At 48.6% G+C, this 121,896-nt stretch overlaps 2 protein-coding genes across 8 annotated transcripts; one reads left to right on the forward strand and one right to left on the reverse strand.

Moving 5' to 3' along the window:
* Positions 1-10,654: 10,654 nt before the first annotated feature.
* Positions 10,655-24,735, reverse strand: RSPH1 (radial spoke head component 1). 3 transcript variants are annotated; one of them, XM_020875077.2, is made up of 9 exons: positions 24,652-24,735; positions 22,779-22,892; positions 22,571-22,676; positions 21,066-21,156; positions 20,451-20,586; positions 15,870-15,941; positions 12,755-12,914; positions 11,656-11,790; positions 10,655-10,863 (listed from the first exon to the last, which is right to left on the reverse strand). In XM_020875077.2, exons 1-9 carry the CDS (start codon positions 24,703-24,705, stop codon positions 10,811-10,813), a joined length of 921 nt encoding a protein of 306 aa, XP_020730736.2. In that variant the 5' UTR covers positions 24,706-24,735; the 3' UTR covers positions 10,655-10,810. The 3 variants fall into 3 exon arrangements, with proteins under 3 accessions (XP_020730736.2, XP_070322919.1, XP_070322920.1); XM_070466818.1 differs by having other exon boundaries at positions 21,066-21,151; positions 22,566-22,676; XM_070466819.1 differs by lacking the exons at positions 10,655-10,863; positions 11,656-11,790; positions 12,755-12,914 and adding an exon at positions 14,611-15,016.
* On the forward strand, positions 24,662-121,693 carry SLC37A1 (solute carrier family 37 member 1). 5 transcript variants are annotated; one of them, XM_020875073.2, is made up of 21 exons: positions 31,359-31,386; positions 35,044-35,107; positions 56,244-56,431; positions 67,640-67,721; positions 76,074-76,206; positions 77,319-77,397; positions 80,740-80,875; positions 82,680-82,756; positions 84,325-84,491; positions 89,426-89,463; positions 94,958-95,029; positions 100,784-100,915; positions 103,769-103,859; positions 107,002-107,064; positions 107,432-107,517; positions 108,575-108,623; positions 109,794-109,867; positions 111,896-111,974; positions 116,338-116,435; positions 121,100-121,164; positions 121,588-121,693. In XM_020875073.2, exons 3-21 carry the CDS (start codon positions 56,376-56,378, stop codon positions 121,601-121,603), a joined length of 1,593 nt encoding a protein of 530 aa, XP_020730732.2. In that variant the 5' UTR covers positions 31,359-31,386; positions 35,044-35,107; positions 56,244-56,375; the 3' UTR covers positions 121,604-121,693. The 5 variants fall into 5 exon arrangements, with proteins under 5 accessions (XP_070322918.1, XP_020730733.2, XP_020730732.2 ...); XM_070466817.1 differs by lacking the exons at positions 31,359-31,386; positions 35,044-35,107 and adding an exon at positions 24,662-24,754; XM_020875074.2 differs by lacking the exon at positions 35,044-35,107 and having other exon boundaries at positions 31,305-31,386.
* Positions 121,694-121,896: the final 203 nt, after the last annotated feature.

Here is a 121,896-nt window from a genome sequence, read left to right on the forward strand (position 1 = left end):
GAAAACTGACCTTTTCCAGTCCTGTGGCCACTGCTGACTTTTCCAAATTTGCTGGCATATTGAGTGCAGCACTTTCACAGCATCATCTTTCAGGATTTGAAATAGCTCAACTGGAATTCCATCACCTCCACTAACTTTGTTCATAGTGATGCTTCCTAAGGCCCACTTGACTTCACATTCCAGGATGTCTGGCTCTAGGTGAGTGATCACACCATCGTGATTATCTGGGTCGTGAAGATCTTTTTTGTACAGTTCTTCTGTGTATTCTTGCCACCTTTTCTTAATATCTTCTGCTTCTGTTAGGTCCATACCATTTCTGTCCTTTATTGAGCCCATCTTTGCATGAAATGTTCCCTTGGTATCTCTAATTTTCTTGAAGAGATCTCTAGTCTTTCCCATTCTATTGTTTTCCTTTATTTCTTTGCATTGATTGCTGAGGATGGCTTTCTTATCTCTCCTTGCTATTCTTTGGACCCTACATTCAAATGGGTATATCTTTCCTTTTCTCTTTTGCTTTTCACTTCCCGCCTTTTCACAGCTATTTGTAAGACCTCCTCAGACAGACATTTTGCCTTTTTGCGTTTCTTTTTCTTGGGGATGGTCTTGATTCCTATCTCCTGTACAATGTCATGAACCTCCATCCATAGTTCATCAGGCACTCTATCAGATCTAGTCCCTTAAATCTATTTCTCACTTCCACTGTATAGTCATAAGAGATTTGATTTAGATCATACCTGAATGGTCTAGTGGTTTCCCCCCCACTTTCTTCAATTTCAGTCTGAATTTGGCAATAAGGAGCTCATGATCTGAGCCACAGTCAGCTCCTGGTCTTGTTTTTGCTGACTGTATAGAGCTTCTCCATCTTTGGCTGCAAAGAATATAATCAATCTGATTTTGGTGTTGAGCCACGTTATAAGTGCATTAAGACAGTGGTTCTCAAAGCTGGTCCCTGTGTTAGGAGAAGCACACTGACAGAAACTGCCCACCCTGCCCAGGCACCACAGTAACCATTTGCATAAGTTATTTTATGACAGGGCAGTACTGGTAAGGAACGTGGAATTAATAAGCCACCACAAACCGGAAGCACTGGGGAAAGGTCAAAAGGAGACACCTCGTGTCCCCCCACCTCCCAGAATCCTCCTCGCTGGCATCCGTCTTGGCTGAGCATTTCATGCACCACCAGGAACACCCTGGGTCAGAATGATCGGCCAGAGGCAACCCGGAAACGAATCCCATCACCATGAAACCCGAGCGTAGGGAAAGAGCAAATTAGCCAAGATGGCGTGGTCAGGCTCTCTCATCCCGTGGCCTCTGGCTCTTGCCCCCGTTTTGTAAGTAATGATTATGTAACAGCAGAGATCACTTATAGCACTGGGAATGCATGTCACAAGCTACCTGCTTGGTCACGGGCTACTTTGTGCTGTATGCCTGTGTGAGCTCTACCTGGAAAGTGGGGGCAATCGCTGCTGCGTCACAGCTGTGTCTGTTGGGTCAGCCACAAGAGGCGAGAAGATAGCATGTCTACTGCTATGACTGCTGCGTCAGCCAGGAGAGAATAAATGTGTCTGCAATTCCTACAGCTCCTCGAGTCTCCTTCCAGCCTCTTAGCTCACACCTTGCCTACCCTGGGTTCAGCAAACACTGTGAACCCCAAGACAGTTGGCACTGTGATCAGGATCAGCAGTACACCAAGACTGTGAGCCGTGTGGCAGAGCAGTGCTCCTGGGTTCCCTTACCTTACCGCTCGCCACCTGGGTGCCCCTTCCCAATAAAGTCTCTTGCTTCATCAGCATGCGTGTCTCCTCAGACAATTCATTTCTGAGTGTTAGACAAGAGCCACCTTTCAGGCCCTGGCAGGGGTCCCCCTTCCTGCAACACCTGGACCAACAGCACCTGCATCCCCTGAGAACTTGTGACAAACAAACACACTGGGGCCCACCACAGACTCAGTGAATCAGAACCTCTGGGGTGAAGAGTCATCTGTTTTCACAACCCTCCAAGAGATTCCAGTCCACAGTTAAGTTTGAGAACCACTGCAGTGAGGGAATTTACCTTTGTATAAGAATCCCGTTGCAAGTCCATTAGGAAGGCTGACGCTTTAAGGTTGGTGATCAGGTGTTCATGTCCCATTCTGCCCAGGACCCACCCACCACCTCTCACACCCCCAGGCCTAGAAGAGAACTGAGGCCCGCAGGTCAGATTTGCTCACAGGCAAGACACTGTATGACAAGAAGATGATCTCATGACGTGACATATATATGCATACATAGACATATGCATTCATCATGTGTATCATGTATTTATATATGTGCATATTTGTTCCTTCTTACAATTTTGATGAAGAAATAACAAGGTCTTCACTACACAGAAATTAAAAAATGCACACACCACCTTGCAGTGTAAGGCTTTGTACTGCAAAGAACCTCTCCCCAGAGAAGCCCCTGGGACACCATCCATCCTTCATGGGGGCTCCTGACTGTTTGCTGATACTCCCAGGAGCTCAATAAGGACCGACCAGTAAGTTCTTCCCACCAAAATTCACTTGTGGAAAAATAAATTACTGCACAATTACCCGGATTACAATTATTGTAATCCGGGTAATTACAATTACAATACTGGAATTGTAAGAGCAGTGTTTGATGAGCCTGCAGGCGGCCAGCTTTGTTTTCACAGGACCAGGATCAACACGTGGTCTCCCCAGGGCGAGAGGCCCCCTGGGGACTGCCCCCAGGAAGAGGGGAAGGGTGCACAGATTTTGGCTCCCGGATGAGACTCCCAGGGACCCAACGGAAAGTGGGGTTGTTTGGGTGGTGTCTTAAGCAAACCACTTATTCCTTTTTTTCTTTAACTCTTAGTAAAAGAAGACTGAATTTAGAGAAGCTAGAGACATAGACAGCATTTCAACTAATGATCATTTTCTTATCTTTCTCCAGATGTTGGAGGAAGAAGACAGAAGGACAGACGACCAAGTGGAACGCAACTAGCAGCAAGGAGCCTGAAGAACACATGCGCAACACTGCTTTTCGGGCCGGCCTGGGTAGATGGGGCGGCGCCTGCGCGGTGGGGACTCCTAAAACAACTCTTGACCAAATGTCACTTTCTTGCAAGGTTGACTGTTGCGTGTCCACGTGGTGCCAGAGTCTGTGGTGAGGGCTGGGTTCGCAGATGCAGAGCTGGGTGTCTTCTGACCTGTGTGGACCCCGCTGGAAGGTCCACTCCCCTTCTCCTCCCGCCCCCCAGCCTCGCCCCTCCTCTCCTTTCTCCTCCGATCCTTCGTGTCCCCCCTCCCTTAGGGAAGCCAACCTCTGTTATTAAAGCCTTTCAACACTTGCTGGGGCAGGCGGCTTTGCAATCTGATGCCGGTTCTGCCCAGGACCCACCCACCACCTCTCACACCCCGCAGACCTAGAAGAGAGCTGAGGCCAGCGGAGCCCCGGGGATGAAGCATAGGACACCCCCATATACACACTGGAGCGGGGGCGGGAGATGGCGCCCCCAGGGAGAGGATTACAGGTCCACCTGGTGCGGCCTGCAGAGCCTGGGGGGCCGCGTGGACGGGGAGTCAGACTACTGGACCAGTGGACGGGAAAACACCTAGATTTGGCTGGAATAGTTGACACAGGTTCTCTCATCTGGGGTTTACATTTGGCTCAAGCCCTGAAAGGGTGTTTAATAATCTACCAGGTTGACTCACTGAAGCCTGAACATGGGTGGTTTAGAATTAATGAGGTAAAACTCCTTGAAATCCCTGGCCTGCTGCACAGAATGGAGGCCAAAGGCTCAGGGACATAGAACTGTGGAAATGGGTCTGCTGTTTGCAGCTGACTCAGCCAGCCCCTAATTGCAGCCCTCTCCCCAGAAAAGGCCAGATGGCAAAAAAAAAAAAAAAAAAAAAAATTTTTTAATGCATTCTTAAGGAACTCTGGGGGGGTCTGTCCTCTCCAAGCTGGAAGTGAAGTTGGGGCCGAATTCCCCATCTTGGTGGGAATAATGGGGCCCCCAGGAAGACAGCAGTGCCCAGCCACCAGGGAGGAGGCCCAGGGACAGCAGGGCAACCGTGTTGCTGACTCCTTGCTCGTAGGGTCCCTGGACAGGAAAGAGATGCCTGCCTGCTAAGTCCTGCTCAGCAGATTAAGGCTTGGAAATCCCAGGACTGCAGCCCAGTTCCTGGCCCTCAGTCAGTCCCCTGCACCCCTCAGGATGATGGTCCTTTGTTAGGTTTGCCCTCCAATGACCCTGTTTTGAAAGAACCATCTGTTTCTTTCTGGGATCCTGATCTCAGAGGGCTGCACACTCATGGCATTTCATCTCAGTGGGGCTGATGGGCATTCCACAAGCAATTATTTATAAATTCATCAGGAAGTTCTCCTGACCACAAAGACAAGCCAGCTGAAACAGAAACCAAAATTCAAGTAAAGAGTGAAAAAAAAAGGGTTCTGATTTAGACTCTGGCTTGATAAACTAAAAATTATGAACGTGGGTTAGTCTTATCTGGTTTTTGCCTAAAGGTAAATTAGGCAAAATTTCACTTCTACTCAAATTCTTGGAATAAGGAATAAGCCAAAGCGATCAGTGGCACTGGAGTACTCATAATGGTTCTGGCAAAGTTTCATGACAGCATCACGTCATCATAGATCCTGTGACTGACCAAGAGTACGTGCACCAAGGTGATCCTTTTAGCAGAAATATTTGGCCTGTGATTGTCCCAAGAGCTCTTCATTCTCCTTTTAATTAACCTGCTGTGTTTTGAAGGCCTTGTTATGTCTCCTTTGTTGATGGTCTCCCGTGCAAGCTAAGTGGCTTCCGTCATGTCTAACTCTTTGCAACACCATGGACTGTAGCCTGCCAGGCTCCTCTGTCCATGGAATTCTCCAGGCAAAAATACTGGAGTGGGTTGCCATGGCCTCTTCCAGGAGGTCTTACACCCAATTGTAATTCAGTCCAACTTTGCCAGCACCTCTCCCTGTAGTTTTGTTTGTGATTTGAGCAGTCCTGCAACATTAATCAATTCCATGAAATCTTATGTCTTTTGCAAGACTGGAATTTTTGCTTTGGCATCTGTTGGCAGTAGGCTTGTATTGTATTGCAGAAAATTTGACAGTCAGAAAACTGACTGCCAGAAGTGTGGGCATGATGGTCAAAGACTGTAAGGTGCCAGCAGTGCCCAGGGCTTGGTGTTGAGTGAGGAAGCCTTCTTTTGGTGGCCAGTGCATTGGCTAACATGATCAAGGAAGCCAGACTGCTCTTGCTTCACTGTGTAACGGGGGATCCTAGGAACAAGCGCCCCACTCCAAGCCCCACCTCCAGCACATTGCCTGGCAGGCAACTGGCTTTCAGGAAATACTTGCGGGATGAATGAATTGAAAATTATGGGAAAGGCATAAAGAAAAACAAAAGAGGGCTAGGAGACAGGACATCAAGGAGGGGTCTAGAAGAAAGCAGGTCAAAGGAGGCCTTTGTGAAGAGGTGGAAGGTAAAGATGAAATAGTAGAAAATATATAAATTGGTCTCTGTTCCAGGCACAGGGTTCCTGAAACCCTAGTCATTTTCTAGGTGATAAAACAACTAGGAGCTTCATTGTTCTAACTTTTGGTTCTTGACACAGAGCTCCTAAATCCCTTGGAATTTCCTGGGTGATGGGAGGGTCTTTTGTTCCAATGAGATGACTCTCGGTGGCTCCTGAACTGGGAGCTGATCTTACCAGAAAGACCAGCCAGGATGAGAAGCTTGGAGTTTTCAGCCCCTGCTCCTTGCTGTTCTCCAGAGATGGGGCAGGGGCTGGAAATGGAGTTAATGATTGATGGAGCTTATGTGAGGAAGCCTCTATAAAATTCCAACAGGATGAAGTTTGAGGCTGTTTCAGCTGGTTCTTCGGGAGGATGATGTACCCCAATTCCAAGGGTTCAGAAGCCTCTGAACCTGTTCCTCTGGGTGTTTATCTGCTTCTCTTATCTTGTCCTTTAATAAATTGGTAAATGTGCTTCCCTGAGTCCTGTGAGCGGTTCTTGAAAGTTATCGCATCCAGAATGGAGGTGGTCATGGATACCTCTGATTTATAGCAATGTCATCAGAAGTTGTGGGTGACCCAGGGACCCACTCCTGGCCTTTGGCATCTGTTGGAGGGTTGGGCATCTCGTGGAACTGAGTCCTTAACCTGTGGAATCGGATGCTGTCTCCTGGTAGGAGATGATGACTTATGATGACTTTAGCCCAGGGCAGTAGTAGCCACACAGAGTGACTAGATGCCAAACAGCACTCCTCTGATCTGAAGAGCCAGAGGACCAAGTTCAGCGCCACCACAGCTGCTGGAAGGTGAGCAGAGAATCCAGGAGCAGAAAAAGCCAGAAAGGAGGAGCCTCAAATTCTGTGGATACATCTGCCCAAATTAGATCCATCAGAATTTTGAACTTCTTCTCATCAAGGACAGTCAGGAAAACAAAGAAGCAAGCCACAGACTGAAAGAAAACATGTCTGATGAAGGGTTATATCCAAAGAGATAAGAACTTTTAAAAATAAAAAAAAATGAGACAAGCCAATTTAAAAAACTGGGGAAATATTGAACAAACATTTAACAAAGAGTGATATGTAAATATCCAATAAACCCATGAATAAATGCCCAGTATCTCAGATGGTAAAGAATCTGCCTACAATGTGGGAGACCTGGGTTCGATCCCTGGGTCAGGAAGATTCCCCTAGAGAAGGGAACGGCTGTCCACTCCAGTATTCTTGCCTGGAGAACTCCATGGACAGAAAAGCCTGGCAGGCCACAGTTCATGGGATCACAAAGAGTCAGACACAAATGAGCAACTAACACACACAGACATTGTTAATATTAGCTAAAAGGGGGAAATTGATGAAATTTACATAAGGAGTGTGGATTGAGGGAATCATATCAAATTGTATCCAGGTGAAATTTCCTGATTATGATCTTTATACTGTGGTTATGTAAGAGAATGTCCTTGCTTTTACAGAATACACTGAAATACTTAGGTATATCTTACATTCAAATGGTTCTGAAAAAATAAACACTGTAAACATATATTCACACATGTGTATGTACATTTATGTACATACTATTCTCTTTTTCTATCTCTAAAACAAATAGAGCAAGGTGTAAGTAATTGCTGAACTTGGGTAAGGAGTATACAGGAGTTCCTTTTACTATTCTTGCAGTGTTTTCGCAAATTCAAAATTACACCAAAATAAATTATAAAAACATGGAGGAAAGTATACTGAAATTTTCAAGGACTAATGGAGTTGTGTCCAAAGGTCCAGAAGTTAGTTAGCATGCAGAACTATTCCTGGCCAAAGTTGCATTGGTTTCATCATGATAAAGAATAAGAATTGTAGCAAATAAATACATCATATCCATGAAAATCCATGAGTCCTTGATGACTGCTCAAAAAGAGAGGTCCAGAACAAACCAGTCTGTTGCCATTTAAAGCATTTATTAAACTAACATCTATTAAACTAATGTCTTTTTATTTTAATTGGTAATTCAATGGAAAAAATTGAGTATTTACCCTGTCTTCCCAGGATGACTGTATTGGAAACCAAATAAATGCATATTTCACAGCCTGATAAATGCAGAAGGACCAGTTGAGTTATAAAAACCATTTTTTAAACTAACTGGAGTGGGCTGAATGGTAGCCCTAAAGACAGCAGGTCCTAATGCCTGGAAGGACTATTCATTGGAAGGACCGATGCTGAAGCTGAAGCTCCAGTACTTTGACCACCTGATATGCAGAAAAAGACCTTGATGCTGGAAAAGACTGAGGGCAGGAGCAGAAGCAGCCAACAGAGAATGAAGTGGTTAGATAGTATCACAGACACAATGGACATGAATTTGAGCAAACTCCAGGAGATAATGAAGGACAGGGGAGCCTGGCGTGCCGCAGTCCATGGGGTCACAAAGAGTCAGACACGACTGAACAACAGCAACACAATCCCTGAAATCTGTGAATGGTATCTTATTTGGAACAAGGATCTATGCAGATGTCATTTAAGATTTTGAGCTGGGGAGATGATCCTGGATTCTGATCCTGGATCTAATTTGAGAGCCCCAAATCTAATTACTCATGTCCTTGTAAGACAGACAAAGGAAGGTTTGATGCAGCATTAGCACGGTGATGTGGCCACAAATCAAAGGACACAGGAGGCACCAGGAGCTGAAGCAGCAGGAAAGATGCCCACTACCCCCCACCACCACCCCCACCTCCCGGAGCCTCTGAGGGGGCACAGCCCTGCTGAGACCTCAGTTTGGGATGTCTCGCCTCCAGGGCTGTGGGAGAATACATTTTAGTAGTTTGTGAGTGAGGATGTGCTCAGTCGTGTCTGACTTTTTGGGACCTCATGGACTGTAGCTGATAGTTTATGGTGAATGATGTCGGATTCGTGATCTCTGAAGATTAGCTTCGGGATCAGGCTTGATCACTCAAGAGCTTTTGTGTAGCGGAGTTTTATTAAAGTGAGAAAGCTTCTGACATAGACATCAGAAGGGGGACGGAGAGTGCCCCCCTTGCTGCTAGTCTTAGCAAGGGAGCTATATACTTTTCAACTGGTTATTAACAATAAGTCAAAAGAATGTCTCAAGGTTGTAAAGATCTTATCAGACCGACTCTCACAATTTACATTTTAAGATAAAGGAATTAATACTAAAAATAGAAAGATCTTACCAGACCCACTCCCACAATATACATTTTAAGATGACAGGATTATTCAGAAGGGTCTTAAGAAGGAAAAACATGTCCTCAAGCAAGATACTATATTGACTAAGACAAACCAATAAAGGAAAAAACCTTTGTCCTTTTCTCCTCCTTGAGAACTTCAGGCCCCTATCTCCTCCTTGAGAGCCCCAGACCCCTTTCTCCCCTCGAGGGCCCTGGACCCCCTCCTCCTTGAGGGCCCCAGACTTCTTATCAACCTACCTAAGAATTAGCTCTCTCGTAACCCTCCAGGCACCTCTATCTGTGGGATTCTCCAGGCAAGGATACTGGAGTGGGTTGCCTGTCCTCCTCCAGGGGATCTTCCTGACCCAGGGGTCGAACCCGAGTCTCTTGCATTTCCTGCATTGGCAGGCAGATTCTTTTCCACTGCACCACCTGGGCAGCCCTTTAAGTTGTTTAAAGCCACCCAGTTGGTGTAATTTGTACAGCATAATTCTTAAGGGTCCTAGGACTTTCAGAATGGTAAATGAGCAAGGGCTTCAACTTCAAGTAATCAGCTGCATTAGTCACTAATGAGAGAATCAGCCTGTCCTCTGACCGCAATGCAGTCAGGCATTGACTTCTTCTCACTAGTATGAAAGTCCTAGATGGCATCTTCTTACAATGTAGGCTGTGCTCTCTACACTGAACAACAGAAGCCACCTTTGTTAATTACTTAATTAGACCTTCTGAATAAGTTACTTCTGTTTCCACATCAGCATTTACTGCTTCACCTTGTATTTTTATGTTACGGAGGTGGCATCTTCCTTAAACCTCATGAATCAACCTCTGCTAGCTTCAAACTGTTCTTCTGCAGCTTCCTTATCTGCTTTGGCCTTCACAGAATTGGAGAGAGTTAGGGCCTGGCTCTAGAGTAGGCTTTGGCTTATTGCTGACATGGAGACAGTTCTAGTGGTCCTAAATATTCATTGGAAGGACTGATGCTGAAACTGAAGCTCCAATACTTTGGCCACCTGATATGAAGAAACAACTCATTAGAAAAGACCCTGATGCTGGGAAAGATTGAAGGCAGGAGAAGGGGATGACAGAGGATGAGATGGTTGGATGGCATCACCGACTCGATGGACATGAGTTTGAGCAAGCTCTGGGAGTTGGTGGTGGACAGGGAAGCCTGACATGCTGCAGTCCATGTGGTCACAAAGAGTCGGACATGACTGAGCGACTGAACTGAATAATAATACAACGCCTGCAAAATGCAATAAAGCAAAACACAATAATACAAGGTATGCCTGTTACTCAAGGAATTCAAATGTGACCTAGGTGTCAGCCCCCGCCCACCAGGAGCCCAGAAGAGTGTACATACAGGCAAAGCCACACCTGTGGGCATCCCTGCCCCTCAGCCTTCTGCGGGGACTCCTGGCCAGGAACCCCAAGCCCAGACTGAGATGTTGAACGGATGCACAGAACAGATGGGAGCTGATGGTTTCCTTCTGACCTGAGCCTGACGTGTATTTATTACATTGTGTTTTATGAGCATTGCACACAAGAATTCTTTATTTTCTAGGTGTTTTCCTGGCTAGCTTGAGGGAAATTTGAGAGAGAAATCTCCGTATATAGTCACTCTACTAACTCAGCCAAAATCCATTTCCATTAGCCATCTTCAGCACAGTCACAGTGGTAGGATATTTTTCTTTATCCTAGGAAAAATCAGCACTAAAAATAAAATCCTGGCAGGACTTCCCTAGCAGTTCATTGGTGAAGACCACCTTCCAATGCAGGAGGTGTGTGTTTGATCCTTGATCAGAGAGCTTTCACATGCCTCACAGTCAAAAAACCAAAAAGAGAAAACAGAAAACAGAAATAATACGGTAACAAATTCAATCAAAACTTTGAAAATGGTCCACATTAAAAGAAAATAATCTTTTAAAAAATCATGGCAAAATAACTTGGTAACTTTTAAAGAACTTGAGAACTTGAAGCAGAGGCCATTTCATAAACAAAGGAAAATAAAGAAGTTTATTTGCAATCATAAAACATTTTAACAAACAACTAAGTAAGAAAGATTAGTGATACATCAGTAATTACCACCCTGGTGTCAGAGCATCTTTCTGATCCATCTCCTACCATCCTGGCTTTGCTTCATCTTATTCTAGCAGTTCTGACTGTCTGCCTTCCTCTTCTTCAAAACTAACATTTCCTGAGAAGAAAAAGGAAACATGAGTGTATTAACCTTATTTCTATTTAAAAACTGATGATTTGCTTGCAGATCTTTTGTAATAAATATTAAACACATTATCAGGCAAAGTCATGGAATGTTAACTTTTATCTTAGACAGACTTACATAGTTTTTGTTTTTGGTTTATACAATTTTGTACTGGTACCAGTAATAAAGTAGGCAAAAAATATTTTCAGAGGAAATCCCAAGACAAGAATATGCATGTCAATGAGAGTAAGGTTCATTGTTATCCTTTGCCTATGTGCACTGATCAGTAATGAAACTGATGGACTATAATTTATAAACAACACTGTTGAAACTCTGATCTTTATAGAGGCTGTAATCCACAATTCCCACCCTCTTTCCCCACCCCCATAATAGTGTTTATGTGAATTAATGATGAAAAATTAAATGTTGAAGGGGTTTACATTTTGAAGGCTTACGCTATATATTTCTAGACAGAGCATTATTATAAAGTGTGATAAAGGTGAAAACCATGTCATAAAATAAAGTCACATCATTATCTACCAGGACACCCAAGTCATGAATGTTTGGTGAAATGGAGACTAGCAAGGACAGAGTCAGAGAGAACACGTGTCACACAGCTGTCCTTGTGCAGGTCAGCTAAGAAGGAGTGACATTCCCAGGGTGGGTCCCCTGAGGCATCCCATTCCCCAGGCCTGACCCAAGGACAGCCTCCAGCAAAGGCAGAGAAAACGGGTGCTAGTGCCTCCTCCCCTCCTCCCCTCCTCAGTCACCGAAGCACAGGCTCACCCTGGTCTAAGCCGTCATATTCCTCTCGGTCCTCTCTGCTGGCGTCTCCCTCCTCATCTCCAGGCCGCATCGACTCTAACTCCCCCTCTGACACATCGGTCAGAGGCTGGACCTCCTCCACCATCTCGCCCCCACCTGAGGTGGACAAAAGGAAACGGCATTAGCAGGCGCCTTTCAGCACCCACTCCTGCCTCCTGCTGACAGCAGCACCTGCCTCTCCATCAGGGGGCCACCCCCAACTCAGGGTCCCAACTCCACCCAGGCCTGACGTCTGGTCCCCTGTCCCCATCACACTGATAGGTTTAGGGATGGGCATCCTTTGTCTGATAATCTAACTCCCAAGGGTTTTTTTTGTTTTAAGTGTACAGTATATATCCCAAGGGTTTTGATGAGCATATGGAGAAAGAAGCTCTCTGTTTTCCAGGCTTCTTGAGCAAATTGGGTGACAATCTGATAAAGTCACTGAGCTTTGGTCTCCAAAGGGAAGGGGGTACCACCAAGTAGAGCCCGTACACGGGAAAGTGGAGACCAGAGAGAAGACACCTGATCCAGCCAGGCCTGAGGTCGCCCTACCCAACTGCTCCAGTGGTATGAACCAATGAATTAGTATCAGTATTATTCCATTTAGGCCAACTGGAGTTGCTTCTCAATCCCTTAGAGCTTCCTTGGTGGGTCAGATGGTAAAGAATTTGCCAGCAATGCAGGAGACCCTGAATCAGGACGATCCCCTGGAGAAGGGCCTGGCAATTCACTTCAGTGTTCTTGCCTGGAGAATCCCATGGACAGAGGAGCCTGGTGGGCTACAGTCCATGGGGTCACAAAGAGCTGGACACGACTGGGCGACTAACACTTTCAACCATGCAACAGAAAGGTTCCTGCCCATTGTAACCTTCGATGCCCCCCAGCCCCCTGAGGACTTGCCAGGAAGTCCCCTGTGATGGTCACAGAGAGGTGCTGTCCTTCAGGAAGGACCTGTCACTCCAGTCGCAGTCGGAGCCTTGCCCAGGTCGTGCCCACAGCCAGTCACAGGCCAAGGAGAAGCACTCAGAGCCTGCTCCCCAGAGAGCCCCACTCCACTCACCCCCCTGGACCTCCATACCCTCAGCTCCTGAGACCTCCTCCTGGCCTGGTCTGTCTGCAGCGGGCTGCTCCTGGGGGAGGGTCGGGGTCCACAAAGCCAGCTCTGTGATTTTGGTGGCTTTCCATTTCGGAACGACGGTTATCAGTGTCTCCTCCTCTTCCTCCTCCTCTCCTCTTTCCTAAGTTAATAAATGTAAATTGACCAACATGCATGGGATGTTTACGGTGCGGGTAGATGGGACAGGTTTTGAAAGGTGCTTTAACATTTCTATAACAGGATTCAGTGATCAGAGTAATTGCCAGTGTCAACGGTGTAATCCGAGAGCTGAAAACGGGAGCTTAAAACAGCAAGAATGAGAAACGAAAGTGGGATCAATACAGCTCCTGCACTCATTTCGGTGACAGTGCAAGAGGTTTTCAGACTAACGTTTCCAGCTAAGAAATGGCCAGAGCTAATGACTCCTTGCAACTATTCAGCTACATTTCAGCTCTAAGATTCTTCAAACATTACGAACCAGACACTGAAACCAAGCAGCACCCTGTGGGGCTCCTGGGCATGGAAGCCTTTCTGTGCCCCCATTTCTTGTTTGTAGCAAACAGGCTCCAGCCTTTAGGACCTTCCCTGAGTTCCCAAGGGCAGGTTCAGGCACCGCTAACCAAGGAAGGGAAGGGATGCAGAGACGAGGGAGGGGCAGCCAAGAAACCACAGAGCAGCCTTGCGGCAGGGTCCTGATTCTGCTTCAAGAGTCACACAGAACTATATCTTTGAGCTCTTCTGCAGAATTGAAACCCCAACAAGTGGAAGATGTTAACTACGTGATGAAACGTTCTTCATTCTGGAGAAAAAATCATAGTTTGGTAACCTGGAGAACCAGAGAACTCATCAGGAGAATGCCTGAGGCCAGGTTAAAGGACTGCAGGACCTGCAGGCACCCCATCCTTGTCAAAACCCTACCCTTGAACCATTGCTATAAGACTCCTCACCAAATCCCCCCGCCCCTCCCGCCTTGGGACACACTATGGAAGCCATTAGCTCGCTATGTCCTCCTTTGCCTGGCAAACCAGTAAAGTTATTCTTTTCACCAAAAACTCTGAGATTCAATTCTGCATGAGTGGACAGAGGTCAAGATTCAGCATGAACATCGCTGCAAGCAAAAACCTAAAAACACCCAAAGACATAACGTAAGGACAGGCGAGGGCATGAACTCTTAAGTTCTAGACTTAAGGATTATGGAGAGAAAAATAAAACGCAGTGAAAGTAAACAAAGTCCATCAGTTCTAAATGTGGAATAGTTTATTTGTTGTAGTTCAGTTGCCAAGTCCGGAGAAGGCAATGGCACCCCACTCCAGTATTCTCTCCTGGAAAATCCCATGGATGGAGGAGCCTGGTAGGCTACAGTCCATGGGGTCACTAAGAGTTGGACACGACTGAGCGACTTCACTTTCACTTTTCACTTTCATGCATTGAAGAAAGAAAGAAAAGAAAGAAAGTGAAGTCGCTTAGTCATGTCTGGCTCTTTGCGACCTCATGGACTATAGACTACCAGGCTCCTCTGTCCATGGGATTTTCCAGGCAAGAGAACTGGAGTGGGTTGCCATTGCCTTCTCCAGGAGATCTTCCCAACCCAGATGTTTGAACCCGGGTCTCCCACATTGTAGGCAGACACTTTACCATCTGAGCCACCAGGGAAGTCATACATTGGAGAAGGAAATGGCAACCCACTCTAGTGTTCTTGCCTGGAGAATCCCAGGGACGGGGGAGCCTGGTGGGCTGCCATTTATGGGGTCGCACAGAGTAGGACATGACTGAAGCGACTTAGCAGCAGCAGCAGCCGTCACCAAGTCACGTCCAACTCTTCGCAACCCTGTGGACTGCACCATGCCAGGCCTCCCTGTTCCTCATCATCATAATGTATAACTCCAGCAGTGGTTACAGCCACATATGTCGATGTTGCCAAGCATATTGGTCTACTTCTCAGATTTGTACCTATTAGAAAATTCCAAAGATTTGAACATCAGTCCTACAAATATGGAAAACTTCACTGTCACAAACATATCTAACACACAGAGTGACAGATCCCTGCCTAATACTTCCCCTGAGTCCCCCAGAAATAAACTGCTCTCCTTGGTTTAAAATTTTCTGAGATTTGTCCCCCTGGAAGGGTGACACCAGTGCTCCAGGACAGTTGTACCACAACCCCCTGGAAAGGTTGTTAATGACAGATCGCTGGCCCAGCTCCAGGGTTTCTGATTCAGGAGGTCTGGGGTGAGGTCCGGTAACCTGCATGTGGAACAGATTGCCAGGTGTTGCAAAGCTGCAGGCCCGGGGACTGCACTGCAGAACTGCTGTCTAGGGGGTGTCTGCCGTCTCGTCACTCATAGGTGCTCACGTGCTCTCCCCCCATGGTTCAGGCCCTCCTTCTTCCAGCTGCTGGAGGGTGGGTGGCCGGTCACTCATAGCAAAGTCCCTCCCATGAACTGCCCTTGGCCAAAGGAAGCCACACAACTTAGGTTTCATGCTCCCCACCCCCCCCTGCCCCATCCACGGGCAGCCCACACCCAGTGACTGGTCCACATGGGAGTCTAAGGTACCTGGCCTTTGTTCAGAGCATTTTTAAAAATTACTTTATTTATTTTTGGCTGTGCTGGGTCTTCGTTGCTGCTCTGACTTTCTCCAGTTGCAGAGAGTGGGGGCTACTCTTCCTTGGGGTGCACAGACTTCTCACTGTCGACACTTCTCTTGTTGCAGAGCACTAGCTCTAGGGCATGCAGGTTTCCAGAGTTGTGGCTCCTGGACTTGAGAGCAAAGGCTCAATGGTTGGGGCACATGGGCTTAGATGCTCTGGGGCTTGTGGAATCTTCTCGTATTAAGGATTGAACCCTTGTCTCCTGTACTGGCAGGCAGATTCCTTACCACTGGGTCACCAGGGAAGCCCTGTTCAGGACATTTTAAAGGGTTATCCCATTTCAGAGCTCCCACAGGGTCCCATCACAACCCAATTTTCCCTTCTGTCCGACTCCATTTCCTATACTGCCTCAGGGCAATTGATCCCAACACAGATCTACAGGGTGAGCATCATCGAACAGTTTATTTGCCTATGAATGGAGGAAAAGATACAGACTCTGCAACTTACCACGTCAGTCAAGCGGTACTCCCCATGCTGTTCACATCCAATATCAAACACGTATTTTCCAGGGCCAACAGGCTATGAGCAAAGAGAAACCAACTTCATTCTCGAGTGTCAACACCCGGTAGAAAGTACAAAATGTGTAAATGTGTACACAAAGTACATAAAGTATAAATGTGACCTTCATAAACTCTACCCAAAATCATGGAACTGGGGGAAATCCAATACAAATTAAAGATGCTTTTGTAAACTAACGGCTAATCGAATGCAAAGTGTAGGTCCCCTTACATTTGTTAAAAAAACAAACAAACAAACAAAAAACTACATTTTATTTCTTTACAAAAGTATTTATGACAGAAATTTTACTTGGTCAACACCCACAGTCAAACTAGCTAGAAGAGGACTACTAATAAATAATTTTAAAATATTTATGGAAATATAGTTGATTTAAAAAGCAGAGACATTACTTTGCCAACAAAGGTCCATCTAGTCAAAACTACGGTTTTCCCAGTAGTCATGTATGGATGTGAGAGTTGGACGATAAAGAAAGCTGAGCCCCAAAGAATTGATGCTTTTGAACTGTGGTGTTGGAGAAGACTCTTGAGAATCCCTTGGACAGCAAGATTAGACCAGTCAATCCTAAAGGAAATCCGTCCTGAATATTCATTGGAAGGACTGATGCTGAAGCTGAAGCTCCAATACTTTGGCTACCTGGTGCGAAGAACTGACTCACTGGAAAAGACCCAGATGCTGGGAAAGGTTGAAGGCAGGAGGAGGAGGGCATGACAGAGGATGAGATGGTTGGATGGCATCACCAACTCAATGGACATGAGTTTGAGCAAACTCCAGGAACTGGTGATGGATAGGGAAGTCTGGCATGCTGCAGTCCATGGGGTCACAGAGTCAGACATGACTGAGTGACCGAACTGAACTGAGAGTATGAACATATTCAGAGATATTCTTCCATAACATCAGTAGTCAACGTGGAATGCTATTTCATCAAGGAATCATCATCTATTTACTCACTATTGTTAATATTTATTATGCTGATTCTTTGACAAAAAAACACTATGTAAACATATTCTGAGTTAAATCTTTATGTACAGTCTTGATAATTTCCTCAAAGTAAGTTTATAGAAATTGAATTTCTGGACAAAATTATGTATAGGTAGATAGACAGATAATCTGATAGATAGATTTTATCAGAATGAGCCTCTAGTAATTTTCACTCCCACAACAGCACTTAAGATCCCTTTGTCCTCCATGGAAGCAACCTAGATGCCCATCAGCAGACGAATGGATGAGGAAGCTGTGGTACATATACACCGTGGAATATTACTCAGCCATTAAAAAGAATTCATTTGAATCAGTTCTAATGAGATGGATGAAACTGGAGCCCATTATACAGAGTGAAGTAAGCCAGAAAGATAAAGACCAATAGAGTATACTAACACATATATATGGAATTTAGAAAGATGGTAATGATAACCCTATATGCAAAACAGAAAAAGAGACACAGATGTACAGAACAGACTTTTGGACTCTGTGGGAGAAGGCGAGGGTGGGATGTTTCGAGAGAACAGCATCGAAACATGTATATTATCTAGGGTGAAACAGATCACCAGCCCAGGTCGGATGCATGAGACAAGTGCTCGGGCCCGGTGCACTGGGAAGACCCAGAGGGATCAGGTGGAGAGGGAGGTGGGAGGGGGGGATAGGGATGGGGAATACATGTAAATCCATGGCTGACTCATGTCAATGTATGACAAAAACCACTACAATATTGTAAAGAAATTAGCCTCCAACTAATAAAAATAAATGAAAAAAAAAATCCCTTTGTCCTCAAACCCTTATTTTTTTCTGGGCATTAACATTTGTTCTATTTTTTACATAAGTAAAAAAAATAGGACCTCGGCACTTTAAGTCACAGCTTTTAAATTATTGGCAAGGTTTAATTTTTTCCAACATTTTTGAAATTTAAATCATGTTGATTTACATAAGTGCTTTACATATTACATGTTACAAATATCCCAACCCCATTTGTCATATAGGTTTTAAATTTTCTTTACGGTGTTTTCTAATCTATGTAAGATTATGTTTGTCAAGTGGAATCTCTTGGTTTTTCTTTATATTTATGTTTAGAAAGTCCATCTTTCTCAAAAAAAAAAAAATGCATATTTTTCTGTCTGTGACTTTCTGTTTACATTTAAATCTTTATTTCTTCTAGCAAGTATGATTGGCCAAAACACGTGCTTGGATTTTTCATGACATCAGATGGAAAACCCCAAATGAACTTTTTGGCCAACCCAGTATCTTCACCTAAATGCTGAAAGACAAACTCTGGTTTTATTTTTTCTCCCAAATTGTCATCAAGCTGCCCAGCACCATTTATTGATTTCTCCCCACCATTTCTTTTAACTGGAAATGACACCCTTTCAAGTGCTAAGTTATTATATATACTTGAATCTGTCTACTCTTTAACCTACGTCACTAACTATGTATATCACTAACCTAGAAGCAAACTGTTTTCGTTATTGAAGCTTTATAGTATATTTTACAACTTGCCAGCAAGCATGTGAACAGGTAAATCTCTGAAGGAAGAAAGTCAAACTAACAGGAGAAGTATTTGAAGATGCTGGCCCTCACCAGTAATCAGTGAACTGCACGTTAAAACTATGAGATAACATTTTTTACCGAATAAGGTTTGAAAAAAAAATTAAAGACTAATAAAATCCAGTGTTGGTGAGAAAATGTGATGAAAAGACTCCCATATTCTGTTGGTCAGAGTATAAACTGGCTCAGCTTTTCAGGACAATCAGCAGTATCTGGCCTCATTTAAAACATCAACAGTTTGAAAAAAATATCAAATCTAGGAACACAGGCTCCAACAGTAGGCTGCTGGCATTTGAATCCTAGCTCCATCACTTAACAGAACAACTTTGGGTGCCTCAGTTTAACTTGTTTTTGTTATCTTCATACATAAATGGGTACACTTTTATTTTAAACTATATGAGTTAATACTTGTAAAATACTTAGAACAGTGCATGGCACATAGTAATTACTCAAAAAATGATGCAATATTATTAAGGTAGAATGAAACTAAGTTATATGCAACATTTACTGCACCTAATCATCAATAAATCACCAGCATCTGTAAGAAAAAAAAAATCAATACTTGTAGATTCCCCAATTCCAGTAGCTAACCAACATAAAAACTTCCAAATGTGCACAAAGATAGAAGATGTTTCTCTGGGTATATTTTTGTGTCCTGATAACAGAGTGGTCCTATTTGTGTAGTTAAAATCCCCACTCTACTTCTGTATGAGCTGTGTGTGTAAGTCTGTACCTTCAGGCCACTTGAGGTGGATGGGGAGGAGTCCAGAGGCGGAGTGTTTTACAAGTGGAACAGCCTGGTATGTTACCTGTGCAACTTTAAATCTTTTACTAACTGGCAGAACAAAGTCTCACTTTCATTCTCATTCCTCAGGTTGGTTTAGGTTCACCATATTCATTGATTCCTCCCAACCAACCTGTGTTAAATTCTCTTTCCTCCACCCACCTCCCTGCGACAAAAAAAAATATCCCAGGATAATTTTGCAAGAATGACATACTCAGTGGAGAAGGGAATGGCAACCCACTTTAGTATTGCTGCTTGGGACATCCCACGGACAGCGGAGCCTGGCAGGCTATAGTCCATGGGATCACAAAGAGTCAGACACGACTGAACAACTAAAATAACAAACACATTTAATGTATAGATTTGAGGAAAAGCTGCCTGCACTACAGAGACTACAAGTAGAATCTGTAATAACGGTGTGAATTATATGGGAATGAAAACTGCAATCTGGGGCGACTTTGTTAAATCAGTTGGGTGTTCCCTATGTCAATATCTAACACCTTTCATTTGCTCCAAAAACTCTTTTTTTGTGGAAAGTGTCTGTTCAACCCCTGATCAAAGCTAGAGCAAATGCAGAGTGGTAGGTAGGTTCCAAATGATTCAGGGTTTCTCTGCATCCCACCAGGGCTCGGGAAATAAGACAAGCAAGGCCACAGAATCCTCCAAACAGAGATGATCCATCGTGGGTACTGTGAACTGGAAACCTCCAGGCCCAAGGCCAGGAGCAGCCCTCCAACCCCACCGCAGCCTGGAGTGGGTGGGCTGGCGCAGAGCTCAAGGGAGGAACTCATGTGGTCTTCCTTCCCAGGCTCAGGCTTCGGGCCTCTCAGGAGAAAGAAAGTCAAAACATCACATGCCCAACTGCTCAGTCATTCAAACAAGTAAGGATTTCATATCCAATTTACTTATGAGACCAAGGTCAAGATGCCCCAATGCTATAAGGATTCCCACTGCTGGGAGGCTGGTATGAATGTTACTGAGATGCAGAGACCGGCCAAGCCTCCCCCGCACCCGCCCTGTCCTCTGTGGGTAGCTGAGAGGCTCAGCTCTGTCTCCCTGTCTGGAGCGGGTGGAGGGTTTGCCTGGGTTTGTCCTCTTTTCTGCTCACACATAGTCACAAACAGGGCGGGCGGTGGGGCACAGAGAGTGTTGCTTATTTCACTGGCAAATGTCACTGCCCATTGACTTACGTTTTTGTTCAAGAACTTGCCCTGGTACCTGTGGTTCAGGTGGATGAGCTCAGCTGCACCCTCCTGTTGGCCGTTCACCCAGGCACCCACGTACTTGCTGCCCGTCTCTGCATAGAAGTAGGTGCCCTGCCCGTGCCTGGTGAAGACAAGGAGCACAACACCCTTGGTTCTGCTGCAGTGAAAACCCTTCCAGGTTTATGAGACAGAAATTTAAATCCAGGGGGGCCTAGGCTGATGTGGCTCACAAGCAAAATGGCTTCTATATCTGGGCTCATTCAAAACACATCCTGCTCACAGTCCAGGCATGGCTGGGCACCCCTGCTGGGCAGCGGCGACCTCCTGCCCATCAGCTGGTTGGCTCAGGCAAGGGGCAGGGCTCCTGGGAGCTGTGGTTCAGCCCTAGCAGGTTGTCCTGTGTCCTCCATGGCCTGGGGCCATTGGGCCTGTTTCCCGGGGAACGCACCCGCTCGGCAGAGCATTGCCCACAGGCTCGCCCTAAAGCTATGAACTGCAGCGCCATGCAGCCCAGTGGGCTGCGGTCGTGATTCTGTTGCTTAATCACGGTCGTGTGCTCACGACGTGAACCGAGCTGTGGGTCCGAGGAGGGAATCGAACCTTTGGTGGGCAAACCATTCTCCGGTGTAGGTGTCGTTGTTGACGTAGTAGTACACGCCGTGGCCATGCCGCAGGTCATCTGCCCACTCCCCTGGAGGGACCACACACACGTGTGTGTATGTACATATGTATCTCCACATATGCACACATTTTATCATACATAACATATATCTTGTCATACGTAATAACATATATAAATAGAAATGTTGTTCAAATTAGATTAACATCTACACTGAAATCAAAATGACCACAATGAGATTAGGCTCATGAGGATTTGAAAGAATTAAATTAAATTCCTAAATTAAATTGCTTCGAGTTGATTTAAAAAGCAGATGGAGCCATGTCTGGAGCCAGTTTTCTAAGATTCATGAAACAAAACAAAAGAGAAATCCCATCTCTAGTAGGAAGAGCAGCGACACTCTCCACTTTGGTCTCTGGTTCCAGCAGAAGTCCCGAGGCAGCCTCGGCTCTGGTTTTACGTGGCCACCAGACAGCCTGCTCCAGCCTGCCCCCTGAGAAGGTGGCATCCAAGCTAAGACACGCTGCTGTCACACAAGTGACATTGTCCCTCGCCTGCATTTACTGAACAAGTACCATCGATTAGCCCTGAGCATCTCACCTGTGTGAATCCATCTGGTCCTCACACTGAAGAGAAGGAGGCAGAAGCAAGGAGGAATGAGGTCCCCTGAATAAGGCCACAACTATTGTCACCCCAGCTCCAGTGTTGGGCTCACAGACCTTTTTGGAAATCTGATGAAAACTAGACAATTTCTGCCCAGAAAGGTAGCCCAGAGCCTAACCTTTGCACATGGTTTGAGAAGCTCACCACCCACCCCTGCCTGTCGGAACTGCCTTCATCTGTTGTTGGGATTAGACCAGCACCGTCATCACACAGGAGAAGGCAACGGCACTCCACTCCAGTATTCTTGCCTGGAAAACCCCATGGACGCAGGAGCCTGGTAGGCTCCAGTCCATGGGGTTGCTAAGAGTCGGGCACGACTGAGCGACTTTACTTTCACTTTTCACTTTCATGCACTGGAGAAGGAAATGGCAACCCACTCCAGTGTTCTTGCCTGGAGAATCCCAGGAATGGGGGCTGCCATCTCTGGGGTCACACAGAGTCGGACACGACTGAAGTGACTTAGCAGCAGCAGCAGCAGTCATCACACAGGTGACAGTGGTCGGGGAGCAACAGTGAGGTTCATGGTAGGGGGCAAGAGTCTTCCTGAGACGTAACTCTGTCATGTAACACACTACGGCAGAGGTGAGAACGCCTCCCAGGGCAGAAGCCCTCAGGGAAAGAATCATCATCTAACCAGACACTGTGTTCATCAGAAGAGGGGCTGGTCAGAAATGGAAAACAGCAAGAACAACCCCAAGGAGAAGAATACCACCAAGCACCACATGGCCTGGGTCCACCCTGCTACCCCGGGTCTACCCGCACCCCGCAGCTTCCCTACACCCTACCCCACAGCAAGAAGCTTTGCTTCGTGGTAACACTTCACCTTCGTATCTCGATCCATCTGGGTAGATGAACGTGCCTTGGCCATGCTTTTTGTTTCTAACATATTCTCCGACGTACCGAGCACCATTTTTAAATTTGTAGATCCCCTGAAACACAGTGATGATATAATTTATATCACTCCTGAATTTAATGGTTGCTAAGAGAGCATTAAATCGGGAAAACCACCCACTCAAGTCACCAATTCTGACCTGGCCATGTCTTTTACCATGCTCATAGTCCCCTTCATATATGTCCCCATTGGGCAGTCTCGCTTTCCCGTGTCCGTGCCGTTCACCTGCCTCATTCCGTTCCCCTTCATACTCCTGGACAGAAGATAATCACAGCTACTCTTTATTAAGCATTAACCATGTGCTAAGCATTTCATAAATTCAACAGTACTCCACTGAATTCTCCCAACCCTTAACCTTGTCTTACAAGTGAGGTAGGCTCCAGGCCTGGGTGACATGGAGCATTAGTCCAAGTTCACATAGATGGTACCTGTCCATGGTGGACTTTCACTCTCTCCCTCCACTTTATTATGACAATCCTTTACACTGTAAACAAAACCAACCACTTGGGAGAAAATGCAAGATGGTCCAAGTTGTGTTCTTTACAACGACATGTCTGAAGTATTAATAGCATTTGCAGGTGGAGCAGGTCCTGAACCCACCTTCCTCCAATAATCCATAATTTAAAATACAAATCATCCCTGGGTGTCCATGGCCTGAAGACAGCTTTGAGCTTGAGGAAAGCTCTGATGTCAGGAGAGGAATAGGAGGAGCTGAGGAATGAACCAGACTCAATGGTCAACTTGAGTATACAAACTCAATTCAGTTTAACTTATTTTTAAATTCAAGAGACTTAAGGTTCAAACACTCATAGCCCAGTAGGGAAATAATGTCATATCTATCTTTTTAGTGGGCTTTCCTGGTGACTCAGATGGTAAAGAATCTGCCTGCAATGCAGGAGACCTGGGTTTGATCCCTGCGTTGGGAAGATGCTCTGGAGAAGAAAACGGCAACCCACTCCAGTATTCTTGCCAGGAGAATTCCATGGACAAAGGAACCTGGAGAGCTATAGTCCATGGGGTTGCAAAGAATTGGACACAACTGAGCGACTAATACATACATACACACACACATTTTTAAAGTAAATCAATAAAAAAACAATACTAGCTTCTCATTTCCCTATTGTCTCTGTCCTTCATAAAAGACATGTTTCTCAAGCACCTAATTACATGGGTGTAGCATATAAATAATAAACAATGAAATGGCAAGGGCACAGAGCATGATCTGACCTGGAGTTGGATCTGGATAGACATTAGCACAAATTCAGACACATTAAATCAAGGGCTTTGGGGAAAAAACGTTTTTGCAATTTTTGTGCTTTTCTAGCACTGTTTGGTTCAGAAATTCATGATCAGAATATAAGGCAAACTTTTATAACCTTACAAATGTTTCAGGGTTAGTCTACATCAAAATGTATAAATGACTCCTCTCCCTGCCCCAGAGACTCCCAAATATATCCAAAACAAGCCGCAAGGTTGGCACCTTTCTCAGTCCCTTGGACAAGATCAAACCAGTCAATCTTAAGGGAAATCAATCCTGAATATTCATTGGGAGGACTGATGCTGAAATTGAAATTCCAGGATTTTGTCATCTGTTGTGAACAGCATTGGAAAAGTCCCTGATGCTGGGACAGATTGAGGGCAGAGGAGAAGAGGGCATCATGGAAGGGTCGGAAGAGCCCAGCTTGGGATGACCAGCCATTCAAGGAAACTGCCTCCATGGAGGGTAACAGCAGGACGCTTCCAAAGCCTTCTATTTGGAAATCTTTGCCTTTAACGGGAGGAGGAATAGGGGAGGGGGGAGCGAGAAGGGATGTGGCAAGAGGACGTCATAACGTTTCACCTTTCAGAGCCAACTTGCAGGACGCAGAGCCCGCTGTGGCCAGCATGGTCCTTGTCCTTGGCTGGGCCTCCTGGAGGGACTGTGGCGGGCCTCCAGGCCGCCCCACTCTCTGAACCCGGTTTCCAAGGGCCCACGCAACCCTGGGAGCTCCTCCCTTACCCGAAACTCTCACCCCAAGATCATTCTCTCCCTCCTCTTCCAACTCCTCCGAGCCCAGGTCCGACATGGCTTCGCCCCAGTCTGGATGCCCACTGCCGCCTGCGCCTTTCTAGTCGGTAGGTACCAGCTGCCTGCACCACGCGTCCGCCGTCGCCATGGAGACGCAGCCAGGCTCTCTCCCTCCCAGCCCAAGCGGAGAAGCTGGAAGGCAGGGGAGGAGTAACCGTTAACCTTCGGGTGCTGTCATAGCAACGGGAAGCAACCGCCTGTCGCCTTCCGGGGGAGAGGGCGGGGCCTGGGGGCGGGACGGCTTGGGAAGGAGCCAATGGCTGCCTTCAGGTGCTGTCATAACAACGTAAGGAGAGCCTCGGCCAATCGTCACCCAGGTAGGAGGGAGGGGCGGGGCCTGAGGCGCATTGGGTACCCACCTGCTCTCTTACCTGGACACCACGTGGCTGCCCCCCTTTAACCAGCGGCTGGGTGATGCTGAAACGAGAAGGGGTGGAGGAAGCTCATAGGGCCAGCTCTGGAAAGGGCCTCGCCCCTCCTAGAGGTGGACACTGACCCTTCTCAGCCCTGGGCCTTGGTTCCTTGGGTCTCTCCATAGGCCCTGCCTGCCCCTCATCACCTTTCTGGGCTCTTCCGACCCTTCCATGTTGGCGGTCCACAGAGATGCGTTCTTCGATATCTTTTCTTGTGTTTGTAAGCATATTCTGACTCAAAGAGTCAGCTCCGACTCATTAGCAGATGCAAGTCTACCCTCTACCCTGATGCTCATCAGGGTTTGACACCCCTCCTCCATCCCAGATGTGAGACCAGTCTCCTGGGAGTCCCCAGTGGAGCTCGCTCCCACACACACACACACACACACACACACACACACACATTCACACTCATTCCCACTCTTAAATGGGCCTCTCTTCCTATCTTCCCTCCAGTTATCTGACACTCAGTCTGCCCAGGACCCCTCATGATCTCCTTCCCAGTTCCTCTGTCACCACCCCAGTCCAGGCCTTCTTCCTCCCCTTGTTAACTCTGGCAATAGGCTCTGATTCAGCCTGCTTGTCTCCAGACTTAGGCACTCTTAACCACCTCACCCTCCTCCTCTACTCAGGAACTCACGTGCAGACCAGACTGCATGCAGACCACTGTATTCACTATCTCCATATACAAACCCCAAGTCATCCTCTCAGCCTCCTGGTCCATCAACACCTTCCTAAACTTGTTACATGATTTAGATAAAAGCAAACCATGAGCACTGTCCCCAGTACATCCTTCACTTCCCCATGTCTGTGTCTTTGCCTGTGCCAGATGCTTCCCCTGGAAATCTTCCTTGTGATGGCCTTGCCTATAGTCAGAGCCATTCTTCAAAGACTGGCTAAGGAACCACTTCCAGAAAAAGCTCAAAATTCATGATAAGGATGCCCTCCCCCCAGGAGGAAGAGGGCAACAGGGTTGGAGAAAGAGGAAAGGACTTCCCCTCTCTGTATCATCTGTCTATTATCTATCTATCCATCTGTCTACCTAGTTTAAAGTTCTGAGCGAGACAACATGCAAAATTTAAAGTAGTGAGTTTTTATTAGTATATATTAACCATATTTCTCTGTATTTTTTATTTTTTACTCTAAATATTGGACACCTTCCACCTGCAGCTTCTTCTGATCCTTCAAGTGAGTTGTTCTGTCTTTTAATTCCCATTGTACCTTTAGCCGTCTTTATCATACACACAGGGCAAGCTCTATCTCACGTCACAGTCATCCAGGTGGTTGTCTGATTATTGGACACTCAGAAGCCACACTGCCCTCATCTGTCTCCCGACAGCACCTAGCAAAGTGTTTTGCACACAATGGATGATCAACCAAGCCAGGAAAATCCAGTCCACGTGAGCCTTTAGATCCCCTGGTGAGATACAAATATGTTCTTCCTTTATCACGTATACTTGAAAGCATCTCTATTTTGCATGTGGAAATAAACAAAGACCACCCAATGAGAGAAAGCAAAGACTTTTATTTGGGGCTTGCTCTAGTAAGAGGGTCAGTCACGATCACTCATATTTTGAAAGAGACTAAAAAGCAGGCAGAGGAGTGGGAAAACTTTATAGTGGAAAAAAGGTAAGCATTTAGTATCCTGACTGGAGGCTGAGAGTATGGGGAAGCTGCTGGAGGGCTCAGGAGAACCCAGGCATCCTAGGTGATGGGTGAGGGTAGAAATTCAGCTTTCTCTGATTGGTCCTAAGGTGGAAATGGGGGCAAAAATTAGGTAAACTCCCAGCTGTTAATCAAGTCCTGGCCATTTGGTGGGGCATGTGTGCTCAGTCGTGTCTGACTCTTTGTGACCCCATGGACTGTAGCCCGCCACGATCCTCTGTCTGTGGGGTTCTCCAGGCAAGAATACTGGAGTGGTTTTTCATTTCTTCCTCCAGGGGATCTTCCCTACCCAGAGATCATCTCCTGTGTCTCCTGCATTGGCAGGCATATTCTTTACCATTGAGTCACCTGGGAAGCCCCATTTGGAGCCTATTGTTAAAGGGGTACTTGTTTGCTCCTGGATCCGTTAGAAAAGAACTGACTTCCTGCGAGTCTGGCCTACAGTAGGGTGGTTTCCTGGGAAGTTTACTGTAGATAGTGGGTTGGTTTCCTGGGCTTGCTGCTGCAAGTTGTGGATCAAAATTCAGTTTTTAATTATGGTTTGGCCACTGTACATTTGTATATCTAATTCTTAATGTGTTTTTGCAAATTATACAAATAACTGTGTTTTATCTTAAATCTAAATATTGCATGGTACTCTGAGTGGCTTTTAAGGTTTAATACCTTCTATAATAATAATATTCCCAATTTTTACTTATTTAAATCTAATACTTTAAAAAATTGATCTAAATGGAGGAACAGATCTTAAAGTCATCTTCATTTAGTGGAAACATTACTCACCTAGAGCCAAAATGCCCAACTTTCAAGTCTGGGATCCCACATCCTATTAGCTTCAGTGACCTCAGGGAACTCAGCAGTCCTGTGAGCCTCCGTTTCCTATCCTGCTGTTGTTGTTCAGTTGCTAAGTTATGTCCAACTCTTTGTGACCCCATGAACTGCAGCACGCCAGGCTTCCCTGTCCTTCACTATCTCCCAGAATTTGCTCAAACTCATGTCCATTGAATTATTGATGCCATCCAACCATCTCATCTTCTGTTGCCCCCTTCTCCTCTTGCCCCCAATCTTTCCCAGCATCAGGGTCTTTTCCAATGAGTTGGCTCTTCACATCAGGTGGCCAAAGTGTTGGAGCTTCAACTTCAGCATCAGTCCTTCCATTGAACATTAAGGGTTGATTTCCTTTAAGATTGACTGATTTGATCTCATTGCTGTCCAAGGGACTCTCAAGAGTCTTCTCCAGCACCACAGTTCAAAAATATCAATTCTTTTTTTTTTTTTTTTTTTTTTTTTTTTAATTTTTATTAGTTGGAGGCTAATTACTTTACATCATTACAGTAGTTTTTGTTATACATTGATATGAATTAGCCATGGATTTACATGTATTCCCCATCCCAGTCCCCCCTCCCACCTCCCTCTCCACCCGATCCCTCTGGGTCTTCCCAGTGCACCAGGCCCGAGCACTTGTCTCATGTACCCAACCTGAGCTGGTTATCCGTTTCACCCTAGATAATACACATGTTTCAATGCTGTTCTCCTGAAACATCCCACCCTTGCCTTCTCCCAGAGTCCACAAGTCTGTTCCATACATCTGAGTCTCTTTTTCTGTTTTGCATATAGGGTTATCGTTACCATCTTTCTAAAGTCCATATATATGTGTTAGTATACTGTAATGGTCTTTATCTTTCTGGCTTACTTCGCTCTGTATAATGGGCTCCAGTTTCATCCATCTCATTAGAACTGATTCAAATGAATTCTTTTTAATGGCTGAGTAATATTCCATGGTGTATATGTACCACAGACTTCCTCATCCATTCGTCTGCTGATGGGCATCTGGGTGTTTCATGTCCTGGTATTCTACAAACAGTGCTGCGATGAACATTGGGGCATGTGCTTTTCAGACCCCTGGAAGCTTTCCTTGTGTGTATTGCCCTGAAGTAGGATGACTGGAGTCATATGGCAGTATATTTCCTAGTTTTTAAGAATCGTCCTGGTTTTCCTGGGCTGTAGCTAATTTGCATCACAATCAGTTTAAATTCTTTTCCACACATTAACAATTCTTTGTTGTATTTTGAATTAAGCCATCTTGTTACTTATTAAATATGATGGTACCTCATGTGGCTTTTATTTATACTCTATATAATATAGTCCAAATGTTATATAACATACTTTTCATTGATTTGAGAACATTTTAAAGTCTCTTCTTGGGAAACATTCTCCTAGAGCAAAATGGCCCAACTTTAGTTGGGTCCAATTTATTTTTCAGTGAGTGTAGCAGGAGGAGCTGCCTTCTATCTTTTTGTTGTAATCGTTGTCTGTTTGTCAATTTGTGACTCCCAATCTGAGCACCAGGCTGTCCTTTTCACTACCCTTTGCTCAAGTATTCCATTGTTGTGCCAAACACTATTTGTATGTTTCTCTTGCCCATTTGTCATTTTTGCCATTATTGCTCTGCAATCAGGGAAGTGTGGGATAGTAGATTCCAGCTGGTCCTTATGTGGAACATTAGGTATGTTTCCTTTAAGATTGATAGTTGTTCATTGCTGTAACTTCAGATCTTCTACACCATTGAGTTCAAAAATATCAATTCTTTAACCCTTCTTTATGGGTCGTAAAGCCTTCTTTATGGTCCAACTCTCATATCCCTATCCTGTTAAGTGAGGGGAATAAACCCTTCCCAACTCAAACAGCTGCCCTGGGGATCAAAGATGACACTTTATTTGTACATTATTTATTTTGATAGCTATATAATTCTATCAACAAAGATATTACAAAAGAATCACACATTATTAATAGAAAGTTCTCATACCCACCTCCCCCTAAAGGCATGTTGTGGGATGTTGCTAGGGAAGGAAGCAGTGACTGAGGAAACACAGAGTTTGCTCTTACTGGAAGCATTACAGAGCCCAAATCCATGAGGCAGATATCCAAATAATCCCCCCAGGTCTTCCAGAACACACAGACCTTTCCTTCTGAAAAAGGTTGCAGTCTTTACCATATCTCAGATCCAAATCCATCACTCTTCGAAAAAAGAAACAATGTACAAGCAAATTAACACACAAGACCATACAATTATATTGTTTGTTAGCTGCAAAGTTACAAACATTGTAAACACCCCAAATGAACAGTACTTCTTGTGGGAAAAAGTGGGGACTTTAGAAGGACAGATGATTGTGATTTTCTTCTTTATATTTGACAGCTGCCACATTTAATTCAGTGGACCATGTCTTTTTATAATAAAACCTCAAAACATTTTAAATATTAGAAATCTGGAATGAAATGGAAATACAATCAAGAATGTACAACTAGATGTTAACTTTTCTGCACATAAAAAAAAATGTCAGAAATTCAAATTTCCTCTCACAATGCCAGGAAGTAATAATGTTCTGACTGTGCTGGCAGTGTTTGAAGAGTTTTATAGGAATTGTCTTCTTAAATAATCACTGTCATTTCCCCATTGTACAGCTAAGGAAAAGAAGCCACAGAGAGGTAAAGACATTGCTCAAAATCACACAGCCAATGGGATTCAAACCATGCCACCTGACTCAAGCTATTACTGTTAATCACTGTATTCTACTGTCCTTCCCCCAGATCTCTGATTTAAAGGAATAACTATGGTTTCTGGAAGTGAAAGTGACCTTAACCATCTACCAAGTGGAGACCCACTGGCTCAAAGATCCTTTGATTAAAAAAACCAGAAAGTTGTTTAAACACACCCTTCTCTGGATCACACCATAAGCAGCTGGATGCCTAGCCATTGAGTTATTAGATCCTAAAACTTAAAATTTGATTTATGTCTTAGGCAAATAAGTCAGAGTCCCCCTGCTCCCTAAAGTCCCTTGTGGTTCTATTGGTAAAGAATTCGCCTGCAGTGCAGGAGACCCAGGTTTGATCCCTGGGTTGGGTAGACGCCCTGGAGAAGGAAAAGGCAACCCACTCCAGTATTCTTGTCTGGAGAATCCCATGGACAGTTCATGGGTTAACAAAAGTCAGACATGACTTACTGACTAAATCACCAGCATCCCTCAAAAATATCTTTCAGTCAATCTATAGTAATTTCATTATCCTGCAGGTTTAGCAGCTGTCCAAATAAGGCAAAGTGAGGTAAACTTCAGGACTAGACCCCCAGCCTCCTGCAGCAGCAACTAGCCCAGAGATTGCTTCCAGAAAGAGGATGCTGTCGCTCAGGTCAGACTGAGAGCCCCATCCACCCTCTCCCTAGAAGAGGCCAGAAAAGGCCTCATTAGGTCAATGGGACACCGGGCAGCCCAGGCCTATGTGACCCTTAACCCCCAGGTGACAGGCAAGCGTTTGGTGATCAGAGAAGCAGAGCTTTCCAACTCTGGAGGCCTGCAGAAGGCTCACAGGAAGACTGGCGAAAGGTGAGGCCTCACTAGGAGGAGTTTCTTCCCTGGAAAAAGGAGGAAGTCCTCTTCCACTTCCTCCCCTGGCCCTGGAGGCACTTCCGTAACCCCCCAGCCAGCCGGCCCTTCCCATCAGCCCCCGGGAGGGGGTTCCAGTCCTCTCCCTTTCCCCCGCCCCACCCTTGCGCAGATAAGGCCTCCGCGGGAGAAGGGAGGGGTGCGGCGGCGGCGGCGGGGCCTCAGGTGAGTGGAGAAGGCCGAGACCACGGTTTCTCTGAGCTCCGTTCCCCCAGGCAGAAGTTATCTTTTTGCTTTTCTTAAGTATAAATGAGAGACCCTCCTCTCTCTACCTCGCCCACCCCCAGCGAAAAGGACTGAAGGAAACCGCGTCGAAGGTTCAGCGCTGAGGAGCTGAGGAGGGTGCCTTGTGCTTATAGGGTGGGGCTGCCCCGGGGGGAGGAAAGTGTCCTGGAGGCCTCCCGGGGGTCCGCTTCCAGTCTTCCACACCTTTCTGACTCGCCTCCTAGCGGGGTCGGGCCGCCTGGCAGTTGCCATGGCGACTGGCAGAGTTGAGGCTCGTCCCTACTTAAGGGTGCGGTGCTAGCTAAGTCGCTCAGTAGTGTCCGACTTTGCGACCCCATGGGCAGCAGTCCGCCAGGCTCCTCTGTTCATGGGATTCTGCCAGCAAGAATACTGGACTGGGTTGCTATTTCCTTCTCCAGGGGATCTTCCCAACCCGGGGATCAAACCCAAGTCTCCCACATTATGGGCGGATTCCTTACTGACTGAGACACCAGTGACCGTGGAGGCAGAGAAAAGTCCCTGAGGACTGATGCAAATAGGGTTGGTTCCCTGTTTGTTTACAAACAGCTCAGATAAAAACCAGAGACTTTTCAACATAATGAATTCAGGCCCATCTTCACTGTGGAAATGGAAGGTTGTTTATTAAAATACTTGTATTCTTGGGAATTGAACTCCTCAGTTCAGTTCAGTCACTCAGTCTTGTCTGACTCTTTGCAACCCCATGGACTGCAGCATGCCAGGCTTCCCTGTCCATCACCAACTCCCAGAGGATGCTCAAACTCATGTCCATCAAGTGGGTGATGGCATCCAACTATCTCATCCTCTGTCATCCCCTTCTCCTACCTTCGATCTTTCCCAGGATCAGGGTCTTTTCCAATGAGTCAGTTCTTCTCATCAGGTAGCCATAATATTGGAGTTTCACCTTTAACATCAGTCCTTCCAATGAACATTCAGGATGGATTTCCTTTAGGATTGACTGGTTTGACTTCCTTGCTGTCCAAGGGACTCTCAAGAGTCTTCTTCAACACGCCAGTTCAAAAGCACCAATTCTTCGGCGCTAAGCTTTCTTTATGGTCTCACACCCATACCTCACATCCATACATGACTACTGGAAAACCATAGCTTTGACTAGATGAACCTTTGTCAGCAAAGTAACGTCTCTGCTTTTTTAGTATGTTGTCTAGGTTGTTCATAGCTTTTCTTCCAAGGAGCAAGCATCTTTTAATTTCATGGCTGCAGTCACCATCTGCAGTGATTTTGGAGCCCAGGAAAGTTGAACTCCTATATATACACAAACACACACTTAGAGGTGTACCTACACATAAGTATAAAAACACAGGCACTCACTGGGAAGACCCAGAGGGATCGGGTGGAGAGGGAGGTGGGAGGGGGGACTGGGATGGGGAATACATGTAAATCCAGGGCTAATTCATATCAATGTATAACAAAAACTACTGTAATGATGTAAAGTAATTAGCCTCCAACTAATAAAAAAAAAAAAAAAAAAAAAAAAACACAGGCACTGCAGTTGTTTTTTAAAAAAAAAAAATAGTTTTTATGGCATTTAGTGGGTAGGAGTCAGACCCAAATTTGAAATCTTAACTTTGATTGCTTCTTTCTGAATAAAATGGAGGTAATAGTTCCCTATCCTTTTAGGGTTGTTGTGAGGTCTAAATAAGATGTTTATAATGAGCTTAGTGTGTGCCCAGCACACAGTAAAGCACCTGGTAAATACTAGCTATTATCATTAATAATTACATTGTTGTTGCTCAACAGTAATAGTAAATGTCCACTATTACTGTTAATAACTACACTTTGGTTACTCATATGGAGACAAACACATTCTATTCATCAACAGGTCTTTGGGTAAGTTTTGACTCCAGATTATCTTGGTCATTTTCAATTGTGTCTTCCTGGAAAGGATCAAACTGCCAAAGATGGTTCAGCCAGGTAATTATGACAGTCAGAACTTACTCTGTGAACAGCAGATGATGTTTAATGCTTATATTCAATATCACTAATACCTGTAAGGGTGGAAAGAGACAGAAGTTTCTGGAAATATACAGAGAAGTAGGTTTCTATGTGTAAGGAGCTGTTTTAACTGTTTGAGGTTATGTCTCTTAAATGAGTACAGCTCCCTGGTGGCTTAGATGATAGAGAATATGACTGCCATACTGGAAACTTAGGTTCAATCCATGGCTCGGGAAGATCCCCTGGAGAAGGGAATGGTTACCCACTACAGGATTCTTGTCTGTAGAATCCTGTGGACAGAGGAGCCTGGCGGGCTATAATCTATGATTATCACTCTTATAAGAGTGGCAGTTGACAAGAAGGAAATACACATCCCTACACACCTACATAAGTTATGCAGTTTAATGGAAGGATGTTGAGAAAACTGTGGTTCAGAGAGGAAATAAATTCTTTTCCACTCAGGTCGTGGGATTATGCAGTAATTCATCACAACCAGTGGGCTGACAGGTTAGTGGAGTCAGCCAGGGTGGAGACAGGAAACATCAGGAAGCTGGACAGATATTTCATGTTGGGCTGCAGCTTGAGGATACAGACTGTGCTCCCCTCCCCCACCTGATAGCAGTGCCAGGCACACAGTAAGCCCTCAGTCGAAGAAGTTTATCAGAGTTGTGTTAGCTAGCATTTTGCAACAGCATTGTACTTTAAGCAACACTTGGAAAGGAAAGAAAAGGTAAAATATATCAACTTTACATTCTTTTTTTCTTCTAGTTCATATCTTGCTGTTGTTGTTGTTGTTTTTAATTCTCCTTAAATCAGATTTCGTTTTCAAGGGGCTCTCTCAGTATATCAGTTAAATAACTATTACTGAGTGTGTCCTGGGTCCCTAGTCAAATACCAGGGGTTATGAGGAAATGAGAAAAAAAAAAAATTACAGGCTCATTTGGGACAAATTTGACATCAATCCATGCTATTAAAAAATTTACTGAAGCTATAATTTCTGATGGCTACATGTTAATGCCTTATTCTAAAATGAATGTCCTTCCCAACTAGCAGATAAGAAGGTTGGTTCTGCGTCTGATGTTACCTGTGACCTTGCTATGACTAGCAGTGATGGTGGTGGCAGACCCCATGGAACAAGGGGCTGCACCTTTCAGGGCAAGACGAGTCTCTCTGAGTAAGGAGCAGAGGAGGAGGGTGCAAGCTGAGTGACACGTCCACACTTCTCAGAATCAGGCTGCCCTACCTGCTGGAGGTCGTAATAAGGTCAAATAAGATGTTGAGGATGAGAATGCTCTGGAAACGCCAGATGCTGGGGAAATGTAATGTGTATGTTTAACTGACCTTTTGAAGTCATTAATTGTATAATATTTGATGCGTACAGAAGAATAAATATTCATAAATGTCAGTGACGTCACAAAGTCACTCGGTGAACACCTGGGAACCTCTCCTCCAACTAAAGAAATGAATGAAGAAATGAGGAAAATCATAACCCTCTGAGTGCATAGGTCTCTGTCCACATCTCGAATCCGACTCTACTGTAGAATTCAGTTATATAGGATGGAGGGTTACTGGGTGATGGCAAGGAGCCCTAAGACTATAAACACCTGCTCCCACATTGCCTTCTAGAACGGCCGGTCCAGTCCTGCCCACTCCAGCAGAGTGACTGATCGCTGCTGCTCCCTCGCTTGCTGTAAGTCATTTCTCTTCTCTGCTCATTTTCTGGGCAGAGCAGCGTCTCAGAAGTGCCTCTCCTTTGTATTTCCTTGATTATTTGTGGAGATAAGGACCCTCCCTGCCCCACCCCAGGGCCCCTTCACCCTCAACATTAGCTATTGCTAACTATTTGGGTCACATTTCTCCATGACACCCTCATGGATCCCTGTATGTTGTTCCTTTGTTCTCTGAAACACAAGACCCATGTTCTCTACCTGGGGAATAGTTCTTCAGCTTTAATACAGGAAGTCCCCTGCCTACGAATCTTCAAGTTGTGAACTGTCAAAGATGCAAACGTGCATTCCGTCAACGTCAGGCGTGATTGAAACTGCAGCCTGCCCTCCGTCTCCCATTGCCGATGACCCTTCAGCTCTACCATCTCCCACCTCCTCTCCCTCCTCCAGTCAGTCAGTAACTCTTCTTGCCTCTTCACTCAGTGCTAGCCCCCGTATGTCAGCTGTTGTACTGGACACTTGTACTTTTCAAGGTACTATTCTATAATATTAACATTTCTTTTCTTTATTTTTTGTGTTTGGTTTTTTTTATGGATTATTTGTGTGAAAAATATTATAAATCTATCGCAGTACAGTACTATATAGCTGACTGTGTTCATTGGGTACCTAGGCTGAATTTGTTGTACTTAGGAACAAACTGGACTTGGAATGGAACTCATTCATACATAGGGGACTTACTGTACCTTACCTAGATGTCACCTCTGGGGGCCGCCTCTCCTGATGGTGAGACGCCTCTCTGGCTCCTTCTGACACCCCTCTGGCTGTGGTTGTGGCCCGCCCCCCCTCAGCCTACTTGTGACTTGTATTTCTGGGTCAGCCTCCCTAGGGGGACAGGGCCTTGACCCCTGCAGTCTAGCACAGAGCCTAGACTTGGATTATTAAAGTTAATAAAGCTCTCAGCAAATTGGGAAAATACAGTAAAGTATAAAGAGGTAACTAAAAGATGACCACTAACCCTGCCTCCCAAAGACTTCTCGTATCCTCCACTTATCCTCCCAGCCTTCTTGAATGGGGATGTATTTGTATTTAATTGGAGTCATTTTATTTTTCACTTAGGATTATGGGGTGACACACCCAAATGTCTTCAAAGGTGTTTTCAAAAACAATAGTATTTCATCTTAAAAGTTCCTGTCCGTGTCCATGCTCAATCCCGTCTGACGTTTTGTGACCCCATGGACTGTAGCCCACCAGGCTCCTCTTTCAGTGGAATTTTCTGGGCAGGAATACTGGAGTGGGTTGCCATTTCCTCCTCCAGGGGATTTTCCCTACCCAAGGACTGAACTTGCACCTCCTCTGCTTCCTACATTGGCATGCAGATTCTTTACCACTGAGTCATGGGGGGGCATGTCACCTTAGTTCAGCTCACTTCAGTTCAGTCGCTCAGTTGTGTCTGACTCTTTGTGACCACATGGACTGCAGCATGCCAGCCTTTCCTGTCCATCACCAACTCCCGGAGCTTGCTCAGACTCATCGAGTCGGTGATGCCATCCAACCATCTCATCTTCTGTTGTCTCCTTTTCCTTCTGCCTTCAGTCCCTCCCAGCATCAGGGTTTTTCCAATCAGTCAGCTCTTTGAATCAGGTGGCCAAAGTATTGGAGTTTCGGCTTCAGCATTAGTCCTTCCTGTGAATATTCAGGACTGATTTCCTTTAGGATTGACTGGTTTGATCTCTTTGCAGTCCCAGGGACTCTTAAGTCTTCTCACCCCAGTTCAAAAGCATCAATTCTTCAGAGCTCAGCTTTCTTTATTGTCCAACTCTCACATCCATACATGACTACTGGAAAAAACGTAGCTTTGACTAGACAGACCTTTGTTGGCAAAGTAATGTCTCTGCTTTTTAATATGCTGTCTAGGTCAGTCATAGCTTTTCTTCCAGGGAACAAGCATCTTTTGATGGCTGCAGTCACCATTTGCAGTGATTTTGGAGCCCAAGAAAGTAAAGTCTGTCACTCTTTCCCCATCTATTTGCTGTGAAGTGATGGGACTGGATGCCATGATCTTAGTTTTTTGAATGGCGGAGCCCAGGGCCAAGCCTTCCAGTGACCATAGTGAGTGCCGAGGTCATCTTTGGAAGCTGTGGTGGGAGCTGGCACTGTCATGCCCGGGTGAGCAAGGTGGATTCAGCTGCCTGGGCAGAGAGTCTCCCCATGCACAGCCAGACTTTCCCAGGCTCCTTGTTGGCTTGGAAAAGATGGGTTTGGTAGAGAGAACATGAGTACAATTGCCCCTCAGTTTCTGTGGGAAGTCGGGTCAAGAACCCCACCTCCAGCAGACACCAAACTTAAGTATGCTCACGTGTTTTATATGGTATCCTATCTGCATACAGGGCTTCCCTTGTGGCTCAGCTGGTAAAGAACCCACACTCATCCTTGAATATACTTTATCTCTGTTGTTGTTTAGATTATGGTTAGATTATCTAACCATCCCATCCTCAGCCACCCGCTTCTCCTCCTGCTCTCAATCATTCCCAGCATCAGGGTCTTTTCCAATGAGTTGGCTCTTCACATCATGTGGCCAAAGTATTGGAGCCTCAGCTTCAGCATCAGTCTTTCCAATGAATATTCAGGGTTGGTTTCCTTTAGGTTTGACCGGTTGAATCTCCTTGCAGCCCAAGGGACTATCAAGAATCTTCTCCAATACCACAGTTCAAAAACATCAGTTCTTTAGCATCCAGCCTTCTTTATGGTCCAACTCCTGCATCCATACATGACTACTGGGAAGACCATATCTTTGATTCTACTGACCTTTGTTGGCAAAGTGATGTGTCTGCTTTTTAATACACTGTCTAGGTTTGTCATACCTTTCCTTCCAAGGAACAAGCATCTTCTAATTTCATAGCTATAGTCACCATCTGCAGTGATTTTGGAGCCCAAGAAAATAAAGTCTGTCACTGCTGCCACTTTTCCCCCTCTATTTGCTATGAAGTAATGGGACCAGATGCCATTATTTTAGTTTTTTGAATGTTGATTTTCAGGCCAGCTTTTTCACTCTCCTCTTCTACCTTCTTCAAGAGGCTCTTTAGTTCCCCTTCACTTTCTGCCCTTACAGTGGTATCATATACATATCTGAGGTTGTTGGTATTTCTCCCGGCAGTCTTGATTCCAGCTTGTGATTCATCCAGTCCGGCATTTTGCATGATGTACTCTATATATAAGTTAAATAGGCAGGGTGACAATATACATCCTTGACGTATTCCTTCCCGTTTTGAGCTAGTCCGTTGTTCCATGTCCAGTTCTAACTGTTGCTTCTTTACCCAAATTACAGGTTTCTCAAGAACCTGTAAGCCAGTCTGGTATTCTCACCTTTTTAAGAGTTTCAAAAAAAAAGAAAAAAAGAATTTTTCAGTTTGTCGTGATCCACACTATCAAAGCCTTTTGCATAGTCAATAAAGGAGAAGTAGATGTTTTTCTGAAATTATGTTGCTTTCTCTATGATCCAGCGGATGTTGGCAATTTCATCTCTAGTTCCTCTGCCTTTTCTGAACCCAGCTTGTACATTTGGAAGTTCTTGGTGCACATACTGTTGAAGCCTAGCTTGAAGTCAGGTTATCTCTAGATGACTTCTGATACCTAATACAATGTCAATGCTATGTCAATAGTTGTTGATGTGTAGCAAATTCAAGTTTTGTTTTTGGGGGCTTTCTTGAATTTTTTTTTTTTTTTAATATTTTCCATCCACGGGTTGGTTGAATCTATAGATGCAGAATCCAAAAGTGAACATGGCCCACTATAGCTGCATTCTCCCACCAGGCTATTAACATATTGTTTCAAATAAAAGTACCCCCTCTTCATAAATCACCAAATACAGGCCCAGAGGGAAATTTAAAGCACAACCCCGGGATTTATAACACATATTTTACCAAACCACACCTAGACTGAAAAGTGTCAGGCTTTCTGGAAAACTTTATAAAAAAAATTCCAACTTACAGACTCCCTTGGTGGTCCCGTGCATTAAGGCTTCACCTTCCAATGCAAGGGGCACAGGTTCAATCCCTGGCAGGGAGGTTAAGGTCCCTCATGCCTTGGGATCAAAAAACCAAAACATAAAAAAACAGAAGCAATACTGTAACAGATTCAATAAAGACTTTAAAATGATCCACATCAAAATATCTTTAAAAAAAAAAAAAAGAAAGGTTCCAGCCTTCTTATCCTGTTTATCTGCACTAGCTCAGCTGGGAGGGGGAGGGGGGTGAGGTATGACTCCACTCCCTTGTTGATGACCCAGATTCCTATTTTCCTCTCCCTGACCTACTACCTATAGGCTTAAAACTAGGAGGAATTAGAACAGATGGGCTCCAGCAACAAGTTAGCCCTGGGGTGGGGTTAGGGGGTTCCTGGCTGAAAGCATAGATCTGTGCAAGTATCTAGCAGCCCCTGTGGAGCCAGGGTCTGGCTACTCCCAGGGCTCTCAGGCATTTTCCAGGGACCACTCCCCTCATTACAGCACAGAAGAAAAGCAATAAACATCACCGGGGGCGGGGAGCAGGGACATTTGACCCTGTCTTACACAGGCGGTTTGCCGAGGGCCACCCTTGCAAATAGGCAGGTGCCTCAGTGTTAGATGTTATCACAGGACAGCTAGGACAGTAAAGAATCTGCCTGCCAGAGCAGGAGATGGGTATTTGATCCCTGGGCTGGGAAGATCCCCTGGAGAAAGGATTGACTACCTACTCCAGTATTATTGCCTGGAGAGTCCCATGGATGGAGGAGCCTGGCGTGCTGCAGTCCATGGGGTCACAGAGAGTCATTCACGACTGAGTGACTAAAACACACACCCTCACATATGGGCGGGTGCCTCCATGTTAGGTGTTATCTCAGGATTTGCAAAGCTCCTCTCCACAAAATGCGTCCTAATGCAGGATGTGAAAGTTGTTTAGTCATGTCCAACTCTTTGCAACCCCATGAGGATACAGTCCATGGAATTCTCCAGGCCAGACTACTGGAGTGGGCAGCCTTTCCCTTCTCCAGGGGATCTTCCCAACCCGGGGATCGAACCCAGGTCTCTCACATTGCAGGCAGATTCTTTACCAGCTGAGCCACAGTATCAGGAGGTCTAAAATCCTACCACTAATGAGTCATGGCCTAGGCTAAACATGTGTGTGTGTGCCTTCTATCTTTTTTTTTTTTACATTAATTTTATTATTATTATTATTCTATTTGAAAAAACATGGCTTGGTCCTTTTTATGCCTCTTCTCACAGCCCAGAGGCAGCAACTCTCCACTCTGACCCATTTCTGTTTTTAAAGAAACTATGAGTTCCCTGAGATTGTTCTGTCCAGCTTAGACCTCTTCTCCGCACTCTTCTTTTGGAGCCGACCTCAGTCTCTGACATTCCCTGAGAATGTTTCTAATGCTGTTAAACCCTGCTGCCTGGGCCCTTCCCATGCAGACGAGAGCCTCAGGTGGGGACGCAGTGAGTCAGCTAGGGTTGAGTCAAGAGGCTGGCAGCTTGCAGCACCCCAAGGCCTGGCCTTCTTTTTATTTATTTATCTTTGTGCTGGGTCTTCATTACCGCTCAGACTTTCTCTAGCTGCAGAGAGCGAGGGCTACTCTCTAGTTGCAGTGCGCAGGCTTCTAACTGCAGTAGCTTCTTTTGTTGCCTAGCACGGGATCCCGGGTGAAGGACTTCAGTAGTTGCAGCTGCTCGGCTGTAGCACACAGGCTCAGTCATTGTGATGCCACGGTTTAGTTGCTGTGAGTCTTGTGGGATCAGGGGTCGAACCTGCGTCTTCTGCGTTAGTGGGTGAGTTCTTCACCACTGAGCCACCAGGCAAGCCTGAAGGCCTGGCCTTCTTCTCTCTGGGCCCCCGGGGACCTCGCAGGCCTGCTTCTCCAGCCTTGGTGGGGCCACCACTCCTTGGCATGTGGACTCTTATCTGCCTGCAATACAGGACGTGCTTCTAGTGGGAGGCTTTTCATTCTGTTCTTTACCAACAACATTAGTAACTGAACCAAAAACGCCCCTGGTGCACTGGTTGACCACCCATACTGCTAGAATTCTTGCTTTTTGATCAGTAGAGATAAAATGAGATGCCTTCGCAGTAAGTAAACATGTTCTGATGTTACCTTTCCTTATCTCTCCAACAATATTTCATGCTTTCCATGCCTCGAAGCTGGAGGCATTTTCTTGTGCTCTGAAGCCCAGCTTCCTCAAGACTCCCTGCTGGGGCCCTTGCCCCGCTCTGTCCTCCCCAGGCAATGTCTGCCCTCTCTGGATTTGCACCTGCCATGTCTCATGGTTTCCCTGCAGAGACAGAGCTTCTGGGTGGAAGGTCCTTTTTTTTTTTTCAATCTTATTTCTCATGGCAACCCCTGCTTCTACGCAGAGCTCATTGTGCACGTAGTTAAGTTCAGTCGCTCAGCCGTGTTCAACTTTTTGCAACCCCATGGACTGCAGCATGCCAGGCTTCGCTGTTCATCACCAACTCTCAGAACTTGCTCAGACTCATGTTCATTGAGTCATTGGTGCCATCCAACCATCTCATCCTCTGTCAGCCCCTTCTGTTCCTACTTCAATCTTTCCCAGCATCAGGCTCTCTTCCAATGAGTCAGTTCTTTGCATCAAGTGGCCAAAGTATTGGAGTTTCAGCTTCAACATCAGTACTTGCAATGAATATTCAGGACTGATTTCCTTTAGAATTGAATGGTTTGATCTCCTTGCAGTCCAAGGGACTCTCAAGAGTCTTCTCTGACACCCCAGTTCAAAGCATCAGTTCTTTGGCGCTCAGCTTTCTTTATGGTCCAACTCTCACATCCATACATGACTACTGGAAAAATCATAGCTTTGACTAGACAGACTTTGTTGGCAAAGTATTATCTCTGCTTTTTAATATGCTGTCTAGGTTGGTCCTAGCTTTGCTTCCAAGCAGCAAACATCTTTTAATTTCATGGCTGTCACTATCTGCAGTGATTTTGGAGCCCCCTAAAAGTCTGTCACTGTTTCCATTGTTTCCCCATCTATTTGCCATGAAGTGATGGGATCAGATGCCATGACCTTCGTTTTCTGAATGTTGAACTTTAAGCCAACTTTTCCACTCTCCTCTTTCACTTTCATCAAGAGGCTCTTTAGCTCCTGTTTGCTTTCTGCCATAAGGGTGGTGTCACTGCATATCTGAGATTATTGACATTTCTCCCAGCAATCTTGATTCCAGCTTGTGCTTCATCCGACCCAGCGTTTCGCATGATGTGTACTCAGCATGTAAGCTGGATAAGCAGGGTGACAACATATACAGCCTTGACGGCCTCCTTTCCCTATTTGGAACCAGTCTGTTGTTCCATGTCCAGTTCTAACTGTTGCTTTTTGACCTGCATACAGATTTCTCAGGAGGCAGGTAAGGTGGTCTGGTATTCCCATCTCTTTCAGAATTTTCCACAGTTTTTTGTGATCCACACAGTAAAGGGCTTTGCCATAGTCAATAAAGCAAAAGTAGATGTTTTTCTGGAACTCTCTTTTTCGATGATCCAACAGATGTTGGCAATTTGATTTCTGGTTCCTCTTCCTTTTCTAAATCCAGCTTGAACATCTGGAAGTTTACTGTTCACGTACTGTTGAAGCCTGGCTTGGAGAATTTTGAGCATTACTTTGCTAGTGTGTGAGATGAGTGCAGTTGTGCGGTGGTTTGAACATTCTTTGGCATTGCCTTCCTTTGGGATTGGCATGAAAACTGACCTTTTCCAGTCCTGTGGCCACTGCTGAGTTTTCCAAATTTGCTGGCATATTGAGTGCAGCACTTTCACAGTATCATCTTTTAAGATTTGAAATAGCTCAGCTGGAATCCCATCACCTCCACTAGCTTTGTTCATAGTGATACTTCCTAAGTCCCACCTGACTTCAGACTCCAGGATGTCTGGCTTGGTGAGTGGTTATCTGGGTCATTAAGATATTTTTGTATAGTTCTTCTGTGTATTCTTGCCACCTGTTCTTAATATCTTCTGCTTCTGTTAGATCCATATCGTTTCTGTCCTTTATTTTGCCCACCTTTGCATGGAAAGTTTCCTTGCTATCTCTAATTTTCTTGAAGAGATCTCTAGTCTTTCCCATTCTTTGTTTTCCTTTATTTCTTTGCATCGATCACTGAGGAAAGTTTTCTTATCTCTCCTTGCTATTCTTTGGGACTCTGTATTCAGATGGGTATATCTTTCCTTTTCTCCTTTGCCTTTCGCTTCTCTTCTTTTCTCAGCTGTTTGTAAGTAAGTAAGTGTTAGTCGCTCAGTCATGCCCGACTGTGACCCCATGGACTGCAGCCCACCAGGCTCCTGTGTCCCTGAGATTTTCCAGGCAAGGATACTGGAGTGGGTTGCCATTTCCTTCTCCAGGGGATCTTTCTGAGCCAGGGATCAAACCAGGGTCTCCTGCACTGCAGGCAGATTCTTTACCGACTGAACTACAAGGGAAGCCCTACCAGGGAAGCTGTTTGTAAGGCCTCCTCAAACAACCATTTTGCCTTTTTGCATTTCTTTTTCTTGGGGATGGTCTTGATCACTGCCTCCTGTACAACATCATGAACCTCTGTCCATAGTTCTTCGGGTACACAGTAGGTGCTCATTTTTGGTGCCTCTCTCACATGGATGACCCCACCTTCCAGCAGGGTTGAAATTGCCTCTTTCTTAAGATCAGGGAAAAGGAGTGAATGTTCCCTGTGAATAGAGGGTGGTGAAAGCCGAGCCTTCCATGTGGAGCTGTCCACTGCTATGTCCTCTCTTAGTGCCACTGCACTCTCAGACACATTTGTACTGCCTCACAGATTGGCACCAAGAGACGTTCATCTCATGACCTTCCTTCTGGTGTCCCAGCTGCACCTGCTGTCCCCTCCCCAGGGTTCCCAGAGGTTCCCCTGAACTCTCTGGATGTCCCCCCAGACACCTCCCTCTTCACTTTCACAACTGACTCCTCTCTGTGACAGAGGGGACAGAGGTAAGACTCCGCCCCTCATGCCTTCTCACCTGCAGAGGGGCTGCGCTCTGCACCCACCCTTTTCCTTCACCCCTTCTCACATACTCTGGATCCCTGGTCTTTCTCCCTGGAGTGGCACTTGTGTCATTCAAGCTTGGAGCTCCCTCTCCTGCCCACCCCCACCTTCCCTTCTGGCTGCTCCAGGACCTGGCCTCTTGGCGGAGGGGCTGACTCCAGTCTGGGCAGAGTATGCATGAGCCGAGCTCCCTGGGACAGTGTGTGACCCTAGAAAACAAGTGCCTGGGTCACAGCAGAAGGACCGAGGAGTCAGTTAGAAGAGGCCCCCGCTGGCCAAGGGGTGGCCAGTTTGGTCCAGTGAGATTCAGGGAGGAGAGGAACACAGGAAGTGGATGCAAACACAGCGGCTGTGACTCCGCCCGCTAATGCTGAGCATGAAATCGCAGAACACAAAAAAATCCTGGCTCACTTTTGAAGAATACTAGAAAATTAGCTCATTATTTGGATGACTGATGAGTATGGAACTGTGAACTGTGAACTGTGCCTCAGAGTTAACTGAGTAATTGAATGATTGATGAGGGGACATTTCTCTTATATATATATATATATATAGAGAGAGAGAGAGCAGGCGCATTTATATAACTGTATTTATTTACTGTTTACTGCGCTGGGTCTCTGTTGCTGCCCAGGCTTTCTCTAGCTGTGCTGTTAGTCTTCATGGAGTACACGGGCTTACTGCAGGGGCTGCTCTTATTGCAGAGCACAGGCTCTGGGGCGCACGGGCTTCAGTAGCTGTGGCTCACAGGCGCCTTAGTTGTGGTTCCTGGGCTCTAGAGTGCAGGCTCAGTAGTCTTGGCACATGGGCTTAGTTGCTCCACAGTATGTGGGATCTTCCTAGACCAGGGATCGAACCCGTGTCTCCTGCATTGGCAGTCAGATTATTTACCACTGAGCCACCAGGGAAACCCCAGAGGGGATGTTTCTTTTTATAGAAGTATGCTAGCAAATAAAAAAGAAACAATGGAATTCTGATGTCAGCATCTCACAAGTATGGATTCTATCTCTAATGAAGTAATGAATTTAGGTGAGGCATGTCTAATATCGCAGAGGATGGCCCGATGCTCGGTGCCTCTCTGCCTTGAATCAACCGGAGTATGATCAGACCTTGAGACCTCATTGCCAGTTTCAGGAAATACAAAGGAAATGCACAAAGAATGAGTTTGATCATGTCATAAAGAAGGAGTCAGCACAGCACACGGTGTAGGAAACTCCACAAGAAGGGCCTGGCCTCTGTGATGACAGCGACAAATGGCTCAGGACAAAGACAGAGGGGACTCTCCAGATGGAGAGACTTGGGAGACATGTCAGATGATACGCGGGTGGGCTGTTTGGGTCCCCATCTGAAAGTGAACTCAGAGCATGAGACCATTTACAGGACACTCAGGGGAGTGAAAACACAGGCTGGGTAGTTGATGCTGCTATGGGATTATTCTTGCTTGGGGGAGCCATGATGATGGTAAAGTGGTTATGGTTAAAAATGTATCTTTTAGAAATATACATTGAAATTGTATAGGTGAAATATAATGTCTGGGATTTTCTGCAAAATAATCTTGGGGCAGGAGGTGGGTCAAGACAGGAAACAAATTTGGCTGTACATTGATCGTTGATGAAGGCTGATCATTGATGAAGGCCGGTGTTGGGTCCCTAGGGCTTTGTTATGTTATCTCCGTTTCCATCTATGCTTGAAAATGTCCACACATTTAAAACATATCCCTTCTCCTCCCTGAGTCCCTCCCCAGCGTTGGGCCTTTCCCTTCTCAGTACAGCCAACCTTCCTGAAATGGTTTTCTACTCCATGCTGTCTCTTCTTCCACCCAGTGGTCCACCCACCCCGCCCCACACCCATGGAAACTTCAGTCATCCCCCTCCAGGTGAAGTCAGTAGACCCTGACTTCTTCGCAGCCTCCAGCTCCATGCCCACTCCCTCCTGTCTGCAAACACTGTCTCCTTCGGGCTTCCTGGACATCACAGTCTTCTGGCTTTTCCCTCTGCGCCATCCTCAGCTTCCAGCCCGTCTCCCTGCCTGGCCCATAGGTGTTGGCAAGCTTTCTTCCCTCCTGGCTGTCTACACCCGCCTCCCTCACCAGCCTGGGGTTCTTGCAGAGACTTTAGACACACACGTCCGACTCCAGTCAGCATCCCCACTGAGCGGTCGTTCAGGAACCGATCGCTCAACCAATCTAAACTAATTCCCTGTCCCCGCCTCCACCCCTCAAGTCTGTGTGTCCTCCGTCTGCTCCCTCTTTCTGTGAAGGCACCACCATCTATGTAGCTGCCCATGTCCAACAGTTGGGTGTCACCCTCTTCCTCCTAATTTGCCTCCTTTCTCTCACCTCTTAGACCTTCCTTCCATCTGCGCTTCCCGACAACCTTCATCACAGCCCAGGTTGCTGCCAGAGTCCTCAGCCTTCCGCGCTCACTCCCCCTGCTCCACCCCCACTCCCCACAGCAGCCTGTCTTGGAGGCTCTTGTACCCGCGGTGCTCCCTCTGCACAGACTTCTCTTCTCCAAGGTCTAGGCCAACTCCTCGTGTGCTCCTGACACGTCACCTCCTGTGACCATCGGGTCTGGGTCCGTCGACCCTCTTTGGCACCCGCGTGTCCCCTGTTGGACTTCCCAGGTGGCACAGTGTTAAAGAATCTGCCCACCAATGCAGGAGACTCAGGTTCGATCCCTGGGTCAGGAAGATCCCCTGGAGGAGGAAATGGCAGCCCAGTCCAGTATTCTTGCCTGGGAAATCCCATGGACAGAGGAGTCTGGTGGACTACAGTCTATGGGGCCACAAAGAGACAGACAAGGCATAGCGACTAAACAGCAACAACAGTGTCTCCCATTATAACGTGAGTTGGTGTGATCGCTGGTGACCTGACACCTCCGCTAGCTGGAAGCTCTTGGCAAGGAAGTGACCTCATCTGTCCAGCGCTGCACTGTGTCCAGGAGGCTCCCCTGGCCTCCGCCCCCTCCGAGGCCAGGCAGTGGGAGGTCTGAGCGGAGCTGGGGCTGTGGACTCCCTGAATCTTTCCCCTGCTGCTCCTCTGCCAAAGTCCCTCTCAGTCCAACAGGTCCCTCCGCAGCCTCAGCGGCCTGGATCCCAGTGACAGCCCACTCCCCTGACCTCCGCTGGCCTCAGGTGCCCACTTCCTGATGATGCTCACCTGAGAGTGCCCTCCCTAGCCCTGTTCAGGCTCATATAGAACCTTACAGCCTTCTTCTGGGCTAAAGGATGTTCCCCTCCTTCCCTGCCCCGCCCCACACATTCATGTTCTTCCCTGAAGCTCTGAATGTGGCTTAGTGTAAATAGGATCACGGCAGATATAATGAGTTTAGTTGAAGTCCTCCTGGAGTTGGGAGCATAAATCCAGCATACCTGGTGTCCTTATCAGAGGGAAGCACGGAGATACAGACAGAGGGAGAAAAGACAATGTGAATGCAGATAAGCCGGGAGAAGGTAAAAACAGAGGCTGATTAGAGCCATGTACTTACATGGAAAAGGAAGTGGCAACCCACTCCAGTAATCTTGCCTGGAGAATCCCATGGACAGAGGAACCTGGAGGGCTACAGTCCATGGGGTTGCAAAGAGTTGGACACTACTGAGCGGCTAACACACACACACACACACACACACACACACACACACACACCCCAACAAGGTCAAAAACACCCGGGATGGCCAGTGACATCAGAAGCTGAGAGAAGGACGTGAAAAAGAAACTTTCCTGGAGACTTCAGAGAGAGCACAGACCTGCCGACATCTTTTTTCTTTTTATTAGATTTTTTTTTTTCCTTAATGTGGGCCATTTTTAAAGTCTTTATTGAATTTGTTGCAATATTGGTTTTGTTTTTATGGGTTTTTTTTTTTTTTTTTTTTGGCTGAGAGGCATGTGTGATCCTAGCTCCCTGGCCAGGAATCAAGCCTGTACCCCACGCACTGGGAGGTGAATCCTTAACCACCAGACCACCAGGGAAGTCCCCTGCCCTTATCTTGAGCTCGGCCTTTTGGCTCCAGAACCGAGAGACCGTAAAAGTCTGTTATCTTAAGTCACCCAGTTTGAGGTCCTTTGTTATGGTCACCCCAGGAAATGAACCTGAGTCCTCCCTCATGCTCACAACAGTTTCCCTCTGAGAGGACCAGCCTGTTCTTGCCACACGCCTTTGCTCTATGAATTCTGCAAAAGCAAGGCCTCTGTTGACTGAGGCCTCTGTGCCTGGCTCGGGGCTGGCTCCGTCCAGTAGGCACCCAAGGCAAGTCTGTTGGATCAGAGTGTTTGTACCTCTCATTGGGTCCGTTGCTCTTTTTCTGAAATAAAATCAATTCAAACTCAACATGGAAGTTTGAGGTGAAAGCTGAGGGCCACCCAGGCGGGTGTGTTCAGAGGCTGCCCCAGGTCTGGGCACCCTGCGCTCATCTCTCTGGAAGCCTGGCCATCGGCTTTGGCACAGCAGCCTGCAGGCACTGCCGACCCACATGCTTTGTCATGAGTTTGAAATGCTGGCTATGAAATGTCAACTGGGCTGGAAATTTATCTGTTGATTCACATAAAAAATGTCAATATAACAAGTTGAAAGAAAAGGAAGAGTGTCAGATTCTTAAATATAATTTCAACTTTTGGGAAATGTGTGTGATTGTAAAAAAGACTTTCAGGTTATCATCTGCTTTAACCAAGAAAGTGTCCCTGTGGTAACGTCCCAGGTGTCTCCTGTCCTGAGCTTAGGCGAAGCCACATCAAGCATAAAACCCGGTATGTCCACTGGAGCAATTACATGTTTTCATTTCAAAATGTGAACTGTTTTATTTGGAAATTTCATACAAATTTACTGTCTCCCTAATACTTTTTAAATGTTTCTTATGATCATACAAAATAATAACACAAAACTCATATTTTGTAAAATATTACTATTTTAATCTTTGTAAAATTAATAGGGGCTTCCCTGGTGGCTCAGTGGTAAGAACACGCCTGCCAATGCAGGAGATGCAGGAGCTGTAGGTTTGTTCCCTGGGTTTGGAAGATCCCCCAAAGGAAATGGTAACCAGCTCCCATATTCTTGCCTGGGAAATTCCACGGACAGAGGAACCTGGTGGGCCACAGTCGATGGGAGTCACAAGAGTTAGACACTACTGAGTGACTAAAACAACAACAGCAAAATTGACAGATGAATATTTTTGGTGAATATTATACAGACCAGCTCAGGTTCTGCTGCTGTTCCCCAGTGTGCCAAACAAGTATCGTCACTTTCTAGGTGAGAAATGGTGTAGAAATGGAGGGCCTCCCTGTGCTGAGTTCTCCCACATCTTTTCATGCTGTTGGCAAGTATGGATGAGGCCTTCTGAGTTGGGTAGGGCCCTGAGGCTAGGCCAGGAGACAGGTTTAGAAACAACCAGTACTAGTTCATTGTGATGGAGAAGGAAATGACAACCCACTCCAGTGTTCTTGCCTAGAGAATCCCAGGGATGGGGTCGCACAGAGTCGGACACGACTGAAGTGACTTAGCAGTAGCAGTTCATTGTGATAGAGAAGTCAGGACCCAGAGGTTTCCGTAGCGTCCTGGGAAAGCAGTAAACAGGCAAATACTTGACCTGGGTCTTGAAGTTTAAGCTCAGTAGAAAAGGCTGGTCTGGAGGGCCAAGGTGGAAATAGCAAGTTGACGTGTGAGAAAGTCTTGGAAACTAAAGAACGGTCTGAGCTTTGGTCCTGAAGTCACGGGTGGCTTTGGGTCTTGCTTTCTAGCCACTAAGGACTGGGACTCATTCCTGATCCAAAGAGAGGGTCTTGAAAGGTTTTCATCAGGAACGCCAGGGTTCGATCTGCTTTGGGAGGGCAGTTTGAGGTGCTGGAGAAGTGGGTTTGGGGAGGGAGGGCTTGGAGGCTGGGAGCCTGAGGAGCCCTGAGCAGAGCCCTGGGCAGGTGATAGTGCAGGGTGACGAGGGGACAGGGAAGCCAGGCTGGGCAGGCTTGGATCAGCAGGAATGGAGAGTTAGGGAAGGGAGAACTGTCTGAGAGGGGAGGTCTGCGGAAGGAGATCTCACCAAGGGGAGGCAGAAATCAGGGGACAGGGGCCGCCTCCCTCGCAGAGTGAGCAGCAGTCGTCCTGTGGCTGAACCTCAGGCTTCAGTGAAGTGGCAGTTCTCCTTCCCACATGGAGGAGGTGTCTCAAAAGCCAACAGAGGTGTGGTATTTGACACACAGTTCAGCCAGCGGGAGAGAATGGCACGGAGTTCCCCAGGCACAGCAGGGCCCCCCTGGGAGGCCTGGCCGCGCAGGTGGGTGCCTGGCCGTGCAGGTGGGTGCCTGGCCGCTCAGGTGGGTGCCTGGCTGTGCACGTGGGTGCCTGCCCAGAGGCCGCAGTGCCGTCTGTCTCCTACATACCTCTCAGGCATTTACCGCCAGGCCTTGAATTTGTTTTAGCTTCCAGCATTGGTTTAACCATGCGGACACTTCTGCCTGGAGTTTCTTTTCTGTCTCATGGGGCCCTTCCCAGGAGCTGCTTTCCTGAGAGCAGGCACCTGGGCTGGTTTTGGATGTCATGTGTCCACCCTGGGTGCTCTGCGGGTCCCCCAGGAAAATAATCAGGCTTGGGCGGGGAGGGGCCGGTGCCAAGGGCCCATTTTTGGCACAAAATGAGCCTGGGATTAGGAGAGGGGATGTCTGACTGCACAGGGGAGGTTGGTCTAGAGCAGGTGACTGAGAGCAGGTGAGGTGAGCCACGTGTCACACTTACACAGGTGCGATCAAAGATGGGTCAACACAGCTATCATGGGCCCCATTTTCATTTAATACAACATCAGTCTAAGTCTGACCCCTGAGAGGAGGTAATAGGAATAATGTTGGAGGCAGGTGGCAGCGGCAAGGCTGCCCCTTTAGTGCCAACCTTTCTTGGAAGCTGCGCTCTGGGGAAGCTGCGCTCTGGGTAGGACCTGCCTTGAGGACAAAGCGTCCTTGGGGAGCGCCTCTTCGGTCAGTGGGAACTCAAGCCGGGGCGCGCGCAGGCAGGTGCTGACGGGACCCGGGGCCGCGGGGAGGACTCCTGCGCGGCGCCGCGGGCTCCGCGTGGGGGCGCCCCGCCCGCCGTCCCCGGGCTGTCAGGGCCCCCGGGCGGCTCCGGGGCCGCGGGAGGACGGGAGGGGGATGAGCCGGAGGGGAGGGGCCCGAGCCGGCGCCCCGCTGTCGCTGAAAGTGAAAGGGCCGCCGGGGCCTCCGCGCCGCCCCAGGAAGTCGCGACAGGAAGCGCCCGCGGCGGCCGGGCCGGGCGGCGCGGCGCGGGCCTGGGGGCGCAGGTGAGGCGTGGGGACCCGGACGGGGCGGGGAGACGGTTTGCAATGCGCGGACCCATGCCCACCGCCCGCGCTGGCCGGGCCTGGGGACTCGGGCGCCGGGGCCGAGCGACACCTGCCAGCGCTGGCGACGCGCAGGGAGCAGGGGTCCGTCCGCCGGGCGCGCGTCTTTGTGCTGGTCCGGGGGCGGGCCCCTCCCGGGCCCAGGGCGGCGGATGCAGCCGCAGGGGGGTGGGTCGGGGGAATCACCCGGGCGCGCCGGGACCCGGGAGAGGAGGCGAGGAGCCGGTGCCGGGCCGGCAGCCGCCCATCGGAGCTCCGGGCGCTGGCGAGCCGAGCCGTCCTCCGGGGCCCCTCCCGGGCCGCCGGGCCGCGATGACAGCTATCCCGGAGGTCGGGCGGGGAGCAGGGCGCGGGGCCGTTGTGCGGCGGAGACGGGGGCGTGCCCGTCTGTCCTCCTCCGGGACCGACCGCGGGGAGGAGCCGGCGCCCGCACCCAGGGCCTTCGGGTTGTTTGTCTGTGAGCGGCTGGTCCCCAGAGCCCGGAGCCTCTGGGAGTGATTTACAGGACTCAGAGCCCCGGAAAGTCACCGGGCCTCGCGGCACCCACCGTCTGGCTTATTTTTCCTCCTGCCCCCACCCTCCTGCCGTCCCAGCCTCCGCAGCCGCCCTGCAGATCCCGGTGACCTGGCGACCCGAGACTGCGACCCCAGTGCTGGAGGCCCCTCGCCCCACCGTCAGGTTTGAATTTCTCTAGCCCGTCTTTCCTCTCCCTGAGCTGCCCGCCTGGAGAGTGCCCACCTGCCCTTGAATTTCAGTCGTCTGAGGATGTCTGAGTTGGCAACTAGATTAAATTTCCCCATTGCTCCTTCTTTAAGGCCTTTCAAAATCAACCGTGAGAACCCAGGACTGGAGCCCCCGGAGTCTCACCACATGGTTTTGGAGGCGCCTTTGCAGGCTCTGTGCTGTGCACACCACCTGGGGCGCTGCTTGTTGATGGGAGAAAGCGGCAGAGATGCAGGGCTAGCATTTGTATTGAAGCCCAGGAAAGAGATCCTGGCTATTGTCATTAATCTTTAATATTGCTGACAGCCTTTAAAGCACGGACCGTAAAAAGTGTTTTTTTCTGGACAAGTTTCCCTCACTCATTCTTTCTCTCCCTCATAAAAGAAAAATGTATGAAAACTTGTTTGCCTTAAAATAAGACCCAGCTTAAAAGCTTTGTCTTTAGGTAGATTATTTAAGGTATGCATGGGATTGCTTTGATTACTGACAACAGAGTTGCAGTTGTGGGAAGACCCTTTCTGTGTTATTCTCTTCATTGCTTGCCTTTGAGTCTCTTTTTCGCCTTCAGTGAGTACACAGGACTCTTCCCTAAGTGGTGAGGCCAAAGGTGGAGCTCCAGAATTCATATTGCCTTCAGGTCATTCCATTTCATTGTTTTACAGTTCGTAGACTAAGTTGGGCTCTTTCACATGATGGGTATAAAAACATGCTTTTTGGATTGTAACAGAGATGCTGTGGTGGGGTGCTTCTGAAGTTGTTCTCTTTGAAACTGGATATTCTTACACTTTTCCCTACTGTGGTGGTGAGTTCCAGGTGTCTATTAAGAGCCATTTTTTAAAAAGTGCATGTTCTTTTTATGTACTTGGATTGTGTGTCAAAAAACAAGGCTTAAACCAAGTGATTAGCTCCAGTTCTGCTGCTCTGTCTTTGGAGGGGTCCTGCCCAGAGGAAGCGAGGTGGGGGAGGGGACTGACGGAAACTGAACCAACCTGAATTTGCCCCAGGTGTCCAGCGCCCCAGGCCAGCCTCTGGGCTTCTTTCTCGGAGTGGCCGTGGGGCTGGCAGGAGAGCACAGAGTTGTCAGCAGTGTCCTCGGAGATCTTGACCCGCCCTCGCTGGTATGATCAGTGGTCACCGGTCAGACTTTGGAGGAAAGGGCCTAATTAAATCAAGCTCTTAACGTCTAACATGTAAAATCACTATGTTTACACATCTTAATTGCACCAACGGTGAGAATTTATAGCACTGGAGTTCACCCATTTTATAGGAGGAGGAAGAACCATGGTTTTCAAAGGAAATCGAGATTTTTTTCCTGCTGATTTTTCCAACGTCTTCTGGATTTTGTTTTAAAGTTCCAAGTTTTACCAGCCTTGAATTGAGGTTTATTGATTAGTTGATGTGTTCGTGTGTGCTTAGTCACTCAGTTGTATGTGACTCTTTGCTACCCTTTGGACTGTAGCCCGGCTCCTCTGTCCATGGGATTCTCCAGGCAAGAATACTGGAGTGGGTTGCCATTTCCTCCTTCAGGGGATCTTCCCAACCCAAGGATTGAACCCGCATCTCCATAGTAGATGCAGTAGGATACTTCCAGATAAGCTGTACCTAGAGAAACAGCGTCTGGACAGAAGAGGACATTTGCTTCTGACCATCCGTTTCTGGGCGCTGTAACATTCAGACCAAATCCTTTACTTTAAAGTCATCACCCAAAAATTGTTTCTCAGTGTATGGGTGCAGTCACTTCAGTCGTGTCCAACTCTTTGCGACCCTATGGACCATAACCCGCCCAGCTTCTCTGTCCATGGGATTCTCCAGGCAAGAATACTGGAGTGGGTTGCCCTGCCCTCCTCCAGGGGTTCTTCCCAACCCAGGGATGGAGCCCTGGTCTCTTATGTCTCCTGCATTGGCAGGTGGGTTCTTCACCTCTAGCACCAGCTGAGAAGCCCCTTTAGGTTGAAGTAGCAGAATTTTAGGAAAATCTTTTTAAAATCTAGAGATATGAGCAACAACAGTATTGAAACACTTGCGGAGCTTGGTTCCACGCGTCTCTTGGGCGCTGGTTCTGTGCTGGACCAGGGAATGGGGGCTGGGCGGCTGCCTACAGTCCCTTGATGCCTCTCATGATGTCTGCTGAGAACAGAACCAGCTCCTCTTGACTGGGCATCTCCTCCACACCAGGCTCTGTGCCCAGGGCTGTCCACAGATCGCACATCTCATTTTTAATAGCAACCCAAAAATGTCGGTGCCACCATCCCTCTTTCTTAGCTGGGGCAAGTGAGGGAGCAGGAAGTCTGTGACATGCCTGGGATTACCCAGCCCAGGGCCAGCCGTGAGGGCAGGTAGCACTCTAAGTGGGATGATGAGCTTGTAGGAGCAAAGGTGTAGTTCTCCTGGCTGAAGCAGGAGGGGCCTCATTGCCTCTCTGAGAGGAGATGGGGGTCGGGGGACAGGTATGACAACCTGTTGTTCAGCATCACAGCAGTCATGTCTGACTCTTTGCAACCCCATGGACTGCAGCACACCAGACTTCCTTGTCCTTCACTATCTCCCTGAGTTTGCTCAAACTCTTGTCCTTTGAGTTGGTGATGCCATGCAACCATCTCATCCTGTGTCAGCCCCTTTTCCTGCCCTCTATCTTTCCCAGCATCAGGGTCTTTTCCAGTGAGTTGTCTCTTCCCATCAGGTGGCCAAAGAAATGGAGCTTCAGCTTCAGTATCAGTCCTTCCAATGAATATTCAGTACTGATTTTCTCCAGGATTAACTGGTTTGATCTCCTTGCAGTCCAAGGGTCTCTCAAGAGTCTTCTTCAGCACCACGGTTCAAAAGCATCAATTCCTCAGCACTCAACCTTCTTTATGGTCCAACTCTCACATTCATACATGACTCCTGAAAAAACCATAGCTTTGACTACGCATACGTGTATTGGCAAAGTGATGTCTCTGCTTTTTAATACACTGTCTAGGTTTGTCATAGCCTTTCTTCTAAGGGGCAAGCATCTTTTAATTTCATAGCTGTGTGATGGCTTGCCAAGGTGCATTTTGAAAGCTCACTCTAGAGGGAAGGCAGGAGTGAACATGGGGATCCTGAGGCCCTTAGGAATATTTTAGATCCTCTAAATTAGAACTATTGGCTGTTACTTGTTATCTCAAGTAGCAAACAACTATCTCAAGAAAGTTGTTTAAAGACATTGAATACATCTCTAAGCTTTAAATCAAAATCAGTGTTCCATCAAAAGTAGCCTTCTTTAAAAACACCATATAACCTGTGACTTTTCCATAAGCACTAAGGTGGAACCGTATGTGCTCCTGAGTACGTGGTGTGCTCTGTGATGTAATGTATGGGTCCCCAAGATCCTTCCTCACCCAGCGAACACAGGAAAAAAACTGGAAGACAGCTCACGTGGTGAAGTTGGCTTTGGGATGGGCAGTCAGGCCTCCCTGCCCCTTTCTTCCTGTCTTGCTCAGAAAGGGGCCATTTTCCAAGGCCCCTGCAGTGACCACAGGAGTGAGAAATGAAGAGGCTGGTTTGAGGTGTTCATCCCCATGGCAATACATGTATTTAGACTCTATTGCAAAGCCACAGTCAAATGATGGGCTTGATGACCCGCCACCTGGTCCAGGTCTATGTTCCTCTCTGTTACTGCAGCTCAGACATGGCCTGGCCCCCAGCGGGGGAATCAGGACCAGCTGGTTGGTGGCCCTCTGGTGACTGAGCACCTGGTATGACCTCTGGGCTCCTGCTGGTCTCCTGTGAGTATGAACGATCAGCTCTGTCAAGTGTGGTGGTGAAGAGTGAGTGGTTGATCTCTGGACGCCTCCCGGATGGAGATAAATTCAGCCGTTCTCTCTTCATGCGCCCTCAGAACATCATGTGAAGTTCCTTTCAGTGATGGTTGAATAAGCTGCGCCCCCCTCACCCCCGGGGCAGATGCTCCACCCCCACCAGGTGGCTCTTGTGGTGGGAGCGCCCTGTCTCATCTGACTCTGCTCTGGGCTGGGTGACCACACTGCGTGCAGTTCCTTCCGCCAGGGCCTCGCACGATGCCTGACCTTTCCACCCCTCCTTCTCCTTGTAGACAGCCGAGCCTCTGCTGGAGGAAGAGAGGAGGCGAGTCCCCACGAGCATCCTTACTCGCTTCCTGGGATTAAGAACCTATTTATGAAGCATCTTATTTTATGACCGAAGCTCCACATCCAGGGAGACGTCAATGGCCCAGCTTCCCCCTGGCATTCGCTTCATCATCTCGTTCTCCAGGGATCAGTGGTAAGTTGGGGGCACTGTGCCACCCTGCAGCCAGCAGGTCCCCCACATCCCATTTCCTGATAAGATACATGTGGATGCCCGCCCTCCCCATAACTGTTGAATGGTTTATCCGTGGTGGAACTGGTGACCAGGAATGCTGCTGAGTTGTCCACCTTTGGTTCTGCAGTGACAGACAGACTGAAAACCTCTGAGGTTCTCAGTGGTTTCTAGTCCACTGAATATCATCCTGGTAGGATGAGTAAATGGCTGTGGGTGAAATAAGTATATTAACTCTGAACTTAATGAGTGGTCTTGCTGAGCCGGGACTTTGGAAGAGAAAATGAAATCTGAACAAGTTAAACACAGACTAAAACACCCCTTTCTGTTCCGAGAGCATCTGGTGTGCTCTCTGAGAGTCCTTCTCACAGGAGACTTGTGAATCCCACACACACTCCTTGGAGGAGGCTGAAGGTGAGGGTAGAGTCTAGAGCTGGGCTGTCTGGTCTCCAAGCCACACTCTCTGCTGCTAATCTCTGTCGGGAAGAGAAGTGTTTTCCCTCTACCCTGTTAGGTTGAATGATTGGGGGCATGTGAATTAAACTGACAAGAGACAGATGCATAAGAGAGAAGACAGATTTAGCCACATGTGTGTGGGAGTTCTCAGAGAAAGGTGACTGCTGGGGGCCTTAGAATTTGGGGTGTATATACCACCTTAGTAGGGGAAGAGAAGGAGGAGGGCACGTTTGGGAAAGCAAATGCCTTTTTGGAAAGGTAAACGGGCCCTTGGGAGACTAGCCGGCGACCAGGACACAGTTGTGACAGTGTCTGTTTGGGTGTGAGGTGGGTGCTTCCCGCCTCTGGTACTAAGATTCAATCTCTCCTAGTTGCTCCCGGAGAGGAGTGATGACAGTTGAGTTGTTTTGGAGGCTCTGTTTTTAGGCAGATGAGAGATTTCAGAAACTCAAATGCCTTCTGCTCACAGTAATGTTTATGCCGCAGCATGTGTTCTGGGTCCCTTAGGCTCCATCTCCCGGCCATGTGCCGCCTACACATCCTTTGCAGCTTCTCTGGCCCAGGCTGGTGGCTGCTGTGCCCACGGGGTCTCAGATGTGACTTCAGACATCTGGCTCTTCCTAGAACAGTTTGCTTGTCGATTCATTTCTCATCTAGTGCCAGTCTAGACAGAAGTGGTTCAACACTTCCTTTTTTTAGTGGGTATTTCTTTTTGTTTTCTTTTGTAACTTTATTTGGATACATTTTTTCAAACTCCCAGGAGAAAATGATAAGAATGTTACATAGAACTCCTGTAATCACAAATCCCCGCCCCCCTTCCTTTTTGTAGGTTAAAACCTCAGAGATAGAGCATTGCTTCTCACACTGTAATGTGCTTGGGAATCATTCAAAACTTGTTAAAATGCAGATCCTGACTCAGTAGACCTGGGGTGGCACCTGAGAACCTACAGTTCCCAGGTGATGTGATACTGTGGGTCCACAGACCATTCTTTGAATAACATAGAGATGGCACATTTGTCTCCATTTCTGTTCCATCTCTACCTCAAAGTTGCTCTTTGACCTTGAAAGGTTATTTAACCTTTCTAGACCTCAGCTTCCTTGGCTGTAAAAAAAGAGAATCAGTGTCAACATTCCTGCGAAAGACATTTTTTATATTTTTTAGCAGCACTCTGATCTCCGGGAGCTGACTTCTCTCCCTTGTGTGCAGCTGTGACCAGCAAGGGAGTCTCAGGACCTTCTGTCCCATTACGGAAGCCAGTAGAGACCCCTGAGGCTCCATCCCGCTGACCTTCTGCCATAGCCCAGGTCAGCAGGAGGCAAGAGAGGACCCAAGGTGGGCGAGCCAGCCTCTCTGTCCTGGAACATTGTATCTAGAGTAGAATGAACCTAGGGCAGAGGAAATGGTGAGGTGCGTCTGGCCTAGCTGTGCTGTGTGCTAAGTCATGTCCGATTCTTTTGTGACCCCATGGGCTGTAGCCCATCAGGCTCCTCTGTCCATGGGATTCTCCAGGCAAGAATACTGGAGCAGGTTGCCATTTCCTTCTCCAGGGGATCTTCCCGACCCACAGATCAAACCCACATCTCCTGTTGAATCGCCTGCGTTGCAGGAGGATTCTTTACTGCTGAGCCACCAGCACAGCCCAGCTGTGGGGCCAGGCTCAATGGTCAGATTCTTAACATCCGTCCTCATTTGCTTCTCCCTTCACCTTCTCTCATCTATGTGTGTGTGCAGATGTATGTACACACACACACACACACACACACACACTCACACACTTTTTCATGAACCATTTGAGAGCAAGTTGCAAAAATTTTACCCTTTTATTTCTAAATACATTAGTATATATTTCCTGTAAATAAGATATTCTTGTGTGACCACTTCCCTGGTAGCTCATGGTAAAGGATCTGCCCTCAATGAGGGAGACCTGGGTTCTATCCCTGGGTTATAAAGCTCCCCTGGAGGAGGGCATGGCAACCCACTCCAATATTCTTGCCTTGAGAATCCCCATGGACAGAGGAGCCTGGTGGTATCTATAGTCCATGGGGTCGCAAAGAGTCAGACACAACTTAGCAACTAAGCATAGCACATATAACTGCACACAAAGATCAAAATCAGGAAGCTTAACACGGATGTAATGCTATTATCTAATCCACAGTTCATGTTCATATGTCCAATAATGTCTTTTATAGATTTTTTCTATAGATTTTAAAAATCTTTCTATAGACTTTTCTTTTTCTTTTATAGATTTTTCCCTGGGCCAGGATCTAGTGTGTGGTCACACTCTGCATTTAGTTGTCCTCTGTGTTTAGTTTCCTTTAATTTGGAACCGTATCTTGACCTTTTTTTGTCTCCTGTAAGCTTGTCATTTTTGGAGGGTACAAGCTATTTATTTTATAGACTTTCTTCTTTTGGATCCAAAAGAAGAGTCTGTTGTTTCCTCATGGTTAGATTCAGATTATGCATTTTTGTCAGATATAGCACAGAAAGGAGACAGCTTCTCACTAACGATAATGGAGTTACAGATATTGGTAGGGCTGAGGGGACTGGATGAATCGTGTGTTGCTAGGTTGAAATTAAAGATACCAAGAAAAACTGGAGAGAAGGTAAGCAGAGAAATGTGTGTGTGTATGTGTAGGTGTCTGTGTGTATGCTGTGTGTGTGCGCATGTGTGTAAAATGCCTTCTCTCTGCTGGAGACAGGCCCTGGAAACAGCAGCATCCTGGCAGCAGTGAGCACACCTGGGGCTAGATCTTGGTTTCTGTGTACTATTTCCTATTGAAGGAGCCAGACAGGCATCCCTGGAGACTGGGATGGTGTCACCACTGGGCCAGGAAAGTGAGATGAGCCGGGAATATCTGATGTCAACAAATAAGACAGTGCTTAAAAATGAAGCGACTCTCACTGGCCAAATATAAGATGAGATTATTTTCGGCTGTACTGGTTCTTCTTTGCAACCCACAGGCTCTTCGTTCCTGCATGCTGCCTTTCTCTAGTTGCAGCGGGTGGGGGCTACTTTCTAGTTGTGGTTCACAGGCTTCTCACTGCTGCAGCTTCTCTTGTTTTGGGGCTCCAGAGCACACAGGCTTCAATAGTTAAAGTGAGTGGGTTTAGTTGCACTGTGACATGTGGGATCTTAGTTCCCAGACCAGGGATTGAACCCATATTCCCTGCACTGACAGGTATATTCTTAACCACTGGACCACCAGGAAAGTCCCTGGGATAATCTTTTAAATAAACAATAATAGTAATGGATTATAGCCCTTTGACTAAAACAAGAATCTAGTGAGTCCATGCTCCTATAACCAAATAAGCATCAATGGGAGAAGGGAAAGTTCTTTCCCACAGTGGGATGCCAGCCACTGAGCAGAGTAGCAGGCGTGTCCAAGCTGGATTGTCACCTTCTGAACCATCAGGAGTGCTTGGTTTAGGTAAGGAGCATCAATAGACACACAAAATTGGGAGAAAGTTGGGTGAACAACTGGGTTAGCTACCTAACCTCAGAGTGTTTTCCCACAAATTGGTTATTAATTACTAAAGAGAAAATAGTATCTTCTCTGAGGGGCAATGATGCAGAGAGTGCCCAAACCAGGTGGTCAGTACTTAACGTCACTGACATCACGGCCCCCTTTAGGGTGCTCTGGAGGGACTCCCATCACGGTATGCATGGTTTCCTTGTTCCTAAAGTGAGATGCGCTGAAGAATTGATGCTTTTGAACTGTGGTGTTGGAGAAGACACTTGAGAGTCCCTTGGACTGCAAGGAGATCCAGCCAGTCAATCCTAAAGGAAATCAGTCCTGAATATTCATTGGAAGGACTGATGTTGAAGCTGAAACTCCATTACTTTGGCCACCTGATGTGAAGAACTGACTCATTGGAAAAGACCCTGATGCTGGGAAAGATTGAAGGTGGGAGGAGAAGGGGACAACAGAGAATGAGACGGTTGGATGGCGTTAACGACTCAATGGACATGGGTTTGGGTAGACTCCAGGAGTTGGTGATGGACAGGGAGGCCTGGCATGCTGCGGTTCATGGGTTTGCAAAGAGTCAGACATGACTGAGCGACTGAACTGAACTGAACTGAAAGTAAAATGTCTTCTTACTCATTTCTGTGCCAGGTCATACTGTTCAGTTATTCTCATCTAGAATATTTCTTTTTTTTTAACTTCTTATTTGCCTATTACCTAGATAAATAACACTCAAGGAAGGAAGCTGTATTCTCCCTTGAGTCTCTGAACTGGGAGCAGGCTGCTGTTTATCTGGAAATGCAGGCAGCGTCTAGGACATTTCTGAGGATGCTTCGAAGGAGCATTGCTGGAAGAGGCTTTATCGCTAGAAACTTGTGGTTAACCCAAGCACTAGTCTTGTAGCATTGCTAGATACAAAGAATGCTGCCTATTGTCAGACATAACTACAGAATAGTAAGTGGAACACTGATGAAGTTAAGGATCAAATTATTCATTTTTAATTGTACTTGTCTAATGTTCACAAGCCTAAATGTAACACAAAACAGGAATCAAAGTATTGGATTATATTAGTTTCCTGGGGGTACTGTAACAAGTCCACAAGCTGGGTGGCTTAAGAGAACAGAAATTAATTTCTTGTGGATCTGGAAGGAGGAGTCTGAGATCCATGTGTCACAGGACTGTGCTCTGACAGAAGGCGTGAGGGAAGAACACTTTCTTCTTCTCATTTCTGGTGGCTGCTGGCCGTTCATGGCATTATCTGTCCTGCTCTGCCCTCATTGCCACGTGGCCTTTCCTCCCTGTCTGTCTCTGTCTCCCCATGGCCTTCTATGAAGACCCATAAAAAAAAAAAAAAAAAAAAAAAGAAGACCCATAGCTGGATTTAGGATCTCAGTGGATTTGACATCATATGTGAGTTATATGACATCATATGCATGCTAAGTCGCTTCAGTCGTGTCTGACTCTTTATGACCCTATGGACTGTAGCTGGCTAGGCTCCTCTGTCAATGGGATTTTTCCAGGCAAGAATACTGGAGTGGAATACTGGAGTGCCATTTCCTCCTTCAGGGGATCTTCCCATCCAGGGACTGAACCTGCGTCGCTTAGGTCTCCTGCATTGGCCGGAGGGTTCTTTACCACTAGCGCCACCTGGAGTTGAGTATTCAGTTCAGTTCAGTTGCTCAGTCTTGTCCGACTCTTTGCGACCCCATGGACTGCAGCACGCCAGGCTTCCCTGTCCATCACCAACTCCCAGAGCTTACTCAAACTCATGTCCATCGTGTCAGTGATGCCATCCAACCATCTCATCCTCTGCCGTCCCCTTCTCCTCCCACCTTCAATCTTTCCCAGCATCAGCTTCTTTTCCGGTGAGTCGGTTCTTCACATCAGGTGGCCAAAGTATTGGAGTTTCAGCTTCAGCATCAGTCCTTCCAATGAATATTCAGGACTGATTTCCTTTAGGACTGACTGGCTGGATCTCCTTGCAGTCCAAGAGACTCTCAAGAGTCTTCTCCAACACCACAGTTCAAAAGCATCAATTCTTCGGCGCTCAACTTTCTTTATAGGAATTGAGTATGACCTCAGCTAATTACTTCTGCAAGACCTGATTTCCAAAATAAGGTCACATTCTAAGATTTGTAGTGGACATCAGTTTTGGGAGTCACAAAAAGTCAGACACGACTGAACAGCTTTCACTTTCACTTTCCGTTTTGAGCAAACAGCATTAAATCCACTACAAGATGGATAAAACAAATATTATCCAAAGTCCTTACTTCATAAATGATGAAAGAAGAAAGTAGGTGAGGATAGAATTACAAAATGGGAAAGAACTTCAAGAGGGCTGTTTAGGCCTTTCATCCCCATAATCCAGGATAACCCCAGAAGTGAGAAGTCTGCTTACCTTCCAGGACAAGGGTGCTGCCATGGCCGCTAGGAAGGTACCAGCCACACAGCATGGCTGCTGTGATTTAAAAGTGATCAGTGGGGCCATGTTCAGACCTTCTGGAAGGGAAAACTCAGCCTCTAGTGGCCGGCCTTTCCCATCTTCCCAGAGTTCTACATAAGAAGATGCAGAAAGAGGAAGGATAGACTTGGAAACAGAGGGAATAGAGTTGACCTGATGGTTTCTAAATAAACGATAGGAGTTCCTCTTCAGGAGACACATATTCTGTCTCTAGGAGACGCCTGGTGTGCAGTGTAAGTTGACCTTTGCCCTGATTCTTCTCCGAGTACCCTGCTAAGGTTACGGAGCAAGTGGCAGAGCCTGATGGGCCTCCTAAGAGCTAGCGCTATCGGCCGGGCTTACAAACATCCCCTGATCTTCCTAGACAATATTGGGCCACCTCAGGTGGTAAAGAAACCGCCTGCAATGCGGGAGACCTGGGTTCCATCCCTGGGTTGGGAAGATCCCCTGGAGGAGGGAATGGCTGGCTACCCACTAATTCTCCAGGCCAGTATTCTGGCCTGGAGAATTCCATGGACAGAGGAGCCTGACAGACTACAATCCATGGGGTCACAAAGGGTCATACATGACTGAGGGGCTCTCACTTTCACTTTCTGGTACTCTTGGGGCTTCCCAGGTGACGCTAGTGGTAAAGAACCCACTTGCTAGTGCAGGAGACATAAGAGACTCGGATTCAATCTCTGGGTCGGGAAGACCCCCTGGAGGAGGGCATGGCAACCCACTCCTGTATTGTTGCCTGGAGAATCCCATGGACAGAGGAGCCTGTCAGGCTACAGTCCATGGAGTTGCAAAGTCGGACATGACTGAAGCGACTTAGCATGGCAGGCACGGCTTGTGCTCTTCCCAGAGGGGCTGACGCGTTAGGCTGTTTCACTTCCACACAAAACTGAACTGAAAACATCCAGAGGCAAGCTCTCCACTCTGTAGTCCCCGATGACTGTGCTCCGGTCCACATCACCACGCATGGGGCAGTCCTGGGAACTCCATCCACCCTGCAGGCTCTGTGCAAGTAAGCTTCACTTGCAGAACCACCCATGAGAGAAGGAGGCAGGGGCCCCAACAAAGAAGCAGGGACTCTAGAGAAGGAGGCAGGGGCCCTAGAGAAGGAGGCAGGGGTCCCAGAGAAGGAGGCAGGGGTCCCAGAGAAGGAGGCAGGGGCCTTAGAGAAGGAGGCAGGGGCCCTAGAGAAGGAGGCAGGGGTCCCAGAGAAGGAGGCAGGGGCCCTAGAGAAGGAGGCAGGGATCCCAGAGAAGGAGACAGGGGCCCCAGAGGAGGAGGCAGGGGTCCCAGAGAAGGAGGCAAGGGTCCCAGAGAAGGAGGCAGGGGCCCTAGAGAAGGAGGCAGGGGTCCCAGAGAAGGAGGCAGGGGCCCTAGAGAAGGAGGCAGGGGTCCCAGAGAAGGAGGCAGGGGCCCTAGAGAAGGAGGCAAGGGTCCCAGAGAAGGAGGCAGGGGCCCTAGAGAAGGAGGCAGGGGCCCTAGAGAAGGAGGCAGGGGTCCCAGAGAAGGAAGCAGGGGTCCCAGGGAAGGAGGCAGGGGTCCCAGGGAAGGAGGCAGGGGTCCAGGGAAGGAGCAGAGGCCCCAGAGAAGGAGACAGGGGCCCTAGAGAAGGAAACAGGGACCCTGGAGAAGGAGGAAGGGGCCCCAGAGAAGGAGAAAGAGGTCCCAGGGAAGGAGGTAGGGCCCCAGAGAAGGAGGCAGGGACCCTGGAGAAGGAAGCAGGGGCCCGGATAACTGGCTAGTTTTCAATAACTGGTACAGCTGAGACAGCCTAGATATGAATGCAGGTGTATTAGGGCCCCAGGGCTCTTCAGACCTGGACACAAGACAAACTCTCTATTTCTGATATATTAAATATATTTTAATAATAATATGTATATTTTAAACATTCTTAATAAAACTAGAATGTTTATAAGTGGAAAGTTCTGGGTAGAGAGTGGCAAACCTGAGCCCAAGGCCCATTTAAGTAGAGCTGCTATCTCCACATCCTTCTGGGCTAGGTGATTGTGAGACTCTCCTGGTGGGTCGCACACCTGGAAGCTGGTGCTTCATAGCATCCCTGAGGGCTCCAGATCTTTCTCTCAGACTCTGGTTCGGGAGGGGCTGGAGGTGACTCAGTCTGAGAACGTTCTCTTACTCCTTATGGAGGTGAGAAAAGGGAACTCTAATCAGGGTCGCTCCCAGCCTACACCAGCCCTAGCAAGTGGTCATCTGAGTGACCAATGGATCTAGCTATGGGTTGGAGAGTCAAGTGTTGACAGTTTCAGTGGTCCAGAACCTTCCTAAGTTAGCACAGAGGAGCAGTGGGTGGAATCATGGAGAGCTACCAGCAAAGAAGTGAGAGCCCCCCACTCCCTACCAGGATGAAACTTTCAGAAACACAAGGACAAAGGCTGGACTTTGGTCACAAATCCACTGAACTTGCAGTCTGTGTTCTCTGGGGTAGATGACAAGGTCATTTTGTTATAGTTGCACATTTTTCCTATCTGCTCATTGACAGGGACTTGAAGAGCAAAGAATCCTAGGAAACTCAGCAGCAAGCATTTCCTTGCTGAAGGATAGAGCCTGGGGGCATTCATTTTACAAGTGTTTATTGAATAGCTGGCAAGTCGGTATACTGCATACTCAATGAGCACAGGTGTTCCAGAGGTTGAAGTTTTGAGTCCTATTGTACTACCAAGTCTTTTTTCCCCATCTGAAATATGACTTTTTTTTTTAATCTGGAAATATTCAACTCCTAACTTTTCTGGAGTCAGGGCTTCCCTGGTTATTCAGATGGTAAAGAGTCTGCCTGCAAAATAGGAGGGTTTGATCCCTGGATCGGGAAAATCCCGTGGAGAAGGAAATGGCAACCCACTCCAGTGTTCTTGCCTGGAGAATCCCATGGACAGAGGAGCCTGGCAGGCTATAGTCCACGGGGTTGTGAAGTCTCAGATATGACTGAGCAACTTCACTTACTTTTCTGGCGGCCAGAGAGGCAGATAGCCCTAGGAATCTTTATGTTAGTATAGGAAGCTGGCCTTGAGAACTAAATCACGACACTGGAAATGTGGGTAGAGATAGGAGGAAGTTGTATTTCAGTAGCTAAGTCATGACTCTTTGAGACCCCATGGACTGCAGCATGCCAGTCTCCCAGAGTTTACTCAGATTCATGTCTATTGAGTCAGTGATGCTATCCAACCATCTCTTCCTCTGCCACCCACTTCTCCCAGCGGTCCTTCCATATCAAGGGCCTTAGAATGAGCCGCCCTCCTGGGGTTGTGGCTCCCCTGCAGAGAAAGAGAGAGGGGGCCCCTCTGGGTTCTGTGGCCCCTGCCTTCACCTTGGGTAACGACCAAGTGAAGCCTGCACGGGTTTTGAAGTTCATTGGCATTTCCAGAACAGCACAGGATGGATTCTTCAGGGCTGGGGGCTGGGCCTCAAGACGTAGAGGGCCTGCCTTCCTGGCTGGAGCCCCTTGTCATCTCTTGCCAAGGACTTTTTCCTCCTGACCTGTTTTCTTCCCTGAAGGGTTGTTTTTCTATAGCATGGTTCAAACGTTCAGACTAGAATAAACTTTCATCTTCTTGCTAGAGCATCTTGTCTGTCGCTCCATACAGCTCAGCACTTCCTCTCAAGCTGCTTTTCTCGTAAACCAGGGCTTTCGGCCAATAGTTTTTATGTCATTGACCTTATTCATAGCTTGTTGGCATCACTGAGTTGTTCTCACTGAGGTCAGTGAAATATTTATATTTCTTTATTTCTTGTTTCCTGCTAAAAAGTTGCAGAGAAGCTAAAAAGTAAAAAAAAAAAAAATGATCTTAAATGCCTAGGATAGCAGGCTTGTAAGTCACTTGCAGTTAATTTTGTTACAAACTAAATAATCTTTTTTTTTTTTTTGTCTGCTTTTTAAACACATGTGTACGTCTGGGTCCTAGATTCCTCTTTGATTAGTTTTTCCCATGAATGTTTAATTTCAATTTACAAAGTAAAAGTGACACATGGTTTAAATATACTATTGTAGTGATATGATATGTAGGATTCATCTTTGATATAGGACTGAATAAATAGCATACAGCATAAGGAAATTTAAGAATTTTTAATGCAGCTTTTTAAGTATAGTTGATTTACAATGTTGCATTTAATTTCTGTACAGCAAAGTGATATACGTTCATGATACATATTTATGTTCATTTTCATATTCTTATCCTTTATGGTTTATCATGGGATATTAAATATAGTTCCCTGTGCTATACAGTAGGACGTTGTTGTTTATCCATTCTGTATGTAATGGTTTGTATCTGGTAATCCCAAGCCCCCACTCTATCTCTCCCCCTTGTGGTTACTGCCATGGCAACCACAGGTCTGTTCTCTGTGTCTGTGAATCTGTCTGCATTTTGTGGATAAGCTCATTTGTGTCATATTTTAGATTCCACGTATAAGTGATATCATGTGTATTTGTCTTTCTCTTTCTGACCTATTTTGCTTTGTAGGATATCTCTAGGTCCGTCTGTGTTGCTGCAAATGACATCATTTCCTTCTTTTTAATGGTTGAGTAATATTCCACTCTGTGTGTGTGTGTGTGTGTGTGTGTGTGTACACACGCCACACCTTCTTTATCCATTCATCTGTCGATGGATGTTTAGGTTGTTTCCATGTCTTGATTATTGTGACTAGTGCTGCTGCGAACATAGGGGTGCATGGACCTTTGTGAATTCTGTTTTTGTCTAGGCATATGCCCAGGAGTGGGACTGCTGTATCACATGGCATCTTATCTTATTTTATGTCATCCCTGCCACTGTTTTGTGTTTCAGGTACAGAGCCTTCATTTTTATTTTGACATTTTTGCTGTATGCAAGTTTTCACTTATCTCGAAAGCCTATCAGCATAGTTAAGGTAAGAAACCATTCAAAGCACTCGGTTCATTTCCTGCCTGTAATCTCTATAAGGAGCAAGTTACTTTAAGAGCCACTTGTGGGGGAGGGGAGTGTGGGAGAGAGTCATGAGATAAATGGAGAAAATGGATTGTTGGAGAAGCAAGCTCTTCCGCTGCTCTGCTTTTTGGTTTCTCTTTTTCCTGAATTTAAAATCTCTAAAATGGTTTTAGGATTTATAATTTCAGGGGTAGTATATTTTCAGTTATATTCATTGACCGTTCCAGAATTCTAGATCTTAGTTAAATATCTATTCTGTCTTATATGAATTTTCTCTCCAAATATATCTGATCTAAAATTGCTCCCCAAATTGCTTCTGCAGTCATTAGGTTTTCATTCTACGTCTGACAGTGGTTCTGCTTCTCCATTATTCTTAGAACACTGGGTTTCTGGGTGAATGATGGGTGGGCAGGAGTTATTAAGCAGGCATTTAACTTGACTTGAAGAAAAGGAGATTAAAGTAGACATTCCTACATAATAGCCAGTTATAACTTGGGGGAAAAGCAGGAATTGGAATGACATCATTTTGCCTGCAGACTGTCAGCAGGCTTGAATGACTTTTTACTCTTCATTAGAGGAGGAGGAACTCATCCAGGGCCAAAGATAGTTCATTTACAGCTCGACTGCCCCCTCCACCGCGCAGCCCTCCCCGCCCCCCGCCCCCAGTTTCTCCTCACTGGCAGGGGCGCTGGGCCAGGACTGTAATTCCTCTGCCCTTTGTGGTCATGCATCCTCTGCTTCCCCAGGGGCCTGAGGGCTGGACAGCTGCCCTCGTGGTCTTCAGGCCAGTGGCAGCGCCAAGGCTGGTGCTTCTCTGGACAGTTCTGTGCTCCCTGCTCTCTAGCAATTCCCACGGGATGCGAAACATAGTCCGTCCACCCCAAGGATTCTGCAGTCCCTCCTTGAGCTCTAGTAAGCAGGAATTTCCCCAGCCCTTCAAGTCACTTTTAATATTCTCTCTTTTTTTGATATGCCAAGTTTTAATAACTATGGAAATGTTTGCAGACCTTAAAATGTGGCTTTCAAAAGAGAGAAAGGGACAGGGCAAGAGATGGTGGGCCTTTATCCACTCTACCAGCATCTCTAAAACCAGTACCAAGGACCAACCACCCCTAGAAACTTAAATACAACTCCTTCCTGTCTTCCTGGTTAGAGAAATAAACACGTGACTCAAGAAAAAGGCAAGTTATGAAAATGGGAGAGACGGTTGAAGGGGCCTTAGTGAGTGCTGTGAGCTAGAGGAGGTCTAGAGCTAGAGAAGGAGCTAGAGAGGTCTGGAGCTTTCCTGAGGCTCAGGATCCATCCCAAAAGGTTGGGTTTGGATCCTGGGGCCAGCGCCCGACGTGCTAGCTGTCACCCTGCAGCAGCAGTGACGGGCGAAGGGCCTGTGTCGGGACTGGGGTAGCCCACAGGTGGGCTGGATACCGGAAGGTCTCCTTCTGATGGTCACGCACATCCCCATGTAGCCAGGGAGGGATTGTTCCAGGCCGCTCTCCTGGCATCCCTGATGGGGGCTTGGGGCTTAATGATGAGGCGGTCCTGTGAGCAGCCAGTTGCGTTTTCATCAGTCACAGTAACGACCACTGCCTGAGTCCCCAGCCTGACCAGGTGCACGCGCCCCTTGTTTAATATCATCATCACAGTTGTCCTGAGAGTGTCCCTTTGAGGAAATTGAGGCTCTGGAGCCTAATTCCTCCATGAAGGCTGGGGCCACGCCAGGTGAATTCCATGGGTGTTGGCTGACTTCAGGGTCCCTGCTCTTAACTTCGCTGGCTCAGGGTCTCTGTTGCCCAGTTGCTCAGTTTTGCCTAACTTTTGTGACCCCATGGACTGCAGCATGCCAGGCTTCCCTGTCCTTCAACATCTCCCGGAACTTGCTCAAACTCATGTCGATTGAGTGGGTCCAACGATCTCATCCTCTGTCGCCCCCTTCTCCTCCTGCCCTCAATCTTTCCCAGCATCAGGGTCTTTTCCAGTGAGTCAGCTCTTCCCATCAGGTGGCCAAAGGATTGGAGCTTCCCTTTCAGCATCAGTCCTTCCAGTGAGCATTCAGGATTTCAGGGCCTCGAGGGGAGGTTTAGGGTTTCCCCGGTGGCTCAGACGGTAAAGCGTCTGTCTGCAATGCAGGAGCCAATACTTGAGTACATTCCCAGCGTCACTCCCAGGTTTTCCTCAACACACAGATGGTCTGACTTAACACCTTCAGTGCGCCTGGCTGTGGATTAGCCTAGTCAGAACCCAGGGGCTTCTTGGTCTTCTGAGATGGATGACATGTCCCACTACATGTGAAACCTTCCTTTATAATGCCTTACAAGGCTTTCACGTGCCTGACTTAGCTCATCTTATTTATAAATCTAGAAATAGTAATGATCCTGTTGACCCACGGGACAGTTTGAATTATCTCTCACCCATATTTATTAACACATTATGAACGAATAAAAATATATTTGCTTCCCTAGAATTGATCACCAGGGGTGGTGAATTTTATAGTGATTCACATCCTTTCATGTCATTTATAGTAACCTGACATGTCATGTCAGCATGAGGCTACTCTGTTTAGACTTACTGCTGATATCATTCATTTTCTCTGATTTTAGTAGACAGCAAAAAGGAAAAATAAGTGATAAAGATGAAAACAGGTCTGGGAGGAGGCGGGGTTACAACCTCCTTCTTTTTTCAGCTGCTCTAGATCTAGCCCTGCCTCCTACCTGGAGGCTTCAAGGACCCTCTGTGAGGGACTCTTCCCTGCCGCCCCCTGCCCTGGGCTGGGCCAGAACAAAAGCCTGAAAGCAAGGGGTTCTCCGGAGAGCTGCTGGGATCCAGGTTCTCCAGGGGGGCGGTGACACTGACCAATCTGAGTGTGAATGTTCAGCTGTCTCTGCACACACGGGAGCAGGGAAAGAAAGCTCTGAAGTCCAGAGACGGACAGAAAACAAAGCCTGAGGGACTGGAAGTGCACACCTTGGCTTTGGAGGGAAACTTGCTCTCTGGAAAGTTCCATTCTTCCTAGTATTTGTATTTAAATAGGATGCAACTCCAGTGCAAGTCTCAGCAGTGTCTTTGTTAATTGAATTAAATAATCTTAGAGTTTATATGGGCTTCCCAGGTGGCACTGGTGGTAAAGAACCTGCCTGCCAGTGCAGGGGATGGAAGAGACTCGGATCCGAGCTCTGGGGTGAGAGGATCCCCTGGAGGAGGCACAGCAGCCCACTCCAGTATGAAAAGAATGTCCAAGAGTTAATGACCGAAGTGTGAAAAAGATAACATTTTTAAGCCACTGTGATCAAATTATTATGGTATTGCCTGAAAACAAACAAGGAGGTCAGTGGGATAGAAAACACCGCAGAAACACAGTAGCATGGTGACAGAGGTGATGGGAAAGGAGACTTCAGCTAATAAGTGGGGATTCATCTGGAAGCTTCATAATATTAAACCTCTACCGTATAAAATAGATGGATGAATTAAAGGTTTAAATGTGAAAAATAAAAAGTACAAATCCAAGAACAAGATCATGTCCGTTTTAGGGGTGTAATATGGGGACACCCAAAGCCATGATGAACAGAGGGGTTGAGGAGGCAGTTCACAGACAAGGGATCTGAGTTTCAGGAGCCGTACTAACTGTGTGCAAGCTTGCTGATATTTACAAGTGCAAGTTCAAGTAACAGTGCATCACTTTACACCCACTAATGGGCAAAGCATACAAGACAGTGACAGCCCTTGCGAGATGTGAAGGGTTTGCAACCTTTTGGAAGTGTCTGCGTAACACCTATTGACATTAAAAATGCTTGCCCTTTAGTTCCTGCTTCTGGGAACTTTGTCCATAAAAATAAAAGCACTTAGGAATATCAGCATAAGCATCTTTATTGTAGCCTTATTGACATTTAAAAAAAAGGGTAAAGGGGGGAGGAAAAGCCCTGGCTGTTATGTGAACTTAATCAGCAGATGAAAGTTTGAATACATTATAGTAACTTCATATTCTGATATGTACAACTACTTTAAAAGTTAATTAGAGCAAAATCAGTTGATGCAGAAAAATTCCTCAGAGGTATTTTTGAGTAAGAAGAGTGAAAGTGTACGTAAGTCCATGTAGAATGATCCCATTAGAAAACAGACAGTGACGCAAGGCCTCCCTGTGTATTTCTGAACACCTGTGTAAGTGGGCGTGTGTCTGCATATGCAGGTGTGTTTTCATGTGGCGCCTGTGACACAGATGAGCTGACCACCCCCAGGTGCTGTTGTGAAGGGGGCACCGCGTGTCTGTTCTCCCTGCTCTGAGCATATCCCGTCCACTCTTGCTGCTGTAACAAAACCCCACAGACTGATGGCTGTAAACTGCAGGCGTTTCTTGCTCATGGTCCTGGAGTCTGGACTTCCCCAGTCATGGTGCCAGCATCGTCACTTTCTTCCAGCCAGCAGACAGCCACCTCGTAGCTTCATATGCTGGAAGGGTGTGGAGCTCTCTGGGGTCCTTTTTTTTTTAATCTTATTTATTTTTAATTGAAAGATAACTGCTTTACAATATTTTGTTGGTTCTGCCTATATCAACATGAATCAGACACATGTTCCCTCCCTCTTGAACCTCCCTCCCACCTCCGATATCCCACCCCTCTAGGCTGTCAGGGAACACTGGTTTGAGCTCCATGAGTCATACAGCAAATTCCCACTGGTCATCTATTTTACGTAGGGTAATGTACATGTTTCCATGCTAGAGTAGCATGGGATTCCTTTAAAAGGGCACTAACCCCATTTATGAGGGCTCCACCCTCATGACCTAATCACCTCCTACAGGCCTCCCCTCCTAACACCATCTCCTCAGGGGTTAGGTTTCAACATGTGAATTTGGTAGGACACCAATACTCAGAGCAGAGCGGGCACCGGAACTTTCACTTTTCTTCTAGGACTGCTTTTGGATAATGCTTCCAAGAGTTCTCTTAACCCAGAGCTTTATAAAAGGAGCGTGAAGGACTAGTTAAAATAATGGACCCACACAACCTAACGAACTCTAGAAAGTTTTCTAAACATATGCACTCGGTATAAATTATGTACACACTTGTGTGTGCACATGCATGCATCTGTGTGTTCACACATACTAAACTCCACGTGTGATCCAAAGGTGGAATGAAGCTGACACCACCCCATCTCCCTGATGAGGCCCTAGTCCCCTGCTTGATTCCTGCCACCCCTCCACCCCATTGTCACCTGTCAGCATCTTCTGGACCCCTTCCTAATTCCCCCTGGGTTATCTCCTCCGTAGAATGAGCAGCTGCAAGGAGGCCTTGGTCAGAGAACCCAAGAGCAAACCCATGTTTCTGGAATGAATGAGCAAACAGTTTCTCAGGGTGTAGTTGCTCAGGTTCAGAGTTTAGAGCACAGAGTCTTCATTAATGTACATTTATATAAAAGACAATTATGCCTAAATGGCTGATGGGCCAGTGCATGTCACCCACGCTTGTCCCTGCCCCTCCCCCATACGAAGTGCTTTGTGATGTCATGGCTGTTCTCTGCCTCCTTCCATCATATTGATAACATGTCTTCTCTTGCTCCCCACCCCCCACCTGCCAATCACTGTGGCAGTTCATTTCGTTTTGTGGTTTATTTTGCTGTTCCCGTTCCATTGTGTATCACACAGACTTTTACTAAACAGTCACGAGCCCCTAGTACCAAGAACATTCCATTCTGCTCCTCCTCCCGTGGCATCTCACAACTCTTATTTCTTGGTTGCCACATTGTCTTCTGATTGATTGACTTTTAATAACTGCCTACTGTGTTTTGATTAATTTTGTGTGTAAAAAATTTGCAAAAGAGACTGCCTTTATTAAAACAGAAGACTAGCTCCCCCCCTCCACCCAAGTGATTTGATAATATGGTAAGAATCAGTTCACCTGGTGAGTTTGTTTTGTTTTTACAACTAAGATAATCTTAGTTTTATTAATCCTTATCTTCCTGCAAACACCAAGTTTCAGAAATATCCTCGGAACTCAGAACTCATTATACTCGAGTAATCTTCAATCTTTTCTTGCTTTTGCTGCAGCCTTTCCACGGGGTGGGGTGGAGATTGCATTTCTCATGTGAAAGAGCCTGGGGAGAAGGGAGCCGAATGAGAGGAGGGGCAGCTGGAGGCGTCAGGGTGCCTCAGTGCGGTGGATCCCAAACTCACAGCTCAGCCAGTTTCTGAGTGATTCTGAGGACCGAGCACCCCGGGAGGAGCTCTCCACACACACCTCCACCTGTTCACCTTTCCAGCAGCGCTGGGGTGGGCTGCACTGTGCTGGCTCCATAACAAGTGGTGGGATTTCACCTCCCGTGACTCGGCCAAGGCTGGAAGCCGGAACAGCGGCACCCAGATCCCTGCTCAGAGGCTGTGCCCCTGACCAGCAACACCAAATCAAAACAGGAACCCTCTCCTGCTTGTTGATGAAACAAAAATGGGTGTTTTCTAATCCTTTCCATCCCCTGTGGATGGTGAAAGAGAGTGTGGACCTGCAGTGGGAGCTGCGTCTACAGCGGTCCTCTTCGCAGACTTCCGTGAGAGGCGGGTGTTAGGAACCCCACACCAGCCTTGCTCACAGGTTCTCCCCCGCTCAACACACACACACAGCCTACGGGGTCCTTGCGTCCTGCCTGGGGCTCCTTCAGTGAAAGGTGAATAGACCAGCGGTGGCATCTGTGGGCCTGGCCCTGATGGCTTCTGGCTTCCGAGAGAAGCATCAGGGGAAGGTAGGCAGACACACCCAGCTCCTGAGGGCAAAGACAGGAGCTGCTTACATCAGGTGGGTGGGGAGGTGCTGAAATCCAACTTCACGGAGAAAGGCAGGGCTGCAGGCTCTCCAGGCCCCGTCATGAGCTCACAGTCACGCCCCCAGTTTCTCAAGTAGCCCAAGGGGGCCCGAGGACCCTAAGGTGATGGTGCCCCACCCCCACTACGGGGAGGATGAGCTCAGCTAAGGAAAGCTCTTTGCTGAGTGTTACCTTTTGTTTGGAAAGCAAAACCTTGGCTGGTTTTAGGGCCATGTTTATATTATAACAGGACAGCCCAGTGATGACGACAAAGCCATGTGACCAGAGTCGCTGGGTCCTGTGTGCCAGGCCAGGTCTCAGGGGTGTGTGTCCGTGTAAAATCAGGAGTTGTCCGCTCTGGCTAACCACGGCCCTGGCCAGGCGGCCTTTTAAAGGACATCAGCCTCTTTGGTGACTGCCTTCTGAAGAGGTAGGGCATCCATGAAGCGGAGGTGGTGGACCGGCCTCCTGGCTGCCCCCACCTGGTGGACTGGGGTCCAGCCTGCTGCAGTCCTGCTGCCGTGTGTCTTGACCCTGGGGTAGATGCCCCTGCCGGGGCCCTCTTCCTGACATCCCCCCAGGCCTGGCCCCTTCAGGACCTCTGCTCCCCCTGAGAGCCACCGCTTGGCCTTGAGGACACCTCCCTTCTACCCTCACTCATGCCCGACTGATCGGTTCATCTGAGCCCACAGGAGGAAAGAAGTGAGAGCCGGGGGCCACCTGGGGAGGGACCTGCTGTGTGATCCCCAGGCTGCCTGGCAGATGCGTGGAGTCCTGTCTGCCACTCCTCGTGTTTCAAGGAACAAGTCCCCTGTTTCAGGTCCCCATACCACGATGGCCCAGGCTGCCATACGGCACTTTTCTGAACATGCGTGTTCCTCCCCAAGGAGCACCCTGAGCTGGTTTTAGGCATGTTTTTGAGATACAGTTTGCACAAAGTTAAGTCCACAGACCTCGGTGTCTGGCCTGACAAATATTATATGCTCACCCAGAAGTCATCCCCCGCCCCTGTCCAGCTCTCGAGGGCTCCGTGTGCCTGGCCCCCATCATCACCCCGCCGTCTCTAAGTGACCACGATCCTCTCAGTGTCACCTGGATTCTCTTCCCTCCTCCTGAGCTCATGAGCAGAGCCCTCCCAGCGTGCTCCTCTGTGTCAGGCTTATTTTGAGATTCAGCCTCATGTGGACCTGAAACTTGATTCAGTTATATAAATACAGCAAGATGGATCCATGCATCTGTTTTGGGCACGTGGTCCTGGGTGCAGCCCGGCTGCTCTGAGCGGTGGTCTCTGGGTGGCCATACGGGCTATGCTGGCCGTGTCTGTGCTCAGGAGGGGTTGGGCGCTGGGGAGCTTGGGAAAGGTCCTCATCAGCAGACATGCAGTGGGTCCTGCAGAGACACCGCCCCAGGGGTGCCTTATCCCCTGAGAACACAGTCACCTAGGATGGCTGTCCCCACACTACACCCCCGAACCCCACTGAGTTCTCTCTCTCTCTCTCTCTCTCTCTGGCTTCTGTCCACCCCATGGGTGTTCCAGGGTGAATTGCACAGCTACTGCACGGCTTCAAATGATGGGAAAGTCAGAATCAGCAGCCAGAGCCAAAAAGTCAGAGATGCCCCTGCTCACCAGCTCCCAGACAATGGGACCGACTGTGGCTGGGCCCCATTTGGTGAGTTCTCCATCTGTTCCCCAGGCCCCACCCCAGCCCCTGTGCTCACCCCAAAGGCTTCCTCAACAGGCGGAGACCCCAGAGCTGGCTGGCTGGCCTGGCTCCCCTGGCCCGGCTGATCTTAGCAGCGGTAACAATGCCCTTGGATAGATGCAGCCATGCCTCCAGTTGCAAACTGGTCCCTCGTCCCAGTAAACCAGCCTCCCGCCTTCAGCTGCTGCTGTGTTTCCAGTGCCCATGTGCAGGGTTGTCCCTTAGTGCAGAGATTTCCAACCTCCAGGATCTACTGCCTGGTGATCAGAGGTGGAGCTGATATAATAATAATAGAGATAAAGGGCACAATAAATATAATGCGCTTGAGTCATCCTGAAACCATTCCCCCATCCTGGTACATGGGGAAATTATGTCCCATTAAACCAGTCCCAGGTACCCAAAAGGTTGGGGAACGCTGGGTTAGTGATTAGATCTACTGAAGGTCGGGCTTCCCAGGTGGCGCTAGTGGTAAAGAACCTTCCTGCAAAGCAGGAGACATAATGAGATATGGTTTCAATCCCTGGGTTGGGAAGATCCCCTGGAGGAGGGCTTGGCTACCCACTCCAGTATTCTTTCTTGCCTGGAGAATCCCATGGGCAGAGAAGCCTGGCGGTCCATAGGGTCCATAGGGTCACCAAGAGTCGGACACAACTGAAGCAACTTAGCATGCATGCACTACTGAAGGTCATTTGCAGGTTGCATTTGTCAAAGCTGGAAGTCAGGACTGATAGGGCATAAGCTGTGGGCAGAAACAAGAAAGCTGTGCTATGGGGCTGGCCGGGGCAGGACCGGAGGGTGGTGGTGCTGAAGCAAAGCCAGGGTAACGTGAAACAAAACGAATAAACTGCAGGGTCACCCCAGCGATTGGGAATTGACCTGATGGGAGGATATTTATGTAGCGATAATTTGCCACATGGCAACTTTATTTCCCATTGCTGCCTTTTCTGTGTTACCATCTGAGGACACCACCAGCCCTAGCAAGCAGAAGTCAGTATTTCAGTGCCCCTCTCCTGGACGTCCGCTGACATTTAATGAAAGGCTAAGCAACACTCTCACTCTCCCACTGATCTCCCGTGCAGATGAGGACAACTATCAACAGCTGCTCGGAGCCCTGGACTACTCCTTCTTGTGCGCGTACGCCGTCGGCATGTACCTGAGGTAGGTCTGGCTGGGACCGCGAGACCCAGCTGGTCTGCTGGGTGCAGAGCGAGGCTCAGGCACGCTGAAGATGCAGCCCGGTCCACAGGTAGTGGTCCTCTCGTCTCTTCTCAGAGGTGAGGCGAGGTGGGAGCCAGTGCACACCCCAGGCGTCCTGCTGACCAGGCAGACTGTCCCCAGATGGCTTCTCCTGGCCCGGGGTTCGATGCACGGGTGAGTCCTGCAGGGACCTGGTCACTCTGAAGCAGGGTGCTGGCAGCTCCCCACTCCGCAAGCCCGGCAGAGCACCGTGTCCTCTTGCTTTTAGGGGCTGTCATCTGTTTACTAACCTGCCTGGCGTGAGAGCAGTTCACACGGGGTGTGCCTGGCATGTCCACTGGATGCCCAGCTCAGCCAGACCAGCGCCTCCCCTGCCTGGCAGTTGAGGGTGTGAACTCCAGGGACACGTTGCTGGAATTCGACCCCGGCTTGACTACTCGTTCAGGAGGCTTTGGACAAGTCACTGCACCTCCTCGGGCCTTAGTTTACCCTTTACAAAACTGGGGAACCAGTAGTTCTTAACTCACAGGGGTGTGATGAGAGTTAAATAAGTTAGTATATGTAGGATGCTCAGAAGAGGGCCCGTCTGTGTTCCCGGCATCTGTTACATATGATCATCATTACCCCATTCTTGATCCAGTTCTGAAGTGGCCTAAGAAGGTGATAGATGTTAGCGGGTATAGGATATGTGATTGGCCAATTAAAAATGGTTATTGTGTCAGTCCAACCAGGTTTAATAAAAAAAAAAAAAAAAAGGCTTATAGGGACCAAGGCCATTAGTCCAAAGAGACTTTTGTTCAGAGAGAGAGATTTTAGAGCTTTGAGGATCTCTGGTTTCCCTATAGATCTTTACCTTCTTTGCTGAGACCCACCTGGACTGTGTTATTATCCAGCCCTGGGCCCCACCCCCCCAGCTCAGGACCCTGTGGGTGGCTGGGTGTCTGGTGCCCAGACAGGCAGTTTCTGCTGAAACCCCATGTTGAACTTGCACATCTGTAGAGCAGCAGGGCGTGTCTGAGCGCGGCTCAAACAATAGCAGACGCAGGACAGAACGTGAGCCCAGCCTCAGAGAAGGACGGGGTAAGCCTCAGCCTTCTGAGGGCCTCGACTGTAACCAGCCAACAAGCCATATCCTACCCTGGGGTCAAATGTTTATGATCTACAGACTACAGTTTTCCCGGACACCAATAATCAATCATATAAAAAGACTGAAAGGTTGAGTGTGTTTTTCTGTTACTGGAAAACAGTGTTTAAATGTGGTTCTCAGCTGGGAGTGACTGTCTCCTGGGAGACAGTCCGCAGCATCTGGAGCCACTGCTGGTTTTCTCAGCTGGAGAAGGGGGGCGCTGCTGGCATCCAGGGGCAGAGACCCGGGTGCTGCTATGTGTGGGGCAGGACCCAGGACAGCCCCTGGCCACAAAGAATTACCCACCCAAGGTACTAGGGGTGCTGAGGCTTAGAAGCCTGGTTTGAATAAAGTGGCTTTATCATTGCTTATTTATTGGCAAAGATGGTTCTTCATGCACTTCGCCAACAAAGGCTATTATGAAATAATGTTATTTTATTATGAAATACTGCTATTTATTTCATAATGACCTAATGTGAAATTCACAGGAGACTCGTGACTCAAGGGTGTACCTGCTTCCTTGTGTGGCCTTTCAGTGACCCCACGGCACATGGCTAGTGATGTGGACGGTGCTGGTTTAATAGATAAATCAGACACAGTGGCACCTGCATTGACCCAGCTCGATGCTGGCACTTTCAAGCAAGGGTACTGTGGCTTTCATTACCTGTAGGAGCCTGATAAAATATGGAATGCTGCCCCTTCTGTTAGGTCTTTTCTTTTAAATACTTTTAAACAGAGACCAAGTTGAGGCTCAGTATTGTCTAGCAAGACTGGAGGACGTTTGAAAGCCCAGCGATAGCAGTAACTCTCCAGAGGAGCATCTGACTCTGCACTTGCTCTGTGACCTTGGACACCTCAGCCAGTCCCCCACCCCCACCCTGGGGACCTGTCTCCTCTTCTCTGAAGTGAGCAAGATGAAGTAGATAATTCCATTAGCTGTAGGGTGCTCTCGAGTTTGTATGTGATCAGGTTTCTACTCAGCTTGAAATTTGACCTGAATGCTGTTTATAATTTTAAATCACTTCCTCTGTTTTCCTGTTTAAAAGGTCACTTACATGATACTGGGTAGATCTTTTTTTTTTTTTTTGGTAAGTTCAGAAGGAAAAGCTCTCTAGGGTATTGGTTCTTGAGATGAAAGACCAGAATTTTGGAGTTTGTTCCCAGGGCAGGTAGGTGTCACTCTTCATTACGTTTCATATTTATCTGACTCATAGAATGATTGCGTGGAGGAAAATGAGACCCATAGGGTTGAGTGCAAAAGGCTCATAATCGTTAATGATTGTTCTCCAGCTTTTTTATTCACTTAATAAGTCACAACATCAGGCCATCCCATGGTGACATTTCCTACAGGGCAGTAATAAAGAGTGTTTCCTATGGCATCAGGCAGCGTGGTATGATGGTGGTAAAAACCTGTTAAATGTATATGCCCTGGTATGAAACTGGAAACTTTCACCCTCCCCAGGAGCACCAGAGCTATTTTATTGCACACCCACCACCTGCCAGGTGCTTAACCAAATTTACTTGTCTGCGCACCTAGGCAGCTCTAGGAAGCAGTTCTCCGGAAAGATTAGCTCTTTATTGAGTCATCCTGCTGTTTAGAGGGAGCATGGAGGCTCTGCCCCCGTGTTTCAGGGTTTGCCTTAAAGAAGAGGCTCTGTGGGTCTTTAAAGCAGATCGTGGTAGCTGAGGCAGGACGGTCACCAGCAGGGCCCCTTTCACTGCTCACGCGCGGGCTTGCTGCCAGCCAGAGGGTCAAGAAACTTGCTCAAGGTCACAGGTGGTCCCTTTTCCTGCCACCTGTCTACAGTCCAACAGTTGGAACTTTAAAACACTATATATTCCCTGGCTATTGTTTTTATATAAAACAGGATTAAGCCAGTAGGACAAGTTTTTTGTTTTTTTCCACTGGCAGTCATCCTTTCTGTCTGTTTCAATTTTATTATTTGACAGTGACTTCTACTCTAAATAGAAAGTCTTAAAGGATGTCGTTGATTTCTGTTGAATAAATGCTCCATTGAGAAATAATTGTGATTAAAATTTCCTGGAAACTGGAGTGCTTTCACATTCTAAAAGCTCAGAGAACAGCATGAAAGCATCCGGAAAGCCAGGGCTGGGTCATTTACGTTATGGGTGTGTTTATTTTCTCATGTTTGTCTTTCTTTTTTCTCCATCCTCAGTGGCATAATAGGGGAACGCCTTCCCATCCGGTATTACCTAACCTTCGGGATGCTGGCCAGCGGTGCCTTTACTGCCCTGTTTGGGGTAGGGTACTTCTACAACATCCACAGTTTCGGGTTCTACGTGATAACTCAGGTGAGGTCTGGTCCATGGCTCACCACATGTTGGTTTCCACCGTGAGCTGGATGGGGTGTTCATGTCACCTCTGCCAAGAGAGAAGACGCGAAGGATGGGAGAGGGGACAGAGCTGTGTCCTGTCTGAAGTCAGGGTCAGCACTGGACCACACGGCCCCTTTTCTTACCTCTGCTCTGAGATGCCAGCAGCCACGAAGTGTTTCTTAGTGTCAGGAGTTGCCACTTAAAGAATCCTATTTGTTTTTACCCCAGCAGGGGGATTGGAGCATGAAGCCTCATGAGTCCTTCTGCCTTCATTTGGATGTGTTTGAGATGCTCTGTCCTGTCACAGATTTGAGTGCTCCAGAGTTGGGGGATGTGGGTGTGGCAAGAAGAGGAGAGGGTTGAGGGGGCAGTCAGTAGGGATGAAAAGTGAGGGCCTGACAGAGCTGCAGGGGATCAAGGGCCAGACAGGCCTACGGCCAGCCCCTTCTAACAGGCCCAGTGCTGCCTGGAACGCTCAGCTCTGCCCCTGCCAGCAGCCCTGTGGATAATACTGACCAGACATGGAAAAGGACTCAAAGCAATGATGCTCAACTTCTGAGGCTCTCCAGAGATCTCAGGAGGATGTTCTAAGATCATGGGGCAAATTATATGTAATTTGCTCTTACAACTTTCACCACAGGACTTCAAAGAGTTCAGCTGTTTTTTAACCAAAGTGATGCACACTTTATAGTAATACAGAAAATTAGAATTCCCCAGAGTCACAGCATGTTCCTAGAGGGAAGGCTGAGCCTGGTGGTCCCCGAGGCCAGACCAGTGGCTCTCAGGCCGCCTCCTGGAGGCCGGTCCTTCCCTACGGAGGCTGGAGGAGACTGGAGGTTGGACCTTGCTTCATGTTGCCTCCTAAAGCTGCCCCTGAGGCCACTGAGGTGAAAGCAAAGCCAGTTGCCGATACACTTCTTAAGTCCCTTCTTCCAACAAAAACTCAGGGCGGTCTTGGCAAGTGGAAAATGTTTCTCCAGTTGCCAGGTCAAGGTTATGCTCATTTCATTGGAGCCTTAGCAACCGTACCTTCTTGATGGTAGAAGATGGGAAAATGTGCAATTATAAGCCACATTTGTGGTTTCATCACAGTTCTATAAAACGGAGGTTTTTCTCTTTTTATAAAGTTTTAGGTTGGAAAGACACTGGAAAGCTTGGCCCCAAGCTGTTCATCTCTCAGCAAGAGATTTTCTTTTCTTTCTTCTTTCTGCTTATTCTAAAATTTTCATAGTAGACACACATTACTCTCATAATAAGGTATATACATGTATGCTCAGTTGCTCAGTCGTGTCTGACTCTTTGCAACCCTATGGACTGTAGCCCACCAGGCTCCTCTGTCCACGGGATTATCCAGGCAAGAATACTGGAGTGGGTTGTCATTTCCTTCTCCAATGTATATACACATATATAGGGCTTCCTTGGTGGCTCAGTGGTAAAGAATGTGCCTGTAATGCAGGAGACCTGAGTTCATTTCCTGGGTTGGGAAGACCCCCTGGAGTAGGAAATGGCAACCCACTCCAGTTTTCTTGCCTGGGAAATCTCATGGACAGAGGAGCCTGGCAGACTACAGTCCATGAGGTCACAAACAGCCAGACATGATTGAGCACCTGAGCACACATACATTTAGTTAAAATACACGTTTGGTTTTGAAGCTCCCGTCGAATGGGTTTCTGCCCCTTCTTCCTGTGAGGGTCCCTGCTGTGCACCCAAAGCCCTGGGCACGGGCTCCCTCAGTGTGTGTGTCCCCCTCAGCAGTCTCCTCCTTTGCTCTCTGTTGCAGATCATCAATGGACTTGTGCAGACCACCGGCTGGCCCAGTGTTGTCACCTGCCTCGGGAACTGGTTTGGAAAAGGCAGGTGAGGAAGGCAGCCTGTTTCCAGCAGCTTTCATTCTTCTGATGAAAACTAGACCACTTTATTTTTAGTTTTTCTTCAGATCGATTACAGAAAAATCACCTTAGTCTACTCTATGAGATAAGATGCTTGAAACCTCTGGGACTTGAGGGTCTGAAATTCAGATGGGCCTTGGAGATGCCCCTCGTTGTGGGCGGGGCAGAGTCTGAGTCACCCTCACAAGCCCATCAGCACCCTGGGCTTTACCGGCCTCCCGGAACCTGGAAGAAATCAGTCAGGGCCTCGCCCAGGCCTTGGGAAGCAGAAGCTGCATATTCACAGACTGGAAGGAACAGGGAAGTGTTGGCAGGTCCTGTCAAGGTCACCCCGCACCTGGTAGGAGAGCTGTACTCACTTCTGCACCTGGCTGCAGTCAGAGGCCATCCTGATGTTCGTGTGACACACAGCACAGCCAGGACCATGATTAGAAAGTGATTGGACAACACAGGGAAGCTAAAACAGGAAACCCACTCATCCAGCTTTATTTAGCCCTGTTCATCTGGCGGGTTCATCAGCATGAACTTTTGTTAACAAAATGTTTCATCAGATGATTGTATTCAGATTGCGTGCTCGCTAAGTTGCTCAGTCATGTCCAGTGCTTTGTGACCCCATGGACTGTAGCCCTCCAGGCTCCTCTGCCCGTGGGGATTCTCCATGCGAGAATACTGGAGTGGGTTGCCATGCCTGATTCCAGGGGACCTTTGCCATGCAGGGATCTAACCCACGACTCATGTCTCCTGCATTGCAAGCGGGTTCTTTACCACTAGCACCACCAGGGGAAGTAAAGTGAAGTGAAGTAAAAATTGCTCAGTCGTGTCCAACTCTTTGCAATCCCATGGACTTCTCCAGGCCAGACCACTGGAGAATCCCAGAACACTGGAGTGGGTAGCCTTTCCCTTCTGTAGGGGATCTTCCCAACCCAGGGAAGATCCCAACCCTGGGATCTTCTGAACCCAGGTCTCCCACACTGCAGGTGGATTCTTTACCAGCTGAGCCACAAGGGAAGCCCTGTATTTAGATTGCAAAGGCACAAATTTAAATTTCAGGGTTTCCAAGAATTTCAGGAAAAGGCCACTTTCCTCTTTTAATCATAAAATGAATAAGCTAAGAGAGATGTAATTATACAGCCAGAGTAAGTGAAGATACAGCTGTCTCATAAACACCCCGGTCCTGAGCCTTGCAGAGATGGTGTGTGCACTGCCTGTTTATTTCTGCATGAGTGCTCAGTCGCTAAGTCATGTCTGACTCTTTGTGACCTCATGGACAGTAGCCTTCCAGGCTCCTCTATCCATGGGATTTCCCAGGCAAGAATATTGGAGTGGGTTGCCATTCCCTTCTCCAGGGGATCTTTCTGACCCAGAAATCAAACCTACATCTCCTGCATTGGCAGGTGGATTCTTTACCACTGTGCCACCTGGGAAGCCCCATTTATTTCTACATCAGCTCACGCACTGTGCAGGCACTGTTGTGAGCTCACGTACTGACCCACTGAATCCCTGAGACCTCACGTGCCATCTCTTGCTGTGTTGCAGGCGAGGTTTGATTATGGGAGTCTGGAACTCTCACACATCCGTAGGCAACATCCTGGGCTCCTTGATCGCTGGCTACTGGGTGTCCACGTGCTGGGGCCTGTCCTTCATCGTGCCCGGGGCCATCGTAGCTGCTATGGGGATCCTGTGCTTTCTGTTTCTCATCGAACGTAAGTACCATGGATGATGACACCTTCCCGGGGTGGGTGGTGGCTTCTGGGGGACGAGTTTAGGAGAAGAGGCTGTTGTGGCTTCATCCCGGGCAGGCATGGGGTTGCCCAGCTCTCCCAGGCCAGGCCGACTTGCTTCTTAGGTACAGGCTTCCCTGATGAACTGTTGTTCTCCTGGTCTGGTTGGATTTTCTGTTGTTTTCTGATTTCTGGAGTAAACTGATGTTGAAGCTCCTCCCGCCCTGTTCCCCTGCTCTGCGGCATCAGGCAAGTCGTCCTCCACCTGCCACGTTGCTCACGGCCCAGCCCATGTGGCTGTACCCTCTCACCCCAGTCTTGCTGCCACAAACTGAAATGTGCCTTGCCAGTTGTTTGCTCTCTGATAAGATATATCCTTGACAATGTTTTAAAACCATGGCATGACTTAAGCTCGTGTATCTTAATTAGACAAGAATGTTCTACCAGAAAATCCAATCCTTTGTTCCATCCTGGACTCAATACCAGACTTCTATTTTAACTGCATTTGAAAGTAATTTTTAAAATTATGATTGGCAGGACAAGGATCCTAACAGTTACACTCACCATAGAGAAGCAGGGGCTGCTTTAGCTGTTATATGTCAGGGTGTTCTAATCCCACAAGCTATTCTGATGAGTTATATTTGGCGTTTACATCTTTAATTTGGTTTAAAGCTAAATAAAATCATATGGTGCTAGACAGTGCCCCACTGTCAGCTCCAAGGTAGAGATGCTCTGGAGTTGAATGACTTCATCCCTGTGGAACATTAATTGCAGCCTCAGCTTTGCATTCAGAGCAGTTTCATCATCCAAAAGATTAAAGCATGTGGAGTTTCTTCTTTTTTCTTGTTTCTAATGTAAGCTTTGCATTTTTAAAATAACCACCCATTTAGTGAAGCACACAGGAGCTCTCAGGCCAACACTGTCCTGTCAGTGAGGCCAGAAAGTTAGATGAGGAATTACTGCCCTGCCCCACCCAATCCTAGCCTCCCACCCCCACCACATGCAAGCAGAAGGGGCGCTGCTCACCTCCCAGTTTCACAGTTTTCTCAAGGGGCTAAGTAAGCTTTTAGCAGCATCTCAAAATGGCCCGAACGAACAAGTGAATTGTTAAACAGCTTACGGGAGGGGGAGGGTGGGAATGGTGGCTTCCTTGCCGACCTGTGGAATTAACTGTAGCTTGCGTGTCACCGAAGTTCCGGGAAAGGCCGCCACGTCACCTGTCTTCCTCCAGGCTCAGTCCCCAGCACCCGGTGCCGGCTCCCCTGGACTCTCCTGGGGCCCCTTCCACTCTGTCACCTGGACAGTGACTCACGGGGGCCCCCCGGTGCCTTCTGCCCAGCGCCCAGAGTCCACAGTGGCTTTTGTTCTCCTCCTTAACTGACAAAGGGGCGGTTCTGGGGGAAAGAGGCGAGGTGATGAGGGACGGAGTATGTGGCAGTGGACGGGAACTTGTTTGCTGGCCTGGCCGGGGCTCAGTCATCCAGGATGGGACAGGATTTCCAGGAACAAGGAAGTCCTGATTTCATCTTTTGTAATAAAATGACAGCATCCTCCCCAGAGCCGCAGCTTCTGTGGTTTCTGAGGGGCTGGGCGATGCTGAGAGGGTCCGTGTGGTAGTGATTGGGGGAGGAGGTTCTCCCAGAGGCACTTTCCTACCTACGCACCATCCTCTCACCCTCCCTCCTGTTTCCATGGTGACCCAGGGGCTTTGCATCCCTTCCCACCCCTGGCCCACTCTGGGATGAAAGGCACCTCCCAGGTCCCCCAAGGCCCTAAGGTGTTGCGGGGAGAGGTACTGACGCTGACTTGGGGCACACTGGGCACTCATGTCCCCCCTCCTTGGCCTGGGGGGAGGCGGCCCTCAGTGGGCCCTGAAGACTAAGAGGGGTCTCAGGGTGCTGCAGGCTGGGGGGAGGATGCTGTGGGGCTGAAGTCCCCTCCTTTCATCACATTCGTCTGGTCGATGCGGGGTCTCCTTACATGCAGTCCTAGCCTTTCACCGTTACCGGTAAATATGTTCAAGGTTGTGCAAGACCATCCATTGAGTTCCTGGTCCCCATTCCTCACAAGGCCCTCAGAAATGTCCTCTCACTGCTCCTCCTCCCCTGCCCCACACCTGCCCCCTCCCCTGCGCTCCTCCCTGCTGGGGCAGGGGTCTCTGCCCGCTCTGGTCCCCCCTCCCCTCAAGCATCACCCGGTCCCGTGCTCTCTGCCTTGGGCAGCTCTTCTCTGCACAGGAGTGACCGTGCTTGTCTGAGGACCACTGAAGACCACCCTCGGCTGCTCGCTCAGGCCTCGCCTAGCCTCCGCCGAGGGCCCCAGGGCCTAGCTCATGGACTTGGTGTTTCTCCACCTTCCCACTGACCGTCTTCCTCTTGAGACCGAGCTCTCGAGCCGCTGCTCTCTGCACACGGCTTTGACAGGAGGCCAGTTGGTTGTGCCCCTGACACCTCCCCCGGGGACAGCCCCTGTAGCCAGCCTGGTGGGAGGAGGCGTTTCTGTGGCCCCCTGACCATGCCCCGCCTCAACACTGGGACCCAGACGCCAGGGCCCCATGTCCACGAGTCACAACAAGGAGAGAAGCAGGTGGGCAGGCTCCACCCAAGCCAGGGCCTCACGAACGAGTCTTTTCCTCCTGGTCCGGATGCCACCTGTGAGCCGAGTCCACTGCCGACACTGTCACTCTAACAGGCTGCTGGCTGTCCTCTGCAGCGGAACAGAAGACCGCGGGGTCCTTTCTGTCAAAGGGATCGGTACTGTATTCTTCCCCGGAACAAGGAAGTGGCGTTTGTATGAATGACAGGAGGCAGCTGTAAGCACATCCTGTGTCCAAGGGCAGAGCACCTGCAGAGAGGAAAGATCAGGTCCACGTGCATCTTGGTGATTTATTTCTGCCCCCTCATCGTCCCGGATCCCTGACTCTGGGGTGGGTGGCAAAGCTGGAGGTGTGCCCCTTCTTGTGGCCAGCAGTGAGGGACAGGCCGTCCCTGCTCGCCCTTCCTGCCCAGAGCTGGGCCCAAGGACCCCGTGGGCACCCTGTCCTCGGCCCCACTAGGGCTGCCTGGGAAGGTGCCCTCAGACATACCCCACCAAGGGTCACATGTGCCAATGTCCTGCAGGTGAAAGCCCAGGAAAAAACACATCCTGGGGACTGGCCATGCCCACAAGGATGAGCCACCGGGACTGCCCCAGGGGCTTGCATATGGGCGGGGGAAAGCCGAGGGTTGAGGGGAGCTGATGTCAGTGCATATCCCCAGAGCCATCAGGCCCACCAGGGCTCCCTGGGCCTCCCCTCAGCAGAGGGTGAGCCAAGAGGAGCCTGCAGCCCAGGATCGCATGTGGTCCGGGGACCCCTAGACCATGTGCCCCTCTGTGTCTTGCAGGAGGGAACTCCGCTGTGGGAAGTTTAAAGTCCTGTGGCTCACTTTGTGTTTCAAGGCAGTGAAACTGTCTCACCATCTTTTTATAAAGAGACCCAGGTTCCAGGTGGTGGGGAGGGAGCAGAGCTGTTGGCTTTATGGATTCTTAAGAAGTGGGGTTTGCTTCCCAAAGCTACTCAGGGCAATAAGGTCAGCTCTCGTTCCCAGATCACATGGACATGATCTTAAATTAGGAAAATGAAAAAAGCCTAGCTTCTGGTTTTGTTCCTTTTCATGTCCTTCCCTCCATCGATGAAAAATTAATCAGTAGATCTAAGAAAGAATTGGAAAGTTTTACTTGAGCCAAATTTGAGGATTATTATTACCTGGGAAGAGCATCATAGAACACTCTGAGAACTGTTCCACCAGTTAGAAATCAGAACACAGATCAGGTTTTTGAGACAGAAGACTGTACATCAAATGTCATGTCATTGACAGATTACAAATCCAGGTCTGAGCGGCATCGCGGTGGGTCCTGCGACCCCTGACCAGACCCAGAAGGGTTGTGATCTTTAAGGACTGTTCTGTGGATGCTGGGAGAATGTTGTTCTTCCTGGCTGAGTAGGTGTTCCTGCCAATGGGAAGGTTTGAAAAGTGAAAGTGTCAGTCGCTCAGACGTGTCTGACTCTCTGTGACCCATGGACTATAGCCCACCAGGGTCCTCTGTCCGTGAGTTTCTCCAGGCAAGAATACTGGAGTGCGTTGCCATTCCCTCCTCCAGGGGATCTTCCCGACCTAGGATCAAAGCTCAGTCTCCTGCATTGTAGACAGATTCTTTACCTCGGAGCCACCAGGGAAGCCCCGATGGGAAAGTCTGGTCTATACCTAATCTAGACACAGAATGCACAGTGACGAGGAGAGGTCTCCAAAGGGCAGAGGAGAGTCTTCATGTTTAAATTTTCTTTGCTTGGTATGAAATATGACTTATTTCACACCTCCTTGCATTTCAGTAAAAGGCATTTTGTTCTATTTCAAGATAGGCGTTTTGTGCCCACTAATCTTTCCTTCTTACTCATCCCATAACATTAAATGACTCATCCCAAATGTTATCAGAGTCCCACTGCTCAGATCTACTGGTCATGTTTTCTGTTTCCTCCTGGCACTTATCCTTTAAATGTATCTGACAAGGCTGGTCTCCACAGTACACGTATGCTCTGCTTGTTTTTGTTTGTAAACTGTTTTCCGTTTTGCAAAGCAGGCTTCAGATTCATGATGACCTGCGTTTGCTGGCACTGGATGCCTGTTCTCCCCGCTTCAGTTCGCAGGGATCAGGCAGTCTTGGGGCCTGAGTGAGGGAAGGGGTGTGTGCGTGTGGGTTTGTGCAGGGGTGGCCAACCTCTGCCCTCACCCACCAGACATGCTGCCTTGCACATTGTCTTTTTTTTTAATGGTTGTTAATTTAGTAAAAGTGTCAGATGGTGCCTTGTTCTGGTTTAATTTCTTGTGTCGGAGGAAGCACCCAGCCCTGATTCACGCTATTCCTGTTTGGTGTTTCAGATCCAAAGGACATTGCCTGCTCTTCCTCCCCGGCCATGGTAAGGATATGCTCTCTGCTTCTCGTGTCTTCCAGGCCCATGTCTGGCCGTCTGGCCACTGTCACCAGGCTGACCCTGTCTGTCCTGTCAGTGGGTAACCAAATGTGCACACCAGTCCCACCGTCAAAATATTGGCAGTTTTAGGAAAAGATTACTTATAATGAGAGCGATCGTCATTGTCCTCGTGTGTAATCATCCTTGCACACAGCTCAGACTTACGGAAGAGCATCCCCATGCGGGAGGCGTTCCTGCGCTTGTGTGCGTGACCTGGGCTGAAGCTGAGTCATCTCCCCTGCTCAGTCCCCCTGACAGCTCCAGGAGCCCTTGGGGTGCCAGCTTCCCCAGGTCTCATGGGGAATCGGGGCTCCCCTTCCTCTTTCCAACTCTCAGAGGGATTCGGTCAGAGCGAGAGACTGGACTGATTTCTGGGGGCATTTCATCAGATCCACCACCCTGGAGAGACCCATGGGTGGGGGGAAGGGAGGGCTTCCCGAGGGGCCCCCGAGGCCAGGGGCTGCGGCTGAGCTTGGCCGCATCTCCATCCACTCTGTCCCTTCGCACCCGCCCCTCATCATGAGCAGAGCTCCATGCAAAGCTGCATTTGCAAGGCCTTTCACAGGTGCTGGCTTCTGCGCACAGCCCCGTCCTGGGAATTTCCCATCTGAAGGTCTTCTTTTCAGCTTGCAGTTTTGTTTTTCCAGTTCTTTGAAGTTTTTGTTAAAGAAATTTTAAAACACATAAGAAAGTAAAAAGAATAGTATCATGGATGTGCATGTACCCATTGCCTGCCCATCTCATGTTATCAGTACCCCTTGTAAGAGCCCCCCTTCTCCTCAGGGTCTATTTTGTATTCAAATACTGGTCATCATATTATAACATTTTATCTCTGACTATTTCAGTGTATGTTTATAAAATATAAGGATTCCTTTTTTTTAATTTTTAATTTATTTCTTTGGCTGCTCTGAGTTTTAGTTGCAACATGCAGAATCTTATTGAGTCATGCAGTCTCAGAAGCTGTGGCTTGCAGGCTACGTTGCTTCTTGTCATGTGGGATCTTAGTTCCCCAACCAGGGATTGAACTCGTGTCCTCTGCATTGCAAGGGAGATTCTTAACCAGTGGACACCAGGGAAGTCCCATAAGGACTCTTTTATTAAAAACAAACAAACAACAACAGAAAAGAACAGAAAAACAGTAGAGAAAATCAATTAAATTTGTCAACAGAAAAAACACAACCTGTAAGTTGTAATGTTTTATTCAGAGAACTCACTGAGGACTGAAGCCTCTCAGTGGCTCTGAGGAAGTGTTCCAAAGAGGTAAGGGAGGGGCCAGGATGGATAGGCGTTTTTGCTGAAAAAAAAAAGCCACATACTTCAAAAGATTATTGCTAATCACAAAAAACCAGACATCTCAAGTAAATGACTTTATCGCATGTATCTGTATGGTAAGATGCAGGAGGCTGGGCTCACTGAAATTATTCCTTAGATAAGCATCCTAGATATCCTAGCTATCTATGGCTAGGATCCTTGTTCATCTTCCTGAAACCCCTCAAGGCACATCTTAGAAGGGGGCTGTAGTGGCTGATGGCTTGGTGGCAACAACAGCCTTTGTTTACTGAAACTGGGAGGCAACATTTTTTGACCATAAGTCGAAAGTTGGTTCTTTGAAAAGATCTATAAATGGAGAATCCTTTAGACTGGTCAGGAAAAAGACAGAAGATTCACATTACCAAAATCTGAAATGAGAGAGGGGATGTTACTACCAACTTTATAGAAAGAAGAAGTATAAAGGAATTCTATGGACCAACTGTATACTAACAAGTTAGATAGCTTAGAATAAATGGGAGAATTCCTAGAAAAATATAAATTGCCAGAACTGACTTGAGAGAGAATCTGAATAGACTATAACAAGGAAAGAAACTGAATTATTAATGAAAAGTTTTAATATTAATACAAAGAAAACCCCAGGACTAGATGACTTCACTGGTGAATTCTACCAAACATTCAAAGAATTAATACCAGCTATTTACAAACTCTTCCAAAGAAATAAAAGAGAACACTCCCCATGTATTCTATATTATCCTATAATATAAGAAGACAAGACATCACAAGAACAGAAAACTGCAGACCAAGTTCTCTCATGAGTGTAGATGCAAAACTTAACAAAATACTAATCCAGCAGCATATAAAAAGGGTAAACATCATGATTCAATGGGATTTATTCCAGTATACACCTGGTTTAACACCTGAATATCAATTAATGTAATACCTCAATAGAATAAAGGACAGAAACTGGGGTCATTTCAATAGAAGCAGAAAAAGCATTCAACAAAATCCAGCATCCCTTAATGATGAAACACTCAGCAGACTAGACATAGAAGAGACTTGCCTCAACCAGATGAAGGGCGTCTATGAAAATCCACAGCTAACATCACACTTCATGATGAAAGATGGGATGTTTTCTCTGTAACATCAGGAGCAGAACGAGGGTGACTGCTCTCGCCATTTCTAGTTAATGTATAGGAAGTTCTAGCCAGAGCATTTGAACAAGAAAATGAAATTCGAGGCATGCAGATTGGACAGTTCAGTTCAGTTCGGTCGCTCAGTCGTGTCCAACTCTTTGCGACCCCATGAATCACAGCACGCCAGGCCTCCCTGTCCATCACCAACTCCCAGAGTCCACCCAAACCCATGTCTGTTTTGCCCGATGTCCGAATCCCCGAGTGGGAAGAGAGAAGGTTTCCAAGACAATGCAACTCGCAAAAAGGGAAGTTTATTGCTGACTCGAGCCAGGGCTCCTGCCGCCTCCAACGCAGTGGTGCAGGGTCAGAGAGCCCCGAGCCCGAGCTGTTACCCAAATTTATAGGGTGAGCATAAGCGGTTGGTAGCTGGCTTAAGCGGATTCGTTACATGTTTGCAAAGCAATTTTGTTGGTACAAACTTTCACGGGCTTTTTTCAAACTTGGGCGTTTGCGGGGCTTTTCAGCTTTCCCTTTGTTTCTTACTGGGCGCATATTGATAGGCTGGCTCCAGGTGGCCTGATGGGGGTAAGGAATCTTACCATTTCAGGGGAAACTGAAACTTAGGTCCGGGCCGCCTGTCATAATGTTAGCCCTGGCAGCCTCACAATGTCCATCGAGTTGGTGATGCCATCCAGCTCTCTCATCCTCTGTCGTCCCCTTCTCATCCTGCCCCCAATCCTTCCCAGCATTAGGGTCTTTTCCAGTGAACCAACTCTTCACATGAGGTGGCCAAAGTATTGGAGTTTCAGCTTCAACATCAGTCCTTCCAATGAACACCCAGGACTGATCTCCTTTAGGATGGACTGGTTGGATCTCCTTGCAGTCCAAGGGACTCTCAAGAGTCATCTCCAACACCACAGTTCAAAAGCATCAGTTATTCGGCACTCAGTTTTCTTCACCATCCAACTCTCACATCCATACATGACTACTGGAAAAACCATAGCCTTGACTAGACGGACCTTTGTTGGCAAAGTAATGTCTCTGCTTTTAAATATGCTATCTGGGTTGGACAAGAATAAGTCAAAATTGCCTCTTTGTAGACAGTGTGATATTGTCTATAGGAAATCCCAAGGAATCCACCAAAAACCTATTCAAACTAATTAAAAAATTAACAAGGTTGCAAGATACAAAATCGGTGTATAAAATTCAGTTGTATTTCTATACATTAGCAATGAACAATCCAAAAATGAAATTAAGAAGGCAATTTTATTGACAGCAACAGCAAAAGGAATGAAATACTCAGGAATAAATTTAACCAAGGACAAGACTGGTACATTGAAAACTATAAAACATTGTTGAAAGAAATTGAAGCCCTAAGAAAATGAAAATACATCCTGTATTCACTGCCAGAAAGACTCAGTGAATATTGTCAAGATGGCAGTATTTCCCTAAATGGACCTACTGATTGTGTGTAATCTATATCAAAACCCCAGCTGGCTTCTTGGCAAAAATTGATAAATTTATCCTTGACTTCTTGTGAAAATTCAAGGAATCTAGAGTAGCCAAAAGAATCTTGAAAAAGAACAAAGTTGGACTCACACGTCCCAGTTTCAAAACTTACTACAAAGCTGCTCTAATTAAGGCTCTGTCTATGTTACTATCATAAGGTTAGACATACAGATCGATAGACTAGAACTGAGTCCAGAAACAAACCCTCACATGTGTGGTCAATTGTTTTTCGACAAAGGTGCCAAGACCATTCAATGGGAAAAAGATAGTCTTTTTAACACATGGTGCTGAGACAGCTGGAGAGCCACATTCAAAGAATGAATTTGGAACACTTGCTCATACCATACACAAAATTTAAATGGATTAAAGACCTAAAGTGAAAGTGAAAGTCGCTCAGTCGTAGCCAACTCTTTGTGACCCCATAGACTGTACAGTCCGTGGAATTCTCCAGGCCAGAATACTGGAGTGGGTAGCCTTTCCCTTCTCCAGGGGATCTTCCTGACCCAGGGATAGAACCCAGGTCTCCTGCATTGCGGGTGGATTCTTTACCACTGATGCTACCTGAGAACCAAGAGAAATTAAAACATATTTACTGTACACACACATGCACACACACACACACACACACACACACACACACACACACCATAACCCCAGTGGTTGAGCTGTATCTTGTCTGACAAGTCTATGTGGAGGGTGTTTTCTTCCTTCTGTCTGCAGGTGTAAGAAGGTCTCTTTGTTTTCACTTTCAGTCTTAAAAATGTCAAAGTCATTCAGAAAAGTTAAATTGCCTTAACCAGCATTTTTACGTTTTTTAATCCTTTGGTCTTGTCACTTTGCCGACAAAGGTCTGAATAATCAAAGCTATGGTTTTCCAGTAGTCATGTATGGACGTGAGAATTGGATCATGAAGGCTGATGGCCGAAGAACTGATGTTTTCAAATTATGATGCTTCAGAAGACTCTTGAGAGTCGCTTGGACTGCAAGGAGATCAAACCAGTCAGTCCTAAAGGAAATCAACCTTGAATATTCATTGGAAAGACTAATGCTGAAGCTCCAATACTTTGGCCACCTGATGTGAAGAGCCAACTCATTGGAAAAGATCCTGATGCTGGGAAAGATTGAGGGCGAAAGAAGGGAGCTGCAGAGGGTGAGATGGTTGGATGGCATCACCAACTCGATGGATGTGAATTTGAACAGACTCTGGGAGATAGTGGAGGACAGAGGAGCCTGGTGTGCTGCAGTCTGTGGGGCTGCAAAGAGTTGGACACGAGTTCGCGATTGAACAACGGCAATGTTCTTCAGTCTTGGATGATTCTTCAGGAAAGGATTTCACTTTTACCCTCTGTTATTTGAGGGTCTGGAGTCTTGAGAATAAACTGAGAAGCCTTTGTTTTGTTTTAAACATTTGCCTTATTTTTCCCTTGGTAGCATTTTCATGGAGACAGTATCCGTGCTGCAGTGAGCATAGCTGTCATTTCTGGTTGTTGATTCAGTATTTGCTCTAATTAACTTTATTCCCTCAGTATCCAAGAGGCTACGAGAATGGTGCGCACAGGTTCCGGCCACAGAAGCCAGTCCCAGCCGAGAAGCCTCTGGTGAGTTCCGCAGGCAGGCAGTTGGGGTCCTGCCTCAGTGACACCTGTTGCAGACACCCAGGGTGTTGTATTTCTTCAGTTCACATTTGTTCATTTTGTTTGGATGGTGGGCTGTGCTTACTTTAAGTTTGTGACTCAAATTTGTGAGCGATTCATTCATTGGACAGCCATCTGCAGCATTTGGGGTTGCAGCCCCTCTCCACGTGAGACTCCAGGTGGCAGGGCATCATCCCCTCACCCAACATCCCATCACCCCCATGGACCTCACATCCTTGGGGGAAGAGGGCAGGCATGGGGTACAGAGAGAAAATCAACCAGACAGAGCTGCCCAGAGAGGACTGAGCAGGCGCTAGTTCAGGCCTGGTCTTGAGAGCTTCCCTGAGCCATTGGCCTTGGACAGAGGTGTCTAGGAGGTGAGGGCTGAGTCTGCACATACTGACCCAAGGGGGTTTCAGGTGGGGAGAGCATAAGGTGGGTTGGGAGTAAGAGGGGGATCCAGAGAAAACATAGAAAGTCAGCTTCCAGCCCCTTCACTGCCTGTCCATTATACAGAAGAGGAAGTTGAGGCACAGATGGGCTGAGCTCCCTGCCAGGTTCCCCTCAGAAGTGAAGAGGTTAGATGCAATCCAGGTCTCTTCCCCAGCCTGGGCCTCACCTGCCCCTCTCCTCTTAGGATACGGTCAGCCCTCCGTGTCCAGAGGGCTGTGAAACCTGCCCATATGGGGGCTGACTGTTCTTAGCCATCGTATGCGAGCGATTTGAGTATCTGAGGATTTGAGTCTCTTAAGGGAATCCTGATACCAATCCCCTACAGATCCTGTACCAAGGGAGGGCTGTGCTCCCAAGAAATGCCTCGCATCACTTCTGCCTGGCTGACCACACCCAGCTGCAGGGCCGCTTTATATTTGGTTATAATCCTTGAAAGTGTATGGTATTCTCCTTTCAAGTCAGTTAGCTTAAAGGATAAGTGTTTTAAACAGACTTCTTACATTTTTTTTCTTTATTGCCCAAGGGAATGATTTCAGGTGGTTGAAATAATGGAAAAAGGAAAAATAGTGTCTCATACAGTTTGGTTCTTGGATTTTAGTGAAATTCAACTGAAATGCTTTCAAATCTCTACTCATTTCTGAGTTTCCATCAAAATCAGGTATCTCATATTGGGCTGATGTAACAAAAATATCATAGACTGGGTGGCTAAAACAATAAACATTTACTTCTCGCATTTCAAATGTGTATTTCTGGAGGCTGGGAAGCCCCAGATCAAGGTTCCAGCAGATCTGACATCTGGAGAGAGCCTGCTTCCCGGCTGGTGGGCAGCTCCCTTCGCCAGGAACCCTCACATGGTGGAGCAGGAAGAGAAGCCAGCTCTCTGCTCTCCCTTCCTGTGTGGGCACTAACCTCCTCACCCAGCTCCACCCTTGTGGCCTAATCACCTCCGGGAGGCCCCACCTCCTAATTCCATCATGTTAGAGACAGAGGTTCAGCATCCACGTTTGGTGGGGAACAGAAATACCGGTACAAAGCATCGGGTCTTAATCAGTGTCCAGATGGCTCTAATTCCTCTCCGTCTGTTGCTGAAGACTTACCTTTCTCTAGAGGTGAGAGCCAGGCCCTGAGTTCTAATGTAGTTTTGTGTGTGTGCTCAGTTGTGGCCGACTCTTCACGACCTCATGGACTGTAGCCCACCAGGCTCCTCTGTCTTTGGGATTCTCCAAGCAAGAATACTGGAGTGGGTTGCCATGCCCTCCTCCAGGGGACCTTCCCGGCCCAGGGATCACACCTGTGTCTTTTGCACTGGCGGGCAAATTCTTTACCACTGAGCCCCCTGGGAAGCCCCTCTAGGGTGGTTACTGGCCAGGAAACTAACCCTGTCTTCTAGATGTGACTTCCTCTTCCTTTTTCTTTTTCTTCTACGAAAGTCTATTTACCAATATGTCACCAAAGAGGCAGTGACATATTCCGAGGCCCCAGTAGGTTCTGTTTCAGGCTGACCTTGATGTGGACGTGACCAGGCAGGTGTCGGCCAGGGTGGAAGAGCATCTCCTTTCAGCTGGCCCCGGCGCACCAATCAGGCTTGGTCCCCCCGCTTCTGTCGTAGGAAGAGCTCACGCACTGGAGGTGGCCCTCGGGTCAGCAGGCAGGATGTGTCACAGGTTTGACAGCACACCCTGGGGTCCCCTTTCACAGAGTGACCAGCTCAGAGTTGAGCCTTACCCAGGCCCCTGACCATGATGGCTTTTCGGCCGGGACTGCTTAATCCTTTTCTGCCCCAGGTGTGGTTCTTAACGACTTCATGGAAAAATCATAAAGAAGGGGGTAGGGAAAGGACGAGAACCTGGACAGAGAAAGAGGCTCTGGGATCACTTGCCATGTGGTGACCTGCGTCCAACCTTGCAGGTTTTCATGATGTCATGTTGGGGATGGTTGGCATTCATCCTCCTTATAGCTATGTGTCTTTTTTTGTCATCCTTGGCTTCTCTGAGGGCCTTTTGTTTGACAATTCTTTCCACTTTTTGTTGTTTTCATCTTTTTAAATTTTATTTTTATTGAAGTATAGTTGAGTTACAATGCTGTGTTAATTGCCTGCTGTATAGTAAAGTGACTCCGTATACACACATATGTTAACACAGTCTTTTTCATATTCTTTTCCACTGTGGTTTATCACAGGATATAGTTCCCTGTGCTCTCCAGTAGGACCTTGTTTATCCATTCTATATATTCCAGTTTCCATCTGCTCATCCCACACTCCCATCCAACTCTCTCCTACACCTCTGAGGGTCTTTCTGATGGGCTGTGGCTCAGCAACCACTTAAAGAGTGCTGAGTGGGTGTTTAGATGCTAAAGGTTAATGATCTAGGTCGATGGGATTGGGGGTGGGGTGGGAAGGAGGTCCAAGTGGGAAGGGATATATATACATATACATACAACTGATTGACCTTGTTATACAGAAGGAACTAGCACAACATTGTAAAGCATTTATACTCCAATAAGAAATTCTTTAATAAAAACAGAAGTAAAGGTTACTCCATCCGACAACTGCACGTGGGGCCAGCACAGGTTGAGGCTGGGCTGAGCCATCATTCATGTAAACTCCTGTGTGTGTTTTGCTTTCATCACATGGAGCCCTTTTGATCTGTGAATGTGTAAACCTCAGAGTGCGGGTCCTTGGCTGAACGAGCCCCCGGCCCACTGAGGGCTCTCTGTCCCAGCAGATGCCCTGGGGGCTCCAGGCACACCACTTCCGGTACCCAGTTCCCCCAGCGGGTCTCTGTTGGTTCCCAAGAGGTTGCTTTCCTGGTTCGCTTTGGAAACCTCTCCCATGACCTCACTGATCCCTCCTCCAGACACTGCAAAATACTGGACTTGGGAGGATGGAACCACATAGAGGATGAGCAGGTGTGGGCAGGAGGCCTATCTTAAATGAAGACAGGGCTTCCCCTGGCCTGAGGGGCTCCTCACGGCTTAAGGCAGAGGGGCTGGACTGGGGCTTTGAACCCAGTATACAGAATACTGTATGCAGTGTTCTGAACAAGGAAGGGTCAGTGCCAACCCTGGGCTGCGACCAGGTGGGTTTCAGTGCTGGACCTGTGATTACTACCCTCCTGGCTGAGCAGTCTTTTCTCTTCCTTTTTTCTCATTATCTGGCTGCATTTCATGGTCCACCTGTCAGAACATTCAGTGTTTAAAAAAAAAAGTCTATCCTGCAGTTCTCACCCTAATGACACAAACGGCTCTCTGGAGTCCTTCCCCAAGACTGCTATATTGGGTCTAGGGTACAGCCTGGCCACTGGGGTCTCTCAGAGTCCCCAGGAGATGCCAGGGTTGAGAACAATTGATTTCGTTTCCTACACAGGACAGCTGGTGCTAGTGGTAAAGAACCCACCTGCTAATGCAGGAGATGTAAGAGATTCGGGTTCAATCCCTGGGTTGGGAAGATCCCTGGAGGAGGGAATGGCAACCTACCCCAGTACTCTTGCCTGGAGAATCCCAAGGACAGAGGAGCCTGGTGGGCTACGGACTATAGGGTCTCAAAGAGTCTGACCTGACTGAAGTGACTTAACACACACACAGGACAGCTGTAATTCCCAAGAGAGAAATTTATTTCCAAACTCAAATAGAGGGTCTCTGTGTTCATATACCTCTGTGGCATTGTCTTCAGGAGGATGCTCTGGTTCCAAACCGGGGCTTGTCATCTGCATCCTGGAACATCAGAGCACATAGTTAACTGTGACCACGCTCACCAGAGGCCAGCTCTCCATGTCCAAGCCATGCATGGCGGGAGGCAGTCTTCTCAGTGACACAGCCAAGAAGGGAGGTGCTGGGTGCTCAGTGCCCGAGGGGCTGCCAGTGCTGCAACCTGCCACCCTGTTTTCCAAATTTCTGTTCTCCACCAGAAGAGAATTCTGATATCAAGAAAGAGATGTGGCAATGCTTTGTCATTTTCTTGTTTTTTTTTTCAATTTAACTGCATTTTGAATATAGCTTGCACAGTTTATAGTGTGAGTGAGTGATAGATAATCACTCAGTCATGTCTGACTTTGTGACCCAATGGACTGTAGCCTGGCAGGCTCCATTGTCCATGGAATTCTCCAGGCAAGAATACTGGAGTGGGTGAGATAAATCAATAAAACCTGTTTGATTATGTGGAAAGTCTGGAGTACATAGAAACATCTCTTTTTAAATCTTCGACCTTCACAGTGCCTTTATGAAGGACATTTGTCAATCATCCTTGCTCTGACTTGATGTCCCACCCTGAGTTCTTTGCTTTAATGATGATAAACTTTAAGGATGTCCAGAATCAAAATTTATGAAATATTGGAAGTTTATGAAGTTTAAAATAATATTGTTTGTGATCATGTATGTCCTTTGTGAACTTCTTAAAAAATACAGGATCATGTAAAAAATTAACTGACATTTCATGCAAATTACACATAATTCTGGGGCTTCCCTGATAGCTCAGTTGGTAAAGAATCCGCCTGCAATGCAGGAGACCCCAGTTTGATTCCTGGGTCAGGAAGATCCACTGGAGAAGGGATAGGCTACCCACTCCAGTACTCTTGGGCTTTCCTTGTGGCTCAGTAAACAATCTGCCTACAGTGTGGGAGACCTGGGTTGGGAAGATCCCCTGGAGAAGGGAAAGGCTACCCACTCCAGGATTCTGGCCTGGAGAATTCCATGGACTCTAGTCCATGGGCTCGCAGAGAGTCGGACAGGACTGAGTAACTTTCACTTTCACACCTAATTCTACCACTGAGTGATAACCATTGTCAGTTTAGAGTTTAGCTTCTTTTTCCCTATAAATAAATCCAATAGTTAACCTACTAAAATAGGTTTATATTTAAACATTCGATGAGAGCATAATGAAAATGCTTTTGAATGATGTTTTATTGCTTAATGTATCATAAGCACTTTCTCATGTCTTCAAATCTCACAAGCTTTTTTTTTTTAAACTGCAGAGTATGTCTTTTATGTGGATGTACTTTAGCAATTTTTCTCAATAATGGTGTGACATTAATTTTATCATATAAGTATTTTTCTACCTCGAAAAGTATTTTTCGCAAATGGAGTCCTAGAGTTGAGTCAAAAGATTTTGCATGTCTTTCAGTACTGTTTCCCAAAACCACATGGATGCTGATGGCCGTAAAGCAATGGCTATGTGAGGACATTACCCACGGCATACCCACCTCCCAAATTGACTGCCTGATAACATGTTTTTTCTCTTCCTTTCTCTTTTTCTGCGGGGTTCGTCTCCAGGACCCAGAGATGCAGCGTCTACTGCTGTCGGATGGGAAACACTCTGGCCACCAGCACCACGTGGTCATCCTCCCGGCAGACGGTGGGGGCGGCATGGCAGCTATCAGCTTCACAGGAGCTCTGAAGATTCCCGTGAGTACATGACCCGCTCAAAAGGGGGCACTTGTGAACAGTGAACAGTGTCTGTTTACTACAAATTACACATGATGCTGTGAACAGACACTGGGCTGTTGATAAGTTTAAAAAGAGAAATCCATGATCATGTTATCTATACATTAGAAATCCAAGTGCTGTCCTTCGTGGCTCAGTTTTGTTCAATTCTTTGTGACCCCATGGAATGTAGCCCGCCAGGCTCCTCTGTCCATGAGACTCTCCAGGCAAGTATCCTGGAGTGGGTTGCTATTTCCTCCTCCAAGGGATCTTCCTGACGCAGGGATCGAAACTGTGTCTCCTGCATTGACAGGCAGGTTCTTTACCACTGAGCCACTTGGGAAGCCCATAGAAATCCATAGCATGAACCAGAATTGCAAGCAGATCAGCTCAAGGCTGAATAAGGCCACAGTGTTTTGTTCACCTGTTAATAGTTATAAAATATATTACATATGTATATGATGGATGTGAAATCCATGAGCTCCCAGAGCAGAGCATAATGGGAGCTGTGCAAAGGCCTGGGAGCAACTGTGTTCCTCTGACGTGGAGCTGTGGAGGGGGACAAAGGCAGGGAGCCGAGAGCAGAGAGGGGAGGAGGGGGAGAGCACACTGGCCCCTGGGGGCCACGCTCTAGAATACCTGGCTCCTACCCTTGGGTGCCTGTTTAGGGGAACAGATACAGGCAAGGGCACTTCCCTCATACTGGCCTCGGGGAGAATTGGAAGAGGGAACCCAGAGGCTCCATAGCAACTGTGCTGAGCTCGAAACCCAACAGTGCACCCAGATCCTCAGCATCATGGCACACAGTGAAGGAACTGAGAACTGCTGCTTTAAACAGAAAGTTCTGCCAGCGCCCAGATGAAACTGGGCTGCTGAGGACCCGGGAGCCAGTCTCCTGCCAGAAGGGACATTGAAGACTCTCCAGAGTCCCTAACAAAGATCTCTGGGGGTTTGGCCTGGAGGAGATGCTAGTTCTAAATAAAAGTTATTTTTTAAATGTTATTAATAACAAGTAGTGACTTTTCTGTTCTTACTTTACTGTGTAGCTGGGTCAGATACTGTTGCTAAAATTAAGGTGCCCACCGTTAATAGAAGTTGGGTGGAGGCAAGAACAGCCTTCAGAGCCCTGGCCTGGCCCTGCCACAGGCGGGCTGGGCATGCCAGGTGCAGGAGGTCACCACTCTAGGCCTCCTCTGCTCCCTCACCCGTGGTGCAGGCTCGGCGGCTGCACAGCTAGCTAGTGCTGTCCTCGGGGTCAAATGAGGTCGTTAGCTACACAGTAGGCACAAGGCCACACGCTTGGTGAGCGTGAAGTACATTATACACACCTCCCATGCTGGGTGTGGCTGTGAAAACTTTGTTTAATTTCCAGAGCACTGGCATGGATTGCATATTGTGTCCTCTGCTTGGATTTGAAGGGTGTTCATAGCTACGCACTGTGATAGCCTGGGAGAAGCAGCCAAGAGGTCGGTTCCTCAGTGTTACCCGATTTCTCACGCTCATTTCCCAAGTGACACCTGGTCTTGCTGTCTCACAAGGGCCACCTCTTTCTAAACGCAGACACAAAATGGAACATATAAGCATTTCTCAATAGCCATGAGACCCCAAACCTCAGTTTCCTCATCAGAATCTACATTTCTCTTCTGGGTATCACTGTCCAACTGCTCGCGGCTTGAATTCAACACTTGAGAAGCAAATGCTGATAGAAAGGAAAGTTGCTTTAACCAGAGTACCAGCAATCAGGGAGGAGGACTTGTGTCCCCAGAATCAACTTCGAAGAGGCCACAAAAGTTTTTAAAGAGAAAAAGAATAATCTCGGTTAATCACCTGAGATGAAGGATCAGGGCTATCATCACTCCCACTGCCTGCAGGCTTATCGACTCTTCGTGATCTTCCTCCAGATGCTGTATTGTTCACATAGTTTGCTTGTGAGATTACTGAAGGGGAAGCCAAGGAGGAGATCTGGTCATCTGTTAATTATTTATTCTTCATTTTTACTTCTTTGATCTAGGAAAGAACTGACCAGTTAGGCAAAGTATTGTGTGAGCAAAAGATTTGAAAGATCTGGCCCTGGCCAGAAATGAGTAGAGTATGCGAGTAACTGGTTTAAGTTTAGTTAAAATGTAGTGGACAGTGACTGCAGCCATGAAATTAAAAGACGCTTGCTCCTTGGAAGAAAAGCTATGACAAACCTAGACAGCATATTAAAAAAGCTGACGCATTGCTTTGCTGACAAGGGTCCATATAGTCAAAGCTATGGTTTTCCCAGTAGTCATGTGTGGATGTGAGAGTTGGACCATAAAGAAGTCTGAGCGCTGAAGAATTGATGCTTTTGAATTGTGGTGTTGGAGAAGACTCTTGAGAGTCCCTTGGACTGCAAGGACTAGTCCATCCTAAAGGAAATCAGTCCTGAATACTTATTGGAAGGACTGATGCTGAAGCTGAAGCTCCAATCCTTTGGCCACCTGATGTGAAGAGCAGACTCATTGGAAAAGATTCTGATGCTAGGAAAGGTTGAGAGCAGGAGGAAAAGTGGGCAGCATGGTTGGATGGCATCACTGACTCAATGGATGTGAGTTTGAGCAAGCTCTGGGAGATGGTGAAGGACAGGGAAGCCTGGCAAATTACTGTCCAAGGAGTCGGACATGACTTAGGACTGAACAACACCAATAACAACAGGTTATAGCTTTGCTAAAGTGACAAGACAAAAAGGGCCTCCTGCAGAGAGCTCCTCCCTGCCAAAAGCTGCTTACAAATCCTCACTTGTCAGAACATCGCTCCATTTCTAGGGGATCATGGGCCAAGGTCCGTCTTCTGTTCCTCCTTCTCTTTCAGGGTGTGATAGAATTCTCTCTGTGTCTGCTGTTTGCGAAACTGGTCAGCTACACATTCCTTTTCTGGCTTCCACTCTACATCACAAATGTAGGTGAGTACCATTGCTAGCAGCACAGCTGGGAAGTTCTGTGCAAGGGCTGTGATCAGGACTCCCTTTTATCCACCGGTGTCTATAAATTTGGGAAGGAGAGAGATGCATGATGCTCTTGAATCACATAGCATGATTAGTAGAAACGTGTAGACAAAGAGAGGTAGATGTGGAGACAATGAGATGGCTAGATGGCATCACCAACTCAGTGGACAAGAATCTGAGCAAACTCTGGGAGAAAGGAGAGGAGAGAGGAGCCTGGCATGCTGCAGTCCGTGGGGCCGCGAAGAGTCAGACCCAACTTAGCAACTGAACAGCACAGACAAAGAGAATTCAGATAGGAATGTTTTATTGCCATGATGAGAACCTAGATGGAGTTTAAAGGGTTGACATGGTGTACCCCAGCTGTGGTTACTGGTTACCCAGGGGGCTTCCTATCTGGGGCAGCCTGCTTTTAAATTTAGGCTGCATCTGACTTGGTCACAGCAGCTGGTGAGCAGGGAGAGAGGCCCTGGGGATCTCAGATAATACAGCTTTCATGACTGACCTGGAAATCACTTCCTGGAGCTGAGCTCTGACTCCGGGAGAGCAGACAGCTTGTCCTGCATTTCAGAAGTCCAGCAGGGCCTAAAGCTGTAGGTTGCTACACAGCAGACCCATTTGTAGTAACACATACCCTGTGTCCTGGGCTGACCGCAGGGGAAGATTGGAAGGACCAGCAGTTCTCAGAGGAGAGGTCCCTGTGTGTGGGCTGCAGCCACAACTGAACAGGGATCCAGACAGTCAGGAGGGCCTCTGGGCCCCAGAGTCAGGGATTTTGAGGACAAAGCAAAGAAGCCAGGGTCCCTGGGAGGTGCGTGCTCTAGTGAATGTGAAAAGAGGAGAAATTTGGGACGTGGGGGCTCCAGAGCAAAGACCATGTGTCCCCAGTGTAACTGAAAGCGGGGTGGGGATCCTCACTGCTCAAAAGCTAATAAAGAGGCAAGGTTGGTGGAAAGGAAAGTTTGTTCTATTTTGGATGCTGGCAACAGGGGTGGGGGGGGGTTGCCTGTCCAAAGGCCAACTTCCCCCCATTGATGGCCAGCCAGTGGGCAAGAGCTTTTATAGATGGAGGGGGGGCTACATGCAGAAACAGCACAGTCAGCTCTGACAGTCATCTGGATACTGGTCATCGGCGGTCTGACCAGGGTCATCTTGATTGTTTTCAGTGCAGTTAATCTTCAGTTAAAGGTCTGTTTAGTCAAGGCTATGGTTTTTCCAGTGGTCATGTATGGATGTGAGAGTGGGACTAAAAAGAAAGTTGAGCGCCGAAGAATTGATGCTTTTGAACTGTGGTGTTGGAGAAGACTCTTGAGAGTCCCTTGGACTGCAAGGTGATCCAACCAGTTTATCCTAAAGGAGATCAGTCCTGGGTGTTCATTGGATGGACTGATGTTGAAGCTGAAACTCCAATACTTTGGCCACCTGATGCAAAGAGCTGACTCATTGGAAAAGACCCTGATGCTGGGAAAGATTGAGGGCAGGAGGAGAAGGGGATGACAGAGGATGAGACGGTTGGATGGCATCACCGACTCAATGGACATGGGTTTGGGTGGACTCCGGGAGTTGGTGGTGGACAGGGAGGCCTGGCGTGCTGTGGTTCATGGGGTTGCAAAGAGTCGGACACAACTGAGCGACTGAACAGAACTGAATCTTCAGTTCCAGGATCGGTTTGTTCCCATATCCTTGAGGCCGGTTCTTGGAACTGTGGCAGCTTGTGTCACAACTACAGCCTGGTCATCATGCAGTTAACTTCTTCCACCTGGTGAGGGTTTCAGTGTCTATAGACAGCTCACAGGAGATGGCCCCGATATTATCTATAGCCCTTGAGGAGGTCCTTGACTTTGCTTAATAGCTATATTATTATTGTTTGGTCTCATTTGACTGTGTTCTTTTGTTTCTGTGTTTTCTCACTGTCCTTTAAGTAAGATTAAACTTACTCTTTGGCTTAAGCTTTTCAACAGACAGAAGACAGGTGGATGACACGGGGTGGGGGAAGGACCATAAGGTCCTGCTCCGTTTCGCTAGCAGTGTTGGAAGGACCAGCAGAGAGGGACGTGAGCCCGAGGCAGGAGGGCAGAGTTTCTCAGGATGGGAGTCGGAGGCAGCGAGGGGACCATCCAGCATCAGCCAAGACCCAGTCTAGGTGGGGCTTGGGGACACAGAGTCCTGCGCTGAGCATCCTGAGACCTCGGCCTCCTCCTCTGGGGGAGAAGGTTCCAGCCCCTCCCGGGTCTGAAAGCCGGGGAGTCATACGGTCTGTGTCGAGGGGCTCCCATGGGCCAGCCCTTCCCCCAGGCCCCGGCCCCCATCCCTGAGTCTGACCTCGCAGCTGCCCTGAGGGGACCCCGAGCAAAGGCAGGGTGACACCTAGGCAGAGCCAGGTGAACCCTTACCTTTTGGTTAGGAGGGTTCATCTCTCACGCTTCCTGTGTGTCTGCCCACAAAGCACATTCCTTTTTTTCCATCTACTCTGATAATTACTATTTTAATACTAATCTGATCTGCTGCTGCTGCTAAGTCGCTTCATTTGTGTCCGACTCTGTGTGACCCCATGGACGGCAGCCCACCAGGCTCCGCTGTCCCTGGGATTCTCCAGGCAAGAACACTGGAGTGGGTTGCCATTTCCTTCTCCAATGCGTGAAAGTGAAGTCGCTCAGTCGTGACTCTTAGCGACCCCTTGGACTGCAGCCTACCAGGCTCCTCTGTCCATGGGATTTTCCAGGCAAGAGTACTGGAGTGGGTTGCCATTGCCTTCTCCGCTAATCTGATCATGGATCTCATAATTGCTGCTTGGTTTAAATCATGCTTGTGAAACAAAAGAATGTTGTGTGTGGCTTGTACACTGCTGCGGCCTTCTCACGGTGACATTCTGCCATCATTTTTTTTTAAACTTTAAATTTTGTGTTGGAGTATAGCCGATTAACAATACCGTGACAGTTTCAGGTGAACGGCAAAGGGACTCAGCCATGTATGTACTTGTATCCATTCTCCCCCAAACTCCCCTCCTATGCAGGCTGTCACAGGACATTGAGCAGCATTCCCTGTGCTGTACAATAGGTCCTTCTTGGTTATCACTTTAAACACTCTTCTGTCATTCTAATAGATCACCTTGATGTCAAGAAGGCCGGGGAGCTCTCCACCTTGTTCGACGTGGGTGGGATCTTCGGTGAGTTCGTTTCCTCTTGTCCTACTTTGACAAAAGCCTTCACCACCGAGGTGATGCATGGACACCCTCAGCCTGGACGCTGTTTGACTTGACTTCCTCCTGGGAGGCCCCCGGTGCCTGGCCTCTGATAGCAGGTCCCTCCCCATCCTGGGCTCCCTGGGGACCAGGATACCTGGTGGGCGACAGACTGGTGGTGCTAGGATGCTCCCAGGCAAAGGGACTTTGGGGCCAGCCTGCTCAAGGGGTGGAAAGGGCCCAGGGAAGAGGTCCTCCACTCCTTGCTGCTGCGGCAGGGCGGGCCCTGCTTCCTCTCCACGGGGCCCCGCCGGGCACGTACACCCCTCAGGACCCTCCCTCTGCCTTGCAGGTGGGATCCTGGCAGGTGTGATCTCCGATCGCCTGGAGAAAAGGGCCTCCACCTGCGGCCTGATGCTACTGCTCGCGGCCCCGACGGTAAGCCCGGCAGCCCCTCTGCCTCATCACGGCCCCCGCACCTCCGGAACAGCCCCCCTGTCCTCCCACCCGCACACCTGCAGCTGCCGGCGCAGCTCCTCCCAGGGCTCTGGTTTCTGGGGCCTGGTGTCACCTCCAGCCCACTCAGTGCCCCCCACTCAGCCTCCCCCCACCCAGCCCCCTGCACGCTGCACACCAGCGCGGCTTCTCCCTCCTCCCTGCCTTCACATGTGCATGTGTGGGCTGTTCTCTTTGGGGTGCCCTTCCCCCCAGCTCCCCTTCCCCCAGCAGGCTCCTGCTCATTTGTAGCACCCCCACTGTGGCTGTCCTACCCGCTTCCAGGGAGCGCCACCCCTCCCCTCATAACCCACGTTCCGTTGCTTTTCAAGTGTTTAGTTGTGTGTGACCTTGGGCAGATGACTCTCCCTCTGAGCCCCAGTTTCCTCAAGTGAAAAATGAGGATGCCGGCAGCAGCACCTCACAGGGTGAAGGCGAGGGTCAAGGGGAACATGGTTATACCATCACTGTTTCCACAACAACATCATATGTAGTATTATTGCTCATCAACTTGCACTGACTCCTTTGCCCATCTGCCGCCCCACTGGGCTGAACAGAACCCAGTCTTCAGTCGCCCTGGGGCCCTGGACACTGCCCAGCACAGACACTCCAAGAACCTTGACACAGAAGCACTGACTGGGGTCCCCTCACCAGTTCCCCTCACCGGGCCCTGACGTTCAGGGACTATGGCCCAGGAGGGGACATGGGGCTCGGGGAGAGTTGCCCCAAACCCAGGGTCCTCCCCCAGGAGCTCATGGCAGGGCGCTCCCCAGTTTCCAGCTCACTGGGTGATCAGACCCTACATGTCTGTGTCCAGCCTGGGGACAGTTTGCAAACATCTGGACACCTGTCTTTGGACAGCCTGCCAGGGCAGCATGGCTTTCCTTCCACTGTCTGGTTGCTGCCCAAGAATCACTTTTCAGAAATACACATTCCTGGGAAATCTCTCAGCTACTCATAGTAAACCTTTGTTCGTCTCCTGTTTTGACACCGTTCACAGCTCTACGCGTTCTCCTCCATCAGCAAAATGGGGCTGGAAGCCACCATAGGTGAGTCTATGAGGTCTTTCTTTCCTTCAGACATTTTTTTGGTCCACACAGCTTTGTAAGATGAACTGAAAAATCAGCAAAGAAGCAAAGATGCAGCTTGTGCACTGTGGCTAAAATCACCCCTGTGTTCCTCCTTAGAGGGGGTACTTTCAGAGGAGCCCATGGGGATCCTGCCTGCAGAATTGAGGCCACAGGTTTAAGGGCCAGTGTGGGAGAGTGCAGGTCCCGGGGCTAGCCCGTGAGAAGTCCTGGGTGCCCAGTGCAGGAGCCACTCAGAGAAGCCCACATCCCCTGGAAGGCAGCAGGCGGAGCTGTGGTCCCCACTTCCTGCACCCCCAGCATCACAAGCCCAGGGGCGGCCTCCCCTCTGAGCTGCTGCCAGCTGCCACTCGGCACAGTCTCTGTTTTTAACTTTTCACAAGCAGCTCTATCACATTAAGGCTCTGACACTGAGAAAATGCTTCTTTTGGTCTCACAACCCAGCAAAGGGGATTGATAGGGATGCCATTAAAAGTTACCCAGAGGGCAAATTCTAGACGCAAGGGGCCCATGAAATGACCCATTAGTCCAGGAGCTTCCACAAAGAGCAATGTGACCCAGAGGGTGGTTCGGGAAAGTGAACCTGGGGTCAGGTTAGGAGACCATTTTGGGAATGGGCACGGTGGTCCCACCCGTTGGGGACTGAGCTGTGCTGGGGCCCCAGGTTTCCTGGGAGTGGCCGTCAGAGGCTGTGGGCAAAGAGAGGAAGTCCTGTCTGCTGCAGGCAAGGCTGTGGTGGTGGCAGCATCGGGTGGTCACACACATCACGCCTGTGGTCACGTCTGTGCTCGTACGTCGGGGTTCTCACTTCCTCTCAGCACGGCTTCTGCTCTCCAGGTTCAAGGAAACAGGGGCCAGGTTCTCTGAACATGGTTTGAGTCTTTGGAAAAGTGTGATTGAACCTACAACCACCTCGGGGCAAGTTTAACGGAAGATGTTTATGACGCTTGCTCCAGCCATGGCCACTCCCTGGTGGTGTGGGCATCTTCCCAGGACCGGCCCCTGTCCAGCTCAGGGCAGGGCCAGCATGCAATGCCAAGATGCCCAAAAGGGAGAAGCTTAGACGGTGGCTGCTCCCCCAGGGGTCTGTTCTGCTGGCTGATTCCCCCTCTTGGTCTCTGTTTCCTGCAGCCATGCTGCTCCTCAGCGGGGCCCTGGTCAGCGGGCCGTACGCGCTAATCACAACTGCCGTGTCCGCCGACCTGGTGAGTATGCGAAGCTCATCACAGAGCCGGGGCCAGATGCTGGCGGGGCGGCCACCTCTTCCATCACAACTGTTGTGATGGGTGGTCTCTGATAGTGAGACGGTCTGTTTCTATGAGCACTCTTGTCCAGACGGCCAGTAAGGATGCAAAGAGTCTTCTGAAGCAGATAAGGGGACATGGCTGCCCCGTCCTATAAACCAGTGGCCCAAGGCCTGATGCCAGCGTCTGACTTGCTCCTCTGAGCCACTCTGGCAGCCCTGGAAGCCAGTGGCCGTGACTCCTGGAGCCCACCCTTAGGGCCTCAGCAGAGTCCAGCCTGCCGTGGGAGTCCCACTGTGCCCAGCCCTTGGCTGGTCCTGGGGACTGCAGGGACCAGCCATGCGGGGTCCTGGCTCTGGGAGGACGTGCTCCAGAGAGGAGGCCAGTGTAGGAAAGAAATGTTTACTGCACAAGGTGGTGAATTCCATGCGGGGCTGCCCCGGGCCTGGGGATCCTCGGGGGCTCCAGGAGGAAGCACTGCTGACAGGTGGCCTTTGACTCCAGGCCAGAGGGACCTGGAGGCGGCAGGGCCGTCTCATCTACCTGACAGGAAAGACAAGACATGTCACATGGGAGCCACGTGTGGACATCGCAGGATACACGCACTGCACTGAAGTACAAAGTCCCCTGATAGGAAGTAGTGTCCATAAATAACTGGGAGAGGAGAGGCAGTGTCCTGTACAGAAGGGCGTAGGCAGGTCCTCTGCCCGGGGGCAGGGAGCCCACCTCCCCTGTCCTCAGGGGCGGACTGAGCACAGAGATGTCCTCCTGCAGAGGACAGTGTGGGGAGAGGGGATCAAGTAACTTCTCAGGGGAGAAAGCCAGCAGCCCCGCCTTCCGCCAAGGTCACAGTCAGCACCAGCAGGGAGGCATCAAGCTGATGCATGGCTGCAGGGTGAGAGGTGATGCCCACAGTCCTTCACCTCCGTGGTCTCCCTCCCAGAACCCACACCCATCCGATCATGGGAAACAAGGAAAGTCCCAGAAACAACGTCTGCGAAGCTGTCACAGCCAAGAGGAGCCCTGGGAGACACATGAACTAAATGTCCTGGGTGGGCGTCTGGGACTCAGATTCAGTTAGACACTAGATAAAAAGCCAGGGGTCTGAAAAAAGCATGGATTTTCATGAGTGAGGCATCAGTATCGGGTCATTCATCATGATAAATGTAGCCCAGCAGTGCAAGGTGTTAGCACAGGGCAAAGTGGGTGCAGAGCTTGTGACAGCTCTGTCATCTCTGTGCACGTTTTCTGTGAATCTAAGATTGTTCTAAATTAAAAGCTTATTTAAAACCACAAGCAGTTCCCTGCACGTGTACAGACTTGTGGGAGGGAGGCCAGGCTTCTCAGCCGTCTGTCCAGCATCCCTCCCCCACACCAGCTCCCGAGCAACCTCGATCTTTTCTGCCAGCTCCAGTGGTTAGCTTGGGGATAGGACGAGCACCAATCATCTTTTCATTTTCCATGTTGAATGATATGGTGCCTCAGTGATGGTGCCAAGGAAAGACTTGTTTATTGAAGAGAATTCTAAGAGTTCTTTTAACTAAAATACACTTGAAAGTGTTAGTCTGTCAGTCATGTCCAACTCTTTGTGACCCCCATTGACTGTAGCCCACCAGGCTCCTCTGTCCATGGGATTGTCCAGGCAAGAATACTGGAGTGGGGACCGGGGATCTTCACGAACCAGGGGTCAAACCTGGGTCTCCTATATTACAGACAGATTCTTTACTGTCTGAGCTACCAGGGAAACCAGAATGCACTTGGACAAGTATTAATATCTCTGAAGGTTTTTTACTATTAAAAACATTTGAAGCTTTGCATGCTTTTCCAAGATGAGTATGGGATGGAGTAGAGCTTCAATCTCCTAATGGGAAGAACCTACGTTTCGCTTTGCACAGTGATTTGGGTGGATTGTCATGCAGGAGGCATAAGTTTATTTCGCACTCTGCCATTGCTGGGGCGTGTTTCACACTGATGTTCCTTCTTCTCCAGGGGACGCATAAAAGCCTGAAGGGAAACTCCCATGCCCTGGCCACCGTGACTGCCATCATCGATGGAACCGGGTCTGTAGGTACGTGGATGTTTTAGCCCAAGGAGATTTATCATGGTCCAAGGGGAAATCATGTCATCACATCTAGCTAGGAGACACCCAGGATTCCAATTGCTTTTGTGTTACCAGGATCAGCTGGCCTTCTTTTATTTTATTTTATTTTTTAATATTTATTTGTTTGGCTGTGCCAGGTGTTAGTTATGGCATGCAGGGTCTTTAGTCACAGCATCTAGTTGTGGAATTTAGTTGTGGGATCTGGTTCCCTGACCAGGAATTGAATTTGGGCCTTCTGCATTGGGAGTGTGGAGTTTTAACCACTGGACCACCAGGAAAGTCCCAGTCCTTCTTAAAACGTGAGCAGATGCAAAGCACATGCCAGCCCTGGAAAGTGAGCCGCTGGCCCTGCCAATCGTCTTTGGTGGGAGGCTGCCAGAGGAGACGTGGTGTGTGGCTGGCAGGTCAAGCTTTCTTCAGCATGAGAGGACATGGCCCCAGGTTTTCCTTCAGTCAGCAGTGGGAAAACTGGCCCACAGGCCACTGGTCTGCTGACTGTTTATCGCTGCCATTTCAAGGGGGACAGAATTCTTGTGTGAGTGCATATGGGCTAAGTCGCTTCAGTTGTGTCCAACTCTTTGCGACCCTATGGACTATAGCCCGCCGGGCTCCTCTGTCCATGGGGATTCTCCAGGCAAGAATACTGGAGTGGGTTGCCATGCTCTCAACCAGGGAATCTTCCCAACCCAGGAATCGAACCTGCATCTCTCTCTTACATGTCCTGCATTGACAAGCAGGTTCTTTACCACTAGCGCCACCTGGAAAGCTCAGATAGAATCTCACTGAAAGGTAAACGACAGGTGAGCTGTGGGTCCCAAAGCTCATGAGACGAGTGTCACCAGCCCCATCAGGGGTCTTGGAGAGAACACAGCAGCGTGTTCTGAGGAAAGAAAGGGGGCGAAACAAGCCCCTGGCCCCTGTGAGCTGGGCCCACGGGACCTGGTGACAGCAAGCCTGTCCTGATCTGAGAGTCAGGAAGCTGACAGCGATGTCCTTGAACTTTCCCGAGGCTCAGTTGGGGAGCACGCACTCTGGGACCACTCCTGCCAAGACCCCGAGGCCGCCTGTGCTCTGCGGAGCCTGGAACTGGAGGTGGGAGGTGGGCTGGTGTGGCCCTCACGGCTTCTCTGGGAGGTCTCAGGTTGCATCCTGGTGTGTCCCTTCCCACCACTAGTGCCTGATGCCAGGGGGGCAGTGAGAGAGAGGACAGGCCAGGTGGGGCAGGCCCTGGGGGCCTGGAACACCCTCTAGAAGTAAAACAAGCCTTTGCTGGATAAAGGTGGCTCTGTGAGCATAGCTCTGCCAAACACTGGCCTCTCCTCGGCCCACCTTTTCTGGGGCCTGCAGACCCCTTCCCGCCCAGACTCAGGGCCTCTCTCCTGGCCTACCCTCCTCTGGGGCCCATCCACTGTCTGCTCTGGACTGTCCTCTCCCTGTTCCTGGTGGGAAGCCCCAGAATAGGGGTTGGTTTCATTTTCTGCTGTGTTCTCAACCCCCAGGCGGTTCCCAGGACGGAGCGGGCGCTCAGAGTGGTCAAGGAGGGCATTGCTGGGTGGCTCTAAGGCAGGAGATCACAGACAGGTCTGGGGATGAGGAGAAGGTCTCCCGTCCAGGCTGCTGGGTTTGCAAGTGAGGGCTCAGGGGACAGAGGCCTGGGCCCCCCTCAGCCCTCACCGCTCATGGGGACAGGGCCCCCCAGCTCCTACTCCTGCCGCACTGTGACAACGGTCACCACTCCGGTGTTTGCCGGGAGACCATTCCCTTTAGGGGCTCCTCTTGCAGCCTTTGGGGGGAGTCTGGGGAAAGCGCTGTGGGGGCGGGGCCGTGTCATGTGACAGATGTCCATGGCCCACCAGCCTGCTATCCCGGCTCACGCAGCACACGAAAAGCTTCTGCATGCTGGAAGACGTGAGGTCATCAGGAGACTCGTGGGCCGAGCGCGGTTCTCGGGGGCTGAGCAACCCGCAGCGTCCTCCCCGCTTCGTCTGCAGAGCCCTCTGTCTGAGGCCAGCCCCGGCTGCCACTGTGACGCCCTTTTCTGAAAGCAGACAGCGCTCAGCTGGCGGTGCTGACTGATTTTAAAGCAGAAGATGAAGGGCTGAAAAAGAGGAAATGATGAAGCAGCTGGCAGGCCACGTATTTCTTGATTTCCTTCCCAAAACAAGAGGGAAGCAGAAGTCCTTGGCCCAGGGTGGAGGCTCAGCATCTGTGCACCGGGGCAGCTCTGAGCCGCAGGAGAAACCAAAGCCCAGCTGTGAACTCCTCCCACCCCCACGGAAGGACGGCAGGGGGCGACTCAGACCACCTCAACCTCTACGCTCCTCTGTGTTCAGTGCTGACCATCCAGAGCCATCACTCCCACCCGTGCGTCAGGGTCTGGCTGGACTCGAACTCCCCCAGGCTGTGCCAGCCCCAGTGCACAAGGACCCTGGAGGTGGTCGCCATGGAAACAGCATGCAGGCTCGTCCACCACTGCGTCTGCCTCGTTGTTCCTCTGCTTAAGTGCTGCCCAAGGACACCCAAGCTGAGCAAGGCTCAAGTGGGAACACACAGTTTCAGCAAAATTCCGATTCTCAAGGGCATATGCCCCGATGTTTGTTAACTGTCATAAATGTTGGTTCCTTTGGAGGCAGAGTTTGATTGATTATAAATGAGCTGAAAGTGCTAGCCTGCCCAGTCTTGTCCAACTCTTTGCGGCTGCATGGACTATAGCCATCAGGTTCCTCTGTCCATGGAATTTTCCAGGCAAGAATACTGGAGTAGGTTTCCAGTTCCTCCTCTAGGAGATATTCCCGACCCAGGGATCGAACCCAGGTCCACTGTGTCGCCTCCATCACTGGTGGTTTCTTTACCTGCTGAGCCGTTGGGGAAGCCTCATGAGCGGAACACCTTCTTGCAATTCACCGGAGCTGACGGTTCCAGGGACTCCAGCTGATGTGTATGATGTGTTCACAGTGCTGAGCACTGCACCCCAGGGGCTGCAAGCTGGTTCTTTCTATATGTTTATGCAATTCATTAGAGCCCTGACTTTCTTCAAGTTCATTTTTATTTTCTCAAAGTAACACATGATATCACTTGAGAAACCAGATAGCCTTAGAAACTATCCTCAGTCTAAACTTAGAAACTCTCTAAGGAAATATCTGAACTTAGAAACTGTACTAAATGCAAAATGATAGTCGCCTGCCCACAACCCCCTCCAGAATTGTCTCCAGAGTCAGGGTCTTCTGGCTCAGTCATCACCACAGGAAAGCCTCTTGTCACCCTTAGCAAGAACTCCATCTCTGACCTCTGGTCTTCCCCCTCAGAGGTCCCCAGCTCCCTGTATCTCTGCAGCCTCTCTGCATCCCTGCTCCCACCCCTGTGCCCTGGGCACCCAGGACCCACCCAGCTTGGAAACAGATGCCCTTGATCCCTGGGAAACTGTGCTCTGTTTTTGACAAGTTTCCTCCACTGTCTTCCTGGAAAACTTAGCGGACAGTGTTTAGCTTTCTGGAGTCATCCTTCAGTTCTCTCTTTCCTTTGTCTGCCTGTGTCTTTGTTCTTTTCCTCCGTCTTCTCAGAGAGCCTCTTGGCTTTCCTTTCCCGCTTCCCCACTTGACTTTTTATCTTCACTGTCACAGTGTTCTCTTCGTTGGTGTCGCTCTGCCCTTTTAATCGCTCCTGTTCTTTCTTCTTGGGTGCGGTGCTGTGAGGTTGAATCCTGGGCAGTTGCTGGTGTTAGATGGTTTTCAGACATAGGGGGTTTCACACGTTTCAACTTCATTCTCTGGTTCTCATGAGTGTGACACGCTTTCCTAAGAATGTTTTTCTCCCCGGTTTGTTTATTTCCTCCAGGTTCCCCTCAAACCAGATTGTTTTCTTTCTTGTCGAGGCTTTCCTCTGATACGCATGAACCTTGGCTGTCCCCTCGTATATTCATGTTTAAGACGGAGCTTAATCACTCATTAAAAGGCTTTTCTGCACAGCAGGCATGGGGGAGTGTGTAAACTGTTGGTCTTTGGGTCTGAGTGGGGTCTGGAGGAGGAGACCCCCAGTACCCATGGGGGTGTGCCCCAGCATTCCTGCTGTTGTGATGGAGGGGGCGGTGTGAATTATCTTAGTTCTCCAACCAGGGATCGAACCTATGCCCCTGCAATGGAAGCACAGAATCTTAACCCCTGGACCAAAGGGAAGTCCCCTTAATATGTGTGTGTGTGTGTATGTGTGTGTGTGTGTTAATTATGAGTAAGGTGCTGGGGACTCTCTCATGTTTATGGGCCCTGGTGTTTGGGTGGTCGCGGTCCAGGGTCCTCTGCACACAGCACCACATGTGTCTGTTTCCTCGTTCCAGGAGCAGCGCTGGGCCCGCTCCTGGCAGGACTCATCTCCCCATCAGGATGGAACAACGTGTTCTACATGCTTATGTTCGCAGACGCCTGTGCCTTACTGGTGAGTCGCCTAGCTTTTCCTCCAAGGCTTTCACAAGTGTCTCTGTGGTTGTCACAGTCAAACGCTGGGGACACTCTTTCCTGCGGATTCCTGCCACTCCCGGGGGACTTTGGGCCGGTGATGTGTCCCTCAGTGTTCCTGGCCCAGGGCTTTTTCTCCCTCCGATTTTGATGCATCCAGAGTAGCAGCAGGTAGTTTCCAGCAGGATGGGCGAGAGGTCAAGAGCCGGGGCTCCCTGGCCTCGGATCCTGAGCCCATCAGCTGTGAGTGGTTGGGTTCGTGTATGACTTGGTGTCCGCCTGTGAAGTGGGCGGCAGGGGGACACCAGGAACAGGATCACTGTGTTGCTGTGGGGATTAAAGTCCCACCCGGTGCCCTGGCCTCTCCCGCATCCCTCCTGCCCGCGATCAGCTGCGCTGGGGAAGCACCTGATTCCCGCACCGGAGGTCAGAAGAGGAGCTGGGGCTACTCAGGCAGCACTGAGCATTCCTCTCTCTGGGCCCCGTGACCTGTCCCTCCTGCGTGAGAAGATTGGAGGGTTTCCTGGGGATGGTGAAGACCTGTCCCCACAGCACAGTCCTGTGGCGGCCACCTATTAGAGCGGCCACCACGCTCACCCTTACCGCTCATCCCACACCAGGCCCAGACCTGAAGCCACCATATCCTCTCAAGTCACCTGGAAAAGTGAACGTTTACCCCAGCACAAATGAGTTGAATACCTTGGAAGTTTATATTTTCATTCCCAGAAGCCCTAAGTCACAGCTCCACAACTTTATACACAATCAGATACCAGCTCTCAGCTTATGAACCTGTGAGGTGTGCAAAGCAGTTCCTCAGTTAAGCCCCTAGATCATTTCTGCCAGGTAGCAGTGAAACTTCCATAATTATAGCTATTTAAAGAAAGAGTATTCTTCTATTTCAGAAATAATGTGTGTATATATATATGTATATATACATCAAACTTTCTTTTACTGCACAACTAAACTCGTTAGAAAGGAAGGGACATCCCGAGGACCCAGAAGTGTAGAGACTACGTGAAATATGTACCCAAACTGATGCTGGGTGGTTATACCTCCCCCACCACGGTCCCTACCCCCAGGTGCTGGGCTGGCCCAGGATGGGGAGCTGGAAGTGGAGACCCCCTCCTCAAGCGCGAACCCTCAGGGAGCTCTGAGTGCAATGAAAGCATAAACACACGCGCACACTGGCCCAGAAGAGAACCGGGATCTGCGACTCCTTAGCCTGCTCCCCAGACTGGGGGGAAATCCCGGAGAACTTTTAGCCACAGGCCTGCCTACAGTAACCTTCAACTTTTTAACTTATATTGTGTAAATATTACACAATGAGTATGTAATATTATCAAAAAATGAGTAAAAAATGAGTGTTAAAATGAGTATTACAAAGAATGAGTAAAATTGGTCCTGGAATGCTGATATACCCAGTTCTTTGGCAGAAGCAAATCCCAAATCAACTGAGAAAGATAAACCTCGCTCCAGTGGCCCGGGGTCCCACAGCTGTCACCCCGCTGCAGACAGGCTCACACCCCAAATCAGGAAACAGTAGGAAACGGTCTGCTGTGGTGGGGTAACAGGCACAACAGACAGACCCCCCCCAAAAAAAATATGGGTAAAAGGGTCACCAGATAATCTAAAAATAAACATACTTAGCATTTCCCTGGTGGCTCACTTGGTAAAGAATCTGCCTGCAATGCAGGAGACCTAGGTTCAATCCCTGGGTCAGAAAGATCCCCTGAAAAAGGGAATGGCAGCCCACTCCGGTATTCTTGCCTGGGAAATCCCATGGACAGAGGAACCTAGTGGGTTACAGTCGATGGGGTTGCAAAGAGTTGGATACGACTTAGCAACTAAACCACTAAGATTATCATACCGAGTTTGAAATAAGTCAGAAAGAGAAGGATAGATACCATATGATATCATTTATATGTGGAATCTAAAATACAACACAAATGACCTATCTATGAAACAGAAACGGACCCACAGACACAGAGAGCAGACATGTGGCTGCCAAGGAGCAGTGGTGGGAGGCAAGGACTGGGAGTCCGGGATTAGCAGAGGCAAACTCTCATGCAGAAGACAGACAAACAACAAGGTCCTACCGTATAGCACAGGGAACTGTATTCGGTCTTCTGGGATAAACCATAATGGAGAAGAATATGAAAAAAGAATATATGTGTATAAACTGAGTCACTTTACTGCACACCAGAGACCGGCACAACATTGTAAACCAGTTACATGAGCACATGCTCATTCGCTTCAGTAGTGTCCGACTGTAGCCCTCCAGGCTCCTCTGTCCATGGGATTGTCCAGGCAAGAATACTGGAGTGAGTTGCCATGCCCTCCTCCAGGGGATCTTCCCGACCCAGGGATCATACTTCAGTTTTTAAAAGATGAGAAAAACAAGAAAACATTACTAAAGATGGCAAAGAAGAAACCAAATTCATTCAAAAGAACAAGAGCTAAAAAAAGACAGAGCTGGTGAGATGCAGGTGTAAGGAGATCATCCAGAATGCAGCCCAGGAAGAGATGGAAAACACTGGAGAGCAGACAGAGCCTGGAGGCCCTGTGCCGTCCGGGAGGAACTCTCAAGGAGGAGACTGCAGAGACCAGGACTCTCTGAAAAGATCTGAGAACTAAAGCAGCTCCTGTGACAATGTGCAGACATGGGCCGGATGCCAGGGATGCCGGGGGAGGATCCAAGCAGACGTGCAGGCTGGCTGATGCGCCCCTACCAGCTGACAGAAGACGGGCTTGGAAACCCGCACCCCGACTACAAGAGACACACCTGAAATGTCAAAACAGAGAGGAAGAAAGGGAAGACTCACACACACACAACAGGCAAATAATAACTTTGAGACTGCGGGACCAGCCAGGTTAGATGAGAAACTAAAGCCGCCATCACTGCAGGAGCGAGAGAGGGCTTCAGCAGGCGGCTCAGCGGCTCACCGAGGACGTCTTCAGCCTGAAAGACCAGACGTGCCTCCTTCCTTTGCAGGGCCACAGGCCAGTTTCCCCTCCTTGCAGGTCTGAGGCTGGACCTCAGTGGATCCGGCAGGTCACCCTGGGGACCTGAGGGCTATCCGGCCTCACTCACACCTGGGGGCCGTGCTCCCCAAGCCTCGGGCCTGCTCCTCAGTCTCCAACTTTGGTCCCATGGGGCTGTAGCCACCCAGGTGGGCTCTGGGCCTGGCAGGTCCACTCACTGCAGGCATTGCACACAAAGGCCACTTTCATCCTGTCTGAGAAGCTGGTGTTTGCCCTTCAGAATTGTCGCTGTGGCTCACAGGGCACCCCGGCCCAGAGCAAATGCTCACTTGTCCTTCCTCATCTCCATCCTCTTAAGGATCTGCTTTCTGTGGTCACAGGCCCTCCCTTCTACAGTTTTGCACATTTTGGACATATTGCACATATTGGAATTCATATTGAGGAGACTCCAGCTCAAACTCAGCAAGGCAGTGCTAGACCATGGGGTCTAGAGGTTCAAGTTCACAGGATCGGTGTCTTTAGCCAGGGTGTGACATAGCCACCCAGACTGCTCAGAGCACCTGTCAAGTCCCCACCCTCTGGCTCGGCCAGCAAGATCCCAGGAGCCCCGCGTGTAGGTCAGCCCTCAAGGAGAAACACCCGTTGTCTTCAACCTGCACGGCCACCATACAAGGCACGACTAAGCTCCTTCTTGAATCTTCTGAGTCTAAGAAAACAAATATTTCTGCTCCCAGAGTCTGCCGGTAGACCTGGCAGTTAGCAGCTCATGTTTTATTGAAGGAGCCCCTCGAACGCTCCTCCAGCCTCCCCACTGCCGGGGCCTCCTGAGCTCGGGGCGCCTGCAGCTTCCCTAGAGGAGGGGCCAGGAGAGCCAGGACTTCCTCTCGCAGCCCTGAGCAACTCACATCGTGGGGGCTCCTCCTGGGGGGTGGGGTGGGGGCACAGCACTTAGAGAAAGACTAGGTCTGCAGCGGCAGACGGTCCCACTGAGGGCAAGACCTCACCGCCCTGGGATGTGTACACGGACTCCGCCGTCTTGGCAGGCGAGAGCCGTGAGGGAGACGAAGGCAGAGCTGTTCTGGGTCTACCCTGAGACCGCGGGGTAAGCACAGGCCTGGGGCTGGGGCCCAGCTGTCCCGGGAGCTTCCCCAGGGGCGGCAGGGGCCTCTGGGGACAGTGGCCAGTGAGCACTCGCCTGGCCTCAGACTCCCCCCGGTCCTCCCAGTGTCACTGTGACGATGAGTCGCCTTGTCCTTTTTTTCCCTTGGATATTTTATGACTGGTCTAGTTTCATTTAAACAGGCATCCTTCTGGCTGAAATCTGGCCTAAGGGCCTTATTCCCAGGAGCACGGCCTCCACCGTGACCACAGGACTGTGTGACCGTCTGCCCTGCCCTGAGACCAGGCCTGCAGGCAGCTGTGCCTAAGGTGGGGGTCGGGGGCGCCCGCTGCTCTGCTTTAGAATTTTACATTCAGAGGCATGGGGCAGCCCCCCTTCCCCATCATGCGACACAGGGAACCGCAGATGTGACGCACTGGAGCTTGAATGCCGAGCTTGTTGGGCAGAGGGTACTGTGCCAGCCCCTCCCCAGTGACAGCAGGGCGCCCGCCCAGGGTCTCCCAGCAATAATGTGGTCTTCTCTTTGCTTTGGGCACGTGCAGTTTCTGATTCGCCTCATACACAAGGAGCTGAGCTGCCCAGGGTCGGCGACAGGAGACCAGGTTCCGTAAGTGTCCCCCCGCTCGCACCCCACCCGTGCCCATCGCTTACTGCCCACCGCCACACCTCACCCATGGTCCCTGGCACTCTACACCTCACTCACTCTCATTTCTCCTTTCCTAATAAACACCTGGTGGGGATGCGATCCAGGTAAATCTTCTCTCAAAATAGAGTGAGAAGTATGGGGAGTTGATTCAGTTGTTCTTGTCTTTGGGCTGCAGCTTGGGGACAAACGGCAGCTCCCGGGCTCTGCCTGGCTCTGCCCGCCTTCCTGTGTCCTGTCCCCTCCCCTCTCCCCAAGCCGGGGGAACGGGAGGCCTCAGGAGTCCCCGGCAGAGGGGGACAAGCGGGCACCTGGGCTCTGCGCTTTGGCGGTGAGTTGAGTGCCCCGGGCCGGGTAATCAGCTGCTTTTTCTCCCTCCTCTTCCAGGTTTAAGGAGCACTGAGCCTCGAGTCCCATGAAGGAGGGCTGGGCCTGTCCTTCACAAGCTGTTTTTCAAGAAAAAGTTAAATAAAGGATCCTGTGTTGAAAAGAATGATTTACCGTTGCCTTTTGCACATTCACCTGGAAAAGACACACAAGCTACCTTGAGAATTCCTGGTACCGTGCCAGCTGGGCCGTGGGGCTCGGGCCACGGGAGGGGGGCCCGTGGGCAGAGCTGGCTGCCACCCACTGAGTCTCTCAAGCAGACACCTCCCGGCGCTGGGCGGCCGCTCCACGTCCAGAGTGACGGCAGCC

Source organism: Odocoileus virginianus, chromosome 4 (genome assembly GCF_023699985.2).
Source record: "Odocoileus virginianus isolate 20LAN1187 ecotype Illinois chromosome 4, Ovbor_1.2, whole genome shotgun sequence".
Classification (NCBI taxonomy): Eukaryota; Metazoa; Chordata; class Mammalia; order Artiodactyla; family Cervidae; genus Odocoileus; species Odocoileus virginianus.

What these genes read in the sequence shown, in the direction of transcription:
- RSPH1 (XM_020875077.2), bottom strand. Translation starts at nt 24,705, where the DNA reads ATGTCGGACCTGGGCTCGGAGGAGTTGGAAGAGGAGGGAGAGAATGAT. An exon ending in ATGGTAAAAGACATGGCCAG is followed by an intron (nt 22,677 to 22,778) that starts GTCAGAATTGGT and finishes ACTGTGTTTCAG; the next exon opens with GGGATCTACAAATTTAAAAA. An exon ending in AGTACCGCTTGACTGACGTG is followed by an intron (nt 12,915 to 15,869) that starts GTAAGTTGCAGA and finishes TTATTAACTTAG; the next exon opens with GAAAGAGGAGAGGAGGAGGA.
- SLC37A1 (XM_070466817.1), top strand. Translation starts at nt 56,376, where the DNA reads ATGGCCCAGCTTCCCCCTGGCATTCGCTTCATCATCTCGTTCTCCAGG. An exon ending in GCCGTCGGCATGTACCTGAG is followed by an intron (nt 77,398 to 80,739) that starts GTAGGTCTGGCT and finishes CTCCATCCTCAG; the next exon opens with TGGCATAATAGGGGAACGCC. An exon ending in CTGCCGTGTCCGCCGACCTG is followed by an intron (nt 109,868 to 111,895) that starts GTGAGTATGCGA and finishes CTTCTTCTCCAG; the next exon opens with GGGACGCATAAAAGCCTGAA.